Source organism: Salmo salar, chromosome 21, assembly GCF_965601325.2.
Source record: "Salmo salar chromosome 21, fSalSal1, whole genome shotgun sequence".
Classification (NCBI taxonomy): domain Eukaryota; kingdom Metazoa; phylum Chordata; class Actinopteri; order Salmoniformes; family Salmonidae; genus Salmo; species Salmo salar.
The window spans coordinates 37,382,077-37,508,357 of NC_138311.1; the positions used below are offsets into that span (position 1 = coordinate 37,382,077).

At 41.8% G+C, this 126,281-nt stretch overlaps 4 protein-coding genes, 1 long non-coding RNA gene and 1 further gene across 10 annotated transcripts; 4 read left to right on the plus strand and 2 right to left on the minus strand.

Moving 5' to 3' along the window:
• Window positions 1-20,061: 20,061 nt before the first annotated feature.
• Window positions 20,062-22,312, plus strand: LOC100194700 (thiamine triphosphatase; the record flags this gene model as incomplete). Its single annotated transcript, NM_001139755.1, is given in 2 exon segments — window positions 20,062-20,195; window positions 20,961-22,312. The product of NM_001139755.1 is annotated as a thiamine triphosphatase (mRNA).
• Window positions 22,313-31,844: 9,532 nt separating this feature from the next.
• Window positions 31,845-64,106, plus strand: lmln (leishmanolysin-like (metallopeptidase M8 family)). Its single transcript, XM_014165188.3, has 17 exons — window positions 31,845-32,224; window positions 32,980-33,077; window positions 33,185-33,215; window positions 35,124-35,206; window positions 35,424-35,541; window positions 41,541-41,719; window positions 53,361-53,466; window positions 53,613-53,707; window positions 53,875-53,992; window positions 54,196-54,303; window positions 54,637-54,713; window positions 54,940-55,050; window positions 55,316-55,448; window positions 55,790-55,949; window positions 56,278-56,408; window positions 56,763-56,973; window positions 57,095-64,106. The coding sequence occupies exons 1-17, from the start codon at window positions 32,096-32,098 to the stop codon at window positions 57,193-57,195; spliced, it is 1,989 nt and encodes a 662-aa protein (XP_014020663.1). The 5' UTR covers window positions 31,845-32,095; the 3' UTR covers window positions 57,196-64,106.
• Window positions 64,107-64,546: 440 nt separating this feature from the next.
• Window positions 64,547-65,655, minus strand: LOC123729569 (uncharacterized). The gene is made up of 2 exons (XR_006761213.2): window positions 65,416-65,655; window positions 64,547-65,249 (listed from the first exon to the last, which is right to left on the minus strand). It is a non-coding gene; the product is annotated as an uncharacterized LOC123729569 (long non-coding RNA).
• Window positions 65,656-65,680: 25 nt separating this feature from the next.
• On the minus strand, window positions 65,681-82,930 carry LOC106582280 (TGF-beta receptor type-2). Of its 2 annotated transcripts, none has more exons than XM_014165189.3 (5): window positions 82,742-82,930; window positions 76,114-76,264; window positions 74,582-74,784; window positions 66,128-66,291; window positions 65,681-65,834 (listed from the first exon to the last, which is right to left on the minus strand). In XM_014165189.3, the coding sequence occupies exons 1-5, from the start codon at window positions 82,788-82,790 to the stop codon at window positions 65,814-65,816; spliced, it is 588 nt and encodes a 195-aa protein (XP_014020664.1). In that variant the 5' UTR covers window positions 82,791-82,930; the 3' UTR covers window positions 65,681-65,813. The 2 variants fall into 2 exon arrangements, with proteins under 2 accessions (XP_014020664.1, XP_082823275.1); XM_082967149.1 differs by lacking the exon at window positions 82,742-82,930 and adding an exon at window positions 82,209-82,344.
• Window positions 82,931-83,753: 823 nt separating this feature from the next.
• Window positions 83,754-99,649, plus strand: LOC106582281 (sorting nexin-4). Of its 2 annotated transcripts, none has more exons than XM_014165190.3 (14): window positions 83,754-83,932; window positions 84,416-84,546; window positions 86,082-86,214; window positions 86,419-86,568; window positions 87,369-87,419; window positions 87,753-87,808; window positions 88,418-88,490; window positions 89,382-89,443; window positions 89,575-89,640; window positions 94,969-95,058; window positions 95,707-95,806; window positions 98,246-98,391; window positions 98,601-98,715; window positions 98,880-99,649. In XM_014165190.3, the coding sequence occupies exons 1-14, from the start codon at window positions 83,843-83,845 to the stop codon at window positions 98,925-98,927; spliced, it is 1,311 nt and encodes a 436-aa protein (XP_014020665.1). In that variant the 5' UTR covers window positions 83,754-83,842; the 3' UTR covers window positions 98,928-99,649. The 2 variants fall into 2 exon arrangements, with proteins under 2 accessions (XP_014020665.1, XP_014020666.1); XM_014165191.3 differs by having other exon boundaries at window positions 87,372-87,419.
• A 4,052-nt stretch (window positions 99,650-103,701) lies between these two features.
• On the plus strand, window positions 103,702-113,854 carry LOC106582282 (zinc finger protein 148). Of its 3 annotated transcripts, none has more exons than XM_014165192.3 (7): window positions 103,702-103,985; window positions 104,756-105,059; window positions 105,269-105,397; window positions 105,642-105,765; window positions 105,935-106,018; window positions 106,143-106,261; window positions 106,515-113,854. In XM_014165192.3, exons 2-7 carry the CDS (start codon window positions 104,772-104,774, stop codon window positions 108,165-108,167), a joined length of 2,397 nt encoding a protein of 798 aa, XP_014020667.1. In that variant the 5' UTR covers window positions 103,702-103,985; window positions 104,756-104,771; the 3' UTR covers window positions 108,168-113,854. The 3 variants fall into 3 exon arrangements, with proteins under 3 accessions (XP_014020667.1, XP_045560686.1, XP_045560687.1); XM_045704730.2 differs by having other exon boundaries at window positions 103,703-103,985; window positions 104,748-105,059; XM_045704731.2 differs by having other exon boundaries at window positions 103,703-103,981; window positions 104,748-105,059.
• Window positions 113,855-126,281: the final 12,427 nt, after the last annotated feature.

A 126,281-nucleotide genomic window follows, 5' to 3' on the forward strand; every position in this document is an offset into this window, starting at 1 on the left:
CAACTGGCAAGATCTACCGCTTCAGAGTGGCTGCAGTTAACTTCAATGGAGTCGGTGAATTTAGTAGAGCCTGCGCAGCAGTCGAGGTTATCGAGAAAATTGGTGAGTTAGGATCACTAGCCTAGCCTAAGGAATAGGAATGCTTCAGCATTAGCACCGTAGAACTTGTATCCATGAACCATGAGTTAAAAATTCCTTTCACAAACAAACAAACAAAATTGTAGCCTACACATTGGAATTTTTCCTTCATTCGTTTTGATTCAGTTTGATAGTTTCCCATGAAATTAATAATTGCCTATCTTTTAACACAGAAACTCCTGATATTGAGCTTCATGATGATATGACCAAGACCATCTGCCTGAGAGCCGGAGGTTCTCTTCGTCTCTTTGCCACAGTCATTGGACGACCAATCCCTGCAGTTACCTGGAGCAAACCTGGTGTCGACCTCAACAACCGTGGCTTCATTGAAGTCACTAAAACTTCCACACAAATCATTATTGACAAAGTGCACCGCTATGATGCTGGCAAATATACCATTGAGGCAAAGAATGAATCTGGCGAAAAGACAGCTACCATTATTGTCAAGGTCTATGGTAAGATTTCACGATGTTATGTACATTTTTTTAATAAAAGTCTTTACCCAGTTGTTATAGAATGCTGTCATAGGTATATATGTTTTTAACCTTAAATGTGCTTCCTCTTTTCAGATACTCCTGGTCCAACTGGCCCAATTAAGATCAAGGAACTTGAGAAGGACTCCATTACCATTGCATGGGATCCTCCTACTGTTGATGGTGGAGCACCAGTGAATAATTACATCATTGAGAGACGCGAAGCATCAATGAGAGCTTACAAGACTGTGACATCCAAATGCAGCAAGACATCATACAAAATCGACGGACTCTTCGAGGGAATGCTGTATTACTTCAGAGTCCTCCCAGAAAACCTGTACGGTGTGGGAGAGCCATGTGAAACCCCTGATGTCATTTTGGTCTGCGAGGTGCCTTTGCCCCCTGCGACACTGGAGGTTGTGGATATCACCAAGACCACAGTAACACTTGGATGGGAGAAACCAGAGCATGACGGTGGAAGCAGACTCACAGGCTACATCATTGAAGCTTGTAAATTCGGCACAGACAAATGGATGAAGGTGACAACAGTGAAGACAACTGACTTTGAGTTCACTATGACTTCCTTGACTGAGAAAGATCAGTTTATGTTCAGAGTCAGAGCTGTTAACAGCAGGGGAGCCAGTGCACCAAAGGAGCTTGTTGCAGCCGTAACAGTCCAAGAACAAAGAGGTTTGAAATGTGTAAACTTCATAAATGCTTTATATATATAATCTATATATCTAATTGAACTAACCTACCAACTATTCAAGCACATTTTTACATAACATATCTTTCTGTTTTACAGTTCTGCCAAAGGTTGATCTGTCTAGCATCCCACAGAAGTTTGTCAATGTGTTGGCTGGTAAACCACTTGAGCTGCACTTGCCAATAGTCGGTAGACCCCCACCGGTTTGCTCATGGTACTTCCGTGGTCAGAAGCTGAAGATCACTGAGCGTACGAAGATTCAGACCACTGGAAAGTTCTCTAAGCTAACCGTGCTTGATACTTCCATCGATGACAGCGGTAACTACACTCTTGAAGTGAAGAACGTCACAGGAGAGACATCCGAGATCATTAAAGTGATCATTCTTGGTATGTAACTTCTATCATAACACAAACTGAGGTCTTCACGTACAGTAAGTTATGAATATAAGACAATGACAGTACCATTCCTTTGTTTGTTTTTCTTCAGGCAAACCTGATGAGCCTAAAGGACCAGTCAGGTTTGATGGAGTTGATGCCACCTCAGTGACCATCAGCTGGGATCCTCCAGAGAGAAACGGAGGTGCCCCTGTCAGCGGCTATGTTGTTGAGCAGCGTGAAGCCCACCGTCCTGGATGGCTGCCAGTATCTGACTCTGTCAGTAGACCAACATTCACCTTCGTCAAACTGACAGAAGGAGATGAATACATGTTCCGTGCCGCAGCAGTCAATCGCTACGGTGTTGGTAACTGGCTGCAGTCTGAAGTTGTGATGTGCAAGAGCGCAACGAGTAAGACATGTTTTTATACTATATCATGTAGCATACTTGAGTCGTTGCTCTTTATTTAAAAAAACACCAGAAGCAAACAGGTATGAATATCCTGGGCTCTATTTTAACAAACCTAAAGCAATGGTAAATTTAAGCGCAGGCGGTCGAGCTATGGGTTCAGGGGTGTGTCAGAAACATTTTTTCTATTTTCACTATCACAATTATCGGCATACTTATTGGCGTTGGTGTGAAAGGGCTGGGTTTTGATGAATAAACAAGTTGTGGGTGTGTCGAGGCTAGGCCCCTCACTGGCCAATCAGAACTTGCTCCATGGTGCGTTATGGCTGAGCAATGGACATGCCAAACAAACTGTATCACAACCAGCTGTGATTGGGAATCCCATAGGGCTGCGCACAATTGGCCCAGAATTTGTTCTTAACTGACTTGCCTAGTTAAATAAAGGTTCAAATAAAATAAATAAAATAAAAATACAACGGTAAGATATAATAAAAGACGCACTGCTGTTGAACCAGCCTTCATTATAGTAGGCCATGGGTATTGGATACATTAAATGGAAAACAAGCAATTTTCACTGATAACTTCTAAATACATTGGTATTCACAGATCTCATCTCTCGTTTCATGGTGGGCATGGACACGTAGCCTACATCATGGAGGGGGTTTTACGCACGTCCAAAACAGAACTTGCATTGATAAAATAATGTGGTCCTGCCTACAATGCATAGAAGAAAAGGGAATGTCAGCTCACTGTTTTACTCCTCTCAAATTTGATATTTTAATAAATCTTTGGTGATAAAGATGTATTTCTAAGCAGGAGCTAAAAAAATCCTCTCAGGAGCGAAAACCTTTATCAATAGGCTTGACTACGTTTGCATCGGGCAGACAAAAAAAAGGGAAGGCTATGCTTGATTCTTTTATTAAATAAAACAAAATGGAAAAAAACATTCTCATTTTATTATACCTTTATTTCAACAAGGAACACAGACTGAGACCAAGGTCTCTTTTACAGCTGGGCCCTGCGTATACATGTTTACACATACAGTTTAGGTACAATGATTAAGAAACTACACAAGACAAACAAAACAATCACAGATAACACAAAAAAATACAGCAGCAGATTATTACATTTACACATAGGGGAATAACCTAACAGCACAAGAACTTGCATTACCCGAAACAGTTACAAGCAATACAAAAATAAAAATCTTCCAATAAATATTGGGCAAGGGGGACAAGAGTCTCAAGTTTAAGTTTAGTCTGCAGGCTATTCCATAGGCAAGGAGCGTAACAGGAAAAGGCAGCCATTCCAACTCTGTGGAAATCGCATGGGCCTCAAGTGTAATCCATGCTTGAGACCTGGTTTTAGGAATTATAATATTGATGAGTGATGATAAATAAGAATGTAGTTTATTCAGAAGTGTTTTATAGACAAACACGAGAGCATGTTGTTCTCGTCTCATGGACAGCGAAGTCCAACCCACATTTTGATATAAAACACAGTGGTGAGTTCTGTGGCTAGCACCCGTAATAAACCTAAGTGCGCAATGATAAGTAGCATCCAGCGATTTAAGTGTTGATGCTGTAGCATGCATGTAGATAATATCCCCATAATCTATAACAGACATAAAAGTAGCTTGCACAATTTGGCTTCTATTTGTAGAGGACAAACGTCCTGTTTCTATAGATGAAACCTAGCTTGATTTTTAGCTGTTTACAAAGTTCGTCAATATGCATTTTAAAAGACAGTTTATCATCCATCCATATCCCTAAGTATTTATATGCAGAGACCTGATGAATTTGAAAACCATCTAAGCTCGTAAGTGTAAGTGTATTTTCAACCAACTTTTTGAACCTATTAAAAATCCTAAAATGTGTTTTCTTTGCATTTAAAACAAGTTTCAGCTGTACAAAAGACCCTTGTAATATCTTAAAATCTGTCTCCAATGGTGATAATGCTTGGTCAGCCATTGAAGCATGCTTGGTCAGTGTCATCAGCATATAAAGAAATTTGACACTTATCTCATCACCGATATTGTTTATGTAGAGAGTGAACCAAGTATAGAGCCTTGTGGGACCCCTTTAACCAACTCCAATGGCTCCGACTGGATGCCGTCAACTCTAACAGCCTGACTTCTATCCTTTAGATAGTCATGAAACCAACGACAGGCATGCAATCCCAGTCCTATTGACGACAGCTTACCCAAAAGTATTGCATGGTCTACATGTTTTTTGTTTCTAAATACAAAGTATACAGGCACCAAAAGCACATTAGGCTACTCTTGTTCCATGCGCATACGGGCAGTGTGCAATACGACTGGATAGGCTGCGTTTCCGCTGCCAAAATTCATATCATAGCAAACTATGTTACCGCTAAAACCAGCTTTTGGTTGGTCTTAAATATCCTTATCAGCACTGCCTGAAATGAGCACTTTGGATCATGTTTTTAAAGGACGCACCTCTAATATTTCCACCCTGTTCATCTGAGCGCAAGGAGCTGATATAAGACAGGTAAATTGCCGAAATTGGGGTTATGGCTGGAAAATGCCAGTGTGCCATTTTTTACATGGCGAAATTGCAAACTAACGTACGTTTAACAAAATTGCCGCCTTACCGCCAGCCAAAAATAGAGCCCCCTATGTATCTTTTTTTTTTGTTTTGTTTTGTTTTTTTACAGACATCCCTGGACCTCCAGGCAGACCGGCAGTATTTGACATGTCTCGTGATGGCATGACCATTGCATGGCTGGAACCAGAGGATGATGGTGGATCCGAGGTGTCTGGATACATCATTGAGCGCAAGGAGGTCAGATCTGACAGATGGGTGCGTTCTAACAAGAACCCAGTCACCATGACCAGATACAGATCAACAGGTCTGATAGAAGGCCTTGAGTATGAACATAGAGTAACGGCAATCAACGCCAGAGGTGTTGGCAAACCAAGTGTTGTCTCCTTAACAGCAGTGGCAACTGATCCCGTTGGTAAGTACTCTTTATTGGATTTAATTCCATTAAATCACTGTTCGTATCATTTATTGAATTTAATTATATATACACTTAGGATAAATATTAGATAAAGACATTAAATACACTGAGTATACAAAACATTAAGAACACCTGCTCTTTCCATGACATAGACTGATCAGGTGAATACAGGTGAAAGCTATGACCCCTTATTGATGTCACTTGTTAAATCCACTTCAATCAGTGTAGATGAAGGGGAGGAGACAGGTTAAAGAATGATTTTTAAACCTTGAGACAATTGAGACATGGATTGTGTATGTGTGCCATTTAGAGGGTGAAAGGGCAAGACAAAATATTTAAGTGCCTTTGAACGGGGTATGGTAGTAGGTGCCAGGGACACAAACCAGTATCAAGAACTGCAACGCTGCTGGGTTTTTCACACTCAACAGTTTTCCGTGTGTATCAAGAATGGTCCACCACCAACAGGACATCCAGCCAACTTGACACAATTGTGGGCAGCATTGGAGACAACATTGGTCAGCATCCCTCTGGAGCATTTTAGAGTACATGCCCTGATGAATTGTGATAGGTATATGGGTTCTAAGGGCAAAAGGGGGGTTGCAACTCAATATTAGGAAGGTGTTCCTAATGTTTGGTATACTCGGTATATTTTACATAATTGGAGATTGAGATAGATAGAAACAAGGATATTCATTTATTGGTTCACCCTCACAGATCCACCTGGCTCACCCCAGAACCCAAGAGTCACAGACACCACAAAATCATCAGTGTCCCTTGCCTGGAGTCCTCCTGATGAGGAAGGTGGATGTAAGGTCTCAGGTTATCTGATTGAGATGCAGAAAGCAGGCTCAGTCGCCTGGATCAAATGTAACACAACACCTTCTCTGATCTGTGAATACACACTCACCAAAATGCCCCAAGGAGAGGAGTTCAAGTTCCGTGTGATGGCTTGCAACGCCGGTGGACCCGGAGAACCCGCTGAGGTCCCTGGAACAGTCACTGTGACGGAAATGCTTGGTAAAGTTGTCTGCAAAAACACTGCCATTTCCACAGCTTACTTTCTGGTTCCATGACAAAGAATTGATTGCATTTCTAACCATTTCACCATTCTGAATTTCAGAAAAACCTGATCATGAGCTGGAAGCCAAGTACAAGGATGTCTTTGTCGTCAGATATGGCAGTGTTGTCAAACTCTCAGTGCCCATCAAGGGTAAACCAGTTCCTACATGCAAGTGGACAAAGGAAGGCGCTGACGTGCCTGAGAGAGCAATGATCGCTTCCAATGACGACTGCACTGAGCTGGTAATCAAGGGTGCAGAAAGAGATGACTCTGGCACTTATGACCTACTGCTTGAGAACAAGTGTGGCAAGAAGAGCGTTCACATCAAGGTGAAGGTTATTGGCCGTCCAACTGCTCCAGAGGGACCACTTGGATTTGAAGACGTCCAGGCACAATCTGTTAAGTTGACATGGAAGGCTCCTTCAGATGATGGTGGCTCTGAAATCCTTGGATACATTGTTGAGAGACAGCAGGTTCCCAAGACAGCCTGGTACACAGTAGAAACCAGGGTGGTGGACACATCTTTCGTTGTGAAGGGACTCGAGGAGGGAAAAGAGTATCACTTCAAGGTGACAGCTGAAAACACATTCGGTATCAGTGGATCGCTGAAGTCAACAGAACCCCTCATACCGAAGACTCCTCTCTGTAAGTATTACGTTATTGATTCCTCTTTGAACTTAGTCATTACATGAGTATGCAAAGTATATATATATATATATACACACTAGTCTAAAACATGCTTTTTCTCTCAGGTCCCCCAGAGACATCAAGCATCCCACCAGAGGTTATGGATGTCACTAAGAGCTCTGCCTCTCTGTCTTGGTCAAGACCTAAGGATGATGGTGGCTCTGCCATTACCGGATACTATGTTGAGTACAAAGCAGTATCCTCTGAGACATGGGTTCGTCATGAGAAGAAGATCGTTTCAACCCAGTTTACCATCCCTGGACTCACTGCTGATGCTGAATACCAGTTCCGTGTTATTGCTCAAAATGATATTGGAGACAGCGAACCAGGACCTGCATCCGAACCAGTCACATGCAAAGATCCATTCGGTGAGTTAGGAATTTAGATAACCATGTCTAATGTTACGTCATGATTGATGACATGGATATACATTGAACTACTACGTTTTTACATTTGCCCTGCTCTGTCTCCCAGACAAACCAAGCCAACCAGGCGAGATTGACACAGTAACTGTCACAAAGGACGCAGTCGCCATCAAGTGGGCGGTGCCAGAATGCGATGGTGGAAAGGAGGTCCTTGGTTACTGGGTTGAATACAGGAAGTCTGCAGAGGCTACCTGGAAGAAATGCAACAAGACACGCACCAAGGAGAAAAAGTTCACCATAACTGGTCTGGCCGAAGCCACTGAGTATGAGTTCAGAGTGATGGCTGAGAATGAGACCGGAATCAGCAGACCACGCAGAACAGCCACATGCATCAAGACCAAACTGAGTGGTAAGTGACTGAAGCAATTCATTATTTCACAATTGTATGGATGAACACTACATTGCCTTTAATTATTACTTGTTTATAATACCTTGCGAAAGTAAGGTGATACAATTCAAATAATGATTTAACTGTTGTTTTTCCCAACAGCTGGAACTCAACCAAGCCTGAGGAAAGAAATGGATGAAGTTACGACTAAATTATACCAACCAGGAATTATGAAATGCCAGATTATTGGTAGACCTCTTCCCGATATCAAATGGTATAAATCTGGCAAGGAGATAATCGAGTCTCGAAAATATGAGATGAGCTCTGATGGCCGTAACCATTCTCTGACCATTATGACAGACCAACAAGAGGATGAAGGAGAATACACATGCAAGGCTATCAATGATGCAGGTGAAGCAGAGACCAGTGGCATTCTCGTTTTGGAAGCTGCTCCACAGTTCAATCCTGACTTCCCATTGAAGAATACCTACTATGCCGAAAGCGGCACTACTCTGCGTCTACATGTTGCCTACATTGGACGCCCTGAGCCTAAGATCATGTGGCTTTATGGAGCTACAACTGTGGTGGCTTCTGAGAATATCAGCATTGAAAACACAGAGCATTACACTCACCTGGTGATCAAGAATGTGCAACGCAGGGTACATGGAGGAAAATACAGAGTCAGACTGCACAATCACTTTGGCAGAGCTGATACTCTCATCAATGTTGAAATCCAAGGTGCTTTTACATTGAATTAGCACAAATCTACCAATTGTTTACAATCTACAATGTGTTTTACAATGTGACTACAAACTAATTGTGACTAATTCACTTCTTGTTTTCAGATAAACCTGCAATGCCTGAAGGTCCCATTGTACTTGATGCCCTGTTGAAGAACTCTGTAATTATTAGCTGGAAACCACCAAAGGATGATGGTGGATCAATGATCACAAACTACATCGTGGAGAAGCGTGAAGACAAGGAGGTTGATGACTGGACACTCGTGTCCTCATCCATCACAGGCACAAACTGCCGCATTGCCAACCTCGTAGTAAACGCTGGGTACTTCTTCCGTGTGTATGCTCAAAATCGTTATGGCAACAGTGAGCCACTGGAAATCCCTACTCCCATCCTTATCAAGAGTTCAATGGGTAAGTTGTATCTCACAATATAGTTACATGATCATATATTTGTACAAATATGAGATGTTCAAAGCTTTGGATCCTTACTAACGTTATTCTGTTATATTTACAGATAAACCTTCACCACCACTGATGCCAGTGGTTTCTGGTGTGACCAATGTTTCCTGTGTGTTGTCCTGGAAGCCTCCACTCGTTGATGGTGGCTCCAAGATCAAGAGCTACTCTCTTGAGAAGAAGGAGAAGAAGGGCGAATGGACACCTGTCACTACTGATGAAATCAAATCCACAGTTTTTTCTGTCAAACGCCTCACTGAAGGATGTGAATATATCTTCAGAGTGAACTGTGAAAACCTTGGAGGAGTGAGTGATTGGAGTGTGGAATCTGAACCAGTCGTTCCAAAGACGCCTGTTGATGTCCGTGCTCCCGCCTTCAAAGAAGAACTGAGGAATATGAGTGTCAAATATAAGAGCAACGCCACCTTCGTTTGCAAGATCACAGGACAACCCAAGCCTGTAATTAAATGGTTCAGACGTGGCAAGGAGATCCAATCTGACGGAAAGAAACTGAAGATTCAAGAGTTCAAGGGAGGCTATCACCAACTGGTTATCTCCGCTGCTGATGAGGAAGACTCTACTGTCTACCAGATCAGAGCAACCAACCAGGGAGGATCCATCTGCACCACTGTCTCTCTGGATGTTGAAGGTAAGATCACAAATGTGTATGCAATAATACTTACATAGTATGAATACAATTCCATGTATTTGTTCCACATATCAAGAACATTATTTGTACATTCATAATAGTTATTTTTTTATACTAATGATGTAAAAAATATATATATTTTCTATCTAGTCCCTGCCAAGATTAACCTGCCCAAGAATCTGAAGGACAAAGAGGCTATCCCTGCCCTCCGTGGAGAGATTGTGAATATCAAGATTCCATTCAGTGGCAAACCCGATCCTGTCATCACCTGGCAGAAGGGACAAGACCTCATTGATAACAACGGGTACTACCAAGTCATCGTCACAAGGTCATTCACATCGCTCGTGTTCCCCAACGGAGTTGATAGGAAGGATGCTGGTTTCTACATCGTTTGTGCCAAGAACAGATTTGGCATTGACCAGCAGACAGTTGAACTGGATGTTGCCGACGTGCCCGACCCACCACGTGGTATCAAGGCAAGTGATGTTTCTAGAGACTCAGTCACTCTGAGTTGGCAAGTACCTGCTAATGATGGTGGAAGCAGAGTAGCCAGCTATGTTGTGGAGAAGTGTCCCACAACATCTGACAGATGGGAACGTGTTGCCCAGTCTCGTGATACTCGCTACACCATCATCAACCTGTTCGGAGGAACCAGCTACCAGTTCAGAGTCATAGCCGAGAACAAATTCGGTCAAAGTCAACCATGTGAACCAAGTGGTCCCGTTACAACAAAGGAGGACAAATCAAGAGTCCTTGGCTATGACAGCGAGGTTAGTGACAGAGATGTGCCCAAGCAAAAGGCTCCACATTCATGTGCCAAGAATGTGCATACCAAGTACATGATTGCTGAGGAGCTGGGACGTGGCCAGTTTGGTATTGTTCACCGTTGTGTTGAGACCAGCTCTAAGAGGACATACATGGCCAAATTCGTCAAGGTGAGGGGTGCGGATCAAGCATTCATCAAGAAAGAAATTGCTACACTGAACCTGGCCAGACACAACAACTTCTTGTGTCTTCATGAGTCCTTCGACAGCACTGAGGAATTAGTTATTATCTATGACTTCGTCTCAGGTCAAGACATCTTTGAACGCCTCGGCACAGCCGACTTTGAGCTGAATGAGCGTGAAATCGCCAACTACATCAAACAAGTATGTGAAGCTCTTGAGTTCTTACACGACAAGAATTATGGCCACTTTGACATCAGGCCTGAGAACATTGTGTACACCACAAGAAAGGGCAGTAAAGTCAAGATCATTGAGCTAGGACAGGCAAGACACCTGACTCCTGGCGACCAGATCAAGGTTCAGTATACTACAGCTGAGTACGCTGCTCCTGAGATCCACCAGAATGACATGGTCAGCAGTGTTACTGACATGTGGCCAGTTGGTGTTCTAGTCTATGTCCTTCTCAGTGGACTCAATCCATTTACTGCCGAGACTCATCAGCAGATGATTGACAACATCTCAAATGCTGAGTACAGTTACGACGACGAAACCTTCAAAGTACCTACTGTTGAAGCATTAGACTTTATCAACCGCCTTCTCACCAAGGAGCGCAAGCACCGTATGACTGCTGCCCAAGCTTTAGAACATCCTTGGCTGAAGATGCAAGCAGAAGAACTCAGTGCCACAGCAATAATGACCACAAGGCATAAGAGATACTACCAGGCCATGGCAAAGAAAGAATGGGCCACTGTCGTTGCAGGAGCAAGAGTTGCTAGTGGCGGTGCAATCAGAGCCCAGAGAGGTGTCACAGTTGCCAAAGTAAAGATCGCACCATTTGAACATGGCCCAGTCGGTGGTCAAATCATTCATACAGTGGTGGATGTGGGAGCAGATGTCAAATTTGCTTGCAACATTGAAAACTATGACAGCGCCACAGAGGTAACATGGTACTGCGGTGTGCGTCAACTAGAGGCAAGTGACAAGTATGAAATCGACTATGAGGATGGTCTAGCTGTCATATGTATCAAGGGAGTCACTAAAGCAGATGACGGCACCTATAGATGCAAGATCATCAACGATTATGGTGAGGACAGTGCCTACGGAGAGCTCTTTGTAAACGGAGTCAGATCATACCGCGACTACTTCACAGCCCGTGTGGTGAGGAAAGTGAAACGTAGAGTGGACACAGCAAGACTGCTCCAGAAACCACCAGAGTTCACCCTGCCCTTGTTCAACCATGCAGCTTACATCGGAGAAGATGTTCGCTTCGGTGTGACTATCACTGTGCACCCAGAGCCTCGTGTTACATGGTACAAATCTGGCCAGAAGATTGTTCCTGGTGATGATGAGAAAAAGTACACGTTCATAACCGACAAGGGTCTTTATCAATTGGTGATTCACTGTGTTGATGCTGATGACGATGCGGAGTACTCAGTTGTGGCCCGTAATAGATTTGGTGATGACAGCTGTAAGGCAAAACTGGCTGTGACACCTCGCCCAGCACCAGCAGATAATACCTTGAGGCCCATGTTCAAACGTCTCCTGGCAAACGTGGAGTGTAGGGAAGGCCAGAATGCACGCTTTGAAATCAGAGTGTCAGGACTTCCAATTCTGAAGTGGGAGAAGGATGGCATGCCATTGGCATTTGGTCCACAAATTGAAGTGGTCCATGAGGGTCTGGATTACTTTGTCCTGCATGTGAAAGATACTCTACTTAACGATTCTGGCTGTTACAGAGTTACTGCAACCAACTCAGCTGGATCTGCCAGTTGTCAAGCCATTCTCAAGGTGGACCGCGTCACCCATGTGAAGAAGGTTTACGAGAGTGAGAGAGACAAAAAGAAACAAACAGAGAAAGAACAAATTGAGAAGAAGGTCAGATTATCTCAAATCATGTCTGGAACTGATGTCATGCCACTTCCTGCTTTGGCACAACAAGCTTTGAGAGAAGCGACATTGTTGTGCCAACCAGTAGAGGCAACCAAAAAGGACAAGACTGAAGCCGAAGATAAGAAACGGGCAGAAGAAAGGAAAAAGAGAGCAGAGGAGAAGAGACTGCGTATGCCTTATGATGTTCCCCAACCTCGTGAACGTGGCCCAACTGCTCTTTTGGAAGATATGGAAATCAAACACTACAAACCTTGCTCTGACATGAAATGGTACAAGAAACTCCGTGATCAATATGAGTTCCCTGAACCAATGGACAAGATTTCACAGAAGAGACTGAAACGCATCCGTCTCTCCAGGTGGGATCAGTTCTACGAAGTCCCTCTGCCAAGAATCAAGGAATCTTACAAGCCAAAGTGGCGCCTTCCACAAGTTTCACAGGATGATTTGGAGACTGTCAGACCTTCAAGGCAGCGCACTCCATCTCCTGAAATAGAAGCATATCACAGAATCAGAAGAAGGTCTCTTGGTGATCTCTCAGACGAGGAGCTTCTCCTGCCAATTAATGAATATCTGGCAATGAAGAGAACTGAGGAGGAGAGACTTCAACTTGAGGAAGAACTAGAACTTGGCTACTCTGCGTCCCCACCAAGCCTTAGCCCTGTGCGCTTTGAATTAGGTGCACTGCGCCACACATCACCAAGACGCACAGTCTATGAAGGTGTGGAAGAGGGTGAAGAGGTTCCATTATATGAAAACTATCGTATTCCTTCTAAGTATGAGGCTGGTCCAAGCTATGTTGACCTTCGCCTGCGCCATGACAAGGCAACATTCCGACCGCCAAGACAAAACCAGAGAGTGTTTGAGGAGAGGGAGGATCGAGAGATGCTGAGAAATGTGAAAACGACTCAAAGAATAACCAGTTACAAGAGTGAACTGAAACACATGGAGTTTGAAGAAAAAACTAGAACCGTGAAGAAAGACAGAACTACAACTTCCCATGTGTCAACATATATAGCAACTAAAACTGAGGGGAGAAGGTCACCCACCCCCGAAAGAACCCGTCCACGTTCCCCTAGCCCTCTTGCTACTGTCAGATCAGCCTCCAGATCCAAGGTGGAGACTGTACAGTTGGCAAAAGTTGACCACCTGGCAAGATATGAGTCAAGAAAAGCCGTTCTAAGATCCGAGAGGACATCAGTAGAAAGGAAGGAGGTTGTAAGTATGCAGCCCTTCAGCCTCGACCATACCCCACGAGTTACTGTGAGGATGCGTTCCCACCGTGTGCCATACGGTCAGCACACCAAATTTACACTGAACGTCCAATCAAAGCCAACCGCTGAGGTGAAGTGGTACCATAACGGACAACTGATAACCGAGAGCAGGAGGTACCGTATGTCCAACCTGAGCGGAGTTCTGTATCTTCAAATTCTTGACTGCACCACAGAGGACAGTGGCACTTACCGTGTTGTCTGTACTAATGCAGTGGGAGAATGCTCAGACTATGCCACTCTGGATGTCGCAGGCATGGGAGAGTATTCTAGCTATATGGCACCTCGGGAAGATGAGGAACCCCCAGCTCTTCCTGTGGCAACCAAGATAGGTGCTTACCAAATATCCTCCTCCAAGACAGTGAAGACAGTTGAAACACACGAAACACACATGGAGGAGTCCAGCACCTTTAAAGGAAAGAAGACTACTCTACCCGCATCTATCCTAACAAAACCACAGTCCCTCACCTTAAATGAGGGAGACACTGCCAGATTTGCATGTGATGTTGACGGTGAACCAGTGGCAACTGTAACCTGGATGCGTGAGGGACAAATTATCGGATCATCTGTTCGCCACCATGTCACTACAGAACAGTACAAGTCTACTTTTGAAATCACCTCTGTTGAGATGTCAGACGAAGGCAACTACTCAGTCATGGTGGAAAACTCTGAGGGCAGCCAAGAGGCGCACTTCAGTCTAACCATCCGCCGATCGGAAGCCAAAGAGGAGGCCTCTTCTACAGTCACATACTCATACGAAGAGCCTCCAATGCATTCCCCTAGTCCAGTCACGTCTCCACCAAGGATGAAGTCTCCTGAATCAATCAGCTCTCCAAAGAGAGTTAAGTCCCCTACCAGCCCTACACCTAAATCACCCACTGAGAAAGTCACCCTCAAAACCAAGCCCTCCATCTCATCTGGTCTTCAGGACATGACCGCATCTCCAGATTCCATCGTCAAGCTGACAGTGAAAATGACTAGAGATCCTAAAGCTGAGATCTCATGGATGAAGGATGGAAAGGTAATTTAGTCACATTTGATTTAATAGTCACACTTGAATAGACATTTCAAAGGAAATAAATATAGGTTGAAATATATGTTTCTTTACTTTCTTTCTTTTTTCATTTGCAGATTCTCATTCACGGTGGAAAATATGAAATTCATGAAGAGCATGATTCGGCACACCTTGAAATCTATGAATCTGAGGCCTCTGACAGTGGAGTTTACAAATGCACAGTCACCAATAGTGCTGGGTCATCATCCACAAGCTGCATTGTCTCTATTCAAGGTATGCATACTCTATACATATATAAATAAATGTTTTATTGTCACATGCACCGGATAGGTGCAGTGAAATGTGTTGTTTTACAGGGTCGGTCATAGTAGTACAGCGCTCCTGGAGTAAATTAGGTTTAAGTGCCTGGCTCAAGGGCACATTGAAGGATTTATTACCTTGTCGGCGTTGGTATTTCAACCAGAAACCTTTCGGTTACTGGACCAATGCTCTAACCGCTAAGGTATCTGCCAATGTAGGAATTATTTATCATAATTAAGGCCCGGTTCTGGTGATAATGTTATCTTTATATTATTTATTGTCACGGGCGTCGTAAGGATTGGACCAAGGTGCAGCGGGAACGTGTATACTCATCTTCTTTATTCCACATACACCGGCGCTCTCGTCTCCACACGCTCCCCATAATAAGCACGGGGAGTTGCCTCAGGTCTACTGCCTGCCCTAGCCAATCTTCCCGTGTGACCCCCCAAAAAAATTATTGGGGGTGCCTCTCGTACTTGCCCGTATAATGCCTCATAATGACGCCGCTCTGCCTTGGCTGCCTCCAGCTCCTACTTAGGGCGTTTGTACTCCCCAGCCTGGTGCCATGGTCCTGCCCCGTCCAGGATCTCCTCCCATGTCCATGATTCCACATAGTCCCTCTGCTGCTCGGTCCGTTTGAGGTGGGTAGTTCTGTCACGAGCGTCGTAAGGATTGCACCACGTTGCAGCGGGAACGTGTATACTCATCTTCTTTATTTATTTAACCTCTTATGGCTAAGGGGCAGTATTTTCACGGCCGGATAAAAAAACGTACCCGATTTAATCTGATTATTACTCCTGCCCAGAAACTAGAATATGCATATAATTATTAGCTTTGGATAGAAAACACTCCAAAGTTTCTAAAACTGTTTGAATGGTATCTGTGAGTATAACAGAACTCATTTGGCAGGCCAAAACCTGAGAAGATTCCAAACAGGAAGCGCCCTCTCTGACCATATCTTGTCCTTCGTGATCATCTCTAACCAAAACAGGGGATCTCTGGCATGACGTGACACTTCCTACTGCTCCCATAGGCTCTCAGAACCCGGGAAAAAGCTGAATGACGTAATTCCAGGCCCTGGCTGAAAAGCATTAGCGCATTTGCTAAGTGGTCTATCAGCGGACAATGGGACTGAGGCTCGTGCATGAGACGACCCCATGTTTTTATTCTTTTGTCTTTGAACGGATACAACGACTCCCGGTCGGAATATTATCGCTTTTTTACGAGAAAAATAGCATAAAAATTTATTTTAAACAGCGGTTGACATGCTTCGAAGTACGGTAATGGAATATTTAGACATTTTTTGTCACGAAATGCGTCGTGCGCGTAACCCTACTTTACCATTCGGATTATGTCTTGAACGCACGAACAAAACGCCGCTATTTGGATATAACTATGGATTATTTTGAACCAAACCAACATTTGTTATTGAAGTAGAAGTCCTGGGAGTGCATTCTGACGAAGACAGCAAAGGTAATAACATTTTTCTTATAGTAAATCTGACTTTGGTGAGTGCTAAACTTGCTGGGTGTCTAAATAGCTAGCCCGTGATGGCTGGGCTATCTAGTCAGAATATTGCAAAATGTGCTTTCACCGAAAAGCTATTTTAAAATCGGACATGGCGAGTGCATAGAGGAGTTCTGTATCTATAATTCTTAAAATAATTGTTATGTTTTTTGTGAACGTTTATAGTGAGTAATTTAGTAAATTCACCGGAAGTATGTTAGTTCTGAACATCACATGCTAATGTAAAAAAGCTGGTTTTTGATATAAATATGAACTTGATTGAACAAAACATGCATGTATTGTATAACATCATGTCCTAGGGTTGTCATCTGATGAATATCAAAGGTTAGTGCTGCATTTAGCTGTGGTTTTGTTTTTTGTGACATTATATGCTAGCTTGAAAAATGGGTGTCTGATTATTTCTGGCTGGGTACTCTGCTGACATAATCTAATGTTTTGCTTTCGCTGTAAAGCCTTTTTGAAATCGGACAGTGTGGTTAGATAAAGGAGAGTCTTGTCTTTAAAATGGTGTAAAATAGTCATATGTTTGAAAAATGGAAGTTTTGGGATTTTAGAGGAGTTTGTATTTCGCGCCACGCCCATCATTGGATATTGGAGCAGGTGTTCCGCTAGCGGAACGTCTAGATGTAAGAGGTTAAAAGAAGGAAAAACAAACAAATCAAGTATACAAAACAACGACCGACACTAAACAGTCCTGTCAGGTGCACAGACACAAAACAGGAGACAACTACCCACAAATCCCATTACAAAAACACCCCTATACATAGGACCTTCATTCAGAAGCAACGAGGAGCAGCTGCTTCCAATTGAAGGTCAACCCCATTAACTAAACATAGAAATAGAAAGACTAGAACTAACATAGAAATACACTTACATAGAACATTAGACCAAAAAAACCCGGAATACATAAAACAAACACCGCTCTTATATAAGCACATAGCCCAACAAACCCCGAACCACATAAAACAAACACCCCCTGCCACGTCCAGACCAAACTACAATAACAAATAACCCCGTGACAGTAAGCCCCCCCCCCCCCCCCCCCCCCAAAGGTGCAGACCCCGGATGCACCTGAAACAAAAAACTAGCAAAACTATAACCCACAACAAAAAAATCCCAAAAGTACAGGGGAGGGTGGCCACCATCACCGACAGTTCTTGTGCTACACCCCCCCCAACCCACCTACTATGGAGGTGGATCAGGCTCCGGCCTTACTCCCCAACCTAACCTGTCCACCCCCGCTAAATACTTATTAAATATTACCCCTCCCGAAGTCTCTGGGCTATGGCGCATCGCTGAAGACCTCGGGCTGAAGGGAGACTCTGGGAGCTCCGGACTGTGGGCCGTCTCTCTCGGCTCCGGACTGTGGGCCGTCTCTGGACGGGGCACTGTCGCCGGACACTCTGGACGAGGCACTGTCGCCGGACACTCTGGACGAGGCACTGTCGCCGGACACTCTGGACGAGGACTGCGCACTGAAGGCCTGATGTGTGGGGCTGGCTTAGGAAGCGCCAGACTAGGGACACGCACCACAGGGCTAGTGCGAGGAGCAGGAGCAGGACGAGCTGGACTGGGCTGACGCACTGGAGGCCTGGTGCGTGGGGCTGGTACTGGAGGTACCAGACTGCAGACACGCACCCCAAGGCTAGTGCTAGGAGCGGGAACAGGACGTACTAGACTGGGCTGACGCACTGGAGGCCTGGCGCGTGGTGCTGGCTTTAGAGGCGCCAGACTAGAGACACGCACCTCAGGGCTAGTACGAGGAGCAGGAACTGGATACACCGGGCCATGGGTAAGCACTGGAGGTCTGGAGCGCACCTCCTGCACAACCCGTCCTGGCTGGATGGTAATAGCAGCCCTGCACAAGCGGAGTGCTGGCACAAGGCGAACTGGGCTGTGCAGAGGCCTGATGGTTGCCGTGCGTAGAGCAGGCATAGGGTAGCCTGGGCCTAGGAGGCGCACTGGTGGCCAGATGCACTGTGCAGGCATCCTCCTTCCAGGCTGGATGCCCACTCTAGCACGGCACTTGCGAGGGGCTGGGATCACTCGCACCGGACTGTGCATCGGCGAGATCGTGCGCACTTCCGCAGACACCGGCGCTCTCGTCTCCACACGCTCCCCATAATAAGCACGGGGAGTTGCCTCAGCTCTACTGCCTGCCCTAGCCAATCTCCCCGTGTGCCCCCCCCAAAAAATTATTGGGGGTGCCTCTCGTACTTGCCCATCGGCGCGTATAATGCCTCATAATGACGCCGCTATGCCTTGGCTGCCTCCAGCTTCTCCTTAGGGCATTTGTACTCCCCAGCCTGGTGCCATGGTCCTGCCTCGTCCATGATCTCCTCCCATGTCCATGATTCCACATAGTCCCCATAGTTCCTCTGCTGCTCCTTCCTCCGCTGCTTGGTCCGTTTGTGGTGGGTAGTTCTGTCACGAGCGTCGTAAGGATTGGACCACAGTGCAGCGGGAACGTGTATACTCATCTTCTTTATTTATTTAAAAGAAGGAAAAACAAACAAATCACGTATACAAAACAACGACCGCCACTAAACAGTCCTGTCAGGTGCACAGACACAAAACAGGAGACAACTACCCACAAATCCCATTACAAAAACACCCCTATACATAGGACCTTCAATCAGAAGCAACGAGGAGCAGCTGCTTCCAATTGAAGGTCAACCCCATTAACTAAACATAGAAATAGAAAGACTAGAACTAACATAGAAATATACTTAAAACCCCGGATCACATAAAACAAACACCCCTCAGCACATAGCCCAACAAACCCCGAACCACATAAAACAAACACCCCCTGCCACGTCCTGACCAAACTACAATAACAAATAACCACTTTACTGGTCAGGACGTGACAATTTATTCAATCAACTTATCTCTTGATAAGTCCAGTATCTATAAACCTTATAATTCTGCATATGGCCTAATATCTAATCAATGTATCTCTTTCTCTGTCTTAGCCTCAAACAAATCCAAAGCACTTGCAACAAAAACAGAAATTTCAGAGCAAGTTTTGAAAAAGGAAGTTGTCTACGGGGAGGTTGAGTCTTACACAGAAATCAAGGCATCCCATACTCAGATGGCCATGACTGAAGGCCAGTCTCTCACCCTGAAAGCCAACATCCCCAGAGCTTCAGATATCAGATGGATCCTGAACGGAATGGAACTGGCCAACTCAGAGGACTACAGATATGGTGTGTCTGGAAACAACCATACTATGACCATCAAAAAGGTCAGCCAATATGAGCAGGGGGTCATCACATGTGAAGCCAAAACCGAACATGGCCTTGTCAAGTGCCAGTTCAACACTACTGTCACTGAAGCACGATCAGATGCACCATCATTCCTTGTGCAGCCACGCTCTCAGAATGTCAATGAAGGACAGAACGTCAAGTTCACATGTGAGATTGCAGGAGAGCCTGCCCCTGAAATCGAGTGGTTTAAGGACAACATAATGGTGAGTAGGCTACAAAGAGTTTTGTAAATAATGTTTGATTTGATTTCTTCAATTAAATTACATTTAATATGACAGAACTGTATTCATCCAATCAGGGGCAATCAGACAAAGCAAGTCAGGTTACAAACATCACTTGAATAGGTACTTGATTAATACAAAACACAAACAAATATGTTATTATTTTGTCTCTCTCGGTACAGATATCTATGACCTCAAACACGAAACTGAGCCGTTCCAAAAATGTATACACTCTGGAGATTATTGAGGCCACAGTTGCTGACAGTGGCAAATACACCATCAAAGCCAAAAACAAATATGGACAGTGCTCTGCAACATCATCTCTCAACGTCATCAGTAAGTTGTCATTGCTTCATCAATCCATTGTTTAATTAACAGCTTACAGTACAGTGTGATAATGCAAAGCTTCCCAAGTTCTTTGAAAAATGAAACTTGAGTCTCAAAATTTTACTAATACCTTAAATTAAAGACTAATCTTTAATTTTCCTTACCAGTATTTTCCATAGAATGTTAACAAAATGGACATGCCATTTTGTTTATATTCATATAGAAATATACACAGATGGATTTGAGTATCTCCATCAAGAAATGACCATTTAGCCATGTACCTCATCATTTGCGTTATTCTCACAGCTCTTGTTGAAGAACCTGCCAAAATGGTTATAATGGAGCAAAGAGCTGCTGCTGCCAGCTTGCACAGTGACAGTTTCTCAGCCACATCAGTCCATATGGCTGGAGCATCAATGTCTAAAGCATCAATGACACATGAAGGCTCTTTCCAAAGACAATTCGAAAGCATGTCTGCTGCTAGCATGTCCGCCATGACATCTGAATCAATGGTATCCATGAGCTCCAGCAGTATGATGAAAATGTCAAGTGAAATGATGTCAAGTCATGCTAGTTCAATGTCAACTCATGGATCCTCAATGACTGCTCTTACTCATGGTGTTGGTAAAGGTGAGATGAATTACCTTTACCTATACATCTAGTAGTGGTATTAGTAGTATAGTCTGAGTGACTATTGTATGTTGTTCCTCTGCTTTCAGTAAGAAGTTGACACCTTAATTAATTCCTATTTCTTTTTTTCTCATTGCCCTGTAGCTCCCAAAATCGAATTTCTCCCAGAGGATATCAGCATTGAGCTAGGAAGGCCTTTGAGCGTGTCCTGTGCTTTCTCTGGAGACCCAACACCTGAGATTGAGTGGACCCGCACAGGGAAACAGTGTGATGAAGACAGTGACCGGTTCCACATCGAGACCACGGAGGACCTCACCACCCTTGTAATCCCCTGTGTGAAGGAAGACGATGCCGGAGCGTACACCCTCAAACTGTCCAACAAGCTTGGATTTGCCATGGCAACTGTCAACATTCATACTCGATCCATGTAAAAAATAAAAAACACGTAAACATCTAATTTCTATCCCCCATTTTCCCTCCTCCAGTACCTTTTTATTTATTGAATTAGCAAAAATAATCTTTACTTGATAAAGACCTGGATTTCTGTTCTTGTAAATATGAACTATTTTTATACCAAACTTGACATAAATTTATGCCAAACTAGACTAAAGTCTAAAGTTGTTATAAAATGTGCCATATTGGATAATTATGACTAGGATTTTTGAACCACTTTTCTGTGACATGTACATAATGTATATAGCCGAATTTAACGGTTATGGAAAATGTATGAATTGTTATTTATGACAATATTAACTGAAACAAAAGGAACTAAATGTTTAACAGGAGAAAGTTTCACATGAAACGAATACCCTGAAAAACCTGAAACTAAACTCCGTGCCTCAACAAAAAGTTGAAGTCTTAAGATTTCCTCAACAGGTAGAGAGGCTCCCTGTTGAAGTTTATACTAAATCAGAGAAAGACAATGTTATGCACCGTGCATCTGTGGGTGCAATATTACAAATACTCATATGAATTGTAACATGATCATAAGACCCTGAGTGCTGTTTGCATAAACCCTCATGTAAGTAGCACAACTAGGTCTTGTGTTCAGACTGACTATGTCATACCACCATTTTAATGACATGCTAAAAGTGCGAGCGGCCTGCACTTTGAGCTCTATTTTTATGTGCTCTGTTTCTGGCATTGGACAGTTGAATTGGCTTTTTAAAACGTAACATCACCTGGCCATTAAAAAACAAAAGTCAATTCAAGTACTTCGTTGCAGAAACAGTGCCACCTCTTGGAGGATTGTTAGGTAATATTTTGTGTGTGTGAGTGTGTTCTAGTTTTAGAATTTCACCTTGCCAGTAGTCAGGGTAACCATCAAGTGAATGTACCATGGTGATACCATCTACCGTGAAACAAAGAAAGCAAAAAGCATGAATAATAATGCCCTGCACTTTGATTTAACTGAGTCTATTGATGTAGAATTACTACTGTATTCATCCTCCTTGAGTTTTATTTTACTGTTTTAATAAAGCATGATTTCAGCACTAGTGAACAACTCTGTGTTTCTTTATTCGCCTCAAGAACCTTGTATTGATGTTCAGTTTCCTTTCCTTATCAATGATTCCTTCACTTTCACATTTTCAAATGCAACACATAGCCACTAATGTGGATAATAACTAAATGGATACCACAGTCACAAGTCACAATTTGATTATACAGAATATTACAGAACAGTACAGAATATTAACCTGTTTAGGTAGCTAATTTCAGGAGAGCTTAGGCTGGAGTACATATTGTCCCACGCTTTGTCAAAGTTATATAGCTGTAATGGATTCCTTTTAGAGAAGTAGAGAAGTCAGGCGCAGGACACAGGGATCAATGTAAACAAAACGTGTTTACTTGAAAAATCAATAAATCTTCTCATAGGAAAATACATAGTGCGGAGAAACACCTCCGACACACAAAACAGGAAACAATCACCGACAAGACAAATAGGAAATGCAGAGGTTTAAATAATGAACATAATTAGGGAAAATCAAAAACAGGTGTACACAATAAAGACAAAACCAAACAAACAGTGAAACATCGATCGGTGGCAACTAGCAAGCCGGTGACGTCGACCGCCGAACGCCACCCGAACAAGGAGAGGGGACGACTTCGGCGGGAGTCGTGACAATAGCTTAGGCGGTTTGTTATTTTGAAAGTCTATAACATGGTTCGTCAACGTTTTTTAGGCCTACATACACTATATGACCAAAAGTATGTCGACCATTACATTCCAAAATCATGGGCATTAATATGGAGTTGGTCCCCCCTTTGCTACTATAACAGCCTCCACTCTTCTGGGAAGGCTTTCTACTAGATGTTGCAACATTGCTGCGGGGACTTGCTTTCATTCAACCACAAGAGCATTAGTGAGATCGGGCACTGATGTTGGATGATTAGGCCTGGCACACAGTCGGCGTTCCAAATCATCTCAAAGGTGTTTGATGGGGTTGAGGTCAGAGCTCTGTGCAGGCCTGTCCTGTTCTTCCACAACGATCTCAACAAACCATTTATTTATTTATCTTTTCATGTTTGATCCCTTTTTCTCCCCAATTTCGTGGTATCCAATTGGTCGTTACAGTCTTGTCCCATTGCTGTAAGAGGCGAAGGTCAAGAGCTGTGCGTCCTCCGAAACATGACCCAGCCAAGCCGCACTGCTTCTTGACACAATTCCTGCTCAACCTGGAAGCCAGCCGCACCAAAGTGTCGGAGGAAACACCGTACACCTGGCGACCGTGTAAGCGTGCATGCGCCCAGCCCAGAGTCGCTAGAGCGCGATGGGAAAAGGAAATCCCGGCCAGCTAAACCCTCCCCTAAACCAGACGACGCTGGGCCAATTGTGCGCCGCCCCCATGGGTCTCCTGGTCGCAGCCGGCTGCATGGGGGCATTGTCATGCTGAAACAGGAAAGGCCCTTCACCAAACTGTTGCCACATAGTTGGAAGCACAGAATTGTCTAGAATGTCATGTATGCTGTAGCATTAAGATTTTCCTTCACTGGAACTAAGGGGCCAAGCCCGAACCATGAAAAACAGCCCCAGACCATTATTCCTCCTCCACCAAACTTTACAGTTGGCGCTATGCATTAGGGCAGGTAGCGTTTTCCTGGCATCCGCCAAACCCATATTTGTCCGTCAGACTGCCAGATGGTGAAGAGTGATTCATCACTCCAGAGAACCCATTTCCACTGCCCCAGTCCAATGGCGGCGAGATTTACACCCCTCCAGTCGACACTTGGCATTGTGCATGTTGACCTTAAGCTTGTGTGTGGCTGCTTGACGCATTTCATGAAGCTCCCGGAACAGTTCTTGTGCTAATGTTGCTTCCAGAGGCAGTTTGGAACTCAATTTGGAACTGAGTGTTGCAACCGGGGACAGACAATTTTTACACACTATGCGCTTCAGCACTCGGCGGTCCGGTTCTGTGAGCTTGTGTGGCCTACTACTTGGCAGCTGAGCCGTTGCTGCTCCTAGACATTTCCACTTCACAATAACAGCACTTACAGTTGACCGGGGGAGCTCTAGCAGGGCAGAAATTTGATGAAATGACTTATTGGAAAGGTGGCATCCTATGACGGTGCCATGTTGAAAGTCACTGAGCTCTTCAGTAAGGCCATTCTACTGCCAATGTTTGTCTTTGGCTGTGTGCTAGATTTTAAACACCTGTCAGCAACGTGTGTGGCTGAAATAGCTGAATCCACTAATTTGAAGGGATATTCACATACTTTTGTATATATAGTGGATTTTGGATCCATCCTTACTCAACGTCTACGCAGCACGGCAACAGATCGACTGAATTAAAATCCAATTCTGTTTCCAAATCTCAACCCAAATACTCCAGATTAAAATGTTAATAGATGACAGAAGCATATAAAACAGAATTTAAATAATGTATGGACATTATATCTGAATGACCATCTGACGTGACTCTCCTCTTGAAACAGACTGAAATCTGGGACCAGAAAACCTACATGATCTTTAAACTTTCCGTTACAGATGGAAAAACAATAAGGAATATCACACGTCTTGAAAACATGGTCAAAGGTATCATAAACTCTTTGCATCTCAGATGAAGATGGAAATCACAAAGCAGAAACTTGAACGAAAGTAGTAAAAATATGTAAATGTATACACTGAACAAAAAATGTAAACGCAACATGTAAAGTGTTGGTCCCATGTTTCATGAGCTGAAATAAAAGACCATAGAAGTTTCCATATACACAAAAATCTTATTTCTCTCAAATGTTGTGCACAAATATTTTTACATACCTGTTAGTGTGCATTTCTCCTTTGCCAAGATAATCCATCCAGCTGGCAGGTGTGGCATATCAAGAAGCTGATTAAATAGCATTATACAGGTGCACCTTGTGCTTGGGACATTAAAAGGCAACTAAAAGGCCACTCTAAAACAACACAATGCCACAGATGTCTCAAGTTTTGAGGGAGTGTGCCATTGACATGCTAACTGCAGGAATGTCCACCAGAGAATTCAATGTTAATTTCTCTACCACAAGCCACCTCCAACATTGTTTTACAGAATTTGGCAGTACGTCCAACTGGCCTCACAACCGCAGACCACATGTAGCCACACCAGCCCAGGACCTCCACATTCGGCTTCTTCACCTGTGGGATCGTCAGAGACCAGCTAGCCAGACACTGATGAAACTGGGTTTGCACAACCAAAGAAGCTGAAAATGTCCCAGTTCTTCCAAGGCCTGTATACTCACCAGATATGTCACGCATTGAGCATGTTTGGAATGCGCTGGATTGACGTGTACGACAGCGTGTTCCAGTTCCCACCAATATCCAACCATTTTGAACACAGCCATTGAAGAGGAGTGGGACAACATTCCATAGACCACAATCAACAGCCTGATCAACTCTATCCAAAGGAGATGTGTCACGCTGTATGAGGCAAATGGTGGTCACACCAGATACAGACAAATTTTCTGATCCACGGTATCTAACCAACAGATGCATATCTGTATTCCCAGTCATGTGAAATCCATAGATTAAGGTCTAATGAATTTATTCACAGACCCAGTTTAAATCAATCCAGGTGTAGGTCTAACTCTGGTTTATAAACCAAGAACTAAGAACTAAAAACCTTTCAATTATACGTTTTGCGACATATGATATATCAACACCAAAAAAATCTCTACTGACAGTGCTTTATCTTGAAAACTTGATTGCTGACATGAATGATTTGGGGGGATTGTATTAACAGTGGACTAATGGATAAAATACTTAAAGGTAATTTTTGGTTGTAGTATTCCTTCAACACAGCATGACATCTAAAGGTAACAAGGTGTAAAGGTCAGTGTCATAGACAACTGTGATGATTGTGTCATACATACACAACTTCAGTGACCTTACAGCCTGTTGGGCATTGAGCCAAATATCAGCTGCACTCTGTCTGAACACAGAGTGACCAATACCCAGGTTAAAGGGGCAATGCACAATTCAAATAATAACAAAGTGGGCACCCCACCACTTTTTTTGGTTAATAGCTGTTACCACTCTCAAATTCATAAACAAGAGCTACAGTATGGATGCAAGGACTGACCATCTATGAGATCAAAATTATAGTTTTAACCATGTTTTGAAGCTATACATTGTATGTTTATGTTGACATTGTTTACAAACATTGGAGTAAAATAAGATTGTATTTTGGGTTCTGATGGGGTACGACAGGTGAACTAAACTCACAAGACATGTATAAGTTCTATTCTTCAAGAATCAATGGCTATATATATTTAATTTAACAATCAAAATGGATGTAGGAACTGTAGATTGCATATGCAGATGCAGGAATAGCATCTACTATAAGAGATGTAGGTTTTTTTTAAGAAAAGGTTTATGACATAAAAAATCATAAATTACAATTGTTCCACCATATCAGCCTTGTAGCAAATGCATCAACCTGACACATTTTGAGATTCTGAGAATTTAGCCCGATGAACTGAAGGCAAAAAAACGGTATTTCTTTGGCACTGCAACAGTATTACTCATGATTTAATTATTTTTACTCAACTACTGCCAGAGTTGCACTTCCATTCTTATTGAGATAAGTGGATATATGGTGCAAGCTTGCAATTTGAGATCCAACTACAGTATTGGCTCCTGCAATCAGGACTATCAAAGAAGCAACAGTATTGCTACGGCAGGAACAGAGCTTAGGTAAGACATTCAGTAGATGTTATTTTAAAAGATCTATAGAAATATTTACATTTGAAAGTAGTTATAAGATATAAATCTTAGGCTATGTTGATGATGTAGGGGGGTTTCGCAGTCTTTGGCAGTACTCCTGTGTTGATGCTCTGAATAGCTGGCTAATGGCTATGCTACAAGTTATTGGAGGCTAGATATCAGGAAAACTAGCCTTATTAAGGTTGGGCTTTGCCCCACAGCGTATGATATACAGTAGTCATATTAACGAGTTGACCTGCAACTAACTGGCAAGTGTTTGCTTTCAGATCTTGAGGTAACATGCCAAAGCAATATGCTTTTATACTCCATCTCATCATGGGCTGTACTGTCATACTCACAGAAGCTACACCATCCTTCCGATCAGGTTTGTAGTTATTGTTGGTAGTGTTTTTAATATAAAAAGACGATAAAAATATGCTGGACTGAGACAAATAAGGAACTATGAGATGAATGAAACTTTTTAAAAGAGAGAAAATAAAAAAGGGTCTTACCTTGTTCACTTGATTATTTTTCTTACCTTATTCACTTATTCAGGTAAGAAGAATATCTGGTTGGTTCCAAAATGCAAAACATTTCTGTCTCCTCCTCCTCCACCTCCTCCTCCATTTCCTCCATCGACACGGACATCTGCCCTACTGGTAATGGACATAGCAAACAGCACATAAACAATTCAGACTATGTTGGTTTACAGTGTAACATGCAAGTTAGATGTCTGTCATATGTTCTTGCTGACTGTTGTTTCAGGTGGATATAACAGAATATCTCAGGGGACCAAAGGGTGAAAAGGTAGTACTCGCTTGATTTCTATATACTGTAACTGATAATAATAATTACCATTTTTATTAAGTTATTATTTATGTAGTTCATTTTCACGGTTTCTCTTTAAAGGGCTGCAAAGGACCAAAGGGTCAGATGGTATGAATATATACATTGTAATAAAAAATAATACATACGATTTATATGAGACTTTTTATAATGACACTAGAACGTATCAGAAAGACACACTCAGTAGTGGGACAGTTATGTGACTGGACATTGTCTTGCAGGGTCGACCCGGTCAAAAGGGAGAAGAGGGAACCCATGGTTCCCCTGGTGTGATAGGACCCATAGGCCAAAAGGTCAGTGACACAATCTCAAATGCAATTGGGCTCCCTTTCTGGTATATAAGCTGTAGTTTGAATAATGGATAGGTATAGAGAGTGCTACATCCAAAATAAGTTGTAGTGTGTCTTTACTCATCGCTAGGGAGAGAAGGGGGACAGAGGCTGGCGTGGTTTATTCGGTGACATTGGAAGACCTGGAACACATGAGGTAAATTATCCACATAATATCTAATGCTGTGTTCTACCGGTATATTTCACGCTGCTTTTACAACAAATGTACATGTATATTTTTACAGGGTTCTCAAGGACGCACTGGTTCAAAAGTAAGCTTTTATTGCTTTAATAATTCATAGTTTCACAAATAATATACTTAACACAATAATAGTGTATGTCTAGCACCAAGTAAACTAAAATGACACATGAAAATGTGATGTTTATGATATAAACAGGGCGAGAAAGGACTGAAAGGTGACCTGGGACAGAAAGGTGGAAAGGTAAGTTGTCAATCAAGTTTCAATCACAATTGGAACGTCACATGTACTTTTACTCAACCCTCAACTTGTGTGTTATTTAACAGGGTTCCACTGGAAAGCCTGGTCTCCATGGACAGAAGGTGAATGAATAGCCAGCATTCTCTTACATTAAAGATGCTGAAACAAACCCCTAGGCCAGCAAACCTGGATTTGGAGAAATGCCAATGAACAGCAATCATTGAAAATGTCTAATTGAAGAAGCATTTTGTGGCCAAAATATTTCAATTTTAATGGTTACGTTTTTGATTATATAGTTGTATGCTTAATGGTTTAGGGTGACCGAGGACTAAAAGGATACACTGGATTACAAGGACTGGATGGACCTAGGGGAACTCCCGGGCATAGAGGGACAATGGTAAAGTGTCTCTGCTGTCTCTGTAGCCTCTGTAGCCTACAGTTTTTTCTGAAAATAATTAATTTGGCAATAATGATTAACTATCATTCATTTTCAAAGGTTAGACTAAACAAACTTCCTTTGATGTTGTTCTGCACTACTCCATATTGTATTTAGGGAATAAAAGGTCATCGTGGACAGCATGGGTTAACTGGATATCATGGAGTTGTGGGCAAACAGGGCACAACAGGAAAAACTGGTGCTCCAGGGGAAGGTTAAGTATATTATTGATATCATGTATCGTATGTATGCTGAATATACAAAACATTAAGAACACCTGCTCTTTCCATGACAGAGACTGCAACTCAATATTAAGAAGGTGTTCCAAATGTTTGGTATACTCAGTGTATATCAATACATTATTATGTAGGCCTACAGTGCCGTGAAAAGCATTTGCCCCCTTTCCGATTTTCTCTATTTTTGCATATTTTTTTTATACTGAATGTTATCAGATCTTCAACCAAAACCTAATATTAGATAAAGGGAACTTGAGTTTACAAATAACCCAAAATATATACTTATTTTATATATTTAATTAGCAAAGTTATGCAACATCCAATTCCCCCATGTGAAAAAGCTATTTCCCCTTTACACTCAATAACTAGTTGTGTCACCAAATGCTTCCTGTAGATGTTGATCAGTCTCTCACATAGCTGTGGAGGAATTTTGGCCCACTCTTGAATGCAGAACTGCTTTAACTCAGCGACATTTGTGGGTTTTCAAGCATCAATTGTTCGTTTCAAGTCCTGCCACAACATCTCAATTAGGATTAGGTCTGGACTTTAACCATTCCAAAATGTCAAATTTGCTGCTTTTTAGCCTTTTTCATGTAGACTTGATTGTGTGTTTTAGATCATTGTCTTGTTGCATGACCCAGCTGCGCTACAGCTTAAGCTCACAGACGGATGACCTGACATTCTCCAGTAGAATTCTCTGATACAGAGCAGAATTCATGGTTCCTTCTATTAAGGCAAGTTGTCCAGGTCCTCAGGCAGCAAAACATCCTCAAACCATCACACTACCACCACTATGCTTGACCGTTGGTATGAGGTTCTTATTGTGGAATGCAGTGTTATAACCCATGTCATCCAGAAAGTTGACTCAAGTTTGCCAAAAAGCACCTGGAAGCACCTGGATGATCATCAAGACTTTTGGAAGAATGTTCTATGGACATATTATTCAAAAGAATAACTTTTTGGATGACATGGGTCCCAATTACTGGGTGTAAGGGGGCAATAACTTTTTCACACAAGGGCATTGGGTGTTGCATTACTTTGCTTATGAAATAAATGAAATAAGTATGTAATTGTTGTTCTATTTGTTCACTCAGGTTCCTTTATCTAATATTAGGTTTTGGTTAAAGATCTGATAACATTCAGTATAAAAAATATGCGATAGCAGAGAAAATTAGAAAAGGGGGCAAATACTTTTCACAGCACTATATATACATTATTCTGAGTATAAATGATGTATTATGAGATATTATGTCAACAGCTATTGATATGATTAAAAAACATTCTTGTGTTTTCTTCTAGTATATGTTTTTCAAGGACACAGAGGGGAGAAAGGCCATAAAGGACCTTCTGTCTTTTGTAATTGTTCTACAGCAAATTCCTTCAAGCCAATCCCTGGCACAGGAAGATATAATGCTGATAAGGCAGTATCTGTAAGTGTATAATAAGAATCTTTCTATGCTTGGATAACATCATGATGTTTGGGTGATATCAAACGTCTTAATCATTTAATCATGTGATCAATTTTTTTTACCTCTTTGAACCTTCCATTGAAGACCTTTTTTAACCTTTTTATTAATTGAACAATAGATTTACATTGTGAATGGTGAGAGCGAGATGTCGGAGTTAAGATCTGAAAATGTTATGGTCCTGAGGAGAGATACTCGCATGCTGTTCGTCTACAGTGGCTCTGAATGGATTGATGTTATGGCTCAGGTAAACATGCACTGATATTTTAGTACGTCTGACATGCTTAGGCTACATTTGGAAAAGTGTCCATGACTGCATCCCAAATGTTACCCTATTTCCTATAGTGTACTACTTTTGACCAGGGTCCCTAAGTGTTGTGACACTAGGACTACAACCCCATAGGACTCTAGTCAAAAGTAGTGCAATATAGGGAATAGAGTGCCATCTGAGCTACACCCCTGTTTTTTCACAATGTTTTGTCTAATCTGATTGTTTTCCTATTCAATTCCATGAACACACTCTTGGTATTGTGAACAGAACAAACATCCCACTGCATCTGCTCTGTGACTACCCTCCTGCAAGAAGCACCCCCATGTAGTATGTGGTTCTGTCCTTGAGCTGTTGTCTATTCATGTTCTGTAATATGTCATGTTTCATGTTTTGTGTGGACCCCAGGGAGGGTAGCTGCTGCTTTTGTAATGAGGATCCTAATAAAACACCAAAAAATACTCAAAACAAATGAAGAAGCCCCTACCGTCCATTTTAAATTAAAATGTCATATGGCATGTCTGTCACTATAGGCTACTGTGTAATACAATTAAATAAAATTCACATCCTAATTTATATTATCTCTGTCTGACTCAGTGCACTGAATGTCCACACTATGTAATATGTCAAGCAAAAGTTAACAAAATATATACAATTTCATGGACATTTTTGTTCCATTTTTACACATGACATGGACATTCTTGGAGACATTACCGATGTGGTTAGAAATATTGTTTACCGTTTAGCATAGAGCCCTTGTATTGCTCAGATAGAAGACTTTTGTTGTGAAGCTTTTTTCAGGAAAATCTGACGACCCGGAAGTGGCGATGTAAGCAGGGTCACAGATAGAACAATGATCTTTGGCAGGGTGAGTTATAAAAAATCTTTGGCTAAACTAAAGGCTAAAGCTAGAAAGTAACACACGAGTAAAGTGGGTTTCGCCGTCCTAATGAGGAATAATAAGATACATACCTATCAATAACATAGTGCTGGAGCGGCATAGTTATCTATGTGGGTTGTGATTATGTAGATAGCGATGAATGAAACAGGATTTGAATCACGACTGTCGCTGGACATATGATGGCGACGGAGCTGAGACGCTTTTGGAAGCTGTTTGGGTCACTGAGACGTATTTTTACTTTCTCACTTCTATTTTTGTTTGTGCATTGTCATACGTGTAAACATCAAGTCCCATCTCTGTCGGAGGTAAGTGTCGTTTATCGCTATTTTGTCGTAAGGAATCAATTAACCACTTCGCAAGGAGGGCGCTCGAGCCATGTCAATATGGGTGTTCCATGTCGATTATCTTAACATTTTAGCTATTTCCTCTCAAAGTAGATTATTAAACGTTTCATTTATTAATGCATGCACTTAAATGTATTCTTTACATGAAAAAAACGATGCTAATCATGTGGTTCACTCATCTTAATGTGTTTCTACATGATAATCAGTGGTGGAAAAAGTACCCAATTGTCATAAAAGTAAAGATACTATACCTTGAGAAAAAATAAAGATACCTTAATAGAAAATTACTGAAGTAAAAATGAGTCACCCAGTAAAATGCTACTTGAGTTAAAGTCTAAACGTATTTGGTTTTAAATATAATGTATAAATCATTTCAAATTCCTTATAAAGCAAACCAGAAGGAAACTTATTTTAAATGTTTTTTATTTACGGATAGCCAGGGGCATGCTCCAACACTCCGACATAATTTACAAACAAAGCATGTGTTTGAGTCTGCCAGATCAGGGGCAGTAAGGACGACCAGGGATGTTCTCTTGATAAGTGTGTGAATTAAGCAATTTTCCTGTCCTGCTAAGCATTCAAAATGTAACGAGTACGAGTACAGATATCCCCCAAAAGTACTTAAGTTGTACTTTTAAGTATTTTTACTTTAGTACTTTACACCACTGATGATAATACAGTAGCTGCTTTGCTTTCAACAATGCTTCTTCTTGTAGGTTGTCCATAAAGTATATCTGAAGTCGGAAAGATTATCCAAAAGAAGCTCTGATCAACAATTAAAGATAAAAATAATTTATGATTCAAGTGTGGACAAGTAAGTTTATTTCTATCCTACTATTCTCAGAGTTTATAAGTGTGTTCCTGGCCTTACCGTAAGCCGATCTCAATGTTATTGTATACATCTTATGTCTTCTTCCAAAGGTTAACCTCAGATAAAAGAAGACTTGTGAAGGTATGTTGGTGTGAATGAGGTCAGAGCTCTTTCCCATTGACGGGGGGGGGGGGGGGGGGGGGGGGGGTGTGTGTGTGTGTGTGTGTGTGTGTGTGTGTGTGTGTGTGTGTGTGTGTGTGTGTGTGTGTGTGTACGTACAGTTGAAGTCGGAAGTTTACATACACCTTAGCCAAATACATTTAAACTCAGTTTTTCACAATTCCTGACATTAAGTCCTCGTAAAAGTTCCCCGTCTTAGGTCAGTTAGGATAACCACTTTATTTTAAGAATGTGAAATGTCAGAATAATAGTAGAGAGAGTGATTTATTTCAGCTTTTATTTCTTTCATCACATTCCCAGTCGGTCAGAAGTTTAAATACACTCAATTAGTATTTGGTAGCATTGCCTTTAAATGTTTAACTTGGATCAAACATTTTGGGTAGCCTTCCACAAGCTTCCCACAATAAGTTGGGTGAATTTTGGCCCATTCCTCCTGACAGAGCTGTAACTGAGTCAGGTTTGTAGGCCTCCTTGTTCGCACACGCTCTTTCAGTTCTGCCCACAAATTTTCTATAGGATTGAGGTCAGGGCTTTGTGATGTCCTCTCCAATACCTTGACTTTGTTGTCCTTAAGCCATTTTGCCACAACTTTGGAAGTATGCTTGGGGTCATTGTCCATTTGGAAGACCCATTTGTGACCAAGCTTTAACTTCCTGACTGATGTCTTGAGATGTTGCTTCAATATATCCACATTATTTTCCTCCCTCATGATGCCATTTATTTTGTGAAGTGCACCAGTCCCTCCTGCAGCAAAGCATCCCCACAACATGATGCTGCCACCCCCGTGCTTCACGGTTGCGATGGTGTTCTTCGACTTGCAACCCTCCCCCTTTTCCCTCTAAACATAACAATGGTCATTATGGCCAAACAGTTCTATTTTTGTTTCATCAGACCAGAGGACATTTCTCCAGAAAGTACGATCTTTGTCACCATGTGCAGTTGCGAACTGTAGTATGGCTTTTCTTAATGACGGTTTTGGAGCAGTGGCTTCTTCCTTGCTGAGCGATCTTTCAGGTTATGTTGATATAGGACTTCTTTTACTGTGAATATAGATACTTTTGTACCTGTTTCCTCCAGCATCTTCACAAGGTCCTTTGCTGTTGTTCTGGGATTGATTTGCACTTTTTGCACCAAATTATGTTCATCTCTAGGAGACAGAACGCGACTCCTTCCGGAGCGGTATGACAGCTGCGTGGTCCCATGGTGTTTATACTTGCGTACTATTGTTTGTACAGATGAACGTGGTACCTTTAGGCATTTGGAAATTGCTCCCAAGGATGAACCAGACTTGTGGAGGTCTACAATTTGTTTTCTGAGGTCTTGGCTGATTTTCTTTGGATTTTTCCCATGATGTCAAGCGAAGAGGCACTGAGTTTGAGGGTAGGCCTTGAAATACATCCACATGTACACCTCCAATTAACTGTCAATTAGCCTATCAGAAGCTTCTAAAGCCATGACATAATTTTCTGGAATTTTCCAAGTTGTTTAAAGGCACAGTCAACTTAGTGTATGTAAACTTCTGACCCACTGGAATTGTGATACAGTGAAATAATCTGTCTGTTAACAATTGTTGGAAAAATGGCTTGTGTCATGCACAAAGTAGATGTCCTAACCGACTTGCCAAAACTATAATTTGTTAAAAATAAATGTATGGAGTGGTTGAAAAACGAGTTTTAATGACTCCAACCTAAGTGTATGTAAACTTCCGACTTCAACTGTGTGTGTGTGTGGTGTGTGTGTGTGTCATGTTTATCACATCTACATGATAATCTTACCTTTTTTCAGTTTTGTTGCACCAGGCTAATATTATGTTTTGTGTATCCTAGCTGGCTGCTGGTATCATAGGTACTCCCTTTTTGTTTTCTACAGGATAAACTTTTTCCACAAGCAATTGATTATTTACAGAAGGTTTTTCAGGTTCGCCGGAAATCAGGGCCTATACTACTCAGCAGGTAGAGAGCTCACCTCCCATCACCCCCCAACACAGTCCAATAACATGTTCTTATCTCAAGAATAAAATACTATAATTTCACGTTTGTAATTCAATTGGGGTGTGTAACATTTTAAGATGTTCAAGATAATCTATTTTATTGAATAGACCTTAAACAAGGCTCAATCAGAGGGTCAGTATCTTTCTCTTGCATTATAAAATGGTGTGTTCCTGTTCAGACAATGTGTGACCAATCAGTATCTGAGGAAGAAAGATGACCCTCACCGCTACTGCCAGGGATCATGTGCAGACATCACAAAGTGTGGACCAGTCATTGTTCCTGAGCATCATCTGCAGGTCTGTCTACCCCATTGAGGTGTACTGACCCGGTAGGTTGGTTGATAGACTAGTTATTAGTAATACCTACTCTATCAACCAACCTATTTAGTCAGTGTTGGTTACTGTTATTGGTCGCCGTTATTACCTTGTGATTTCTGGTGGTGATTTATTATTGATGAAACACGGCATGTACATTGTCATTAGGGATGCCTGTTCTTCCACATTCATGTGTTTGGTCCACATACATTGCCCTGCCCACTACTATCCACTACAAATACAGACAACTCATACATTGCCCACTACTATCCACTATCCATATGGACAACTTATACGCACATAAAATAAAAAAGGTTTTACTAGATATTGTTCATCCTGATCAGACTGTTTTTTTAAATGGACAATATATTGGAGAAAATATACGACAATTACTTGAAACAATTGAATATTGTGAAACATCAAAGATGCCAGGCATGGTCTTCATAGCAGATTTTGAAAAGGCGTTTGATAAAGTACGACTAGAATTTATATATAAATGCCTGGACTACTTTAATTTCGGTGAATCTCGTACAGTGGGTTAAAGTTATGTACAGCAACCCCAGGTGTAAAATAGTTAATAATGGTTACTTCTCAGAAAGTATTGAGCTCTTAAGAGGAGTAAAACAGGGTTGTCCGTTGTCTCCATATCTATTTATTATGGCCATCAAAATGCTAGCTATTAAGAGTCAGATCCAACAAGAACATCAAAGGGTTAGAGTTCCGGGAGTTAAAAACAAAAGTGTTAATGTATGCCGATGACTCGTTTTTTCGTAAGACCACAATCAGGATCCCTGCATGGTCTCATTGAAGATCTTGATCACTTTTCTAGCCTTTCAGGACTAAGACCCAATTATGACAAGAGTACCATGTTATGTATTGGATCGTTTAAAAGACATAATGTTTACAGTACCTTGTAGTTTACCAATAACATGGAAGGATGGTAAAGTAGACCATACTTGGTATTCATATCTGAAAAAAAAATAGAAATTAACTTACCACAACCAGTTTGAAAAAAAAAAATAGATACGATTCTGCAACCATGGAGAGGTAAATACTTGTCTATTAATGGAATAATCACATTGGTTAACTCTTTGGTCCTATCACAGTTTACCCTTTTACTAATGGCGCTGCCTACTCCAGACGATTTGTTTTTTTAAATCATATGAGCAAAAAAAAATCACTTTATTTGGAATGCTAAGCCAGAAAAAAATTAAACCAGAAAAAATGTTACATGCCTATTTATATAATGAATATGAGTTTGGGGGGCTAAAATGATTTAAATATTAAAACATTAAACCTCTCACTAAACGCGTCACTCATACATAAGTTATACTTAAACGTCACTCATACATAAGTTATACTTAAACGTCACTCATACATAAGTTATACTTAAACATGAACTGGTTCTCCAGTCGATTATTAAGAAATCAATCAATAATATAATAATACTCATAGACATTGTTTTTCATCTTTAGCTCACAATCTGTGGATACTGTGATTTTAAAAAGGTTCAAAATTCATGTAAAACTTCACAGCACAATTGAAAAATATATGGGACATGGAAACCAAACGAGGTAGATCTACGGTGATAGGTGGGATGGGCTGAGAGTGGCTGAGGGGTAGGAATAAAGAGCTCATATTCGGTAATGTATTATTGTAATATGGTTGCTGTATGTAAAAGTATGAAGTTTATGTAAAGTGTGATATGTTGCAAAAAATCTGTAACAACAAATATTTGTGTTCTCCGAAGAGGGTGGGTGGGTTAATAAAAAATACTTTAAAAAAATAACTCATACGTTGTCCACCAGGGCACCCCTGGACCATTCTGGAGTTATGGGATTAGCTAATGCACCCTACACCAGTTCAGCGAAATGTGGATTATGATACGGCTTAGGTTGGAGTGCCTACTCACTGACCTGACAGCCTCAAACATGATTAGCCCTTCCGGGTCAAGAGTCATTTGAGGCACGCATTAATTTAAACCGCTCTCCAGGAGCTTTTGTCTTAACTAATATAATATACAGTGGCAAGAAAAAGTATATGAACCCTTTGGAATTACCTGTACTTCTGCATAAATGCCACAGCATCTCAATCGGGTTGAGGTCAGGACTCAAGACGTATTTTCTTCTGTTGTTGATTTATTTCTGTGTTTTGAGTCGTTGTCCTGTTACATCACCCAACTTCTGTTGAGCTTCAATTGGCGGACAGATAGCCTTACATTCTCCTGCAAAATGTCTTGATAAACTAGGGAATTCATTTTTCCGTCTGATAGCAAGCTGTCCAGGCCCTGAGGCAGCAAAGCAGCTCCAAAGCATAATGCTCCCTTCACCATACTTTACCGTTGGGATGAGGTTTTGATGTTGGTGTGCTGTGCCTTTTTTTTCCCACACACAGTGTTGTGTGTTCTTTCCAAACAACTCAACTTTAGTTTAATCTGTCCATAGAATACTTTGTCAGTAGCGCTGTGGAACATCCAGGTGCACTTTTTGCGAACTTCAGACATGCAGCAATGTTTTCTTTGGACAGCAGTGGCTTCTTCCGTGGTGTCCTCCCATGAACATGACAAGATTCAACAACTGAGACATAAACTGAACAAGTTCCACAGACATGTGACTAACAGAAATGGGGTAATGTGTCCCTGAACAAAGGGGGGGGGGGGGTGTCAAAAGTAACAGTCAGTATCTGGTTTGGCAACCAGCTGCATTAAGTACTGCAGCGCATCTCCTCCTCATAGACTGCACCAGATTTTCCAGTTCTTGCTGTGAGAAGTTACCCCACTCTTCCACCAAGGCAATTTCCCAGACATTTCGGGGGGAATGGCTTGTCCTGTCTTGCAGGAAATCACACACAGAACGAGCAGTATTGCTGGTGGCATTGTCATGCTGGAGGGTCATGTCAGGATGTGCCTTCAGGAAGGGTACCACATGAGGGAGGAGGATGTCTTCCCTGTAACGCACTGCGTTGAGATTACCTGCAATGACAACAGTCTAATGATGCTGTGACCCTCCACCTCCAAATCGATCCCGCTCCAGAGTAGAGATCTCGGTGTAACGCTCATTCCTTCGACGATAAACACGAATCCATCCATCACCCCTGCTGAGACAAAACCGTGACTCGTCAGTGAAGGGCACTTTTTGCCAGTCCTGTCTGGTCCAGCGACGGTGGGTTTGTGCCCATAGGTGATGTCTGATGAGGACCTGCCTTACAACAAGCCTACAAGCCCTCAGTCCAGCCTCTCTCAGCCTATTGCAGACAGTCTGAGCACTGATGGAGGGATTGTGTGTTTCTGGTGTGTTTCTGGTGTAACTCGGGCAGTTGTTGCCATCCTGTACCTGTCCCGCAGGTGTGATGTTTGGATGTACCGATCCTGTGCAGGTGTTGTAACACATGATCTGCTACTGCGAGGACGATCAGCTGTCTGTCCTGTCTCCCTGTAGCGCTGTCTTAGGCGTCTCACAGTACGGACATTGCCATTTATTGCCCTGGCCACATCTGGAGTTCTCATGCCTCCTTGCAGCATGCCCAAGGCACGTTCATGCAGATGAGCAGGGACCCTGGGCATCTTTCTTTTGGTGTTTTTCAGTCTGTAGAAAGGCCTCTTTAGTGTCCTAAGTTTTCATAACTGTGGCCTTAATTGCCTACCGTCTGTAAGCTGTTAGTGTCTTAACGACCGTTCCACAGGTGCATGTTCATTAATTGTTTATGATTCATTGAACAAACATGTGAAACAGTGTTTAAACTCTTTACAATGAAGATCTGTTAATTTGTAAAAATCCAAAACTTATCTTTGAAAGACAGGTTCTTGAAAAAGGGACATTTTTGTTTTGCAGAATTTCGTAGATTCGTCAACAGAGATGTTGGCATGTTCCAGAGATTTCATTAAGTCTTTAGCTGACACTCTAAGATTCTTCTTTACCTCATTGAGCATTCTGCGCTGTGCTCTTGCAGTCATCTTTGCAGGACGGCCACTCCTAGGGAGAGTAGCAACAGTGCTGAACTTTCTCAGACCATTTGTCTTACCGTGGACTGATGAACATCAAGGCTTTTAGAGATACTTTTGTAACCCTTTCCAGCTTTATGCATGTCAACAATTCTTAATCTTGGGTCTTCTGAGATCTCTTTTGTTAGAGGCATGGTTCACATCAGGCAATGCTTCTTGTGAATAGCAAACTCACATTTTGTGAGGTTTTTTTAATAGGGCAGCTCTAGCCAACATCTCCAATCTCGTCTCAATGATTGTACTCCAGGTTAGCTGACTCCTGACTCCAATTAGCTTTTGGAGAAGTCATTAGCCTTGGGGTTCACATACTTTTTCCAACCTACACTGTGAATGTTTAAATGATGTATTCAATATAGACAAGAAAAATACATTAATTTGTGTGTTATTAGTTTAAGCAGACTGGGTTTGTCTGTTGTGACTTAGATGAAGATCAAATTTAATTTTATGACCAATTTATGCGTAAATCCAGGTATTTCCAAAGGGTTCACATACTATTTATTGCCACTGTATTTCATTTAGCAGTCACTTTTATCCAAAGCGACTTAGTCGTGTGCTTACATTTTATGTATGGGTGGTCCCGGGAATCGAACCCACTACCCTGGCATTACAAGGGCCTTTTCTCTTCCAACTGAGCACAAAGGACGACCTCTATTGCTTGTTACTCACCTTTTAAGCTTGGCCTTTTTAACCAGTGACGTTATTCTATTAGACATACAGTACATTTAATCACTTTAAATAGTTGTATTTTACTTGGCCTGAAGAAATTAGTACCGTAATTTCCGGACTATTAAGCGCACCTGAATATAAGCCGCACCCACTGAATGAAAAAAAATATATATATATATTTTGAACATAAATAAGCCGCAGGTGCCTACCGGTACATTGAAACAAATGAACTTTACACAGGCTTTAACGAAACACGGCTTGTAACAAAAATAAATAGGCTTTAACGAAACACGGCTTGTAACAAAAAATAAAAAATTAGCAGTAAGCTTTAGTTGTCTTTTTGCACTGAGTCAATTCCTCACACTGCTGTTTCCAACGTCTTATCATCGACTCATTAAGACCAAGCTCCCGTGCAGCAGCTCTATTTCCTTTTCCAACAGCCAGATCAATCGCCTTCAACTTGAAAGCTGCATCATATGCATTTCTCCGTGTCTTTGCCATGATGAGGGTGACAAAATGACTACCTCAATCAGAATGATGGGTAGTTTGAGGGCGCTCGATTTAATCTAAACAGTAAACAAAAAACTTGTTTGACCGTAACCCGTTCGGCAATTTCATCGGTCTAATGAAAGCTTCATGCCGCCAAAAAACTGAACACGTCACAGAATGTGTTTTTTTTAATTATTTTTTAAATTGAAAGCGGGAAAAATCCATATTAGCCGCGTCATTGTTTAAGCCGCGAGGTTCAAAGCCTTGGAAAAAAGTTGCGGCTTATAGTCCGGAATTTACGGTAGTTAAAACCTATGCTTACATGCTCAACTGGGTTTCCTCTACAGAATATCTACTCACCTGACTTGCTATTATTGCCTTCTGCTGCTATGTTGAACAGGTCTTTCTTGCAAAAGACATTATCTCAATGAGACTAACCAAGGTTAAATGGAATGATAGGAAACCGCCCTTGACGCACATGCGATCCACATGCCTGCGTGGAATCCAGTTCCGGACACACCGGTCTTCACACGGTCTTCCCTCTCTCCCTGCTTATTCCATCTATCCCTATCAATAAAATATGTATTTTTAAAAAGATGCTAAACTGATAGGCCTATAGAAAGGTTGGCTGATGTTGGTCTTGAGTACTGTACTGTGATGATGTTATTATTATGATCATCATGTGATTTTCAGTAATGCAAGGTATTTCAGGTCTTACTTGTAGATTCAGGGCTCACCTGTAAAGGAGACCTGGGTCACAATGTGACTTTCCTGTGGTTAAATAACTAAAATGAAATAAATGGTATTCTGTGTATCGGATTTCCAGCAATGCAAGGTGTGCAGTGAGACAGGGAGGTCGTGTGGCTCGGCAGGGCCTCCGGACGGGAAGGGGGTGGAAGGGGCTGATTTTGTCCTCTACGTCAGCGGGGTGACTACAGAACGCTGTGGACAGGAGAACATTGTGGCCTACGCTGCATACTGTCAGCTGGAGTCTGAGCTGGACAGGTAAGCCTGCAACCCTATACACCTTTTATTAGGGGTGTAACGGTACATCTTTATTAGGGATGTCAAATCAAATTTTATTGGCCACATACACATTGTTAGCAGATGTTATTGCGAGTGTAGAGAAATGTTTATGTATGTTACGGTACACGTATTCGTTTCCGAACTGTTCGGTACGGGGACCTCAGTTCGGTCCACAATGTGAACCTGAATAAATACATTAACTCCTAAGGCTGCAGAAATCTTATTAGCATAATTAAAAATCCCCATAACAATCTGTCAGTTTAAACTAGAGAGATCAGCTTTTTTGCATCCACCTTTGAAAGAGCAGTGTATGTCAGATCATGAGACATCCCGAGTAGCTTCCAAACGGTTTGGTCTACAAACTATTATGACCCCTCTATGGAAAGATGACTCTCACGAACACGTTTTGCTCTACAACCCCCACAAGTGTCTTGGGACTCGTCTGAAGTCGCTACAGCCGATCTGCCAACTTCTGTCTGTGGTGTCCCAACAGTTTGGGCTACACACTAGTATGACCCCTCTGTGTAAAGGTGAGACTCTTGCTTTTCTCTAGGACGCTCACAAGACTCGTCTGAAGGTCCCCCGGTACCAGTAAAAAAAAAAAAATGGAATTATTAATAGAGAATGTTTAGTGACAAAAAATAAGGGGTTAAATACATCTAAAATAAATGTTTCCTAGATCTTTCTGATCTCTCACATATACAGAGCCTTCGGAAAGTATTCAGACCCCTTGACTTTTTCCACATTCTGTTACGTTTCAGCCTTATTCTAAAATGTATTAAATATTCACAATACGCAATAATGACAAAGCAATAACAGGTCTAGAGGTCCTCTGTGGAGATTGGAGAACCTTCCAGAAGGACAACTATCTCTGCAGCACTCCACCAATCAGGCCTTTTAAAAAGCATGACAGACAGCCCGCTTGGAGTTTACCTAAAGGACTCTCAGACCATGAGAAACAAGATTCTCTGGTCTGATGAAACCAAGATTGAACTCTTTGGCCTGAATGCCAAGCGTCACGTCTGGAGGAAACCTGGCACCATCCCTACGGTGAAGCATGGTGGTGGCTGCATCATGCTGTGGAGATGTTTTTCAGGAGCAGGGACTGGGAGACTAGTCAGGATCGTGGGAAAGATGAACTAAGCAAAGTACAGGGATCCTTGATGAAAATCTTCTCCAGATATTTTCTTTTGATACTTCAATTATTTAAAAAAAAAATCTTATACCTTTCCTTGACTTAGACAGGGCTTAGACTGTTTACTGCCCAAAATAAGCAGTTAAATTAATGTAAAAAAATATATATTAACTCAGCAAAAAAAAAAATTCTCCCTTTTTCAGGACCCTGTTTTTCAAAGATAATTCATAACAATCCAAATAACTTAACAGATCTTAATTTCTAAAGGGTTTAAACACTGTTTCCCATGCTTGTTCAATGAAGATGCTAAACTACAGGACTGTTTTGCTATCACAGACTGGAACATGTTCCGGGATTCTTCCGATGACATTGATGTGGTGTATTCCTCAGTCACTGGCTTTATCAATAAGTGCATCGAGGACGTCGTCCCCACAGTGACTGTACATACCCCAACCAGAAGCCATGGATTACAGGCAACATTCGCACTGAGCTAAAGGGTAGAGCTGCCGCTTTCAAGGTGCGGGACTCTAACCCGGAAGCTTACAAGAAATCCCGCTACGCCCTGCGACGAACCATCAAACAGGCAAAGCGTCAATACAGGGCTAAGATTGAATCATACTACACCGGCTCCGACGCTTGTTGGTTGTGGCAGGGCTTGCAAACTATTACAGACTACAAAGGGAAGCACAGCCGCGAGCTACCCAGTGACACGACCCTACCAGATGAGCTAAATCACTTCTATGCTCGCTTTGAGGTAAGCAACACTGAGGCATGCATGAGAGCATCAACTGTTCCGGACGACTGTGTGATCATGCTCTCCGTAGCCAACGTGAGTAAGACCTTTAAACAGGTCAACATATACAAGGCTGCGGGACCAGACGGATTACCAGGACGTGTGCTCCGGGCATGTGCTGACCAACTGGCAGGTGTCTTCACTGACATTTTCAACATGTCCCTGATTGAGTCTGTAATACCAACATGTTTCAAGCAGACCACCATAGTCCCTGTGCCCAAAAACACAAAGGCAACTTGCCTAAATGACTACAGACCCATAGCACTCACGTCCGTAGCCATGCTTTGAAAGGCTCACATCAACACCATCAACACCATTATCCCAGAAACCCTAGACTCACTCCAATTTGCATACCGCCCAAACAGATCCACAGATGATGCAATCTCTATTGCACTCCACACTGCCCTTTCCCACCTGGACAAAAGGAACACCTATGTGAGAATGCTATTCATTGACTACAGCTCAGCGTTCAACACCATAGTACCCTCAAAGCTCATCACTAAGCTAAGGAACCTGGGACTAAACACCTCCTTCTGCAACTGGATCCTGGACTTCCTGACGGGCCGTCAGGTGGTAAGGGTAGGTAGCAACACATCTGCCACGCTGATCCTCAACACTGGAGGGGGTGCATGCTCAGTCCCCTCCTGTACTCCCTGTTCACCCACGACTGCGTGGCCAGGCACGACTCCAACACACATTAAGTTTGCAGACGACACAACAGTGGTAGGCCTGATCAACGACGAGACAGCCTATAGGGAGGAGGTCAGAGACCTGTCCGGGTGGTGCCTGAATAACAACCTATCCCTCAACGTGACTAAGGAGATGATTGTGGACTACAGGAAAAGGAGCACCGAGCACGCCCCCATTCTCATCATCGGGGCTGTAGTGGAGCAGGTTGAGAGCTTCAAGTTCCTTGGTGTCCACATCACCAACAAACGAGAATGGTCCAAACACACCAAGACAGTCGTGAAGAGGGCACAAAGCCTATTCCCTTTCAGGAAACTAAAAAGATTTGCAACATTGAGAGCATCCTGACCGGTTGCATCACTGCCTGGTACGGCAATTGCTCGGCCTCCGACCGCAAGGCACTTCAGAGGGGCAAAGCTGCCTGCCATCCAGGACCTCTACGCCAGGCGGTGTGAGAGGAAGACCCTAAAAATTGTCAAAGACCCCAGCCACCCCAGTCATAGACTGTTCTCTCTACTACCGCATGGCAAGCAGTACCGGAGTGCCAAGTCTAGGACAAAAAGGCTTCTCAACAGTTTTTACCCCCAAGCCATAAGTCTCCTGAACAGGTAACCAAATGGTTACCCGGATTATTTGCATTGTGCCCCCCCCCCCCCCCCCCCCCCCCCCCCCCTCTTTTACGCTGCTGCTACTCTCTGTTTATCATATATGCATAGTCACTTTAACTATACATTCATGTACATACTACCTCAAATTGGCCCAACCAACCAGTGCTCCCGCACATTGGCTAACCGGGCTATCTGCATTGTGTCCCACCACCCGCCAACCCCTCTTTTTACACTACTGCTACTCTCTGTTCATCATATATGCATAGTCACGTTAACCATACCTACATGTACATACTACCTCAATAAACCTGACTAACCAGTGTCTGTATATAGACTTGCTACTGTTATTTTCATATGTCTTTTTACTGTTTTTATTTCTTTACTTACCTCCACACACACACACACACCTTTTTTTCGCACTATTGGTGTAAGTAAGCATTTCACTGTAAGGTCTACACCTGTTGTATTCGCTGCACGTGACAAATAAACTTTGATTTGAATTACTGAACATGCACCTGTGGAACGGTCGTTAAGACACTAACAGCTTAGACGGCAGGCAATTAAGGTCACAGTTATGAAAACGTAGGACACTAAAGAGGCCTTTCTACTGACTCTGGAAAAACACCAAAAGAAAGATGCCCAGGGTCCCTGCACATCTACGTGAACATGCTGCAAGGAGGCATGAGGACTGCAGATGTGGCCAGGGCAATAAATGGCAATGTCCATACTGTGAGACGCCTAAGACAGCGCTACAGGGAGACAGGACGGACAGCTGTTCGTCCTCGCAGTAGCAAACCACGTGTAACAACACCTGCACAGGATTGGTACATCCGAACATCACACCTGCAGGACAGGTACAGGATGGCAACAACAACTGTCCGAGTTACACCAGGAACACACAATCCCTCCATCAGTGCGCAGACTGTCCGCAATAGGCTGAGAGAGGCTGGACTGAGGGCTTGTAGGCCTGTTGTAAGGCAGGTCCTCACCAGATATCACCGGCAACAACGTCGCCTATGGGCACAAACCCACCATCTCTGGACCAGACAGGACTGGCAAAAAGTGCTCTTCACTGACGAGTCGCGGTTTTGTCTCAGCAGGGGTGATAGTCGGATTCGCGTTTATTGTTGAAGGAATGAGCGTTACACCGAGGCCTGTACTCTGGAGCGGGATCGATTTGGAGGTGGAAGGTCCGTCATGGTCTGGGGCGGTGTGGCACAGCATCATCGGACTGAGCTTGTGGTCATTGCAGGCAATCTCAACTCTCTGCGTTACAGGGATGACATCCTCCTCTTTCATGTAATACCCTTCCTGCAGGCTCATCCTGACATGACCCTCCAGCATGACAATGCCACCAGCCATACTGCTCGTTCCTGCAAGACAGGAATGTTAGTGTTCTACCATGGCCAGCAAAGAGCCCGGATCTCAATCCTATTGAGCACGTCTGGTACCTGTTGGATCGGAGGGTGAGGGCCATTCCCCCCAGTAATGTCCGGGAACTTGCAGGTGCCTTGGTGGATGAGTGGGGTAACATCTCAAAGCAAGAACTGGCAAATCTGGTGCAGTCCATGAGGAGATGCACTGCAGTACTTAATGCAGCTGATGGCCACACCAGATACTGACTGTTACTTATGATTTTGACCCCCCCCCCCCCCCCCCCCCCCCCCCTTTGTTCAGGGACACATTATTCCATTTCTGTTAGTCACATGTCTGTGGAACTTGTTCAGTTCATGTCTGTTGTTGAATCTTGTTATGTTCATACAAATATTTACACATGTTAAGTTTGCTGAAAATAAATGCAGTTGACAGTGATAGGACATTTCTTTTTTGCTGAGTTTAAATACAGTACCAGTCAAAAGTTTGTACACACCTACTCATTCAAGAGTTTTTCTTTATTTTTCCAATTGTATACGTTGTAGAATAACAGTGAAGACATCAGAACTATGAAATAACACATATGGAAATACAGTTGAAGTACATACATCTTAGCCGAATGCATTAAAACTCAGTTTTTCACAATTCCCTCTTATTTAATCCTAGTAAAAACTCCGTCTTAGGTCAGTTAGGATCAAATGTCAGAATAATAGTTGAGATAATGATTTATTTCAGCTTTTATTTCTTTCATCACATTACCAGTGGGTCAGAAGATTACATACACTCAATTTGTATTTGGTAGCATTGCCTTTAAATTGTTTAACTTGGGTCAAACGTTTCGGGTAGCCTTCCACAAGCTTCCCACAATAAGTTGGGTGAATTTTGGCCCATTCTTCCTGACAGAGCTGGTGTAACTGAGTTAGGTTTGTAGGCCTCCTTGCTCGCATACACTTTTTCAGTTCTGGCCACAAATTTTCTATAGGATTGAGGTCAGGGATTTGTGATGGCCACTCCAATACCTTGACTTTGTTGTCCTTAAGCCATTTTGCCACAACTTTGGAAGTATGCTTGGGGTCATTGTCCATTTGGAAGACCCATTTGCGACCAAGCTTTAACTTCCTGACTGATGTCTTGAGATGTTGCTTCAATATATCCACATAATTTTCCTCCCTCATGCGCTCATCTATTTTGTGAAGTGCCCCAGTCCCTCCTGCAGCAAAACTCCCCCACAACATGATGATACCCCCGTGCTTCACGGTTGGGATGGTGTTCTTCGGCTTGCAAGCTTTCCCCTTTTCCTCCAAACATAACAATGGCCATTATGGCCAAACTGTTTTATTTTGATTTCATCAGACCAGAGGACATTTCTCCAAAAAGTACGATCTTTGTCCCCATGTGCAGTTGCAAACCGTAGTCTGGCTTTTTTATGGTGGTTTTGGAGCAGGAGCTTCTTCCTTGCTGAGCGGCCTTTCAGGTTATGCCGATTATAGGAATCGTTTTACTGTGGATATAGATAATTTTGTACCTGTTTTCTCCAGCATCTTCACAAGGTCCTTTGCTGTTGTTCTGGGATTGATTTGCGCTTTTCGCACCAAATTACGTTAATCTCTGGGAGACAGAACACGTATCCTTCCAGAGCGGTATGACGGCTGCGTGGTCCCATGGTGTTTATACTTGCGTACTATTGTTTGTTTCCAGATGAATGTGGTACCCTCAGGTGTTTAGAAATTGCTTCCAAGGATGAACCAGACTTGTGGAGGTCTACAATTTTTTTTTCTGAAGTCTTGTCTGATTTCCTTTGATTTTCCATAATGTCAAGCAAAGAGGCACTGAGTTTGAAGGTAGGCCTTGAAATACATCCACAGGTACACCTCCAATTGACTCAAATTATGTCAATTAGCCTATGAAGCTTCAAAAGCCATGACATAATTTTCTGGAATTTTCCAAGCTGTTTAAAGGCTGTCAACTTAGTGTATGTAAACTTCTGACCTACTAGAATTGTGATTGAGTGAAATAATCTGTCTGTAAACAATTGTTGGAAAAATCAATTGTGTCATGCACAAAGTAGATGTCCTAACCAACTTGCCAACACTATAGTTTGTTAACAAGACATTTGTGGAGTGGTTGAAAAAACTAGTTTTAATGACCCCAAACTAAGTGTATGTAGTACAAAAAAAAATGCATGAAATGTATGTATTCACTGCTGTAAGTCGCTCTGGATAAGAGCGTCTGCTAAATGACTAAAATGTAAAAATGTAGTCTTCCGACTTCAACTGTATGTAGTAACCAAAAAAGTGTTAAGCAAATCAAAATGTATTTTATATTTTAGGTTCTTCAAAGTTGCCACCCTTTGCCTTGATGACAGCTTTGCACACTTTTGGCATTCTCTCAACCAACTTCATGAGGAATGCTTTTCCAACAGTCTGGGGTCCAACTCATCCCAAACCATCTCAATTGGGTTGAGGTCGGGTGATTGTGGAGGTCAAGTCATCTGATGCAGCACTCCATCACAGCCTGGAGGTGTGTTTTGGGTCATTGTCCTGTTGAAAAACAAATGATAGTGCCACTAAGCACAAACCAGATGGGATGGCATATCGCTGTAGCCATGCTGGTTTAGTGTGCCTTGAATTCTAAATAAATCACTGACAGTGTCACCAGCAAAGCACCCCCACACCCCCTCCTCCATGCTTTGCGGTGGTAACCACACATGCAGAGATAATCCATTCACCTACTCTGCGTCTCAAAGACATGGCAGATGGAGGAAAAATATCACATTTGGACTCATCTGACCAAAGGAAAGATTTCCACCGGTCTGATGTCCATTGCTCGTGTTTCTTGGCCCAAGAAAGTCTCTTATTGGTGTCCTTTAGTAGTGGTTTCTTTGCAACAATTTGACCATGAAGGCTTGATTCATGCAGTCTCTGCAGAGGTAACGCTGGGTCTTCCTTTCCTGAGGCGGTCCTCATGAGAGCTAGATTCATCTTGCGACTGCAGTTGAAGAATTCTTGACATTTTCCGGATTGACTGACCTTCATGTCTTAAAGTAATGATGGACTGTTGTTTCTCTTTGCTTATTTGAGCTGTTCTTGACATTAATATTGACTTGGTCTTTTACGAAGTAAATCTTAAGTGTACGACCCCTACCTTGTCACATCACTGTCATGACTCTCTCCTTGGTGAGGATCAAAGGCGCCAGATCAGCTTGGCACAGGGCTGACAGATTGCCAGACCCCCCCCCCCCCTCTCCCCCACTAGAGAGGAAGGGGGGAGTTGGGATGGTTTTATGACTTAACGCCGGTCGTAAACTTGGTCTCTCTTGCCCTGCAGTATTGAACAAAGGAATGTGCTGTGTGTAGAGCAGTGGTTCTTAACCTGGGTTCGATCGAACCCCAGGGGTTCGGTGAGTCAGTCTCAGGGGTTCGGCGGAGGTCAAGACACACACCCGACTCATATGATTCGTGATGACACGGCCCGCTTGGCCATCATTGGCTGCCGGTGATCACGCAACATCGCTTGGCCTATCTGTGCTGCAGGGAATTTGGCGCGCTCAGTAGTCGAATTGTGACTGTCGTGATGGTACGTCGTGTGATTTCTTTCTTAATATTTTAATCCCTTCATACTAACTATGTCGAGCAAAAAAAGAAAGTGGTCGGACGAATATGTACAATATGGATTCACATTTTGTAAGCCTCTTACGACAACAACTAAGGCAGCCGATGTGAATAAACTTGTGGATGACTTCTTCAAAGACAGCAATCTTTCGTGGGATATGGTTTCTGCAGTTTGTTCGGACGGAGCTCCAGTCATGCTGGGAAGAAAGTCTGGTTTTGGTGCGCTAGTGAAAGCCGATGCACCACACATCATTGTTACGCATTGTATACAGCAACTCTTCAGAACAACAACGCTCTCAACGTTTTGGTGTCAACAAATGGTAACGTACCCTGTTATTGCTAAGAAAGCTCTGGAGATTTTCATACCGTTTGTTACAACATATCTTTGCGAGCAATCCTTTTCGAGGATGCTGGACATAAAAACGAAGAAAAGGAACAGACTTTGTTGCGAAAATGACATGAGAGTGGCACTTGCCAAGGTGAAGCCGCGCATTTCTGAACTGGTCTCTGAAAGGCAACAGCAGAAGTCACACTGATTTGCAGTAAATATTCATTATTATGTTTTTGTTTTTGTGTGAAAATCATGTTTTAATGGTTTTGTTCTTTGAACACTGATGTTGATGCACGGTTCATTTTGTGCACCAGTAAAATATATACCTATGTTTTGAATTTTATTTTTCCAATTAAGAAGGGTTCGGTAGAGACTCTTGCCAAAACTTCAACGAACGGACACTGGGCCAATTTATTTAAACATTCAAACGTTGGGGATGATGAGGTATGGAATATAGAAAATTAATATCTATTTTGTGATGTCATTAAGATTATCAGAAAGACTGTGACTCAAAGTGTACACGTGCTATTTATCAGGTTTACATCTAAATGTTGTATGAAATAAATTATTAAGAATACTTTTGAAAAGATAGAAATGTGATTTTAGCCTTCTAAATGAGATAATGGCATTTCATATAAACCTGGGCCCAGTTAGTAACCACGCCCACGTGAACACAGACATTGTGTCAACAGGACGGAACGCTGTCCAAGGCCAGAGTGCTTAAAAGGACTTTAAATACAGACCAGAGAATGTGAGGACATGGTCCACATGTTGAAATGATTAAAAACTCCAAGATCAGAAAATGGTAAGACCCTCTGAATCTCTCAACGATTGAAGAAGATGAAGACTACACCAAAACATGCACCGTCTGCAGCTATGCATGTAAAGTAGTCTAGGACAACTGACCAAAGACTGGAGAGAAGAATAGATCCCCATCACAACGGGGTGGTACACCTCTGATGTATCTATTCTAACGAACACTCCAAGACAAAGTAGCATACAACTAAGGACATTGTGACTTCTGGTGGACATCCAGAAACTTACATCAAACTACTCGCCATAGACTGAATGAGTGGTTTCAACAGAGAGACATCTACCCGTAAATATATGTTGCATTTCTAATCTGAATGAGCGGTTGTTATGGGACTAAATATTCTGACTACGGTGAGTGTAGTTTCCAAACCATGTATGTGTTTTTATGTATTTCTGTGTGATTTAGTTAGTTAGTAAATAAATAATTAAGCCAGTTTGTGTATCGCTGATTCATCACTTAAGTTAGGGTTCGTGCAGATTTACATAGTCAACGACGTTCAGAATGAGACTGATATGAGGAAATAATTAATAATTGACTTATTGATGTAAGAAGAGATATTTTGATAATCTTTAGAGTTTAAGTCGGGAGATAGTAACTCGGTAAACAACTTTTCCCGTGGTGCCCCAAATTCCTAATGAGTTAATTGTTACATGATTTAATTGAGGATCATTAATGTGATTACTGCTGTTTATCGAATAATTACCTACTACATTTAATTAGTAACGTCACGACATCACAATTGATTGGCTCAAACGCATTAAGAAGGAAAGAATTCCACAAAATAACTTTTAACATTGCACACCTGTTATTTGAAATGCATTCCAGGTGACTGACTACCTCATGAAGGTGGTTGCAAAAATGCTAGGTGTGCAAAGCTGTCAAGGCAAAGGGTGGCTACTTTGAAGAATATAAAATATATTTGGATTTGGTAAACTTTTTTTTGGTTACATGATTCCATATGTTTTATTTCATTGTTTTGATGTCTTCACTATTATTCTACAATGTAGCAAACAGTAAAAATAAAGAGAACCCTTGAATGAGTAGGTGTGTCCAAACTTTTGACTGGTACTATATATGTTTTTGATACGTCAAGGGGTCTTAAAATTCCAAATCAAATAGCTAAATTATCCTTGGTATGACCCTATTAAAGCAATTCCATGTAGTTTAGTAGTCCTCCATTTAAATTTCCAGTTTGGGAAAATGTTTGCTTCCAAGTAGATTACAACGGCGATGAAGCCGCGGATCTGCGCCCATTCTCAGGGTTTCTTTCAGCACCTCGTGAAAGTGCTCGAGCCACATTACGATCTTCCCTCTTGCACCCATTTCAAAAAACGGGTAGTAACCGCTCTATGTAAGCCAACCAAAGCTGAAGTTTTCAATTAATTGGCCAATCACATTACCCCGGTGTGGAAGCTGTACCACGCTACAGACACGCCCCCTTTTATAAGTGCGCATCTGGCACTGAAAGAGGTAGTGTCATGGTGCGTTCGTAATCAAGTGGGAAGTGGGAATTTACCACATACAACTGGGGAAAATCCACTTGGACGGCCCTCAAACTGGTAATTACTTGTGGAAAACTTGTCTATCACCCTGAGCACCCACTTCTCCCACATGGTAACCTCTGACGTTACCTACTAAGGAAATGGCCTCTAACAGCATTTTCAGCCATTACTATAAATGCAACAAGAAAACATAATTTAAAAGAAGCAATCTGTTAATGTTGTTTTTTAACTCTATAAGTAGTTTTATAAGTATGTTAGCTGTACTTTTAGTTTTTGGTTGCCACAGCTTGTTGGCCATTAGCCAATCAGCGTTTCTCAACGAGTTCAAATTAATCTAAGTAGTATTGACGAATTCATAACGGGTCAATTCCCACCTTCCACATGGTTACAAATGCAGCATCAGAGTCAACTTGAGAGGCACAACATAACAATCCGGGCACAATAGAATGCAAGGAACATTGTGAATGCTGAACATTGTAAATAGCATTTAATGTTCCTGCTGTACAGAAACTGAACCGTGACCCCAAAACTGCAATATGTACTGAACCATGGGTTTCGGGAACCATTACACCCCTACTCTTTATACACACCTGGTTATATACACCCTTAGAATATATTTTAGAATGGCAGCATTTTAGGATATTTCAGATTGCCGTAGGTAGTGATTGGGTCTGGTAGGTGACATGGTAGTTATTGGCCCCTGAATAGGTATTTTAACCCAATGATATCATAATAATGTCAGTTTCACTCTCTTTACCTTTTCAGGCCCATTGCTGGATATGCCAACCTGTGCCCCAATATGATATCCACCCAACCTCAGGAGTTTGAGAGCATGCTGTCAACCGTCAAACACGAAATCATACATGCCTTGGTGGGTGCATTGGAATCTACTTTATATTCCTATTGGGGCAAAGCTAGTCATGAATTACTTAAATAAATACGATAATCAATCGAACCTGTCCAACACAGATTTCATTATTGATTGAGTAATATAATCTTTACTTATCTGTCCAAAAGGGTTTTTCAGCAGGGCTGTTTGCGTTTTATCATGATTATAATGGCAAGCCATTGACACCTCGGTTTGCAAGTGGACTACCAGCATTCAACGAGAGGCATGTATACTTGATCATTTTCCTCTGCTGTCAGACTGTGTTTTTATAATCGTGCTGTTTGTAATAACCAGTTGGCTTAGATAATATTGTAATTGTTTTTCTGTTGTGCATTGTATTTTCTCATTCATTTTGTTAACATTTAAGACTATTTTTGCTTTCTATTATAGTTTAGGCCTGTATCAATGGAGTGATGCAGTGATACGTAGAGTGACTCGATTATGGGACATCCGTGGTGGAGTGATGGTCCGTCATGAAGTGCATCTTCTAGTGACGCCGCGTGTTGTGGTAAGAATCCTCGTTTTAACCTCCTCACCATTGAATTATGTATTTACATGCATTTGTCATGGGTAGATACAGTATGTCCCTTTTGTAGAGGCTATGCTGGACTGTTCTGTGTGGTGTTATGCTATTTTGTTAAGTTGTGCTGCACTGTCCTGTCCTGTAATGTGGTTAATGTTTATGTCCTGTATCCCTGCATGTGTTGGCAGGAGGAAGCGAGGAGACACTTTGGCTGTCCCATTCTGGAGGGTATGGAGCTGGAGAACCAGGGAGGGATGGGTACTGAGCTGAACCACTGGGAGAAGAGGCTACTAGAGGTAAAAGGAGGGCTAAAGATTGATGGCATTGTACTGTGCTTAGTTTTTACTGTTATCTGAAATGATTCCTTTCTGTACAATATGTATAGCCTACGTTTGTGGTGTATCTTTACTCAGCCTAGTAGAACTGATGTCTGTAATGGAATTCCTGATATAGACCTAACCACACCATACCCTTTCACTCAGTTTCATAGTCTGTATAGCTATTGTGAATTCTGTATTTCTTATTTAGCTATAGTTCACTACTCATCGTCAGCATTTATATGCTCATATAGGTTCATTATTAATCTATATATCATACTTGGATGATTCTCCTGTTTGTATTGATAACAGAACGAAGCAATGACTGGATCGCACACACAAAACAGAGTGTTTTCTAGGATCACCTTGGCCATCATGGAAGACACAGGGTAAGGTTGCTGACTGTTTCCACAAAATATATGGAATACAAGAAAATAATGACTTTTACATTTTATGTCATTTCAAGAGCTTTGACTATTAAACAACTTGGCTCTTTTTTCTTGAGCATTGGCGTGATTGAAAGTTTTTGTCTTTGACATATGATTTGTATTGAAGTTCAAGAGTTTACCTGACTTGATGTACAATGTGTTCGGGTCATCTATGTCTCCTATGTAGTTGGTACAGTGCCAACTACAGCATGGCAGAGAGGCTGGACTGGGGCAAGGGCCTGGGCTGTGACTTTGTGATGAAAAGCTGTAAGTTCTGGATTGAAAGGCAACGTCAGAGGTAAGGAGGTATCTAATCAGAGTTAAGGTTTGTTATTGTACACAACAGGCTGAAACATCTGAACGTCTAGGCACATGGCATGCCCCTAAACAAATTTAAAGTAGCACCAGACGATGCACCCTGTCTCATATGTCAACATTTCTGTCAACACAAACATCAAGCCTTAGAAACTCTATTAGAAATGGTAAAAAAACACAATAAAAACATTTAAATGACAAACTGTGGCTCTACCTGATCCAACCCTCGGTGTGTTATTGTTTTTCAGTCGTAAAGTGGTGACCCCTTACTGTGACACGGTGCGGGCCACACCCCTCCAGCTAACCTGCAGGCAGGACCAGCTGGCTGTGGCTGTCTGCAACCTGCAGAAATACCCTCAGGACCTACCCCTGGACTACCAGGTAAAATACTAGTCTGACAATGCAATCCTTCAAAGCCTAGAAATCGAGGCTATGACAATACACCCAGTGATAACCACATGATGCTAGCAAGAGTCTGTGTCAGAAAACTATTGGACCACTACAGGGGATTAGAAGACAAACATAAATATGGCAAGTGTATGACACCCAACGATTTACTAAACACTTGCACCCAAGCAAAGTTTGTACCTATAAGACAAAAAAAGCACCAAAAACGAACAAAACACACATTTAAAATGGTCTTTATTTAAGATGTTGTTGACCACTTGTGACCTACATAGTACACCCCATACAGTAAATCTTGTCCACTTCCCCTCCTGCAGTACTTTGACCATATCCCTGATGTCTCTGTGAGGGACATTGCCTCCTACGGTGGAGCTGTGGAGATCGCTGACTACTGTCCCTTCAGTCAGGAGTTCAGCTGGCACCTGAGTGGAGAGTACCAACGCAACTCCTACTGCAGGGTCCAGGAGAACCAACCCGGTAATATCCATTTCCTTCTTGCATTGTTCTTGCCTCTTGGTGCCTCAGACCCCACTGTGCCTTGGATAATATACTCTGAGACTGTTCACTCACTAGAAGGTCTGTAAAATTCCAGAAACATTCACAACATTCCCAGGTTTTCCAGAAATCCCAGCTGGAAGATTCCCAGTTGGATGATTCCCTGTTGGAGTGTTCCATGTTCCCTCTCTGCTTATTCCCTCCCAATTCTGGGAATCTTCCAACTGGGATTTATGGAAAACCTGAAAATTGTATTTCTGGGAAATGTTCCGTCATTACTTACGAGTAGGCTACCTGACACTGCTTCCAGATTGGTGGAGGAACTATGGAGCTGAGCAGTATGGTCCAGACTCTGTGTGTTTGTACCAGAAGACAGCCTTCATCATGGAGCAGTGTACCAGGCGTATGACCTACCCTGACTGGGGAAGTGGCTGTTATAAGGTAATGCAGAATAAGTAAAAAATGAAATCGATATCTCCATTTCAGCATCTCTGCAAACTATGTTTTGTCACCTTTCCATATTTTGCAAGCTATATACTGTGGGAGTCTTCTTAATGTTTACCACCTTTAAGTCTCATCCTTTTATCATATGATCTTACAGAATCACAAATTCAGCTCAGTCCAATTTATGTGTTTTGGGTTAACAAATTTACATTTACATTACATTTACGTAATTTAGCAGACGCTCTTATCCAGAGCGACTTACAAAAATGTTATAGATGTGTGACAGGCAGATATTTAAAGTGACCCATACAAAAAACAAATACTTAAATGTTATATTGTGGTTGTTTCCAGATGTCTTGCTCTACCCATGGTCTGACAGTATGGGTGCAGGATACTGAGTTTCAGTGTGTGCATACCGGTCAGCTGCTGAGAGTTAGTGTGCGTGTTAATGACTGGGTCTACAACGGGGTTCTCGTCTGTCCTGCCTGCTCAGACTTCTGTAGCGCCTGCCCTCTACCACAACAGCTGCCGCCCCTCAATAGTACCAGGAGAGTTCCTATTGGTGAGTTCCCCTGCCTGTCTTTCCTACCTTCCATATTCATGCACACACATATATACTTTATATAACTAGATACATTATATAGACCTTTTGGTATTAAGGAAGTGTTTTGCCTCTCTTCCAGACCCGTGCTCCAGTTCCTCCAGCTTAGTGGTAACTCTGTGGCTTCTATTGTTAAACCTCATCCCTCTGCTAGCTGGATTTATCCTTTGTGTGTTGAACTGACTGACTGACTGACTGTGTGGCTGACTGACTGACTGGTTGGATGACTGACTCACTGACTGCAAGGTTCTCTGCCTGGGGCTGTGTACCAGATGACACCCTATTTCCTACATAGTGCACAACTTTTGATGGGCTGACTGGCTGGCTGGCTGGCTGGCTGGCTGGCTGGCTGGCTGGGTGGCTGGGTGGGTGGCTGACTGATTGAAAGGTTCTTTGCCTGAGGCTGAGTCCCGGATGACACCCTATTCCCTACATAGTGCACTACTTGTGATGGACCTATTGACTGGTTGGGTGGGTGGCTGGGTGGGTGGGTGGCTGACTGACTGACTGACTGACTGACTGAAAGGTTCTCTGCCTGGGGCTGTGTCTATCAGCCCAGGTCAAAAGTAGTGCTCTATAGGGAATAGGATTTGATCCTTGGAAAATCATCAAGGAAAAGTCAGGAAAGTTGTTTAGGAAACAATCACATTAACCCCATCAAAGTCAGGGAAATGTGTGATACTTTTGAAAAAATGTTATGTTGATTCTTAAAAGAAAATGCTGTGAAAAATGTATATGTATTATACATGCCTGAAAGAAGGATTTGAACCACAATACCTTATCTGTCTAGTTTAAACACATTTCTACAACCTAGAACTTATTTTAATGTTAGTTTTGGAACAGACAAGACAGTGGCCCATTGTCAATGACTGTTCATGAAATTGCTAGATATAATCAATGAAAACAATACTAACCTTCGTCCTTTGAAAGTCTGAGGATTGGAAAGGCATTGAAATTACATTTGGAAAGTCAATGTTCTCTATACGTTCTTTCTCCTCTCTCTGAACAGTCTCCAATCCCAGTCATGGCACGGTTTGTGGCACATTAAGACAGTCCCAAATGGCATCCTATTTAAAGGGAATAGGGCGCCAATAGTGCACTATAAAGGAAATAGGGTGCCATTTGGGATGCACATAGGGAGAACTCAAGATTTCAGGTTCTCGATGTCCTCCTGACACACTACTTTGCCCTTTAGGGCCACTGTACTCCAGACAGTACCATCAGAATACTGGAAAGGTGTGTGTGCCAAGTAAGGCTACTATCAGAAAAGTGGAAAAATAAGCCATTGATTGCACTTTTCTTTATCGAATTAATGAAGGAGATGCCAGTAAGCTGTAAGCAAAATCAGAAGAAGCCATACCTCAAGAGAGGCTAGCTGATCACGGTGAGGTGCCAGTGCTTCTTTATGAATTACCACCTATTCTAAAATGAATAGTTTATTCCCCTCACCGGGACTGTAAAATGAGGATGTTCAGTTTCCTAGTGTTGTCGTGCAAGGTTTGCAACATTCTCAGACCTTACAGTAAATGAATCACCTACATTTTCATCAAGCCCTTTTTCAGTTAACATTTTTATGACATGTTGTCCAATGATTCAACACCACTCAATGTAACAATGCAGTATTTCAATTCATTTTTTACAGCAGATTGTTGTTAACGTGTAGTTCTTTCCTGGTGAAAGCTCCATATCTAGTAAACTGGTATTTTTATTTTTATTTTATTTAACTAGGCAAGTCAGTTATGAACAAATTCTTATTTATAATGGCGGCCTACCAAAAGGCAAAAGGCCTCCTGCGGGGACAGGGGCTGGGATTAAAAAAATAAAAATAAATATAGGACAAAACACACATCACGACAAGAGAGACAACACAACACTACATAAAGAGAGACCTTAGACAACAACATAGCAAGGCAACAACACATGACAACACAGAATGGTAGCGACACATGACAACAGCATGGTAGCGACACAACATGGTAGCAGCACAAAACATGGTACAAACATTATTGGGCACAGACAACAGCACAAAGGGCAAGAACATAGAGACCACAATACATCACGCAAAGCAGCCACAACTGTCAGTAAGAGTGTCCATGATTGAGTTTTTAAATTAAGAGATTGAGATAAATCTGTCCAGTTTGAGTGTTTGTTGTAGCTCGTTCCAGTCGCTAGCTGCAGCAAACTGAAAAGAGGAGCGACCCAGGGATGTGTGTGCTTTTGGGACCTTTAACAGAATGTGACTGGCAGAACGGGTGTTGTATGTGGAGGATGAGGGCTGCAGTAGATATCTCAGATAGGGGAGTGAGACCTAAGAGGGTTTTATAAATAAGCATCAACCAGTGGGTCTTACGATGGGTATACAGAGATGACCAGTTTACAGAGGAGTATAGAGTGCAGTGATGTGTCCTATAAGGAGCATTGGGGGCAAATCTGATGGCCGAATGGAAAAGAACATCTAGCCGCTCGAGAGCACTCTCAGCTGCCGATCTATAAATTATGTCTCCGTAATCTAGCATGGGTAGGATGGTCATCTGAATCAGGGTTAGTTTGGCAGCTGGGGTGAAAGAGGAGAGGAAACCAAGTCTAGATTTAACTTTAGCCTGCAGCTTTGATATGTGCTGAGAGGACAGTGTACTGTCTAGCCATACTCCCAAGTACTTGTATGAGGTGACTACCTCAAGCTCTAAACCCTCAGAGGTAGTAATCACACCTGTAGGGAGAGGGGCATTCTTCTTACCAAACCACATGACCTTTGTTTTTGAAGGTGTTCAGAACAAGGTTAAGGGTAGAGAAAGCTTGTTGGACACTAAGAAAGCTTTGTTGTCGAACATTTAACACAAAATCCGGGAAGGGGCCAGCTGAGTATAAGGCTGTATCTTCTGCATATAAATGGATGAGAGAGCTTCCTACTGCCTGAGCTATGTTGCTGATGTAAATTGAGAAGAGCGTGGGGCCTAGGATTGAGCCTTGGGCTACTCCCTTGGTGACAGGCAGTGGCTGAGACAGCAGGTTTTCTGAATTTATACACCTCACTCTGAGGTAGCTAGCAAACCAGGCCAAAGACCCCTCAGAGACACCGATACTCCTTAGCCGGCCCACAAGAATGGAATGGTCTACCGTATCAAAAGCTTTGTCCAAGTCAATAAAAATAGCAGCACAACATTGCTTAGAGTCAAGCGCAATGGTGACATCATTGAAGACCTTTTAAGGGTGCAGTGACACATCAATAACCTGAGCGGAAACCAGATTGCATACCTGAGAGAATACTATAGACATCAAGAAAGCCAGTCAGTTAATTATTGACAAGTTTTTCCAACACTTTCGATAAACAAAGCAAAATATAACAGTTAGGATCAGCTTGATCTCCCCCTTTAAGTAAAGGACGAACCTTGGCTGCCTTCCAAGCAATGGGAACCTCCCCAGAAAGGAGAGACAGGCTTGGCAATGATATGGGCAGAAACCTTAAAGAAGAAAGGGTCTAAACCATCTGACCCAGATGGTTTTTTGGGGTCAAGTTTCAGGAGCTCCTTTAGCACCTCTGACTCAGTGACTGCCTGCAGGGAGAAACTTTGTTGCGGGGCAGGGGAAAAAAGAGGGACAAGCATCCGGGATAGTCGCATTAGAAGGGGTGGGAGATGAGGAAATGTTGGACGGGCAAGAAGGCATGGCTAAGTCGAATAGGAATCCTGACTTAATGAAGTGGTGATTAAAGAGCTCAGCCATGTGCTTCTTGTCAGTAACAACCACATCATCAACTTTAAGGGACATGGGCAGCTGTGAGGAGGAGGGTTTATTCTCCAGGTCTTTAACCATTTTCCAGAACTTCTTGGGGTTAGACCCACAGAGAGAGAACTGCTCCTTAAATTAACTAACTTTGGCCTTCCAGATAGCTTGAGTGCACTTATTTCTCATTTGCCTGAATGAGAGCCAGTCAGCCTGAGTCTGCGTGTGCTGAGCCTTTCGCCAAATGCAATTCTTGAGGTGGAGTAACTCTGCAAGATCATGTTCGAACCAGGGGCTGAACCTGTTTTTAATTGTAATTTTCTTTATGGGGGTTAGTTTAACAATACCACTGAAAATATAAAAAAAGGTTGAAGCGTCTTCGACAGAGGGGATCAAGCTGATTCTATACCATTTTACAGAGGCCAGTTCATGGAGGAATGCTTGCTCATTCAAGTTTTTTATCAAGCGTCTATGACAGATCAGGACAGGTCGTTTCACTGAGCAGCCATTACGAACACAGGCTGTAAAACAGTGATCACTAAGTTTATTTAAGAAAACACCAGACCTATCAGGATTATTTGTGAGGATAACATCAAGGTGCTCTAAAAGTTTTTGCCTCAGTTTGGTTTTGAAATATAATTTTTTGGGGGGGATATTAGATGTTGATGATTTTGTAGATGCGATGTGACTGAAATGAAGATGCCTCTAAGACTATTTCACAGTACAGTGACAGGCAGTCTAGTAGTGACAATGCTTGATGTAGATTGTAGTTCAAACTTTTTTGTTGATTTTCATAATTATGTATTTTAGTTAGGACTAACAGATTATCTAAAAAATAACATCTTACTGGTGATGGAGGGAACAAGATTGATTGTCTCAGTGAATATGAATATTTAAAGTAAAGATATGTTTTTGTTCAATTTATTATGACGTTTAATGCCTTTAAATCCCCTGTGGCGAGCAAGAGATTATGTTGAATTCCCCTTGATCCCTACTGTAAGTGTTGTGTGTCTGTCCATGTGGAAAAAATAATTGTGAACAGCCATAATGTAGACCTGCTGAAGTGAATAGGGACTTCTCAGTTTCAGATACTCTCTTAGCTTCAAAGTTGGTCAGTAGTACTTACAACTGTATATTCAATTTAAAGTTAAAGGGATAACAAACAAGTACTATATGATGGCGTTATACCTGTAGCATTCCATTGACTCTGGTGTAAGCCCACTGTAATGACTTGAGTGACTTATTTTTCACGTTTGTTTTGTCTTATTTCAGTTGATATGGTATACTATTACCATATTTTAATGTTCCTCTATTCCTTAAATGCACTGAACAATACAACATATCTTGATTAGTAAAGTGAAGTAACATCAGTTAATTTTGCTATTTAACTTGATTCTTGTAAGTTTCATGGTGCAGAGTATGGCTTTTATAAATACAGCACAATTACAGCACTATACAGAATAATGACTAATTGATTTGAGCATATATTTGGTATGAAACAATTTGGCAATCTTACATTTTTGGTTTATTGTATGTGCCTGAGGCTGGATTTTTACATATAGTACATTGAAAATGGTATCAAAACAATCACAAGAGATTACAAGATGACAGGACAAAAAAATCCTTATAATGCCATGTCTATCGTACGTGTAGTTTAACATAGCCTAAAATCAAAGAAACAAACAGTAATCAGTACAGTCTACACAGGAGTATGAACTAAATACATTATTGCACTACAGTTAAAGAAGTGCCACTGACATGCTATTTTATATTGTCTATGGTCCTATGTACACTGTAAAGCCCAATGTGCTGTCATTACTTCAAATCTTTTGAGGAAACCTCTTGCACTTAATATATCCAAGTACAGTTACTTAGTGATTTTGTAGTCATTACTCAAACACTGTGATCCTGTAGGGTGTCCAGACTTGAGTTGTATCAGCTTGAAAATGTTAAGTAACGCCCCGAAAAAAAACCTTGCCTCCAATATTATTTTCCAGTGTTCCTTGCCTTTTCGAGTGAATTGTAGCGTTACCACCAATGACTGTATTTGTTAGTGACAGAGACATGGTTGTTGAATTTGTTCATTTTCAGTCCTGTGGCCTTCACCAAGTGAGTTAATAGGTGCATGTTATCATTATAATTAAACTCTATGACAATACATTACATATCTCATAAGGCCTTATTTTGAGGCCTAGCTTTACCCTAATGCAAGCGCCTGAAACTCATGGTTTAAAGGCCAAATCAATCCTGCAAGTAGGATTGCAAAATGATGGTAACTGTCCCAAAATTCCCCAAAACTCCTGGTTGAAGGATTTCCAGGAATCTTCCAACCGGGATTTCTGAAGAATTTTGCAACCCTACCTGCAAGTAACCTCATGCTGGCTTGCAAAGAGAGGTGTAATTCCTATTTGATATCCAACAATTACATTATTCACCCATTCATAATGACTGCCAGGGTTAAGAACAGTGTTAGAAGACTATCTAAGCCATTTAAACTAGAACAACTATTTTAGTAATGGGTGCAATAAATCTAACTAAATGATTTGGATTAGTTTAGAAAAATGTGTTATTTATCTTTGTGTAGCAAAATATAAATCAATCATTCAATGTACATGCAAAGACAGATATTAAAAACAATTCCAAAAAACCAACCTCCAGTTGAGCATGCTGGGAAAAAAGGTTTTCTGTATGGTTGCAAACAGGGCCTACATCAATTATGGGAACATTTGTATTTTCTCATGATAACGAACAAAAGTAATGTGTTGATGAGGTGGATTGAGACCACAAAATGGCTAAGAGTGGGGATGTTGGTCTATCTGTTAATTGAGATGACTACTAGGTAATTGAGATGACTACTATATTTTTTGGCGGAAAATACATTAGATTATTCAGTTTTTGTTGTTTGTACCCATGCAATTGTCTGCATTAGAATGTCTTGTTTGTTTTTGTTTTCTGTCCTTTAGTTTTTTGTTACATTCCAGAGTGAAGTGAAGGACGACAGTGCTTTCATTTATGATCATGTTTAGCCTTGTACGAGAGTCAATTGTATAATATGTGTGTAGAAAATGTGTTGATTTTTTTCCCTAGCTGAAAAAAGATGGTGTGTTTTACAGCTCACTGGTGGCAGTTTTCTGATGGTCAGTGTGAGCGAATATGAAAAAAACGACATTTATATGATATGTCATTTTTCTCAACATGAAGAAATGTATGTTTGTTTGAAACAGTACAAAGAGGAAGAACATGTACATACCTGAAATCTTTGCTTAATTTACAGTGACCAAAGATATTTCTATCCAGAAATGTGAGGTTTTCTATTGTACATAAATTAAAAGATTGCAAAAAAATCCTCTTAACTTAACTCATCAAAAATATTTTATGTTGTTTTTATTGCTGTAGTGTTTTATTTCTCACTAAAAGGGCTGCTTTGTCAATTGAATCAACAAAACTAAAACAATCAGAAGAAATGATGACTGAAACTTTTATGTATTCGTACATCTGTTCATGTCATTAGTTCTTGATACACCATATAGCCTACTATTGCTGCTCTCTGGGGCCAGGATTCAATCTGATCACACTTTGTCATCAATGCACCTTTTAAAGGCAATGTTCCCAGGTTTGCATTCAGGGTTAATGCTGCATATGTTGGCTCAATCGGCCTTTAAATGGCGTATAGCTGACAAAGCACAATCGGATTGAATCCTGGCCTTATACTGCGCACCTTGCTGAAATATTGTGACACGTGTACAATGTCAACCTCTTAAAATAAGGGATCCGGAACAACAAACCAATAAAGCCGCTTGACAGTGGAATGTTTGTTCTTTTTCATGTGTGTTTTTATGACAGTTTAGTGTTGTTTCTTTTTTAATCACAAATAGGAAGAAAATAAAAGATTTCTACATAAACTCTTTTATAAGACAACATGTTAGATAGTGGAACCAGTTCACAATCATTTGGTATTTATCTGTGGTCATTTATCAGAAGTCAAATAACATCTTCTGCATAGATCATTAATGTTAGATACATTAAGCCATATAGTTAAGGCCTTGTTCTTTCTCTGTGCATCCCCAAACTTAACCTGGGTTGTGTTCATTAAGTCACACCGTAGAAAAACGTTTTTGAACGGAAAGCAAAAACAAGCCCTTCTTATTGGACAAGTCTAAGATAGTATTTCCACATTTCAATCAATTTTCTTCCATTTTGTACCTATTGAACATGACCCAGCTCATGATTTGAAGAGGAAGTCTGTTATGCCTCACAATAAGAGAGCTGCTTTCCCAAACATTTGGTTCTCAGAGGAAAGTTTTTTGATCTTAATGGCTTAATAGAATCTATACCAACTCTTGTTTATTGAGTCCGCATGGTTAGTGTGATGGAAGACTTTAATGTTACCTTTGAAGCAAGAGAGTCATTGAATGATTGAATTGGTGTAGATCTAAGAATCTCATATCAGGCTGTCTGGGAAAGTAGTCCCTCTTACTGTGAGTTCAATGTTGTACATTAAGACAGGTCATGCCCTCCTTAATGGTCAGATATAGGATTTGACTAAAACAAATACACTTTTGTCTTAGTAAATGGATGAAGGCATTATTTTCTGCCTTCATCCATTTACTAAGACAAAAGTGTATTTGTTTTAGTCAAATCCTATGTCTGACCATTAAGGAGGGCATGACCTGGCATGACCTTATTTTATTTATATATATATATATATAACAGACGCCTCACAAGTCCTCAACTGGCAGCTTCATGAAACAGTACCCGCAAAACACCAGTCTCAACGTCAACAGTGAAGAGGCGACTCCGGGATGCTGGCCTTCTAGGCAGAGTTGCAAAGAAAAAGCCAAATCCAAGACTGGCCAATAAAAAGAAAAGATTAAGACAGAGGAACTCTGCCTAGAAGGCCAGCATCCCGGAGTCGCCTCTTCACTGTTGACGTTGAGACTGGTGTTTTGCGGGTACTATTTAATGAAGGTGCCAGTTGAGGACTTGTGAAGCGTCTGTTTCTCAAGCTAGACACTCTAATGTACTTGTCCTCTTTCTCAGTTGTGCACCGGGGCCTCCCACTCCTCTTTCTATTCTGGTTAGAGCCAGTTTGTGCTGTTCTGTGAAGGGAGTAGTACACAGCGTTATACAAGATCTTCAGTTTCTTGGCAATTTCTCGCATAGAATAGCCTTCATTTCTCAGAACAAGAATAGACTGACGAGTTTCAGAATAAAGTACTTTGTTTCTGGACATTTTGAGCCTGTAATCGAACCCACAAATGCTGCACTCCTTTTGACCAGGTCCCTATGGGCTCTGGTCAAAAGGAGTGCACTATGTTGTTGGGAATAGGGTGCCAGTTGGGACACACAATAACCAACTGGAAGCTATTATATTTTTGAGTGTTCCACCCACCTTGTAGTGTGTGCGTTTGGGTGCCCAGTCTTTGGGCTGCTTGCTGGGCTGTTTGGTACGGTACAGGTAGAAAGCCATGGCAGCAATGATAGCCACTAAGATGGGAGGGACCAGGCTGATCACTACCACTGGGATCACATCTTTACTCTTGAGCTTGGGAAAACCTGAGGACACAGTTAAAAACACAGTGAAGACAACATGGAATCTGATCATAGGTAAGTATACAACATTACTACTACTACATTTTCTAGTATTTCATGTGCCTTCAGAAAGTATTCATACCCCTTGACTTATTCCACATCTTGTTGTTTTACAGCCTGAATTCAAAATTGATTAAATATTTTTTTTTCTCTCACCCATCTACACACAATATCCTATAATGACGAAGCGAAAACATATTTTAAAAAATTTGTGCAGATTTATTGAAAATTAAATGCAGAAATATCTCATTTACATAAGTATTCACACCCCTTTGCTATGACACTCAAAATTGAGCTCAGGTCCATCCAATTTCCTATGATCTTCCTTGAGATGTCACTACAACTTGATTGGAGTCCACCTGTGGCCAATTAAATTGTTTGGACATGATTTAGAAAACAACACACATGTCTATTTAGGGTCCCACAGTTGACAGTGTATGTCAAAGCAGAAACTATACCATGAAGTCGAAGGAACAGTCTGTAGATCTCCGTGTTAGGATTGTGATGAGGTATACAGTGGGGGGGAAAAAGTATTTAGTCAGCCACCAATTGTGCAAGTTATCCCACTTAAAAAGATGAGAGAGGCCTGTAATTTTCATCATAGGTACACTTCAACTATGACAGACAAAATGAGAAAAAAAAATCCAGAAAATCACATTGTAGGATTTTTAATGAATTTATTTGCAAATTATGGTGGAAAATAAGTATTTGGTCAATAACAAAAGTCTATCTCAATACTTTGTTATATACCCTTTGTTGGCAATGACACAGGTCAAACGTTTTCTGTAAGTCTTCACAAGGTTTTCACACACTGTTGCTGGTATTTTGGCCCATTCCGCCATGCAGATCTCCTCTAGAGCAGTGATGTTTTGGGGCTGTCGCTGGGCAACACGGACTTTTAACTCCCTCCAAAGATTTTCTATGGGGTTGAGATCTGGAGACTGGCTAGGCCACTCCAGGACCTTGAAATGCTTCTTACGAAGCCACTCCTTCGTTGCCCGGGCGGTGTGTTTGGGATCATTGTCATGCTGAAAGACCCAGCCACGTTTCATCTTCAATGCCCTTGCTGATGGAAAGAGGTTTTCACTCAAAATCTCACGATACATGGCCCCATTCATTCTTTCTTTTACACGGATCAGTCGTCCTGGTCCCTTTGCAGAAAAACAGCCCCAAAGCATGATGTTTCCACCCCCATGCTTCACAGTAGGTATGGTGTTCTTTGGATGCAACTCAGCATTCTTTGTCCTCCAAACACAACGAGTTGAGTTTTTACCAAAAAGTTATATTTTGGTTTCATCTGACCATATGACATTCTCCCAATCCTCTTCTGGATCATCCAAATGCTCTCTAGCAAACTTCAGACGGGCCTGGACATGTACTGGCTTAAGCAGGGGGACACATCTGGTACTGCAGGATTTGAGTCCCTGGCGGCGTAGTGTGTTACTGATGGTAGGCTTTGTTACTTTGGTCCCAGCTCTCTGCAGGTCATTCACTAGGTCCCCCCGTGTGTTTCTGGGATTTTTGCTCACCGTTCTTGTGATAATTTTGACCCCACGGTGTGAGATCTTGCGTGGAGCCCCAGATCGAGGGAGATTATCAGTGGTCTTGTATGTCTTCCATTTCCTAATAATTGCTCCCACAGTTGATTTCTTCAAACCAAGCTGCTTACCTATTGCAGATTCAGTCTTCCCAGCCTGGTGCAGGTCTACAATTTTGTTTCTGGTGTCCTTTGACAGCTCTTTGGTCTTGGCCATAGTGGAGTTTGGAGTGTGACTGTTTGAGGTTGTGGACAGGTGTCTTTTATACTAATAACAAGTTCAAACAGGTGCCATTAATACAGGTAATGAGTGGAGGACAGAGGAGCCTCTTAAAGAAGAAGTTACAGGTCTGTGAGAGCCAGAAATCTTGCTTGTTTGTAGGTGACCAAATACTTATTTTCCACCATAATTTGCAAATAAATTCATAAAAAATCCTACAATGTGATTTTCTGGATTTTTTTTCTCATTTTGTCTGTCATAGTTGACGTGTACGTACCTATGATGAAAATTACAGGCCTCTCTCATCTTTTTAAGTGGGAGAACTTGCACAATTGGTGGCTGACTAAATACTTTTTTCCCCCACTGTATATCTGGGGAAGGGTATAAAACAAGTTTAATAATAGTGAAGTTTCCAAAAGCACAATAGTCTCCATCATTGGGAAATGGGAAAAAATATTTAACTACCCACTCTGCATAGAGCTGGCCGTCTGACCAAACTGAGAAACCAGGCAAGAAGGACCTTGGTCAAGGAGGTGACCAAGAACCCAATGACTACTCTGACAGAACGACAGAGTTCCTTAGCTGATATGACAGAACCTGCCAGGAGGACAACAGTCTATACAGCACTTCACCAATCTTGGCTTTATGGGAGAGTGGCCAGACGGAATCCACTCCTGAGAAAAAGGCACATGACAGTATGCCTGGAGTTTGCAAAAAGGCACGTGAAAGACTCAGAGCAAAATATTCTGTGGTCTGATGAGACAAATGTAACTCTTTGGCCTGAATGCAAAGAGCTATGTCTGGAGAAAGCCAGACACAGCTCATCACCTGTCTAACACCATCCCTACCGTGAAGCATGGTGGTGGCAGCATCATGCTATGGGGATGCTTTTCAGCGGCAGGGACACTGATAAGGATGAGGGAACAATGAATGGAGCCAAATACAGGCAACTCCTTGATGAGAACCTGCTTCAGAATGCAAACGACCTTAGACTGGAGCGAAGATTTACGTTCAAACAGGACAATGACCCCAAGCATACAGCCAAAGCAATGCTGGAATGGCTTTGGAACAAGAATGGTAAAGTCCATGAGTGGCCCAGCCAAAGCCCAAACTTGAATGCCATTGAAAATCTGTGGAAATACTTGAAGATTTCTGTTCACCGCTGCTCCCCATCTAATTTAAAAGAGCTCCAGAAAATCTTAAAGGAAGTTTGGGAGAAAATCCTCAAATCCAGATGTGCAAAGCTGATACACAACATGGCTCAAAGCTGTAATCACCACCAAAGTGCTTCTACATTGTATTGACTCAGGGATGTGAATACTTACAGTACCAGTCAAAAGTTTGGACACACTTACTCATTCAAGGGTTTCTCTTTATTTGGACTATTTTCTACATTGTAGAATAATATTGAAGACATCAAAACTATGAACTAACACATATGAAATCATGGAGTAACCAAAAAAGTGTTAGACAAATTAAAATATATTTTAGATTTTAGATTCTTCAAAAAAGCCACCCTTTGCCTTGATGACAGCTTCGCACACTCTTGGCATTCTCTCAAACAGCTTCATGAGGTAGTCACCTGGAATGCATTTCAGTTAACAGGTGTGCCTTGTTAAACGTTAATTTGTGGGTCATTGTCCTGTTGAAAAACAAATTATAGCCCCACTAAGCGCAAACCACAAGGGGTGGCATATTGCTGCAGAATGCTGTGATAGCCATGCTGGTTAAGTGTGCCGTAAATTCTAAATAAATCACAGACAGTGTCACCAGCAAGGCACCCCCACACCATCACACCTCCTCCTCCATGCTTCACGGTGTGAACCACACATGTGGAGATCATCCGTTCACCTACTTTGCATCTCACAAAGACACAGCGGTTGGAACCAAAAATCTCAAATTTGGACTCATCAAACCACAGGACAGATTTACACTGGTCCTTTGCTCGTGTTACTTGGCCCAAGGAAGTCTCATTATTATTGGTGTCCTATAGAAGTGGTTTCTTTGCAGCAATTTGACCAAAAAGGCCTGATTCATGCAGTCTCTTCTGAACAGTTGATGTTGAGATGTGTCTGTAACTTGAACTCTCGGAAGCATTTATTTGGGCTGCAATTTCTGAGGCTTGTAACTCTAATGAATTTATCCTCTGCAGCAGAGGTAACTCTGGGTCTTCCTTTCCTGTGGTGGTCCTCATGAGAGCCAGTTTCATCATAGCACTTGGTGGTTTTTGCGACTGCGCCTGAAGAAACATTCCAAAGTTCTTGACACTTTCCGGATTGACTGACCTTCATGTTTTAAAGTAATGATGGACTGTCAGTTCTCTTTGCTTATTTGAGATGTTCTTGCCATAATATTGTCTTTGTCTCTGTGATTATTGTCTTATTTCACTGTAGAGCACCTAGCCCTGCCCAATATGCCTTAGATAGCCCTTTTGTTCCACCCCCCCATACATGTGGTGACCTCACCTGGCTTAACTGGTGCCTCTATTCTTTCATCTATTCTTCCACGCCCAGAAATCTGCTCCTTTTACTCTCTGTTCCGAACGCACTAGACGACCAGCTCTTATAGCCTTTTGCCATATCCTTATCCTACTCCTCCTCTGTTCCTCTGGTGATGTAAAGGTTAATCCAGGCCCTGCAGTGCCTAGCTCCACTCCCATTCCTCAGGCGCTCTCATTTGTTGACTTCTGTAAGCATAAAAGCCTTGGTTTCATGCATGTTAACATTAGAAACCTCCTCCCTAAATTTGTTTTATTCACTGCTTTAGCACACATTGCCAAACCGGATGTCCTAGCCGTGTCTGAATCCTGACTTAGGAAGGCCACCAAAAATCCTAGAAATTTCCAACTATAACATTTTCCGACAAGATAGAAGTGCCAAAGGGGGCGGAGTTGCAATCTACTGCAGAGATAGCCTGCAGAGTTCTGTCATACTATCCCAAACAATTCGAGCTTCTACTTTTAAAAATCCACCTTTCCAGAAACAAGTCTCTCACTGTTGCTGCTTGTTATAGAACCCCTTCAGCCCCCAGCTGTGCCCTGGACACCATATGTGAATTGATTGCCCCCCATCTATCTTCAGAGTTCATACTGTTAGGTGACTTAAACTGGGACATGCTTAACACCCCGGCCGTCCTACAATCTAAGCTAGATACCCTCAATCTCACACAAATGATCAAGGAACCTACCAGGTACAACCCTAAATCTGTAACCATGGGCACACTCATAGATATCATCCTGACCAACTTGCCCACCAAATACACCTCTGCTGTCTTCAACCAGGATCTCAGCAACCACTGCCTCATTGCCTGCGTGTGTAATGGGTCCGCGGTCAAACGACCACCCCTCATCACTGTCAAACGCTCCCTAAAACACTACAGTGCGCAGGCCTTTCTAATCGACCTGGCCCGGGTATCCTTGAAGGATATTGACCTCATCCCGTCAGTAGGGGATGCCTGGTTGCTCTTTAAAGTGCTTTCCTCACCATCTTAAATAAGCATGACCCGTTCAAAAAATGTAGAACTAAGAACAGATATAGCCCTTGGTTCACCCCAGACTTAACTGCCCTTGACCAGCACAAAAACATCCTGTGGCGTTCTGCCTTAGCATGGAATAGCCCCCGCGATATGCAACGTTTCAGTGAAGTCAGGAACCAATATACTCAGTCAATTAGGAAAGCTAAGGCTAGCTTTTTCAAACAGAAATTTGCATCCTGTAGCACTAATTCCAAAGAGTTTTGGGACTCTGTAAAGTCCATGGAGAATAAGAGCACCTCCTCTCAGCTGCCCACTGCACTGAGGCTAGGTAACACTGTCACCACCGATAAATCTATGATAATCGATCATTTCAATAAGCATTTTTCTACGGCTGGCCATGCTTTCCACCTGTCTACCTCTACCCCGGCCAACATTTCAGCACCCCCTGCAGAAACTTACCCAAGCCCCCCCCCGGTTCTCCTTCACCCAAATCCAGACAGCTGATGTTCTGAAAGAGCTGCAAAATCTGGATCCCTACAAATCAGCTGGGCTAGACAATCTGGACCCTCTCTTTCTCAAATGATCCGCCAAAATTGTTGCAACCCCTATTACCAGCCTGTTCAACCTCTCTTTCGCATTGTCTGAGATCCCCAAAGATTGGAAAGCTGCCGCGGTCATCCCCCTCTTCAGAGGGGGAGACACTCTAGACCCAAACTGTTATAGACCTATATCCATCCTACCCTGTCTTTCTAAAATCTTCGAAAGCCAAATTAACAAACAGATCACCGAACATTTCGAATCCCACAGTACCTTCTCCACTATGCAATCTGGTTTCCGAGCTGGTCATGGGTGCACCTCCGCCACACTCAAGGTCCTAAACAATATCATAACTGCCATCGATAAAAGACAATACTGTGCAGCCGTCTTCATCGACCTGGCCAAGGCCTTCGACTCTGTCAATCACCGCATTCTTATCGGCAGATTCAATAGCCTTGGCTTCTCAAATGACTCCCTCGCCTGGTTCACCAACTACTTCTCAGATAGAGTTAAGTGTGTCAAATCGGAGGGCCTGTCGTCCGGACCTCTGGCGGTCTCTATGGGGTGCCTTCTTTGGACAACAAACCTCCAAATGAGCTTCAATGCCATACAACTATCCTTCTGTGGCCTCCAACTGCTTTTAAATGCTAGTAAAACTAAATGCATGCTCTTTAACCGATTGCTGCCCCCACCCGCCTGCCCGACTAGCATCACTACTCTGGACGGTTCTGACTCAGAATATGTGGACAACTACAAATACCTAGGTTTCTGGTTAGACTGTAAACTCTCCTTCTAGACTCACATTAAGCATCTCCAATCCAAAATTAAATCCAAAATCGGCTTCCTATTTCACAGCAAAGCCTCCTTCACTCATGCTTCCTAACATACCCTCGTAAAACTGACTATCCTACCTATCCTCGACTTCAGTGATGTCATTTACAAAATAGCCTCCAACACTCTACTCAGCAAACTGGATGTTGTCTATCACAGTGCCATCCGTTTTGTCACCAAAGCCCCATATACTACCCACCACTGCGACCTGTATGCTCTCGTTGGCTGGCCCTCACTACATATTCGTCGCCAAACCCACTGGCTCCAGGTCATCTATAAGTCAGTGCTAGCTAAAGCCCCAACTTATCGCAGCTCACAGGTAACCATAACAACACCCACCCGTAGCACGCGCTCCAGCAGGTATATTTCACTGGTCATCCCCAAAGCCAACACTTCCTTTGGCCACCTTTCCTTCCAGTTCTCTGCTGCCAAGTCTTATATCTTATATCTCCCTCTCTAACTTTAAGCATCAGCTGTCAGAGCAGCTTACCAATCACTGTACCTGTACACAGCCCATCTGTAAATAGCACACCCTACTACCTCATCCCCATATTGTTATTTATCCTCTTGCTCTTTTGCACCCCAGTATCTCTACTTGCACATCATCATCTGCACGTTTATCACTCCAGTGTTAATGCTAAATTGTAATTATTTTGCCTCTATGGCCTATGTATTGCCTTACCTCCCTACTCTTCTACATTTGCACACAACTGTACATAGATTTTTCTATTGTGTATTTGACTGTGCATTTGTTTATGTGTAACTCTGTGTTGTTGTTTTTGTCGCACTGCTTGCTTTATCTTGGCCAGGTCGCAGTTGTAAATGAGAACTTGTTCTCAACTGGATTCCTGGTTAAATAAAGGTGAAGTAAAAAAAATATGGACTTGGTCTTTTACCAAATAGGGCTATCTTCTGCATACCAGCCCTACTTTGTCACAACCCAAATGATTGGCTCAAACGCATTAAGAAGGAAAGAAATTCCACAAATTAACTTTTAACACGGCACACCTGTTAATTGAAATGCATTCCAGGTGGCTACCTCATGAAGCTGGTTGTGAGAATGCCAAGAGTGTGCAAAGCTGTCATCAAGGCAAAGGGTGGCTACTTTGAAGAATCTCAATATAAAATATATTTTGATTTATTTAACACGTTTTTGGTTACTACATGATTTCATATGTGTTAGTTCATAGTTTTGATGTCTCGCTATTATTCTACAATGTAAAAAATAGTAAAAATAAAGAAAAACCCTTGAATGAGTAGGTGTGTCCAAACGTTTGACTGGTACTGTATGTGAAAAAGATATTTCTGTATTTAATTTTCAACAAATTTGCAAACATTTCTAAAAACATGTTTTCACTTTGTCATTATGGGGAATTGTGTGTAGATGGGTGAAAAAATTATCATATTTAATCCATTTTGAATTCAGGCTGTAACAAAATGTGGAATAAGTCAAAGGGGTATGAATACTTTCTGAAGGCACTGTACATTATACATGTTTCTCCTCTTTCTATTTTTAAAGACTAAATTGTAAATAATCCTAATTAATCATCAAATACTTACATAATCATTATAAAATATTTTTCAATGTAAAAAATGTCTGGTTGCACCATGTACACCACACCTGGTTCCAGGGTAAAAAAAAAAGTGCTTCTTACCATTGGAGCCCTTGTCGAATATGAGCTTATCGTTGCACTCATGATCTCCCAGGCAGCCACAGACGAAAAGGACCCCGTCCTCAGAAGGATGAGGAGCCATCACACACTCGTTGGAAGAGTAGTTGGACAACAAGATGTTATCCAGAGGCTGCTGGGGCTGGTGGCATAACGTCTTCACACTCATACTCTGGTTGTCCTTCCGCCTGGGTCACATGGAAACCCACAAACACAGGCAAACAGGCAGGCAGAGAGGCAGGCAGGCGAGCAGGCAGACATACACATACGTGTGCAGGCGCACACATACTCGCAGGCACACACACATGCAGGCACACACACACAAGTTATTTATCAAACTAGTAAACCGAAATGGCTGAACAATTTTAGAATAGGAAAATGTGTCTGGGAAGTTGCCTTTTTACTTTTGTGGTTTTGGGTGGAATTGTTATGCATGATTTGTTTGAGTGGACTGGAAGTTTTTATTTTACAAATGGTCAATCCAATCTGCTTTGTATCCTGCCTGCCAACAACACCAGTCTCAATAACACCTGTCTCTTTCAATCCGTATGCATCCCAAATGGCACCATATTCTCTATGTAGTGCACTACTGTTGACCAGTGCCCATAGAGTGCCATTGGAGCAGCCAATAGACTTTACAGAAACAACCACCCTGGGCTAGGAGGATCTATGAGGGCAGCAACTAAGACCAAGTATGCGTACCCTAAAACATTAACTACTTTTGAACAGGGCCCATAGGAAACTATTTCTTTATTACTGTAGAGGTTTGACCACCAGGTTCCAGCATACCAGACTGAGAGTAACAATCAAATAGAGACACAATTGACTTTGTCCTCTTCATTGCAAACATAGGAAAGCAAACTGGGTGGTTTGAGCCCTGAGATGCTGATTGGCTGACAGCCGTGGTATATCAGACCGTATATCACAGGTATGACAAAAAATGTATTTTTACTGCTCCAATTACGTTGGTAACCAGTTTATAATAGCAATAAGGCACCTCGGGTGTTTGTGGTATGTGACCAATATACCACTGCGAAGGGCTGTATGTAGGCACTCCACGTTGCATCGTGCATAAGAACAGCCCTTAGCTGTGGTATATTGGCCATATACCACACCTCCTCAGGCCTTATTGTGTAAATATACTGTACCTTGTTTGGGAAGCTATATATTTAATTTTTTTACTTAACTAGGCAAGTCAGTTAAGAACAAAATTCTTATTTACAATAACAGCCTACCGGGAAACAGTGGGTTAACTGCCGTGTTCAGGGGGAGAACAACAAACGTTTACCTTGTCAGCTCAGGGATTCGACCCAGCAACCTTTCGGTTACTGGCCCAACACTCTAACCACTAGGCTACCTGCCACCCTTATAAGCTAAACCAGATTAACATTACTAGTTGTTGTATGTATATCTGTATGTGTTTGTTAATAACGTTCTTGCTGCTTTTAATGTGAGAGGCTCATTCTTTATATAGCCTATTTCAAATAAACTTGAATTTGGGAAACCTGCACACTTACCATATAGCAACGCAGATCTCTTCACTCAGATAACAGAAGGAGGAGAGGGAGCAGTTGGTGTAACACACACTGTCCTCACAGATAGGGCTGGAGTAGTCACACCACTTACACAGCCTGGGCTTGATGTGTGTGAAGGAGAGGATGGGAAGGCCTGTGGAATACACATACATGCACGCATGTAAGCGCGTACACATGCGCAGGCAAGCACATACACACATGCACAATAATCAGAGGAAAGCAGATCTGGCTCTGTATAGAATGGCTGGCACAGAACAGAACCATAGTGCCAGGCTATACAACTTTACATGGCTCTGTGACAATAAACCAAGGCTAAACAGGTTATCACAACATTCTTTAGAAGACAAAGTTAACTTTCAAATCAAGTTTTGATATATCTCCAAAACCATATCGTTATCACACCGATCTGCCAAATGTTCTGCTGTTTAGAGCACACACCTTTTCATTGTGACAAGCCACATCAGATAGGTTGCAGGCACAGCCCTGGAGTGTGTCCCAAATGGCACCCTATTCTCTGGATAATGCACCACTTTTGACCACAGACCTATGGGTCCTGATCAAAACCTGACAAAAGTAGTGCACTATAAAGGGAATAGTATTCCATTTGGGATGCACAACTGGTTTATCTAGATAAGGAAAGGGCTGGGATAGGATATCCATAATGTGTGAAGGTCTGCAGACATTGGCCCAATTTTACTCTGTGCCTCATCCTGTAGGCGTTTGAGGGTGCTTCCAAACCAAATTGCATGACACTGAAATGCATGATTTTATTCCCCACCAGCAGTGGGTCTAACATGAACAGCCAGAGTAGAGCATTCCCATTCTTCTGCCATAACGGTCCAGACCTCTTGGTAGAGACAATTGTATGCATATATACAGGGAAGCTTTAATAGTAACTGGTTGTTATTCAAAATACTTGTTTTATTATACATTTTAGCTTATGTACAAAGTATATAAAAGATTCCAAACCTTTTTCATTAAAGTTTTTGATTGTAAATGAAACACATTGAATATGTATTTGGCCTGGTCTGGGGGGGGCAAGTTTGAAGCTCAGCCCCTTTGTGTCTTATGGGAAATCCAACCGCTTTGCTGTATGCTTACAGCCGGGAGGCCTAGGGATGTTGGCTGCATTTATTTGGTTTTCAGTTTCAGCCTCAAGACTCGACTAACTCTCCCTGGTTCCCCATCAGCTTACCCATAGAAATAGAATCACTACGACGGCATCCCTATACAAGTTGGTCTGAAATGGGTAGATCGTAATTGGTAGGATCTGTGATTATATTTTAATAACTACACTGACTATACTCACCACACAAAAAAACACCAACACAGTGGAAGAGCCGAAAGGTTTATGTTTCTAAAAAGATCAAGTACATACTGTAATACATGTATATTTACCCTCTCAAATAATGTGGGTTTTGAGGAAAAATCTAAGAAAGTAGCTAGGTCTTTAAATCGAATCAGTTCTGTATAAATGTAATGTAGTCTAAGCTCAGTAGGTTCAAATGTTTATTGAATTCTGTCTGGATCTTGTTTTTAGAAGACATGTTCAAGACATCACCAGAACATGCAACATCCTCTACATTATGTGTTGATGGGGATGTTGCTATTGTTCAAGTTAGTTTGCCTAATATGGGTAAATAAAACAAGAAAACTCCCAAATCTCTTATTTTTCTCATCTGCACTCTCATTCCTTTTGTCCTTTTGGACAGAGAACCGTCCTGGTGTCGTTGTAAAGTCCATGTTTGTGCAAAGTTATCTTTACATTAGAAAAATCTTAGTTCAAACAGTATACTCTACTATATGGTTTTACTGTATAAGTGACAGACTTGCTGAGCCCCACATCCAGCACAGTAACCAAACCAGGCCACTAGTTGGCTTGTTCCACACCAACCAATCTCCCCATTATTAATGCAGCATGCTGAAATCCCACTCCACAGGACTCAAAAGGAAAGCATTTCCTGATTAAATAGACAAGAGCACAATTAAATTAACTAGGCGTACTGCACGTATATCCCTTTGAGCGATCCCGCCTTGTCTTAAACAATAAATAGGGGCGGCAGGCCATCTAAACTTGGTTTCCTCTATCGTAATCTCTCCCCTTTCACCCCAGCTGCCACACTAACCCTGATTCAGATGACCATCCTACCCATGCAAGATTACGGAGACATAATTTATTGATCAGCAGATAAGGGTGCTCTCGAGCGGCTAGATGTTCTTTACCATTCGGCCATCAGATTTGCCACTAATGCTCCTTATAGGACACATCACTGCACTCTATACTCCTCTGTAAACTGGTCATCTCTGTATATCTGTCGCAAGACCCACTGGTTGATGCTTATTTATAAAACCCTCTTAGGCCTCACTCCCCCCTATCTGAGATCTCTACTGCAGCCCTCATCCTCCACATACAACACCCGTTCTGCCAGTCACATTCTCTTAAAGGTCCCAAAAACACACACATCCCTGGGTCGCTCGTCTTTTCAGTTTGCTGCAGCTAGCGACTGGAACAAGCTGCAACAAACACTCAAACTGGACAGTTTAATCTCAATCTCTTAATTTAAAGACTCAATCATGGACACTCTTGTGGCTGCTTTGTGTGATGTATTGTTGTCTATACCGTCTTGCCCTTTGTGCTGTTGTCTGTGGCTAATAATGTTTGTACCATGTTTTGTGCTGCTACCATGTTGTTGTTATGTTGTGTTGCTACCATGCAGTGTTGTCATGTGTTGCTGCCTTGCTATGTCGTTGTCTTATGTCTCTCTTTATGTAATGTTGTGTTGTCCCTCTTGTTGTGATGTGTGTTTTGTCCTATATTTATATTGTATTTATTTAGTATTTTTAATCCCAAGCCCCCGTCCCCGCAGGAAGCCTTTGACTTTTGGTAGGCCATCATTGTAAATAAGAATTTGTTCTTAACTGACTTGCCTAGTTAAATAAAGGTTAAATAAATAAATACAAAATCTAGTGGTTAAGAGCGTTGGGCCAGTAACCGAAAGGTCGTTGGTTCGAATTCCCAAGCCGACTAGGTGAAACATCTGTTGACGTGCCCTTGAGTAAGACACTTAACCCTAATTGCTCCTGTAAGTTGCTCTGGATAAGAGCGTCTGCTAAATGAAAAAAGAAATGTTTTAAGAAATGTAAGTGGCTTCGGGATAAGTCTTTGAATGTCCTTGAGTGGCTCAGCCAGAGCCCGGACTTGAACCCGATCGAACATCATTGAACATCCAACCTGACAGAGCTTGAGAGGATTTTCAGAGAAGAATGGGAGAAACTCCCCAGTTGTGCCAAGCTTGTAGCATAATACCCAAGAAGACTCAAGGCTGTAATCACTGCCAAAGGTGCTTCAACAAAGTACTGTGCAAAGGATCTGAATACTTATGTAAAAAATATACACAACCATTCAAAAGTTTGGGGTCACTTAGAAATGTCCTTGTTTTTGAAAGAAAAGCAAAAAATGTTGTCCATTAAAATAATATCAAATTGATCAGAAATACAGTGTAGACATTGTTCATATTGTTAATGACTATTGTAGCTGGAAACGGCTGATTTTTCATTTTTAATGGAATATCTACATAGGCGTACAGAGGCCCATTATTAACAACTACCACTCCTGTGTTCCAATGGCACGTTGTGTTAGCTAATCCAAGTTTATCATTTTAAAAGGCACATTTCTTCTTTTTTTTTTTTACCGTTATTTTACCAGGTAAGTTGACTGAGAACACATTCTCATTTACAGCAACGACCTGGGGAATAGTTTCAGGGGAGAGGAAGGGGATGAATGAGCCAATTGTAAACTGGGGATGATTAGACGGCCGTGATGGTATGAGGGCCAGATTGGGATTAATTAATCATTAGAAAACCCTTTTGCAATTATGTTAGCACAGCTGAAAACGGTTGTGCTGATTAAAGAAGCAATAAAACTGGCCTTCTTTAGACTAGTTGAGTATCTGGAGCATCAGCATTTATGGGTTTGATTACAGGCTCAAAATGGCCAGAAACGAAGTACTTTCTTCTGAAACTCGTCAGTCTAATCTTGTTCTGAGAAATGAAGGCTATTCCATTCGAGAAATTGCCAAGAAACTGAAGATCTCCTACAACGCTGTGTACTACTCCCTTCACAGAACAGCGCAAACTGTCTCTAACCAGAATAGAAAGAGGAGTGGGAGGCCCCGGTGCACAAATGAGCAAGAGGACAAGTACATTAGGGTGTCTAGTTTGAGAAACAGACGCCTCACAAGTCCTTAACTGGCAGCTTCATTAAATAGAACCCGCAAAACACCAGTCTCAACGTCAACAGTGAAGAGGCGACTGCAGGATGCTGGCCTTCTAGGCAGAGTTGCAAAGAAAAAGCCATGTCTCAGACTGGCCAATAAAAAGAAAAGATTAAGATGGGCAAAAGAACACTGGACAGAGGAACTCTGCCTAGAAGGCCAGAATAAGGCTGTAACGTAACAAAAAAGTAAAAGTGTCTGAATACTTTCCGAATGCACTGTACATTTCTTTGACCTACAAGTCCAAGTGAATCATCTTATTGTAGCCTAAAGGTTAGTCAAAGGATGAGAATAAGCCACTAAACTAAGAGGAGTGGCCAGAGGTAAAATTGGGGGCATAGTATTATCTGTTGTTATAGCTACAGGCTATTTTCTCATACTCAACAATGAAAAGCCACTGTATCTGTTGTGAATTGGTTGAATCGTTCTTTGCTCCATCATGAGTGCAATGCCACCCTTGCCAACCAAAGTAGAAAAAGATTTTTGTCCTAAATGACACCCTATTCACTATGTAGTGCACTGCTTTTGAACAGGGTGTATGGGGCTCTGGTCAAATGTTGTGCACTATATATGGAATAGGGTGCCATTTGGGACACATGCAGAGGCTAACAGAACACACAGGGATCAGTTTGTGTCCCCAGTGGCCATCGCAAGCTGGGCACATAGAGAAGGAGGAGGGGGTAGGAGGAGAAGAAGGGGGATTGTTGCATCTTATTTTTGCCTGCTTATGTCATCACAATCTTGTCATTGTGGGCTGATGTGGGATGATGGAAGGTCAAGCTAGAGAACACAACACAAAGCTCATCATGTCATGGCACTCATTGTGCTCTGTGTCACTTTGCTCCCTCCATATCACTGAATATCACTTGTAAGTAGTAAGTATGCAACTTATGTCCCCAAGAAGGCAAACCCTGAAAATAGGTAATGTGAGAAGATACATCATTCACAAGAAGACTTGCTCAACTCTTACTAAGTTCTGTATTATGAATATCAATGAGTTTTAAGTTGGTTCTATAGCCCAGGAGTAATCTTCATAACATGTCAGAAGTACACCATTACCTCTATAGTACTTACAGTAGCCTACATGACCTCCGAACACCTCAACATCTTGTCACTTTGATTTCTCAATATCACTTGTAAGCAGTAAGTGTGCAACTTTTTAAGTCCTCAAAAGGACACACTGAAAATGGGTCAAGTGAGGAGTTTCCCCACTACTTCTACAGTAACAATGCCTATAGAGTGTACTTGAGCTACAAACTCCTCCTCAATCTATATCAGTGCGTCCAATCTTGTATTCCCTGACGAGAAGTGCCCCTGTTTGCATGCAGCAGGGATAATTGAGTCTCAGAATCAATTTCCTGTTTGTACATTTTCATTGCAGATGGCAGCAGTAACATTTTTTGATGTGGTCGCATCACATCACAGTTCTATTGTATCTTTTCACTATCACAACTACTGAGACCGGGGCTAATAAACTTGTCACAGTTACATTGATGTAGTGATCAAGCCATGTTTGTTAATTTTTATGTCCTTAAATAAAATAACCCTAATGTTTGTGAGTTGTTGTTGTAGCTTATTGACTTCATATTCAAATAAAATCTGAAATTATTGTGGGAAATTGTTTGAGACAAATGTTAGTTAGTTTAGTTTACTTCAGATTCTGTTAATATTAGCAAAACTTTGAACATCTACGTAAACAATACATGATTTCAATTGAAATGATATTAAACATTCAAAGTCTGCTGATAATAAATCAAACAGACATAGCTAAAGGACTGTCAAAGTGTCATAAATGTTTTTCACCAGATTGGATGACTTGGATCATGGTTTTACAATGCAGTCATTTCAATTTGATTATGTGCCTCCAGAGGTTCCGAGGACTATTCCTGTTGATTTCGTTTATCTGACTGCCAGGATATCCTTTAGTTGGACAGTACCTGCTAAAGCACATACAAATGATATGTTACATGTTGTAAAAATACTGGTTTAATGAATCGCATAGCTAAGGTAAATACAAAAATAGATTTAAACAAATTAACAAAGGGAAAGGAAGAAATAATATATAACGTGACAATTTATTTTCATTAAGTCCGCTATTCCATCACATATCTGACATTGAGAAAATAACACCTATGTCACTTTTCCACTGAAGAAACGTATTCTTGTCGTATTTCAGAAATAGAGTAATTTTGAGAGTCTGTTTTACACGGCCAGAACCTCCTTTGAATAAACATTTGATCCTCACCCCCTTCACAACTTCACGAAATTGAAGAAACAATGGACACTGAACACTTAAAAGTGAATACGGAGTGAGTAGCGAATAGAAAAATACTTACAGAAAGACAGAAGAACAATATTCACTGCCGAGAATCTCCAGCACCCCATAATCTTATCATAAAAATGTAAACCCGGTCAAAACGTCGTGGTCGAACTGTGTCTTTCTATGTATTTGAGAATGTGAGTAGTGGGCTTATTGAAGCTGTATTCAGTGAAACAACTGGTTGGGCGTGGGGCTTTTGGCTGGAGTCCCGTGTAGGCAGATCCAGATGTTTTTCATCCAGCTCTGTTAAGGGACCCGCCCAGGAATTGAACTTGATAAATATCGGATCCAAAATCTGTAGAATGTGGGGTGACAGGGTGAACTGGGATGTGTAGTAGGATAATAGAAATAATAATCCTAATACTAATAATAACAATAATAGCTCAGAACAATCATTCTTGAAAATTGAGGGTGCATATGCCTTTGTGTTTAGATGTTGTAGGCTTTAGCCTAGTATTTATATCTGCCATGTGTGTTTTGCTGTGTTTCATTTATTGTGCAACGTTAGGCTATTTATTGTCTCACAACCGAAGTTTATTCCTGGAAAAAGTTATTATATTCTATTCTATTCACTTTGAGCTAGCAATAACAGCCTAATTTACACGTCCACTGTGCATTATAATGCAACATATTGTTATTTTGGTAACACCTTACACATGGCTTATAAAGGGGTTTTAGCTCATATATCCTTCTGTAATAAACCGATATAATAACACAATGTTTGTGTGATTGTTATTTTGGTTGTTGTCAAATATTGACAGGACTGTTATAATGCCAGTATTTCCCATTGATTATGTATTTTGCTAAGGACACGGGAAAGGGCAGACAGCAGCTGATGTTTCTCATGACACTCAGGTGAGTTGAGGCAGAGAGGAAGCGATGAAGCGAGAGGTTTCACTCTCGCCACAATCTGTCCAAAATATGTGCTTCATTTGGGCCAAAGCTTGTCGCCTGCCTTCCGACCGTTGGCACAACGACTCCCATAGTTAGGGTGGGTACATTAGCATCTCGTCACAGATCTCTGGTCGAGGTTGGGAAAATAAAAGGGTTAAAAGTGCGCATGCGAGGCTATGCCTGTCTGCTATACCCCTGACAACAACACACAACTCAGGAAGATATGATGGCAGACTCCGGACCCAAGGAAGTAGCGGTGATCGGGAACACCGACCTCACCTCGGCAGAACTAGATAACAACATTAAAAACACGGTATAGCATCAAACGTATTCGTATTGTCAAAAAGCGAGGCATTTGGACGTAGCAAAGTTGTTAGGGAGGCTGTTTGAATGAGTTGGGTTTTCTAGGCCTGATCAATCCACGGAGTTTCGCAGAGAGCTTCACTGAGCCAGCAGCAGCTGTAGGTAGCTGCATGTGCAGGAAATGACCGCTAAAAGTTCAACAACTCATTGTAATGTCCACGTCGACACAAAGTAAAGTTAGCTAGATCGTTCTTATTAACATGGTTAGCTTGACCATTACCAGGAACTAGCTAGCTTGCTAGCCAACAACTTTTTTTCTGCTACAAAGTTGCAAATTTCGACAGGAGGGGCCAGCGGTTTAAAGGAACTTTGCTTATGTTACAAGTGCTAGGACCAGCTTGACCAATTATTGATGCCCATGATTGCAAACATACATCAAATTATATTGCATTATTATTGTTACCATGTTATGATGTGCATTGGCCTATTCTAGATGGTTGAGATTGAAAAAGGGACGAGTCTTCTAAGAAAGATGGAGATCAGCGTTGCAGAGGCAGAGAAAAGGACTGGGAAGAATACAGTCAACATGCAGGAGTTATACACTGTTTATCTAATTGAGACACGGTAACTATGCCTCATCTGTGTGAATTCTCTCAAACTATTTGTGATATCCTACATACATCTTCCAGGCCAGTACTACCATTTTGTGACACTGCCATGAACAGCTACTTCCACAATCACACCTATACCACCTTGTCTGCTCATAATTCCACACTGTCATTACAGGTGGTCTGGCCATGATGATGATGATGATGATTCAAACATCTGACTCTTTTAGAAGAGGGGGCGGCAGGTAGCCTAGTGGTTAGTGTTGGGCCAGTAACCGAAAGGTTGCTAGATCGAATCCCCGAGCAGACAAGGGAAAAATCTGTTCTGCCCCTGAACAATGCAGTTAACCCACTGTTCCTAGGCCGTCATTAAGAATTTGTTCTTAACAGACTTGCCTAGTTAAATAAAGGTTAACAATTTGAAATTAGACACTCCATTCATTGAGAATGTGTTCTAAAGGTTTGGTTTGTTCAAGAACTGCACATCACACCAGCTTTCTTTATTACTTTTATCTAGCTAGCTTTCTATTTACTGGTTTCATTTCATGCAATCACACACACACAATAAATGTGCACACACGGAAATCATGTAAGCTCACAAGCTATACATACTGTACACACACACTGGGCCTTTGTTTACCAGTGGGCCATTGAGAAGAGTGTATCGGAGCCAGGCACTCAATGCAGTTAGACTGGAGAATGCCACCCAGCTACTTATTTTCCTGTATTTAACTCTTTCCCTGCTCTCTTCCCTTTCCTTTTCTCCCTAGTCTTTGCTGCTGGATCCACATATACTTCTAAAGTTGAAGTCTCCCCTCCTTCCCCTTTCTCTCTCTTTCTCTTGTCAGTAGTGTTTCTTTCTCTCTCTTTCTCTTGTCAGTAGTGTTTCTTTCTCTCTCTTTCTCTTGTCAGTAGTGTTTCTTTCTCTCTCTTTCTCTTGTCAGTAGTGTTTCTTTCTCTCTTTCTCTTGTCAGTAGTGTTTCTTTCTCTTGTCAGTAGTGTTTCTTTCTCTTGTCAGTAGTGTTTCTTTCTCTTGTCAGTAGTGTTTCTTTCTCTTGTCAGTAGTGTTTCTTTCTCTCTCTCTTTCTCTGTCAGTAGTGTTTCTTTCTCTTGTCAGTAGTGTTTCTTTCTCTCTCTTTCTCTTGTCAGTAGTGTTTCTTTCTCTTGTCAGTAGTGTTTCTTTCTCTTGTCAGTAGTGTTTCTTTCTCTCTCTCTTTCTCTGTCAGTAGTGTTTCTTTCTCTTGTCAGTAGTGTTTCTTTCTCTCTCTCTTTCTCTTGTCAGTAGTGTTTCTTTCTCTTGTCAGTAGTGTTTCTTTCTCTCTCTCTTTCTCTTGTCAGTAGTGTTTCTTTCTCTCTCTTTCTCTGTCAGTAGTGTTTCTTTCTCTCTTGCTTTATGTCAAAGTGTTGGCATCAATAATTCATAGAATGTTGGATAATACTGTACTTGGTACCTTGAAAGATGGCTTAGATACTGTAACATGTATCAAATGTTTAGGTGGTACTCTTAGTCAAGTCCAGTTGTGACATAAATCCTTCCCTCTCTTCTGACAGGCCGGTTGATGCTCTGACAGAAGGTATAACCCCAGACTCCTTATGGCGGAGATACAGCGAGTTTGAGCTTCTGAGAAACTACCTGTTGGTCACCTATCCCTTTGTCGTTGTTGCCCCATTACCTGAGAAGAGGGTACGTGAGAACAAGGAGGATGCCTTGGATTAAATTAATGCAGTGTAGTTTAGGAAGTGATATTTGTAGCATGATGTACTTACTACAGTACCTGTAATGCTCTGTACAACATCCAGTTTTACGTTGAAGACATTCCTGACGCTAACATAATGGTGTTTTGTCTCCTTATCAATATAGTAGTAGTTATTTGTCTGTTTCTCACAGGCAGAGATTGTGTGGCACAAGCTGTCAGCGGACAACATGGACCCAGACTTTGTGGAGAGGAGGAGGGTTGGACTGGAAAACTTCCTGCACCGAGTCGCCTCCCACCCAGTTCTCTGCAATGACAATATCTTCTATATCTTCCTCACTGAGGTCAGTTACAGATGTACTGTTTTTATTTGACCAGTATTGTCGCAGCAAAATAATCCTGCAGCAGCAGTATTTGAACAATTCTTCCATTCACACTATTCCGCCAATGTAATGTTGCTTGATCGGTGGTTAGGCTATTGGCTGGCCAAAATTAGGCTACATAAAAAGTGCATTACTGTTAATATAACTGTCTGTTAGTGTAGGTTTTCAGTGAATTTATGTAAATCCTGTGGCGCAGGAAAATTCTCAGCAACAGTTATCAAATGACGATCTGACATTTGTAGCCAAGCTACTATAGACACACACCTTAACAGTGTGAATCTAGCCTGATCCTAGATCTGTTTGTGCTGTTTTGCCAACTCACTTATCAAGTGTGACAAGGACCGTAGGAGTAGGCAAGACCGTACAAACAGATCTGGGATCAAGCTCAAGTGAACCCCAATCATCAGCAAAACCTTCATTCCTCCATCTCAAGACTACAACAGTAGCAAGTCAGAGGTGCTGTTCATAGGTTTTAACAGGATATAACCTTGACAGAAAAGAGTGATATCAGAAGCAAGGACCATTTCCTTGCTCGCTTTCTCTGTAGCTCTGATAAGGGTTGAGAGTTTTGTAAATAATGTCTTATGAAGTAGGCCTTAAGCTTAACTCTTTACTGTGCTGCTGTAGTCGTTCTGTCACGGATCACCTTAGACCTTTAGAGTTGATAGTGTGACAGTGTGCCCCCCAGTGCCCCCATGCATCAGGCTGTCCTATCTCTAATGGTCTTTGTCAAAGTCACACAGCATCCTCTCTCTGTCCAGCAGGATAAAGATTGGAAGGAAATGGTGTACGAGACAGGATTTCAAGCAAAGGTACTCACTCCATCAGCACTTTATGGTCTTTTCGTGGTTGCATTGTCCTGTCAACTTTCTTTGATAATACCTTACCGGGCGACCTCATGTGACTTTGCAAACCATAGCGGTGTAATAAAGGTATATTGTAAAGGTTGTAATCTGTGTAAAAAAAAATAAAAAATGATTTGGTTTTTAATATATATATTTTTTTATACTTATTCTGATGCATCATGTTTTAGGTCTCAAAGGTACAGTGTTGTCTAAAATTATTCAGGTCATCAATAGCAACTTCTGAACTAACAAACATAGGAAACCATTTGTTGATATTTAATTAGTCTGTTTTTTTTACAGGCTGATTCCAGGTTGAAAGCTGTGAATGCAGCATTCAGGGTGAAGAATCCAGATGGGTAGGTCATAGAAATGATCTGTCCCAAATGACACCTTAAAGGGTAAACTGTATGATAGGGCTGTCACGATACCAGTATCGCAATATTTTTTTCCTTGGCAAAAAGGGCAACATGAAGCAGACCATGATCTTTGGTCCTTTAAAAACCTGCTGTATGTAAAATACTGTGTGCCGTAATGATGTTTGTGCCCAACATTAGGGCTGTTTTTTTTACCTTTCCACAATACGAATGAGTATCATGATACTGGTATCGTCCCGCCCCTAGTGGATATAGTGCTCTGGACTCTGGTCAAATGTAGTACACTTTATAGGGAGAACAGGGTGCCATTTAGGATCCATCCATTGTTTTCTTGTCACAGTTTTCTTTTGTGTGGAGCCAACAATGCACTTCTATCTCCATGTATTGTAACATTAATAATTTGGACTCTGTCTCTACTATCCATCCCATTCCCCTTTAGTTGATATACTGCCATACTTTGTTCTGGGACTGTGTGGGAAGTACAGTAGGATCAGGTCAATGTCAGATCCAACGTTGACTCTTGTCTTGTTTATCTGCCTTGCTGGGAAGAAAATGTTCATTTTTCTTCTTCTCTGGCCCTGGCATCTGCAGAAGGTTTACAGAGTTGAAACACTACAGTGACGAGCTACAGACTGTACTCTCCCAGCTGCTGAGAGTACGGGCGGTAAGTACAGGCAGCTGTCGGCATATTCACACGTCTTACTGACTAGACTGACAACCAGACCTGGGTGCCACTACTATTTGATTTTTCAAATACTTTGAATGTTTGGTCTAGCCTGCCTGGAATGCCAGATGGGTGAGGTTTGGAGTTTTGGAACTATTCAATTGTTCCATTGAGCCAGGGAAGCTAAATTGACCAAAGACAAAGTATTTTAAGTGATTTTAAATAGTATTTGAACCCAGGTCTGTTTACTGTACTGCCAGCTGTAACATACATTTTACTGACGAGACTAGATATACAGCTAGCGTTAAAACGCATGTACTGGGCTCGAAGTTGACATGCATCAGAAGGATAAAACGCACAACTGGTCTGTCTGATAAAAGTGGATTGGCTGCTGCTGTAACACACAACTTAATGACTAGACTGGGACTAGACATACTGCCAGCTGGTTGTAACATGCATAAGGGCCACAATTAGATGGACTACACCAACCAGCACACTGTAAGTTGTAACATACAACCTAGGCTTGTGTCCCAAATGTCACGCTATTCCCTCCAGTGTGGAAATTCACATACATTACACAGATAGACCAGCTGTATGTTTTATCTGATAGAAGTGGATTTATACTTGATTTGAGAAAACAGTAACACATACTGTAGCTGCTTTACCATAACTGAACAAGGGGGCTATGATGCATTCAACTTACGGTAGCTAGGTACGACGACCACATGTCCATAGTAAGTAGAACATTCCTCAATAAAGCGTCTGTCTGCGACACTGTACCTCACTATTGTTTCGGTTTCATAACACCATATGTAACATAACATGGAAGCAGCAGTATCAAAGAAACTATGCAAAATTTGACCTAGAACTTGACCTTCTTCATCCACTCAGAGGGTAGCAGATCGACTGTATGGGGTGTACAAAGTGCATGGAAACTATGGACGAATCTTCAGGTAAGAGTCGTGTGTTTGGACGAAAGGGTGACGTGTGTGTATAAAGCTGTTGTATTATGTACTGTGTGTGTATAAAGCTGTTGTATTATGTACTATGTAATGACTTAAGTGTATATGTCAAATGCATACAGTGAGTGGAGTGCCATAGAGAAAGAGATGGGAGATGGACTACAAAGTGCTGGCCATCACATGGATGCGTAAGTGTTTTCAATAACCACGTTTCCATCCAGTTTTTATGCAAGTAAAGTCATATCGTCCCCCAAAAAATCATGACAGCTGTGATGGAAACAGGAAGTTTCAGTGTAATTTTATAAATGCCGACAGATCATTTGTTCGTTCGACATGGTGAGATCTTTTTGTATCCGTAAAATTAATTATGCTGAAAATGTCAGTGGAAATGCCTTTATGTGCAAATATTTATATAATAACCATCATGTCGAAGTAAATCTGGAGTCATGCGATGATATGGTGTGTGGTTCTCCCACAAAATTGACGGTAGAGTTGAAAATGCGATGGAAAACTTAAGCGAAAAAGTATATTTTGTGTGCACTACTGTACTTCATCAGACATTTTTATCCGAAACAAGTCCGTTTGGTGGACGCATTCCACTAGTGGGAAAATGTGTATTTGTTTTATGCGGTTTCTGGAATATTTGCATGAAAATCTGTTACCAATTGGTTGGAAACCTACTTAGTGATACACGCACACACTGAGTTGTAGGTAAGTAGCCTTGCACAAGTTTGGCTTGTACAAGCTGTTTCTGTAGCTTGAGGCAGCATGATGTACAAGTACACCTCCTGGACAGGACGCTAAGTCTATTTCAGGGCCTTACCACCAATCTATCCACTCAATGCTTTGTCTTATCCTGTGTAAATAGTCCGGTTTTTTTCGTATATATTTTAATCTCACTTTCTATCTATGAACTAAATATACTTTCCTGCAAACTGCCTCACCCAATATGGTACAGATCTGCTATTTTTATTCCTTATAACTGGAACCTCCCTCAGGAGCTAGCCAGCTAACTAGCTACTAGCTATCAGTCTTTGTTAACCACGGCTAGCGGTCTTAACCTTTAGCTCGGACACCAGCCAGCTTTAGCTCGGACACTACCTACCAGTCTGCACAGCGCGATATCAACCCAGAGCATATCGGACTACTTCTCTCTACCACATCATCGGATTCCTGCCGCAAGCTCTGGACCATTACACCGGTTCATCGCCGCTAGCTAGCTGCAATCAAGTGGCTACTGTTAGCTAACACCTCTATCCCGAAGCAAGCACTGCTTAGCCTTGAGCTGGCCACGCGCAAGGCCCATATACCAGCTAACTTCTTGGGCTACAATACCTCTTTTGCCAATTGGCCTGGACCCTTTATTGTCGACACGGAGCCCCGCCTATCCATCACAACTGGTCTGCCGACGTAATCATCCGATGTGGTTTCAACAGGCTTTTCCGTTGCGATGTTGCGGAAGACCCATCCGCTAGCCCCGGCCCGCTAGCTTTCTGAACGCCGTTGTCTCCCGCTCGCCTAACGTAGTAGCGACTACCGAACAGCTCCCTGACTCACCTATTGCTGCTCTTTGGACTCTATGATCACTCGGCTACAAAGTTGATGCCTGCTGGACTGTTCAATAATGCGGTACCTCTTTGTTTACCTGTCGGCCCCAACCTCGAACTCAGGTCATGTGCATACCTAACTGACCCTTTCTGCCCATTCATCGCCATTTACCCGTTGTTGTCTTAGCTCTCCCAATCAACACCCTTGATTGCTTTATGCCTCTCTAATGTAAATATGCCTTGTCTACAGTGAACTACGGTTAGTAGTTCACTGTAGAGCCCCCAGTCTCAACGTGCCTTAGACAGCTCTTTTGTCCCACCCCCGACACATGCGGAGACCTCACCTGGCTTAACTGGTGCCTCCAGAGATGCAATCTCTCTCATCGTCACTCAACTCCACTGTACTCACATCCTACCATACCCTTGTCTGTACATTATGCCCTGAATCTATTCTACCAGACCCAGAGATCTGCTCCTTTTACTCTCTGTTCCCAAAGCACTAGACGACCAGTTCTTACAGCCTTTAGCTGTACCCTTATCCTACTCATTCTCTGTTCCTCTGGTGATGTAGAGGTTAACCTAGGCCCTGTAGCCCCCAGTACCACACCTATTCCCCAGGCCCTCTCATTTGTTGACTTCTGTAACCGTAAAAGCCTTGGTTTCATGCATGTTAACATCAGAAGCCTCCTCCCTAAGTTTGTTTTATTCACTGCTTCAGCACACTCTGCCAACCCTGATGTCCTAGCCGTGTCTGAATCCTGGCTTAGGAAGGCCACCAAAAATGTCCATCCCCAACTACAACATTTTCCATCAAGCTAGAACTGCCAAAGGGGGCGGAGTTAGCCTGCAGAGTTCTGTCATACTATCCAGGTCTGTGCCCCAACAGTTTGAGCTTCTAATTTTAAAAATCCACCTTTCCAGAAACAAGTTTCTCACTGTTGCCGCTTGTTATAGACCCCCCTCAGCCCCCAGCTGCGCCCTGGACACCATATATGAATTGACTGCCCCCCATTTATCCTCAGAGTTCGTACTGTTAGGTGACCTAAACTGGGATATGCTTAACACCCCGGCCGTCCTACAATCTAAGCTAGATGCCCTCAAACATCCTGTGGCGTACTGCATTATCATCAAATCGATATGCACATTTTCAGGGAAGTTAGGAACCAATATACAGAAAAGCAAAGGCTAGCTTTTTCAAACAGAAATTTGCATCCTATAGCAGAAATTCCCAAAAGTTCTGGGACACTGTAAAGTCTGTGGCGAATAAGAGCATCTCCTCCCCACTGCACTGAGGCTAGGAAACACTGTCACCACCGATAAATCTACAATAATCGAGAATTTCAATGAGCATTTTTCTACGGCTGGCCATGCTTTCCACCTGGCTACCCCTACCCCATCCAACAGCTCTGCACCCCCTGCAGCAACTTGTCCAAGCCCCCTTCCACTTCTCCTTCATCCAGATAGCAGATGTTCTGAAAGAGCTGCAAAATCTGGACCCCTACAAATCAGCTGGGCTAGACAATCTGGACCCTCGGGCTGACTCTTTTCTCTGTATATGTCAATGATGTCGCTCTTGCTGCTGGTGATTCTCTGATCCACCTCTACGCAGACGACACCATTCTGTATGCTTCTGGCCCTTCTTTTGACACTGTGTTAACAAACCTCCAAACGAGCTTCAATGCCATACAACACTCCTTCCGTGGTCTCCAACTGCTCTTAAATGCTAGAAAAACGAAATGCATGCTCTTCAACCGATCGCTGCCCGCACCCGCCCGCCCGACTAGCATCACTACTCTGGACGGTTCTGACAGAATATGTGGACAACTGCAAATACCTAGGTGTCTGGTTAGACTGTTAACTCTCCTTCCACTCACATTAAGCATCTCCAATCCAAAATTAAATCTAGAATCCACTTCCTATTTCGCAACAAAGCCTCCTTCACTCATGCTGCTAAACATACCCTCGTAAAATTGACTATCCTACCGATCCTTGACTTCAACGATGTCATTTACAAAATAGCCTCCAACACTCTACTCAGCAAGCTGGATGTAGTCTATCACAGTGCCATCTGTTTTGTCACCAAAGCCCCATATACTACCCACCACTGCGACCTGTATGCTCTCATTGGCCGGCCCTTGCTTCATATTCGTCACCAAACCCACTGGCTCCAGGTCATCTATAAGTCTTTGCTAGGTACAGCCCTGCCTTATCTCAGCTCATTGGTCACCATAGTAACACTCACCCGTAGCACACGCTCCAGCAGGTACATTTCACTGGTCATCCCCAAAGCCAACACCTACTTTGGCCGCCTTTCCTTCCAGTTCACTGCTGCCAATGACTGGAACGAATTGCAAAAATCACTGAAGCTGGAGACTTATCTCCCTCACTAACTTTAAGCATCAGCTGTCAGAGCAGCTTACCGATCATTGCAGCTGTACACAGCCCATCTGTAAATATCCCACCCAACTACCTCATCCCCATATTGTTATTTATTTTTGCTCTTTTGCACCCCAGTATCCCTACTTGCACATCATCATCTGCACATCCATCACTCCAGTGGTAATGCTAAATTGTATTTATTTTGCTACTATGGCCTATTTATTGCCTTACCTCCCTAATCTTACTACATTTGCACACACTGTATATAGATTTTTTTGTGTTTTTGACTGTACATTTGTCTATCCCATGTGCAACTCTGTTGTTTTTGTCGAACAGCTTTGCTTTATCTTGTTCTCAAATGGCCTAGCTGGTTAAATAACGGTGAAATAAAATAAAGTCCCAAGCAGAGAGTCCCAAGCAGAGACGCATCTGGTCCCAGTTATACAGTCTTTGGTATGATTTGACCAGGGATCGAACTCCCAACCTTCCAATCTCAGGGTAAACACTAACCACAAGGCCATTGAGTTGTAACCATGCAATTATCTCCCATATTAATCATAACAATTTTATTGGATTACAACAGGATTGTATGTCAAAAAATGATGCAATATATAGTGAATATGTTGCCATTTCAGACATAGCCAACCTCTTTCCTTACCCTCTGTGACCTCATACAGACTCACTAAATGAGCTGATATGTCGAGGTGTTGCACAACCCCATTTCCCCCCCAGCAACGCTGTACATATTACTTGGTTCCTAGTTAAGCTATACAACATATTTGTCGTGTTTGATTTGAAAGCAGTTCATATTTGAAGCATAGAGTCTGCTGTAGCTGACCATGAGGACTGGGGAGACTTGAGTTGTGAAGGTTCTGGGTTCAAACTGAGAACTGGCTGGCAAATAGCCAGATGCTTTTACTTTCAACTTGGGTGCTGTGTATAGTTCTCTTTGAGTGACATGAGTGGTCTCGGCCCTATCCTTGGAGTAGTAACACGCACCCACATCTCGGAGTGATAAAATGATTATCCCCTACCCCGTCACTGATGGTTACTAGATTGTAGGACTCAATTCTAGAGGTCAGGGGTCACAGCGCTTGGCCACTGAGGCGTATCAAGGAAGGCAGCATTTCTGTCAACGTTTGAGTGCCAAATGGCTCCCTATTTTATTCCCTTTGGGTCCTGGTCAAAGGTAGTGCACTAAATAGGGAATAGGGTGCCATTTGGGATGCAGAAACCTATAGTTTTTAAAGGGATACTTCAGGATTTTGTCAATGAGGCCCTTTAAATACTTCCCCAGAGTCAGAATTACTCATGGATACCAGTCTCTGTGTCCATTTTGAAGGGAGTTGGTGTTAGTTTCATGAGCCAATGCTAACTAGCATTAGTGCAATGACTAAAAGTCTGTGGGTGTCTACTAGCATTTGCGTTAGTTAGCAACTTCCTTCAAACTGCACGCAGAGATATAAAAAGGGTATCCATGAGTTAATCTGACTCTGGGGAAGTAAAGCATATGTAGTTCCCCATCCCTCTGTTAAAGGTGTGATTGTTGTGAAGCAAATGTATTCATATGGGCTCCCCTCTTGTCTACAGGTATGCTGCTTCTGTAGATGATATTCTGGAGGAGGAGGAGCACTATGCTGATCAGCTGAAGGAGTACCTGTTCTATACTGATGCACTAAGGTATTTACTACACTGGGACTTCTTCTGTAGGCCAAGTACATATCACTATATAAACCAGGGGTGTCAAACATGGTTTGAGTTAAAACATTTAAAATATTTTTTTTTTGGGGGGGGTGGGGGCAAACTCAATATACTTTATAATGACTAAAATCAAATTGAGAATGTGTAGAAATGATAGGTTCTTGTCTGTCCATCTTGCTAATAATCACTTTCCTGAAAGCAGGTAGGGAGCATCGAAATTTAAATAATGATGGATAGAGGACTATTTTTAGCAAATTTTGACTGCAAGGCAGTACATCCAACTTTGATGCGACCCTCCAGACCTCATTGAAGATGGCCCCGTTACAAAATAGGTTTGACACCCCTAAAGATCATGCCAAATCACTAGTCAGTGTGCCCTAGGTTGTATGTGTTATGTAGGTAGCTTCACATCCTCACATTACCTTGCTGAAGACCTGTGTGGACAAAATTCCCAAGGCAGTCACTGTACTCACTGAGCCCCCTCATTGAATCTATAGAACAGCTCTCTGACCCTGTGTGTATGGTGCATAATGATCATACATGTACAGTAGCAACCATAATAAGCAGCTAGGCATCAGTACATCCAGTAGCAACCATGATGATCAGCAAAGGCCTCTGTTTCTGCAGGGCGGTATGCAGAAAGCACGAGTTGACACAGTTTGAGCTGGAGATGGTTGCACTGGACCTCACCTGTAAGAAACAGCAGAAGGAGGAACTGGTCACTGGGGTGAGTTGTTATATACAGTACCAGTCAAAAGTTTGGACACCTACTCATTCAAGGGTTTTTATTTTTTTTCTACATTGTAGAATAGTAGTGAAGACATCAAAACTATGAAATGACACATGGAATCATGTAGTAACCAGAAAAGTGTTAAACAAATCAAAATATATTTTAGATTCTTCAAAGTAGCACCCTTTGCCTCGATGACAGCTTTGCACACTCTTGGCATTCTCTCAACCAGCTTCATGAGGTAGTCACCTAGAATGCATTTCAATTAACAGGTGTGCCTTGTTAAACGTTTATTTGTGGAATTTCTTTCTTTCCTTAATGCGTTTGAGCCGACGTGTTGTGACAAAGTAGGGTTGGTATACAGAAGATAGCTTTATTTGGTAAAAGACCAAGTCCATATTATGGCAAGAACCACTGAAATAAGCAAAGAGAAATGACAGTCCATCATTACAGTCCATCAACACATGAAGGTCAGTCAATCTGGAAAATGTACTTTTAACAAGACACACCTGTTAATTGAAATGCATTCCAGGTGACTACCTCATGAAGCTGGTTGAGAGAATGCCAAGCGTGTGCAACGCTGTCATCAAGGCAAAGGGTGGCACATTTTTTGGTTACTACATGATTCCATATATGTTTATTTCATAGTTTTGATGTCTTAACTATTATTCTACAATGTAGAAAATAGTAAAAATAAAGAAACCCTTGAACGAGTAGGTGTCCAAACTTTTGACTGATACTATAAGTATTCAGACCCTTTACTCTTCAGTACTTTGTTGAAGCACCTTTGGCAGTGATTACAGCCACGAGTCTTCTTGGGTATGAAGCTTGGCACACCGGTATTTGGGGAGTTTCTCCCATTCTTCTCTGTAGATCCACTCAAGCTCTGTCAGGTTGTATGGGGAGCGTCACTGCACAACTATTCTCAGGTCTTTTCAGAGATGTTCAAGTCCGGACTCTGGCTGGGCCACTCAAGGACATTCAGAAACTTGTCCCGAAGCCACTCCTGTGTTGTCTTGGCTGTATTCTTGGCTTTGCGGTCCTGTTGGAAGGTGAACCTTCGCCCCAGTCTGAGGTCCTGAGCACTCTGGAGCAGGTTTTCATCAAGGATCTCTCTATACTTTGTGCCGTTCATCTTTCCCTCGATCCTGACTGGTCTCCCAGTCCCTGCCGCTGAAAAACATCCCCACAGCATGATGCTGCCACCACCATGCTTCACCGTAGGGATGGTTCCAGGTTTCCTCCAGATGTTACTATTGGCACTCAGGCCAAAGAGTTTATTTTGCTTTCATCAAACCAGAGAATCTTGTTTCTAATGTTGGAAAGTCTTTAGGTGCCTTTTGGCAAACTCCAAGCGGGCGGTTATGTGCCTTTTACTGAGGAGTGGCTTCAGTCTGGCCACTCTACCATAAAGGCCTGATTGGTGGAATGATGCGGAGATGTTTGTCCTTCTGGAAGTTTCTCCCATCTCCACAGAGGAACTCTGGAGCACTGTCAGAGTGACCATTGGCTTCTTGGTCACCTCCCTGACCAAAGCCCTTCTACCCCGATTGCTCAGTTTTGCCGGGCGGCCAGCTCTAGGAAGAATCTTGGTGGATCCAAACTTCTTCCATTTTAAGAATGATTGAGGCCACTGTGTTCTTGGGTACCTTTAATGCCGCAGACATTTTTTGGTACCCTTCCCCAGATCTGTGCCTAAACACAATCCTGTCTCTGAGCTCTACGGACAATTCCTTCGACCTCGTGGCTTGGTTTTTGCTCTGACATGCACTGTCAACTGTGGGACTTTATATAGACGGGTGTTTGCCTTCCAAATCATGTCCAATGAATTTAATTTACCACAGGTGACTCCAAACAAGTTGTAGAAACATTTTGTTTGTAGACTGAGGGGAAAAAATGTATTTAATCCATTTTAGAATAAGGCTGTAACAAAATGTGGAAAAAGGGCAAGGGGTCTGAAGTGTGTGTGTGTGTAGCTCTCATCAAGGCAAAGGTTGGCTAATTTGAAGAATCTCAAATATTCCATATGTATCAGTTTTGTTGTCTCCACTATTGTACAATATAGTGAAAATTGATAAAAAATAAAATAAAGAGTAACCCTGGAATAAGTAGGGTTGTCCAAACTTTTGACGTGTGTGAGAGACTACTCGACTAAAAAATCTTGGTCGACCAACAGCCTAACGACCAAACAATCGACCAGTCTACTAATTGGGGTCAGACCAAATACGAAGTGTACAGTAGGGTATAGTTTGCCATTTGGGAATGAACCCAGTTTCTGAAGAGACATGGAACTCACCAGAAGATAATGACACAATAGATCATCACATATACAGTAGCAAGCACGGAAATGCGTACATTGAATTTTATCAAAGAAAAGTTAAGCTTATCCAAACCCGACTGGCCAGATGGAATGTTTCTTTCCCTCCCTGTGTTCAGACTGTGCGGACGTTCTCACTGAAGGGGATGACCAGTAAGCTGTTTGGCCAGGAGACTGCAGAGCAGAGGGAGGCTAAGTTACAAGTGTTAGAACAGCAGCTAAAGGAGGGAGAGGAGGCTGTTAAAGAGAAGAACACCGAGAGCGAGTGAGAAACCCTCATTCGCAATCTCTTCTGTCTCTATCTTTTTCGCTCTGTCTCTTGCTCTGTCTCTTGCTCTTGATTTGTCTAGCATGTTATAATTGAATCACTACATTTGCTGCTCTAATCAGCTGCTTTGAAAGGTTGACCAGCTGACCATAATTGTTCGTTTCAATTATTTGAGAAGGTTCTAAAGCAAGACTTTGTCTCCCCAGTGAGTTTGTGAAGACTGCCTGGGTAGACATTGAACGCTTTAAGGACCAGAAGGACCGGGACCTGAAGGAGGCCCTAATTAGCTATGCGGTCATGCAGATCAGCATGTGCAAAAAGGTAGGTGACACCTCCCCACAGATACTTAAAACATATTGCATATTCTGCCTGGAAATGTTTATTTTGTGTCATTTTTATCAATTCCAAATATGTTGTTAAATACTTACTGTGCTACATAATATAATTTTTCTCTCTGTTTCTGTCTCTCATTCTCTCTTTCTCAGGGAATACAAGTGTGGACCAACGCAAAGGAGTGTTTCAACAAGATGTGATCTTCAAGGCCAAAGCCAGACCCTTCAAACAAACTGCCAGAACAGGCTTATTTTCAGGGGACTCCTCCTGGAGCTTGCATCCCAAATGGCACTCTTTTCCCTATATATTGCACCACTTTTGACCAGAGCCCTGTGGAGTCTATGCACTATATATAGGGAATAGGGCTATTTCTGTGACTCATTCCTGGACATTCATTCTGCTGAAGTAGCCATGGCAGCATACTGAGAGGTGTTTTGATCAGTTACGCACAAGAAGAGAATTAGTTTATTCCTTTTCTATGTCTTTATCATGTCTGATTGCTGGCTGCTTAGATTTGTCCACTTGCAATTGCAGTTTTTTTCTGAAATGTATGCGTTTTTTTCGTACACATTTAATTTTGCTGAAACGTGGATTTTGTAAGGAAAATCACTAAGCACTTTCACTGTGTTTATAGCGATGCCAAGATATGTGGACTGAAGCTAATTTTCCAATGCTGCCTTTTACACAATGTTCAAAATAAGGTAATGAGATTTGTTCTATAAGAAGAATATTCTTTACTTTTTTGTTATTTTCATGCATACTTTACTGATTGTGCTTTTGTAAATGTTTTACTCTTTTGAGTGGACAGTGTGGTTGGTATATTGAAGTTTCTGTTTTCTCTACTCTCTCATTGCATTGTCCCAGTGTACTAAAGTTGTTCAACCTTTTCAGATGTTTTTGTATATTTAAAGGCCTTACTGTACTTTGCCATTCAAGGTTGTCATTTCTGAAGAGTGGGTGGTTCAGTGTTTTGATAAATCTAGCCAAAGGAATAGGAAGGTCACAGGAAAAACAGGATGTGATAATTGCCTTAAGTTGGTGCTGTATGTGTACTGGGGATGTGGTCCAAATGGCTCCCTATTCCCTATGTAGTGTACTACTTTTCAAAAGGAGTGCACTACATATAGGGAAGGGTGCAATTTGAGACAACCCCAGGCCTCTTGTATTTTAGTTCATTCTAAGGGCCAGGGGAGGAGGTATAATGTTAATCATTAATTTGGGATTTGATCAGCGCACTGGCAGGAAATTATACTGTTTGTGGTTGTAATCATTGTGCCAAAAATACACAAATATGAAGTCTAGTTATCAGTCCTTAAATCATGTTTTTACTCATGACACAAAACAAAGTTTGAGAATGTGTAATATATATGTGTATATACACTACCAGTCAAAAGTTTGGAAACCCCTACTCATTCCAGGGTTTTTCTTTATTTTTTTACTATTTTCTACATTGTAGAATAATAGTGAAGACATCTAAACTAAGAATAACACAAGGAATCACGTAGTAACCAAAAAATTGTTAAACAAATCTACAGTTGAAGTTTACATACACTTATGGAGTCATTAAAACTCATTTTTCAACCACTCCACAAATGTATTGTTAACATACTATAGTTTTGGCAAGTCGGTTAGGACATCTACTTTGCATGACACAAGCAATTTTTCCAACAATTGTTATCAGACAGATTATTTAACTTATTCTCTCTATCACAAAAGTTTACATACTCTAAGTTGACTGGATTTAGAAACTTCTGATAGGCTAATTGACATAATTTGAGTCAATTGGAGGTGTACCTGTGGATGTATTTCAAGGCCTACCTTCAAACTCAGTGCCTCTTTGCTTGACATCATGGGAAAATCTAAATAAATCAGCCAAGACATCAGAAAAAAAATTGCAGACCTCCACAGGTCTGGTTCATCCTTGAGAGCAATTTCCAAACGCCTGAAGGTACCACGTTCATCTGTACAAACAATAGTACGCAAGTATAAACACCATGGGACGACGCAGCCGTCAAACCGCTCAGGAAGGGGATTCGTTCTGTCTCCTAGAGATGAACGCTCTTTGGTGTGAAAAGTGCAAATCAATCCCAGAACAACAGCAAAGGACCTTGTGAAGATGCTGGAGGAAATGGGTACAAAATTATCTATATCCACAGTAAAACGAGTCCTATATTGACATAACCTGAAAGGCCGTTAAGCAAGGAAGAAGCCACTGCTCCAAAACCATCATAAAAAAAGCCAGACTACGGTTTGCAACTGCGCATGAGGACAAAGATCGTACTTTTTGGAGAAATGTCCTCTGGTCTGATGAAACAGAAATAGAACTGTTTGGCCATAATGACCATCATTATGTTTGGAGGAAAAAGGGGGAGGCTTGCAAGCTGAAGAACACCATCTAACTGTGAAGCACGGGGGTGGCAGCATCATGTTGTGGGGATGCTTTGCTGCAGGAGGGACTGGTGCACTTCACAAACTAGATGGCATCACGAGGGAGGAAAATTATGTGAATATATTGAAGCAACATCTCAAGACATCAGTCAGGAAGTTAAAGCTTGGTTGCAAATGGCTCTTCCAAACGGACAATGACCCCAAGCATACTTCCAAAGTTGTGGCAAAATGGCTTAAGGGCAACAAAGTCAAGGTATTGGAGTGGCCATCACAAAGCCCTGACCTCAATCCTATTGAAAATTTGTGGGCAGAACTGAAAAAGTGTGTGCGAGCAAAGAGGCCTACAAACCTGATTCGGTTACACCAGCTCTGTCAGGAGGAATGGGCCAAAATTCTCCCAACTTATTGTGAGATCTTGTGGAAGGCTACCCAAAACGTTTGACCCAAGTTAAACAATTTAAAGGCAATGCTAGCAAATACTAATTGAGTGTATGTAAACTTCTGACCCACAGGGAATGTGATGAAAGAAATAAAAGCTGAAATAAATCATTCTCTCTACTATTATTCTGACATTTCACATTCTTAAAATAAAGTGGTGATCCTAACTGACCTAAGACAGGGAATTTTTACTAGGATTAAATGTCAGTTATTGTGAAAAACTGAGTTTAAATGTATTTGGCTAAGGTGTATGTAAACTTCCGACTTCAACTGTATATATATTTTATATTCTTCAAAGAAGCCACCCTTTCCTTTGATTACAGCTTTTCCTTCACTCTGTAATTCAAATATGAAGGCCAGATTCACGCAGTCTCTTCTGAACAGTTGATGTTGAGATGTGTCTGTTACTTGAACTCTGAAACATTTATTTGGGCTGCAATGTCTGGTAATGTCTGGTAACTCTAATTTACTTATCCTCTGCATCAGAGGTAACTCTGGGCCTTCCTTTCCTGTGGCAGTCCTCATGAGAGCCAGTTTCATCACAGCGCTTGATTTTTGCAACTGCCCTAAGTTGTTGAAACTTTCCGGATTGACTGAACTTCATGTCTTAAAGTAATGACAGACTGTCGTTTCTCTTTGCTTATTTGAGTTGTTCTTGACATACTATGGTTTTAGTCTTTTACCAAATAGGGCTATCTTCTTTATAACATTCCTACCTTGTCACAACCCAAATGATTGGCTCAAATGCATTAAGAAGGAAAGAAATGCCACAAATGTACTTTTAGCAAGACACACCTGTTAATTGAAATGCATTCCAGGTGACTACATTTTAAATTTTAGTCATTTAGCAGACACTCTTATCGAGAGCGACTTACAGTAGTCAATGCATACATTTCATAATTTGTTTATATATTTTTTTTTTCCTGTACTGGTCCCCCATTGGAATCGAACCCACAACCCTGGCGTTGCAAACACCATGCTCTACCAACTGAGCCACACAGGACCACACGGGACTACTTCTTGAAGCTGGTTGAGAGAATGCCAAGAGTGTGCAAAGCTATCATCAAGGCAATTGGTGGCTACTTTAAAGAATCTCAGATATAAAATATATTTTGATTTGTTTTACACTTTATTGGTTACTACATGATTCCATGTGTTATGTCATAGTGTTGATGTCTTCACTATTATTTTACAATGTAGGAAATAGTAAAAATAAAGAAAAACTCTGGAATGAGTAGGTGTGTCCAAACTTTTGACTGGTATTGTATATATTTCTATGGGAAAGGAAAGGAGGCTGACTAAATTATACAAATACTTTCCATTTTGAGCTTATCAGACAGAAGCAATCGATGTTCAGTGAATGCTGCCATCTGTTGTTAACTTAAAATTGTGTTTTGGTAATAATGCACTATAATCAGTTTACATTTTTAGGCCCCATTTGCCCTGTGACTTAGGTGATACAGTTGTGCTCTAATCAGATTCATGTAGTAGCTGAGTTAATTGGTGTACTAGTTAATTGATTTAATAGCAAGTTCATTAACAAATCATTGATTTATTTTTTGTTAATGAGGAAGTTTTGATATGACTATCTGTCAAACAGTATTATGTTTCCTGAATGCATTAAACATCGTGTTTTGGGAACAAATAGTATCGTAGTCATTCTAGTTCTGCGTGCGAGCGCGCTAAAGATATGTAGAAAAGGTCTGCAGAGCACACACTGTAGTGCTTGCTCCACTAGTCACTCCAGGCACAGATAGAACAATGAGACAGATATTTCACTGGATGTATAAATGTGAAGCATCCGCTTGGCATTTCCACTCACTACTAAATATGGTAGTGAGCGAAAGCCTGAAGGCGGGTAGTGGGAGAAGATGGAACGAGATGGATTTTGGGCGACGTTCTGCAAATTTTCTCATTGATGAAACATTTCATCTAAACACAGTTTTCTATTCCCAAAACTAATATATGTTATGAAAAGAGTGGACTACGATTTGTAGACTTTACCCTTTGCAAAAGTTTTTTTAAATCGCGTTTTATAAGGTGCGCAAAGACCAATTGAGTTATTGCACACGCGCACTTGACAGAGTAGGCGTTCCCTAATGGACATATGCAGATTTGTGCTAGAACACCCCAATAGGATCTCGCTAGCTTATGCTTGTCTGTGCCCGACTTCTTGTTTGTTCTGCCCACTATGACTCATTTGTTCACATTGGAATCGATACGTTGTGGTCTATCTTGGTTTACTTACAAAATATTTTCTACAGGTAAAGGACATCACAACGCAAACTAGACAATTTACCGTACATTCCCCATGCACTGCAGTTGGGCCAAATGCGGTGACGTTTCTTTCTCTCGCGGCATATATCACACAGCGGATACACTTTTGCAGATTAACCATGACTGCTAAACGACCTTATTAGACTCCAAAGTAGGTAAGCAGTCTAAAGACGTTACGTTAGCTAGCTTAGCTAATGTTAGTAATATATATATATATATATATTTGGTTAGAAACGTTATCTAGACAGCTAGCTAGTTGTGAACAGTTTTCTGCCGTGCATTAGCTACTTCTCGATTTCACTTGAGTGAAGCTAACCTAAATCTTGACTTGAGTTCTTGCTAGCTCTTCTGGGTTGTTGTTTCTGATCAGGCCTAGCTAGCTAACGTTTGCTATTCACAGCTAACCATAGTTAGCAAGCTAGCTAACAGGCTACTGCTAACGTTGCCTGTCAACGCTGATAGCTATCTAACGTTAGCTAGTTAGTTGTGTTGCTTGTTTAGGTAAAGTTGTTTAGCTAGCTAAAGTTACAAATCATCTTAACATCTAACGTTAGGTTGCTATGTTGCTAGTTAGCCAGTTGACCGCTCAATTTATTTTATAGCGACATATCATGTTGTTACCCTAGCTACTACTATGTACAATAGCCTTAGCCTACTAACGTTAGCTAGTTTTAGTTCTAACGCTCGCTGTGTTATTTTGATTTAACGGGATTGTTGATGGCTACAGTAGTTACTCAGTTGGCTGACAATCTTTCAAGGTTTTGTTTGTTAGTTATTCAGTTAGCTAACTGTCAGCTAAACCCGAGATTACTCAGTGATGACCCCTATTAAATGTAGCTAAATGTTTTCGTTGTCTTTAACTAAGTTACAGTAACTCGTTAGCTAGCTAATACTTCTGCCCTCATTTGACCCCACAGACACGTAGGTCCCTCTAAGTTAAGATGAACATTGATGACAAGCTGGAGGGGATGCTGCTGAAGTGTGGTGGGGGAGTGGATGAGAGGGTGGGGTTAGGGGGTGGAGGTCCAGTCGTCATGACCCTGGGCGAGCGGGGTTTAGCCCACCACCCCCTGTTAGCAGACGATGATGAAGAGGATGATGATGACCTGACAGGGGTTTCAATGGTGTCCCATGACCTGATCCCAACTGATGAGATGGTGGTACATGAGGAGACTGTGAAGAACGGCAGGGAAGGGGGAATGAATCAGAGACTCTCACACAAGCTGCCTGTGAGTCCATGTCATGCATACATTCTTATTGCCAGTCTTCTTGCCATACATGCTGTAAATCGTGACATTGGGTGAATCTCAAGTCTTTCGTCATTCCTTACTTCCTCTCTTCTCCCGGTCTTCATTTTGAAGACTTGCGATTCACCCATTGAGTGCAAAATCATTCTGACTTTAAGCAGTGAAATTCAAACATAAGCAATGTTTTGTAGGTAAGCATCAAACAAGAGTTGAAGCTGACTTCTGATCAACTAATGCTGGGGAAGAAAGAAAGAAAACAGCCCAGAGACCTCACAGAGTGTCACAAGAAGAAGAAGCGAAAGCAGCGCTCTCCTGCCAAGGTGCAAATGTATAATACGTTTTGCATTTAAATCATTATTGCTTGAAACAAGGTTATAATCACATGGTCTGTGCAGATTAAATATCTATTTTGGGACCTGACAAATCCTGTTGCCAAAACTAGCAACATGAAAACCATTATTATTATTTTTTTTTTTATGAAGGCCCACCCAGCTTCAGTTGTATATAAATTGTGATTTGACACATTTCTTGTCCTTGTCTTTCCATTTATCTCTCTTTGTTTAGATTCTCACCATCAATGAGGATGGGTCATTGGGTCTCCAGAGTCCAAAGTGTCATGTGTGTGTGCACTGCAACGCAGCCTTCCGAACCAACTACCATCTACAAAGACATGTCTTCATCCACACTGGTATGTCTTATGACAGTCAAGCCTCTTGCTTTACATTAAATTAACAAAACAATGATCTAGGCCCTCTGTTGTAAGGTACAATTTCTGCATAATAAGTAGGCTAACACAATTTCCCATTGAATATAAGTAAGAAAAATATGGTCAAACTGACCAACTTGCTTGGTTTCAGGTGAGAAGCCATTTCAGTGCAGCCAGTGTGATATGCGCTTCATACAGAAGTACCTTCTCCAGAGACATGAGAAAATCCACACTGGTAAGAGAATGCCCCACGAAGTGATGATTTAACTATGTTAGCCAATGGTTAGTCAAAGATCCCACCTGTTGAATGTTGATGTTACTTGCCCACAGAATGAGCTGTCCCTTTGACTTTCTGTCAGGTGAGAAGCCCTTCCGCTGTGAGGAGTGTGGCATGAGGTTCATTCAGAAATACCACATGGAGAGGCACAGAAGGACCCACAGTGGAGAGAAGCCCTATCAATGTGACTACTGCCACCAGGTTGGTTATTTATGTTATCAAAGCACATCTCAATGGCCTGGTCCCATATCTGTTTGTGCTGTATAGCCAACTCCTATGGTTTGCCATGATAGACAATGACCTTAGGAGTTAGCAAGATGGCACAAATAGTATACATCTCTAGTTCAAATTCTAGTTTAAAACTGGTTTATATAGCATGCAGACGTTTCTTTAGAAACATTTATTCTGCTACTATCCATGTATGCCACAAACCCATTCGGTTTGTTTTCCACAGTACTTCTCCAGAACTGACCGGGTTCTAAAGCACAGGCGCATGTGCCATGAGATGAAGGAGAGGAAAGCCCACAAGGCTGCAGCAGCTGGGAAAGATGGAGGACTCCTGCGCAACACAGAATCTCTGGGCTTTTCCTTCTCTGCCAAAGAGTGCTCGCTGCCCAAGAAGAAACGCTTGAAGACTTCAGACAAGTCTCAATGCTCTCTCTCAGCTGCTGCCACTGAAGACGTTGCCACGGTCACTTCTCTTGGCGCCATGGATAAGGAGGTGGAGCAAAGACTGAACAAAATCGAATGTCTACCTCTCTATGCGGTTACCTCCAAGGTGGTCAAAGATGAGTATGTGGTGGCAGATTATTCTGTGGAGCTTCCAGACTCGTCTGGCGAGCAGCATTTGGGGCTGGGTGGGGAGAATCTCTCCTCTGAGGAGATTCATCCTCCCAAGCTGGTCCTTAAGAAGGTCCCCAAGAGGAGTCTGAAGCAACCAACTGATCCCAAACCACCTGTGAGTCTGTCCCCTTTGTCCTCTTTTGAAGATGGCAAAATCACCAGGTACACATTCGAGATCGTGGACAAACAAGGTCTTCTGGATGTGGATGTGGCCAATTCTGACCTGGAGCCAGTAGATGCTCTCCAAGGAGGGCAGACGAAACCAGCATCCAGCAGCACAAACTACGATGATGCAATGCAGTTCCTGAAGAAGAAGAGGTATCTCCAGCAGGCCACTTTGGCCAACAACCGCAATTACGCTCTGAATGTAAGCAGCATCACGTCCCAGCCTTCCATTAGACAAGCCACAGTGGCCAATGTCATCGACGAAACCGTTCCCGCCACCATCTTGGAACCCCAGCCGTTGAGCGTCGAGATCAAGTCCAACCACGACAAGAACGTTCTCCCGGATGAGGTTCTCCAGACTCTCCTGGACCACTACTCAAACAAGGCCAATGGGCAACCTGATATCTCCTTCAGTGTGGCTGACACGGAGGTGACCTCCAGCATCTCCATCAACTCCTCGGATGTGTCTGAGGCCAGCCCGGTAGAGAGCCTGGGAGGTAACCCTCAAGCCCCACCAGCAGAGAAGTCTAGCCTCCTTCACGAGTACTCAAAGTTCCTTCAGCAAGCACTGGAGAGGACCAGCCAGAACGATAGCTACTTGAGCAGCCAGAGTCTTACCTTTGTCACCGAGAGCCCCAGTCTCTCCAACCAGCCTCTGTTCTCCACAGAGAAACAGAACCCTTCACCCAGCAGGTTTACCACTGGTAGGTCAGGGATGAACTCTCCACTACGCTCTACCTTGGAGAAACCCCATTTTGGACTACTTGTAGGGGATTCCCAGCACTCTTTCTCATTTTCAGGGGACGAAACGACCCCCTCGGCTGTGTCGCCAACCGAAGACTTTCTGGAGGAAGTTGCATCCTCGAAAAAGACTGATGCTCAAGGGTTGCATCAGACTTTTCAAATCAGCACCTTCGATCAGAACTTCCGGTCACAGTTCCAGGCCTCGTCACGTTCTGGAATCACCTCCCAGTTTACTATTGCCAATGGACAAGTCAGTCTGCGAAGTCATGGAACAGACTTCTCTGAATTCTCCCTTGAGACGAGGTCTCAATTGAACTCTTCCCCTGATGCTACAAGGAGTCAAACGTTTGGTTGAGGATATTTTTTTTATTTCTGTGATCATTTTGGAAGGCACTTTTATATACATATCCTCTGTTCTGCCAAAATAGGTTACACTGCGAAGGTGGCTGTTGCTCAAAGCATTTGTGATTTAAAAAAATATATATATATACTTTTCTGTTAGATTAAAATGGTACATTTTGGTAATCATTAAAATAGGGGGGGAAAATATATCTGTATGAGAAGCACTTTTCCATATGTAATTGGGTTTCGGGGGGAAAAGCACTCATTGGCGTTTATTAGAATGTAAATTAAGAAATGTAAGCCACAAAGGTGTAATGAAAAGGATTTGGTTCCATAGTAACTCTTACATTATAATTATTTCTCTGTTTTCATTTTCTAATCGACTTCAATCATGTTTCTTCCACCTTTTCTTTTTCTTGCTTTTACTCTCACCAGATATCTGGGCCTGTATTTATAAAGCGTCTCGGAGTAGTAGTGCTGATCTAGGATCAGATTTTCCTTTTTAGATCATAATGAATAAGACTGTATGGGGGGGGGGGGGTTCCTGGCTACCAATCAACATCGCCTGCCTCCCCCAATGATTTGTAGAATGCAAGCACATTCTGACCTTTCTAATTCGTCCCAGAACCCAATTAGTTGTACTAGGGCCAGCCAACGTGACATTATCAACTTTGATACTCTGATTAGATTTGTTGGATGACCCAATCGCCTATGAATTTGTTTTGTACAACTCCCCTCATTTTGAAGTCACACAAACAACTTCTAGGATGGAAGTTTCAGACAGAATATATGTAGCGATCGATAGGGCAGCGGAAATACATTTGGGGTGAGTCGTCAGGCAAGGTGGCTGGTCCTAGATCAGCACTCTTACTCTGAGGCCCTATGAACACGGGCCCTGTTACCGTAGGCCATGTCAACATAACAATTCTGAGATTCTTCTAAAGTCATGCTATATAGCTGCTGAATGTAGTGTTGTCCACTTGTTGATAATGTACAGTATACCTGCTGTAAGACCTTTTCATTTCATTTTATCTGAACAGAATTAATTTCAAATAATTTATGTAAGGAATGTTTTCTTCAGTTGCTTGCTGAACTCCTTTTTCATGGTGTGTAGCCTGAAATATGATTTTATTTGTATTTGATCATATGATCATTTTGATTTAATAAGTCTTAATTTAAAGTCACTTGATTCAAAGCTCTCCCCTGGAAGAAATGTATGGTGGTTGGTGTGGAATGAAGTACACTACATGACCAAAAGTATGTGGACACCTGCTCGTCAAACATCTCATTCCAAAATCCTGTGCATTAATATGGAATTGGTCCCCCCTTTGCTGCTATAACAGCCTCCACTCTTATGGGAAGGCTTTCTACTAAATGTTGGAACATTGCTGCATGGACTTGGTTCCATTCAGCCATGAGTATTAGTGAGGTTGGGCGATTAGGCCTGGCTCGCAGTCGGGTTTCCAATTCATCCCAAAGGTGTGCGATGGGGTTGAGGTCAGGGCTCTGCAGGCCAGTCAAGTTCTTCCACAACAATCTTGTCAAATACTTTCTGTATGGACCTCACTTTGTGCATAGGGGTATTGTCATGCTAAAACAGGAAAGGGCTTTCCCCAAACTGTTGCCACAAAGTTGGAAGTACAGAATTGTCTAGAATGTCATTGTATGCTGTAGTCTTAAGTTTTCCCTACACTGGAACTAAAGGACCTAGTCTGAACCATGAAAAACAGCCTGGGATCATTATTCCTCCTCCACCAAACTTTACAGTTGGCATTATGCATTGGGGCAGGTAGCGTACTCCTGGTATCTGCCAAACCCAGATTTGTCCGTCAGACTGCCATATGGTAAAACGTGATTCATCACTCCAGAGAACGCATTTCCACCATTCCAGCCGACGCTTGGCGTTGCGTATGATGTTCTTAGGCTTGTGTGCGGCTGCTCGGCCATGGAAAAGTATTTCATGAAGCTCCTGACAAACAGTTTTTGTGCTGATGTTTCTTCCAGAGGCAGTTTGGAACTCGCTATTGAGTGCCAATGTTTGTCTGTGGAGATTCCATGGCTGTGTGCTTGATGTTATACACTTGTCTGTGGCGGAAATAGCCCAATCCACCAATTTGAACGGGTGTCCACATACTTTTGTGTGTATGTCATTCTTCATCCAAATCAACAGTACTTGATAGAAATAGGTTGGTCTTGACCATTCTAAAGATTCTAAACAAATGTAATTTGTCTGAATATTAAATTGTTTGCACAATGTACCTTAAGTGAGGTTAATTGATGATCTTATTGTGATCTTTTTAGGGATTAGATCATGGTTCAAATGAGAACCTAAATGCTTTGTTATAGGTCATCGAAATGTTATACAGTTATGTTGCATGCACTTATTGGGAAACAAATCATGGTTCATTGCAGATGTATTAATCTAAGCAGTCATTGGATACTTAAGTCTCTAGAAGGGTTGGTAGTTGTACGGCTGTTTTCTCAGTAGCTGGTGAAGACCGCAAGGGGAAATAATCCATGAGTAGAGTGGGAAATCAGCCCGGAAAGTTATATAAAATAATCATTGTGTTTTGTACACACTTCATTACGGGTGAATGTATGTCAGCGCAGGTAGGTTTCCATCCAGTTGGTGACAGATTTTCATTTGAATATTCTAAACTCTGCATTAAAAACAATATGCACATTTTCCCACCAGAGATGTTTCCATCTAATGAACTTGTTGTGGATGAAAGGCTGTGCGTGATGACGTCGTGCCCATAACTTTTGCGATTAAATAAAAAATCGCATTTTCAACTCTACTGTTGGTTTTGTACCCCCAAAATGTTATTATATAGGGAATGTGCCCACTCTGGTCTTTGCATGTGTTCTCTATAGCCAACAGCTCGCAGACACAGTGTGGGTTGGCTACCTACATGATGAAATGATGGATAATAGCGAGAATATTTGTTAAATGACAGCCAAGCATAGATCATCATGTCACCAGAATAAGACACTCAATATATTTATTGGAAAACAATGTCAAGCTTGCACTTTCACCATCCTGTGAAGTTCATAACTTATTTAATCTGTAGCCTAATAAACTGCATGCTTTCCCGACGAGTCGTAGTGGGAGGACCACACTATATCATCCCACGACTCCAAGTTTACTTCAATATGATGGTTCTTATATCAATATTTGCACGTCAGGGCGTTTCCACTGCCATTTCTTGCCTAATACATTTTACCAACACAAAAAGATCTCCCCATGTTGAACGAACAAATGATCTGTGGGCATTAATACAATTGTACTGAAACTTCTGCTTTCCATCACAACTATCGTGATTATTTTATACGTTTTGACTTTACTCACATAACTGTTGCTGGAAACTTGATTTTTTGGGGGGGAAGAGAATTGCCCATTCCGCAGTACTTTATATCCTACATTGCACATATAGTTGTAAGAGATTCAAGTTTGTCTTTCATTTAGGCTCCTGTCCTGGAAAATATCTTTATTAGTTCTCATCAGTGCCTTTTTAAAATATTTAAAATATCCCCATATGTTTCATAGTAATTTTTGGTGACTGTCAATTAAATATACTAGCCCCATCTGCACTTTCTGAAACAAACCCAATTCAAAGTTATTTACAATGAAAGTGGAACTTTCTGCTCTTTAAAAGGACTTTCCTTTCAAACATTCTAGCCCTCTTGCTATTACAGCAAAGACTGACCACTGGCATCTCTTTCGATTTTCTATCTTTTGTAGCACAGAAATGATAAAAAATGTTTTATCTACCGGTAATCTATTGTTAGGGTGTTTATCTGTGTGCTTTTCCAAGAAAGTTCTGAAAATTAAGATTTGAATTGCACGATGACATTTTAAGTGAATGGTTATTTCTTTATAGATATTACTGTATTACACACTGCCTAACTTTCTGAATAGTTGTGCATATTTGGCAGAGGTTACAGAACATTTTTGAGATATATTTTGTTGAGTCTCTCTTGCATTGTTGGGTTTCTATGGTATTTGTTGTAACAGATTGATATAATTGTTGCATGTGAAGCGAAACAACACAATAACAGCCACTTTTTGAAGTTACCTTGACAAAATTAAATGGTTTGAAATTATTTTTCTTGTTATATTGCCTTAGTCATTTCGGTCTTGCTATTTTGTCTTGCATGATGTCTTTCTTTTTTGTGCTTTATTGTTCATGCCTTTTAAAGTTAAATTGTTTTGCTTATAGAATTGATAGTTATATTATGTCAACATTATGTTTTACATCAAATGCTAGCTCTCACTTGTTACATTTCTACTGACAATCAGGGACAAATAATACCCTCATTCTGGATTCAACAGCTACTACACTTTACTCTGTAAACATTCCCTCTGTAGAATGTATAGAAAGTTGGTATCTCTGCTGTAAATAAGTAGAATATTTTTGGCTTGTGTATTTTCAGTTCTGGACAACCTGGTGGTTCTAGCTACAGTGAGGATTGGTGTACAATGTTTTATGGAGCCACTTTTCATTAGATTTTCAATGCAGTTTAATGTTTGTCACTTCATGTTCTGTGAAACCATAGGTTTTTTTCCACCTATTTTTTTATTTTATTTCCCTCATTAGTGATTTGACCAGCTATGATTTGACTCGTAGTAATTAAAGTCCGCCCATCCTTCCATGAAATAATAGTTACAGTATTGTAGTGTGGACTGGACTGTCAGTTTGAAGAATACCTGGGGCATCATCCTCGGAAATTCATCAACAATTGATTATTCAATGTCATGTGGCATATAACTGAAATGTTGACCTGTAGTCAATCATGAGATGTGAAAAATGTTTAGTTTCCCCCCCCCCCCCCATTTCAGTTATCATCTGATTGTATGGGTTTAAGTTTTACACTAAACCTACTGTACACCGGTGAAAGAAAGCACATTCAAAAGCACGGTGTATAGTTGTATGTTTATTTCTCCATGACTATCTTAGATTTCAACTTATAGTATAAGTTTGAGACCCAAAATGTTCCTTCTTCAACTGCATACCGAGGGAACTGAAAAGATTGCTGTTATGGTTGTGAAAAAGCAACCAATTTTTGGGACAGTTCCACCACGTACAGTAACCCCCTATCCATAAACTGACCGTAAGTGTCCTTGTATAAGCTGGGGAAAAAATGAAACTTGTTTCATCAGATTGGGGGGGAAAGTATAAATGTTAAAGTTTTTGATAAATACTTTGTTCTATTTTTGAAAAATATAATGTTGCTTGTAAAAAGGCTCTGAAGTATGTATGTCATATAGTCATTATTGCAGACAGTCCTCAGTTATATCAGATAATTGTTTTTATTCTGGATATGTTGAGCTTCTTTGGCAGTTGTGGACAAGAGCTTCTTCCTTTGAGACTGAGTTATTTTGACTCAGATGTTCATGTTTTATCATTGAGCTACAGAAGGAAGGATAGTAAACTCGTTGTTAGTCAAGTTATGATGAATTATTATATTTCAGATGGTTGATCAAAAGCAAGATGTTGATTTGCATGGTCTTTTAGTTGTCGATTCGATTGAACTGGATATTATATGTAATGTACTGCTTTAATTGTAGCTGATTTTATTTCAGTAAAGTTCTGTTAGATTTATGCAATATATTATATAGGACTTGTGAAAAATCTGATTCTTCAATTGTTGGTTTTTGATTGTTTATCATGTCCTTCCAAATAAAAATAATTATCCATACAGTAGGCCTACTGGTTTCTTGGAAGTATAATAATTATATAATATTAATATAGACCTATAAATAACAATTATTTATTGAAGAAATGCTTTGATATTGATTACGTTATTTTCCATCATGAGGCATATAAAATGCACAAATTACACTTCTGAATTTGATATGTTATTAAAACCCAATTGCTGACAACTGCCCATTTGAAGGTTGGTTAAAACTAACAAAGGACTTTAGCCTAGCTGTATCTTTTTGGAGCAGAGCAACACACCTTTAAATTGTCATTGATCAAAACCAAAATGTACAGTGCATTTGGAAAGTATTCAGAGCCTTTCCTTTTTTCCACATTTTGTTATGTTACAGCCCTATTCTAAAATTGATTAAATAAAAAAAAAAATGCATCTATATATACACACACTACCCCGTAATGACAAAGTGAAAACAGGTTTTTAGAAATGTTAGCTAATTTATCAAACATAATAAATGGAAATACCTTATTTACATAAGTATTCAGACCCTTTGCTATGAGACTCGAAATTGAGCTCAGGTGCATCCTGTTTCCATTGATCATCTTTGAGATGTCTCTACAACTTGATTGGAGTCGACCTGTGGTAAATTCATGAATAATGATGAGTGAGAAAGTTACATTTACTCAAAGATCATGCCCCCCCCATACATGCCCTCTCACCATTACCAGCAGCACACCATCCTGCATCCCACTGCTGGCTTGCTTCTGAAGCTAAGCAGGGTTGGTCCCTGGATGGGAGACCAGATGCTGCTGGAAGTGGTGTTGGAGGTCCAGTTGGAGTCACCATTTCCTCTTGTCAATGTTTTTATCCCAATGCCCCAGGGCAGTGATTGGGGACATTGCCCTATGTAGGGTGCCATCTTTTTGATGGGAAATTAAACGGTTGTCCTGACTCTCCGTCATCACTAAAGATCCCATGGCACTTATCATAAGAGTAGGGGTGTTAACCCCGGTGTTCTGGCTAATTCCCAATCTGGCCTTCATACCATCATGGCCACCTAATCATCCCCAGTTTACAATTGGCTCATTCATCCCCCCTCATCTCCCCTGTGACTATTCCCCAGGTCGTTGCTGTAAATGAGAATGTGTTCTCAGTCAATTTACCTGGTAAAATAAGGGTAAAAAAAAAAAATATTGCAAAAATACCAGGGGAGGTTAGCATTTTGATCAGAAACATATTCTATTCCTATTTATAATAAAAGTATACAGTGTACATGATTTACCATTCATTTCTATTGGGCACAACATAATGCGAAACACAACCAAAACAAACTGCAAATGCATCCAACAAGCTTGATGGAGTCATTGCGTGCCAGGAATATGTGACCAAATTCTAATCTTTTAACTACATTTTATTGAATTTGTCCAAATATTTATGATCCCTTTAAATGGGGTGACTAGATACTTACCGTTAAAAGTGCTTTCACTGTTTTCTGTCCCTCCCAAAAGATAGAATTTGTAGATAATTGGACCAAGCCTGGCCATTTGAGGAGTGACGGATTCCATCCTAGCTGGAGGGGTGCTCTCATCTTATCTACGAACATAGGCAGGACTCTAACTCCCCTAGCTCCACAATGAGATAGGGTGCAGGCCAGGCAGCAGGCTGTTAGCCAGCCTGCCAGCTTAGTGGAGTCTGCCACTAGCACAGTCAGTGTAGTCAGCTCAGCTATCCCCATTGAGACCGTGTCTGTGCCGCGACCTAGGTTGGGCAAAACTAAACATGGTGGTGTTCGCCTTAGCAATCTCACTGGAATAAAGACCTCCTCTGTTCCTGCCATTATTGAAAGAGATAGCGATATCTCGCATCTCAAAATAGGGCTACTTAATGTTAGATCCCTCACTTCCAAGGCAGTTATAGTCAATGAACTAATCACTGATCATAATCTTGATGTGATTGGCCTGACTGAAACATGGCTTAAGCCTGATGAATTTTCTGTGTTAAATGAGTCCTCACCTCCTGGTTACACTAGTGACCATATCCCCCCGCGCATCCTGCAAAGGCGGAGGTGTTGCTAACATTTATGATAGCAAATTTCAATTTACAAAAAAAAAAAATGTTTTCATCTTTGGAGCTTCTAGTCATGAAATCTATGCAGCCTACTCAATCACTTTTTATAGCTACTGTTTACAGGCCTCCTGGGCCATATACAGCATTCTTCACTGAGTTCCCTGAATTCCTATCGGACCTTGTAGTCATGGCAGATAATATCCACATTTTTGGTGACTTTAATATTCACATGGAAAAGTACACAGACCCACTCCAAAAAGCTTTCGGAGCCATCATCGACTCAGTGGGTTTTGTCCAACATGTCTCCGGACCTACTCACTGCCACAGTCATACTCTGGACCTAGTTTTGTCCCGTGGAATAAATGTTGTGGATCCTAATGTTTTTCCTCATAATCCTGGACTATCGGACCACCATTTTATTACGTTTGCAATCGCAACAAATAATCTGCTCAAACCCAACCAAGGATCATCAAAGGTAGTGCTATAAATTCTCGGACAACCCAAAGATTTCTAGATGCCCTTCCAGACTCCCTCCGCCTACCCAAGGACGTCAGAGTACAAAAATCAGTTAACCACCCAACTGAGGAACTCAATTTAACCTTGCGCAATACCCTAGATGCAGTCGCACCCCTAAAAACCAAAAACATTTGTCATAAGAAACTAGCTCCCTGGTATACAGAAAATACCAGAGCTCTGAAGCAAGCTTCCAGAAAATTGGAATGGAAATGGCGCCACACCAAACTGGAAGTCTTCCGACTAGCTTGGAAAGACAGTACCGTGCAGTATCAAAGAGCCCCCACTGCTGCTCGATCATGCGATTTTTCCAACTTAATTGAGGAAAATAAGAACAATCCAAAATGTACTTTTGATACTGTCGCAAAGCTAACTAAAAAGCAGCATTCCCCAAGAGAGGATGGCTTTCACTTCAGCAGTGATAAATTCATGAAGTTCTTTGAGGAAAAGACCATGATCATTAGAAAGCAAATTACGGACTCCTCTTTAAATCTGCGTATTCCTCCAAAGCTCAGTTGTCCTGAGTCTGCACAACTCTGCCAGGACCTAGGATCAAGGGAGACACTCAAGTGTTTTAGTACTATATCTCTTGACACAATGATGAAAATAATCATGGCCTCTAAACCTTCAAGCTGCATACTGGACCCTATTCCAACTAAACTACTGAAAGAGCTGCTTCCTGTGCTTGGCCGTCCTATGTTGAACATAATAAACGGCTCCCTATCCACCGGATGTGTACCAAACCCACTAAAAGTGGCAGTAATAAAGCCTCTCTTGAAAAAGCCAAACCTTGACCCAGAAAATATAAAAAACTATCGCCCTATTTCAAATCACCCATTCCTCTCAAAATGTTTTGAAAAAGCCGGTGCGCAGCAACTCACTGCCTTCCTGAAGACAAACAATGTATACGAAACGCTTCAGTCTGGTTTTAGACCCCATCGTAGCACTGAGACTGCACTTGTGAAGGTGGTAAATGACCTTTTAATGGCGTCAGACCGAGGCGCTGCATCTGTCCTCATGCTCCTAGACCTTAGTGCTGCTTTTGATACCATCGATCACCACATTCTTTTGGAGAGATTTGAAACCCAAATTGGTCTACACGGACAAGTTCTGGCCTGGTTTAGATCTTATTTGTCGGAAAGATATCAGTTTGTCTCTGTGGATGGTTTGTCCTCTGACAAATCAACTGTAAAATTCGGTGTCCCTCAAGGTTCTGTTTTAGGACCACTATTGTTTTCACTATATATTTTACCTCTTGGTGATATCATTCGGAACCATAATGTTAACTTTCACTGCTATGCGGATGACACACAGCTGTACATTTCGATGAAACATGGTGAAGCCCCAAAATTGCCCTCGCTGGAAGCCATAAGGACATAAGGACATAAGGAAGTGGATGGCTGCAAATGTTCTACTTTTAAATTCGGACAAAACAGAGATGCTTGTTCTAGGTCCCAAGAAACAAAGAGATCTTCTGTTGAATCTGACAATTAATCTTGATGGTTGTACAGTCGTCTCAAATAAAACTGTGAAAGACCTCGGCGTTACTCTGGACCCTGATCTCTCTTTTGACTAACATATCAAGACTGTTTCAAGGACAGCTTTTTTCCATCTACGTAACATTGCAAAAATCTGAAACTTTCTGTCCAAAAATGATGCAGAAAAATGTATCCATGCTTTTGTCACTTCTAGGTTAGACAACTGCAATGCTCTACTTTCCGGCTACTCGGATAAAGCACTAAATAAACTTCAGTTAGTGCTGAACATGGCTGCTAGAATCTTGACTAGATCATTTTACTCCAGTGCTTCCTGTTAAGGCAAGGGCTGATTTCAAAGTTTTACTGCTAACCTACAAAGCATTACATGGGCTTGCTCCTACCTATCTTTCCGATTTGGTCCTGCCGTACATACCTACATGTACGCTACGGTCACACAGGCCGCCTAACTGTTCCCCTTTCTCCACTGGGATTCTCTGCCTCTAACCCTATTACAGGGGCTGAGTCACTGGCTTACTGGTGCTCTTCCATGCCGTCCCTAGGAGGGGTGCGTCACTTGAGTGGGTTGAGTCACTGACGTGATCTTCCTGTCTGGGTTGACGCCCCCCCTTGGGTTGTGCCGTGGCGGAGATCTTTGTGGGCTCTACTCAACCTTGTCTCTGGATGGTAAGTTGGTGGTTGAAGATATCCCTCTAGTGGTGTGGGGGCTGTGCTTTGGCAAAGTGGGTGGGGTTATATCCTGCCTGTTTGGCCCTGACCGGGGGTATCGTCGGATGGGGCCACAGTGTCTCCCGACCCCTCCTGTCTCAGCCTGAGGTATTTATGCTGCAGTAGTTTATGTGTCAGGGGGCTAGGGTCAGTCTGTTATATCTGGAGTATTTCTCTTGTCTTATCAGGTGTCCTGTGTGAATTTAAGTATGCTCTCTAATTCTCTTTCTTTCTTTCTCTCTCTCGGAGGACCTGAGCCCCAGGACCATGCTTCAGGACTACCTGGCCTGATGACTACTTGCTGTCCCCAGTCCACCTGGCCGTGCTGCTGCTCCAGTTTCAACTGTTCTGCCTGCGTCTATGGAACCCTGACCTGTTCACCGGACGTGCAACCTGTCCTAGACCTGCTGTTTTCAACTCTCTAGAGACAGCAGGAGCGGTAGAGATACTCTGAATGATCGGCTATGAAAAGCCAACTGACATTTACTGCTGAGGTGCTGACCTGTTGCACCCTCGACAACCACTGTGATTATTATTATTTGACCCCGCTGGTCATCTATGAACATTTGAACATCTTGGCCATGTTCTGTTATAATCTCCACCCGGCACAGCCAGAAGAGGACTAGCCACCCCTCATAGCCTGGTTCCTCTCTATGTTTCTTCCTAGGTTCTGGCCTTTTTAGGGAGTTTTTCCTAGCCACCGTGCTTCTACACCTGCATTGCTTGCTGTTTTGGGTTTTAGGCTGGGTTTCTGTCCCCCACTTTGAGATACCAGCTGATGTAAGAAGGGCTTTATAAATAGATTTGATTTGATTTCTTAACGGTAAAACAGATATGTATGAAAATTCCCTCTAATAAAAGCAGACATTCTGTACTGTCGCCTCATATAAAACATTTAATCTCAAATCCAAAATTATGGAGTATAGAGCCAAAATAATAGTTTTAGCTTCACTGTCCAAATAAATACGTAAGGGAGTGTATGTCTTCAACATCCCTGCAACCCTTCCTTCCCAAGGTTATTGTGGTAAAGGAGAATGCATTCTCAGTCAACTCAACTTTAAAAACAAATATTATAAAGCTAAATAAATAAAAAGATAAATCAATATGTTTACATTCAAAGGTCTTGTGCATATCTTCTGTGTGTGTTCTGATTTCAACAGTGTGTGGCTGGAGCCATTTACATCACGGGGTTCTCAAAGCCTGCAGAGTGAGTGGGCCATTAGAGGGATGTCTGTGGCTGTCCTGCTCTGCCTTCTTGGTTGCATCTGACTTTCAGCACCATCGATCAAAACTTCCAGTCGCAGTTCCAGGCCTCGTCACGTTCTGGAATCACCTCACAATTTACTATTGCCAATGGGCAAGTCAGTTTGCGAAGTCACGTGACAGACTTCTCTGAATTCTCCCTTGAGACAGGGTCTCAATTGAACTCTTCCCGTGATGCTACAAGGAGTCAAACGTTTGGTTGTGGATATTTCTTTTATTTCTGCAATCACTTTTATATACATATCCTCTGTTCTGTCAAAATAGGTTACACTACAAAGGTGGCTGTTGCTCGAAGCATTTGTGATTTACAAATATATATACTTTTCTGTTAGATTAAAATGGTACATTTTGGTAATCATTAAAGTAGGGGGAAAAAAGATATCTGTATGAGAAGCACTTTCCCATATGCAATTGGGTTGCGGGGGAAAAAGCACTCATTGGGGTTTATTAGAATGTAAATTAAGAAATGTAAGCCACAAAGGTGTAATGAAAAGGATTTGGTTGCATAGTAACTCTTACATTATAATTATTTCTCTGTTTTCATTTTCTAATCGACTTTAATCATGTTTCTTCCACCTTTCTTTTTCTTGCTTTTACTCTCACCAGATATCTGGGCCTGTATTTATAAAGCGTCTCGGAGTAGTAGTGCTGATCTAGGATCAGTTTTTTCCTTTTTAGATCATAATGAATAAGACTGTATGGACAGGGTGGGGGGGGTTTGGCTGGTTGCCTGGCTACCCATCAACATTGCTCCGGCCAACTGACGTTTGTTCTCCATAATGAGTATGGATTTGTCTGCCTCCCCCGATGATTTGTAGAACTCAAACACATTCTGACCATTCTGATTGGTTCCAGAAACCAATGGGTTGTTTAGTTTAGTTCATTAATTCGACCATTTAAAAAAAACAAGCACACATAAAACATGAATAAGCCATACATGTGCATGAGTAAAATCATCGAGGATAACACAATAAAGTCTGAGACTTATTTCCATTGTGGTCCTATTGAAACAAGGTGGCTAGGCAAAATCGAACACGGTTGAACACAGTATGACAGCGAGATAATACAAAAAATAACAAAGAAGAAGAACATCTATCTCATCATTGCAGTTTCATCATAGGGGTCGTTCATATGGGCACAGAATACATCAAACAGTGTTTTACTTAATTTTTAAAGCTACCCAGAGAGGACGTCATTTTTATGGGCAGAGGTAACTCATTCCATTCTGAGGCTCCAGTATACAAGAAAGTACCTGTCCCAGCATTACTCCTGAACCTGTATAAGCACACGTTAGCAACACCTGATTTCGTGCTGTGATTATGTGCATCCCTAACACGAGGAAAGTAATCAGTTAGATATCTGGGCGCAGAGCCATAAATACTCCAGTAAACCAAACCCAGTCTAATCTGGGAAACCCTAGAACTCAACAGGCAGTCACTTGAGTTCCTGAAAGCAGCTCCTGTATATATGAGTACGTGGCCTCATCTTCAGTACTACCCTGATCAGCTTATTCTGGGCTATCTGGAGCTTCCCCTTCATCAGCTTAGATAAGCCCCCAAACCAGTAAGTACTAGCGTAGTCAAAATAGCATTGAAAGAGGGCAGTGGCTAGCACTTTCATGGAGTCCTTATCAAGCAGCTTGGGCTTTCTAGCCCTACCATTAACCTTCCCTATCACTTTAGTGGCCATGCTCACACCTCCCAAGCTTCCAACAAGGATTCATCTCAGGTACCTAACAGAGGTTTTAGTAGTCAGCATCTCACCCCCTAACTCCACTCTGATTTCAGAGGACCTACTCAATTTAGGTCTGGGTCCAAAAATAATTGCCTCAGTTTTACCTAAGTGCAGAGATAGCTTATTATCTCCAAGCTATTTGCTAATGTTAGTAAGCTCTGTGCTAATTAAGCTCTGTGCTAAGTATGCCTCTACTACTTGCTCCTTACTTGATAAATAGGACTTTACCCAGCCTAGAGGGATACTGCTTAACCCCAGTGCCTCCAGTTTGGAGATTAGGAGACAGTGGTTAACTGTATCAAAGGCCTTCTGTAGGTCAAGCTGTACCATTCCACACAGATTTCCCTCATCAATCTCTTTCCTGATGATGTCAGTCAAGTAAAGTAGACATGAATCAGTGGAGTATGTTTTTATAAAACCCGACTGAAAATCATACATTAGACCCTGTTTGTTAACATATTCATACATTTGCTCATGTACAACTCTCTCCAGGATCTTTGATGTTATACTGAGGATAGATACAGGCCTATAATTCCCAGGGTCAGACTTTGTCCCCTTATACAGAGATAGAACTGTAGTGTGTTTCATATCTCTGAAACTGGAAACACTTATCTCCCTCACTAGCTTTAAGCACCAGCTGTCAGAGCAGCTCACAGATCACCGCACCTGTACATAGCCTATCTATAATTTAGCCCAAACAACTACCTCTTCCCCTACTGTATTTATTTATTTGATTTATTTTGCTCCTTTGCACCCCATTATTTCTATTTCTACTTTGCACTTTCTTCTACTACAAATCTACCATTCCAGTGTTTTACTTGCTATATTGTATTTACTTTGCCACCATAGCCTTTTTTTGCCTTTACCTCCCTTATCTCACCTCATTTGCTCACATTGTATATAGACTTATTTTTTTTATACTATATTATTGACTGTATGTTTGTTTTACTCCATGTGTAACTCTGTGTTGTATGTTGTTGAACTGCTTTGCTTTATCTTGGCCAGGTCACAATTGTAAATGAGAACTCAACTTGCCTACCTGGTTAAATAAAGGTGAAATAAATAAATATCCATGGGAAAGATGCCTTGTTCAAGAGAGAGATTAGCAATATGTGTAATACTAAGGGCAATTTGCTCAGCAGAATCTACAAGACACCTTGCAGGAATATTATACAGGCCTGTGGCTTTGGATCATTTAAGCTCTGCTAGCATACTGGAAATGTTGGTTGTTGCTACCTTTGCAAATGAAAAATAGTTTGGCTGAACCCCTAACTCGGCATAATACTTCTTGACTTGGTCGTTTCCAAATGGGATGGGCTAGAGCCAGCCTACACGACAACGTTATCAATTTTATTCTCTGATTGATTTGTTTGACGACCCAATTGCTGATGAATTTGTTTTCTACGCCCCTCATTTTGAAGACAGAAACGACTTCTAGGATGGCAGTTTCAGACAGAATGTATGTAGCAATATCAAGGCAAGACCCAAAATGCAGACACAGGAGGCAGATGGTTGGAGAAGAGTCGTGGACAGGCAAAAAGGTCAAAACCAGATCAGAGTCCAGGAGGTACAGAGCGACAGACAGGCTCATGGTCAAGGCAGGCAGAAAGGTCAGGTCAGGCAGGCGGGTACAGAGTCCAAAAAAGGCAAGGGTCAAAACCGGGAGGACTAGAAAAAGGAGAATAGCAAAAAGCAGGCGACCGGGAAAACCGCTGGTTGACTTGGAAACATACAAGACGAACTGGCACAGAGAGACAGGAAACAGAGGGATAAATACACTGGGGAAAATAAGCGACACCTGGAGGGGGTGGAGACAATAACGAGGACAGGTGAAACTGATTAGGGTGTGATAGCGATCGATAGAGGAGCGGAAATAAATTCAGGGTGGGTCGTCAGGCAAGGTGGCTGGTCCTAGATCAGCCTCTTACTCTGAGGCCCTATGAATATGGGGCCTGTTACCATATGCCATGTCAACATAACAGTTCTGAGATTATTCTAAAGTCATGCTATATAACTGCTGAATGTAGTGTTGTCCACTTGTTGATAATATACAGTATACCTTCTGTAAGACCACTTAATTTCAGTTTATCTGAACAGAATTTATTTCAAATAATTAATTTATGTCAGTGGCTATCCTGCTCTGCTTTCTGGGTATTAACCTCGCCGGGGGTAAATGGATCATCTGTCTCCACCTGATACTACTTGTGTGTACGTGACATAGGTGTATACGTGACATAGCCTACAGTAGGCCTGAGAATGTGTTCTGCTTGACAAAATCACATGTAACTGTTGTGTGCCTGTAGATCTGACAGAATGGAGTTGAGTGCCAGGAGTAGCACAGTGGTGGAGTTGTTCTTGTGTAGCCTAGATTACAGGATCAATTAACTGTTTTCTCCAGTAGGTGTCATTGTGGCATAATATAGCCTGTGGTAATCCTCAAGGCTTTGTATTTACTGTAGACTTCAGAGTTCATAAGCCGTCTCTCAGCCCTCTAGCTTTGTTGCAAATGTACTGCACCTCTTACATCATGCTCTTATGCAGTAGCTGTAGCTTATAAGCATACCTAGTTCTTCACCTTGGTCAAATAGAATCCCCTTGTAGAGAACCTTGTTTAGTCCCCATCACAGTTTGAAGTTTCCAGACTATTTGTGTGTGTGTGTGTGTGTGTGTGTGTGTGTGTGTGTGTGTGTGTGTGTGTGTGTGTGTGTGTGTGTGTGTGTGTGTGTGTGTGTGTGTGTGTGTGTGTGTGTGTGTGTGTGTGTGTGTGTGTGTGTGTGTGTGTGTGTGTGAACATGTTTAACCAGTCCCCACAAGGAAAAGGTTTATTTCTAGGGGGGTTAGAATTAGTGTTAGGGTTAAGGGTTAGGTTAAGGGTTATGAAAAATTGGATTTTGAATGGGAATCAAGGTTATTAAAACAAGACTGTGTGTGTGTGTGGTATGTGTGTTTGTGCATGCCTGTGTAGTAGCTTATGAACAAAGATAATGCATAGAGCGCAATCAGCCCTGAGGCAAGTTAAATTGACTTGGGCAGCACTAAATCTTGTGTAATGTTTACCCAGAAGGTTTTTCATGATGAGGAAATGGTGGGTGTGCTTTTAGACGGTATGTATTCTTTCCCTAGCATTCAACAGGAAGTTGATCCCTGCTCTTCCTGTTCTCACTGATTATCCACTTCCTGTCCAGGCCAGGGGTAGAGCACAGTATGCATCTCAAATGCACCCTACTCCCTATGTAGTGCACTACTTTTGACCTGAGCCCATGGTCGAAAGTAGTGCACTGATTAGGGAATAGGGTTCCATTTGGGATGCAAAAATTCCGTTTACCAGTAGGGCCTGGGATTTATTTTTTTTTATTTATTTTTTTAAATTACAAACTACAAGGACTAGAGTCAATGGTGGTGGTGGGAGTTGGTTTAGTTCAGGAAGCTGAAACCTTAAACCTTACCCCAGCCTTTTGCCCACCATGTCTCTCCTCTCCAGTCCAAACCTTTCATTCCTAATGATCCTCTCCCCCTTCTCAGTCAGAACCCAGAGTCCAGGTCTGCGTCCCAAATTAATCCCTATTCCCTGCATAGTGCACTACTTTTGACCAGAGCCCCTAAGAGAATAGGGTGCCATTTGGGACACACCCCAGAGCTGGCATATGGACCACATCTCGTGGTTGTGGCCTAGTGAAACTGAGGCAGTGGATTGCCAAGGTTTTTCCAATTAAGTTGCTGCTGTGTTTTGAAGTGACCTCATGCTTTGGCACGGAGCCACTGGGTCCTCCAGTGTAGGAGACTAGGACTGCGTCTGAAACGACACGCTATTCTCTATATAGTGCACTACTTTTTACCAGGGCCAATAGAGCTCTGGTCAAAAGTAGTGCACTATATAAGGGAAAGGGTGCCATTTTGGATACGCACTTGGCTGGGCGCTGCATGGCCTGGTTTGGCTGGTTACCTGCCAGTGGCTGGAAAAATGAGCTGCCATGCAGATGTGTTTATAGTTTGATAACACGTTTAATCAGACTGGTGATTTGAGGAGAAGCTGGCCTAGTCGGCATAGGGTCAGGGTAGTCTCAACGGTTAATGCTGTCTTTTCTGGCAAGATTGATGTGTTTCTGGTCATGGATGATGTAGATGAAATTGTTGTCTATGTGACAGAAATGTTGTAGTAAAGGTTTAGTTATTGCTTATTACACTAATAACAGCTTTATGGTTGCAGTTTTCTATACCCCATCAACCTGCTTCTATAGTGCTTTACTGACTGTGACTGTACTCTTGATGTCAGACAACCTGAGGCGGTATAGAGATCTGAGAGGGCATAAAGGAAGGATTAACTAACAGTTTCTCGTGGGAGAATTCAGAAGCTAGTGGCATAACTTTGTAGTGAAATATGAATAGGTTTTGAAACCTCTTCTAAATCTCTCTTTAACATTCCTGCATCGTTATCCTGCCACACTGATCTGTGTTCTGTGTGGAAAACTCATTATGAGTCAAATGGGAATACGCCTAACCTTTTAAACTAGAGACGCTTTGATTTGTGAAGTGATCTTAACTTCCTTTCCCCGTTCATGTAGCTATTTAATGATGAAGACTGACAAGTCCTTCCTGGCTGCAGTAGTGTAGTCTGACTCTAAAAATCCTGAGCCCACTACTGAGACTAACAAAAACCAGTGTTGTAGAGCAGTGGGATAAAGATTTGT

Coding starts and splice junctions, on each gene's coding strand:
- lmln (XM_014165188.3), top strand. CDS start 32,096: ATGATGGCGACGGAGCTGAGACGCTTTTGGAAGCTGTTTGGGTCACTG. Junction 55,950..56,277: donor GGTCCAGGAGAACCAACCCG/GTAATATCCATT, acceptor CACTGCTTCCAG/ATTGGTGGAGGAACTATGGA. Junction 56,409..56,762: donor GGGGAAGTGGCTGTTATAAG/GTAATGCAGAAT, acceptor GGTTGTTTCCAG/ATGTCTTGCTCTACCCATGG.
- LOC106582280 (XM_014165189.3), bottom strand. CDS start 82,790: ATGGGGTGCTGGAGATTCTCGGCAGTGAATATTGTTCTTCTGTCTTTC. Junction 76,265..82,741: donor TATTGTTCTTCTGTCTTTCT/GTAAGTATTTTT, acceptor TGTATTCCACAG/GCCTTCCCATCCTCTCCTTC. Junction 66,292..74,581: donor ATTCGACAAGGGCTCCAATG/GTAAGAAGCACT, acceptor CTGTGTCCTCAG/GTTTTCCCAAGCTCAAGAGT.
- LOC106582281 (XM_014165190.3), top strand. CDS start 83,843: ATGATGGCAGACTCCGGACCCAAGGAAGTAGCGGTGATCGGGAACACC. Junction 89,444..89,574: donor AACTATGGACGAATCTTCAG/GTAAGAGTCGTG, acceptor AAATGCATACAG/TGAGTGGAGTGCCATAGAGA. Junction 95,059..95,706: donor TTCTATACTGATGCACTAAG/GTATTTACTACA, acceptor CTGTTTCTGCAG/GGCGGTATGCAGAAAGCACG.
- LOC106582282 (XM_014165192.3), top strand. CDS start 104,772: ATGAACATTGATGACAAGCTGGAGGGGATGCTGCTGAAGTGTGGTGGG. Junction 105,398..105,641: donor AGCAGCGCTCTCCTGCCAAG/GTGCAAATGTAT, acceptor CTCTTTGTTTAG/ATTCTCACCATCAATGAGGA. Junction 105,766..105,934: donor ACATGTCTTCATCCACACTG/GTATGTCTTATG, acceptor GCTTGGTTTCAG/GTGAGAAGCCATTTCAGTGC.